General features: G+C 41.4%; 3 protein-coding genes across 8 annotated transcripts in view; 2 read left to right on the top strand and 1 right to left on the bottom strand.

Annotated features, from left to right (window-relative positions):
• Positions 1-8,280: 8,280 nt before the first annotated feature.
• On the bottom strand, positions 8,281-13,821 carry ANKRD49 (ankyrin repeat domain 49). 3 transcript variants are annotated; one of them, XM_008262532.4, is made up of 3 exons: positions 13,713-13,821; positions 10,340-10,652; positions 8,281-9,171 (listed from the first exon to the last, which is right to left on the bottom strand). In XM_008262532.4, the coding sequence occupies exons 2-3, from the start codon at positions 10,592-10,594 to the stop codon at positions 8,710-8,712; spliced, it is 717 nt and encodes a 238-aa protein (XP_008260754.1). In that variant the 5' UTR covers positions 10,595-10,652; positions 13,713-13,821; the 3' UTR covers positions 8,281-8,709. The 3 variants fall into 3 exon arrangements, with proteins under 3 accessions (XP_008260754.1, XP_002708672.1, XP_069932988.1); XM_002708626.5 differs by having other exon boundaries at positions 13,683-13,806; XM_070076887.1 differs by lacking the exon at positions 13,713-13,821 and adding an exon at positions 11,549-13,681.
• On the top strand, positions 13,779-99,285 carry MRE11 (MRE11 homolog, double strand break repair nuclease). Of its 4 annotated transcripts, none has more exons than XM_008262535.4 (20): positions 13,779-13,901; positions 14,741-14,837; positions 16,673-16,805; positions 21,947-22,107; positions 22,786-22,873; positions 24,011-24,152; positions 25,800-25,914; positions 30,033-30,218; positions 32,039-32,210; positions 39,977-40,057; positions 44,183-44,309; positions 47,948-48,048; positions 49,742-49,915; positions 61,181-61,243; positions 63,746-63,965; positions 65,925-66,002; positions 81,757-81,815; positions 83,460-83,527; positions 92,039-92,114; positions 95,940-99,285. In XM_008262535.4, exons 2-20 carry the CDS (start codon positions 14,818-14,820, stop codon positions 95,994-95,996), a joined length of 2,121 nt encoding a protein of 706 aa, XP_008260757.2. In that variant the 5' UTR covers positions 13,779-13,901; positions 14,741-14,817; the 3' UTR covers positions 95,997-99,285. The 4 variants fall into 4 exon arrangements, with proteins under 4 accessions (XP_008260757.2, XP_002708673.2, XP_008260755.2 ...); XM_002708627.5 differs by having other exon boundaries at positions 13,865-13,992; XM_008262533.4 differs by having other exon boundaries at positions 13,865-14,039.
• A 14,408-nt stretch (positions 99,286-113,693) lies between these two features.
• GPR83 (G protein-coupled receptor 83) overlaps positions 113,694-118,613 on the top strand; it is a 12,836-nt gene continuing 7,916 nt past the window's right edge. The window contains exons 1-2 of the mRNA XM_002708629.4: positions 113,694-114,228; positions 118,151-118,276. Of these exons, the coding sequence (XP_002708675.1) occupies positions 113,845-114,228; positions 118,151-118,276 (510 nt within the window). The 5' untranslated portion in view covers positions 113,694-113,844. The remainder of the gene's footprint in view (positions 114,229-118,150; positions 118,277-118,613) is intronic.

The following is a 118,613-nucleotide window of genomic DNA, read 5'->3' as shown; positions in this document are numbered from 1 at the left end:
GACAGACTAACTGGTATGGTATATAGATGTTACTATTCCAGAACCACTGTAACATTCAAGAACTATTGTAATATTTGAATATGATCTCTCTGGGAACATAATCCAAAGAAAATACATGAAACATGTACCAAATCAAGTACTCTTGAACCAACTTTAGCATTATAGTAGATAGCAGATAGTGTGTGTGGTGAGAGGCAAATGTGGTAGAATCACAAAGATAAGCTTGAAATTTACCTCCATCACACACTAACTGCATGACAGTGGGAAATCTACTTGATTTCTCAAAGTCCAGCTTCCTCATTTTTGGAATGGTATCTCTGTCCTAAGGTTATTGTGAGGCTTACATGAAATCCTGCATGTGGAGCACCTACAACACATTGGCCTGTAGTAAGCACAGTTGTCAACTGTTACTGTTCCCACATCGGTGGACCACATTTAGTGGACCACATCTTGTATACCTGAGAACATTCATAAAGAAGATCATATAAGACTGTATTACTCATGTTAAATGAATGAGGGGGTAGAAGGCTGAAAAGCAGATGTAGATTTCTTTGTACTAATGTAAATAATTTTTATGTATTTCATCTTGAAATTCATTCTTAAAGAGAAAGCAATTGCCCCAGGAAATTCAACCACATGTTTTTACATTTAAACAACAGACCGAAAGGATTTGAGATCTGTGATAATTTTGGGAGATTATTTTCTATTGTTCTAGCTATTTCCACTGGGAACCTATTACCTCCCTCTTCTCTGACAGATTATTTACTTCTCTCATCCCCCGCCCCCCTTTTTTTTCTAGAGCAAAGCCTGTGGATTTACTTGCAATTTTACTCGAGTGCAATAGAAATTTTACATTTCTAATAGTGCAGCCTATTGTAAATCAGGATGAAGGGGGCAGGCGTTTGCAGGAGCAGATAAGATGCGGCTTGGGACACCTGACATTGGATTACTGGGTGCAAGTCCCAGCTCTAATTCTAGCTCCCTTCTGGTGCTCACTCTGAGACAGCAAGTGATGACTCAAGTGATTGAGTCCTTGCCATCCACGTGAGAGACCTGGGTTGGGTTCTTGGCCCCTGCTGTAGCCTGTTGGTGGCAGGAATTTGGGGAATAAAGGATGGAATATCTCTCTTTCTGTTTCTCTATCAAATATAGTGAAAATAAATAAGTAAAAATTAAAAACATCAGGATATGACTATCATCTCTATTAAAATGCAGAAATTAGAATTTTTCTAAAAAACTCATCTGACCCAAATTTACCATCTAGGTAAATTTCCTAGGGGCAAAAACTGGGAGTAGGAATATATATTTTTTTTTCTGACAGGCAGAGTGGACAATGAGAGAGAAAGGTCTTCCTTTGCCGTTGGTTCACCCTCCAATGGCTGCCGCAGCCGGCGCATCGCGCTGATCCGAAGCCAGGAGCCAGGTGCTTCTCCTGGCCTCCCATGCAGGTGCAGGGCCCAAACACTTGGGCCATCCTCCACTGCACTCCCGGGCCACAGTAGAGAGCTGGCCTGGAAGAGGGGCAACCGGGACAGAATCTGGCACCTCGACCGGGACTAGAACCTGGTGTGCCGGCGCCGCAGGCAGAGGATTAGCCTATTGAGCCATGGCGGTGGCCAGGAAAATATTTTTTTTTAAAAACAACATCCAGGGGCTGGCGCTGTGGCACAGTGGGTTAAAGCCCTGGTCTGAAGTGCTGGCATCCCATATGGGCGCTGGTTCTAGTCCCGGCTGCTCCTCTTCTGATCCAGCTCTCTGCTATGGCCTGGGAAAGCAGTAGAAGATGGCCCAAGTCCTTGGGCCCCTGCACCCACGTGGGAGACCCAGAAGAAGCTCCTGGCTCCTGGCTTCGGTTTGGCGCAGCTCTGGCCGTTGCGGCCATGTGGGTAGTGAACCAATGATGGAAGACCTCTCTCTCTGCCTCTCCTCTGTGTAACTCGGACTTTCAAATAAATAAATCTTTAAAAACAACAACAACATCTAGTATTACAGAGTGCTCTTTTTCTACTTCTATGTTTTAGCCAATTTTTGAATGTGTGTTTTTTTTTTAACTTTTATTTAATGAATATAAATTTCCAAAGTACGACTTATGGATTACAATGGCTTCCCCCCCATACCGTCCTTCCCACCCACAACCCTCCCCTTTCCCACTCCCTCTCCCCTTCCATTCACATCAAGATTCATTTTTGATTATCTTAATATACAGAATATCAGCTTAGTATACATTAAGTATGGATTTCAACAGTTTGCTCCCACACAGAAACATAAAGTGAAAAATAATAGATGATTTTTTTTTAATGATGATGAAATCAGAGCAGACCTATTGTCATGTTTAATCCCAGTGAGAGTCAAGTTGGGAATTGATAATTTCTTTTTTTTTTTTTTTTAACAGAGGATCAGTTTAGTATGCATTAAGTAAGGATTTCAACAGTTTGCACCCCCATAGAAACACAAAGTGAAATATATTGTTTGAGTACTCATTATAGCATTAAATCTCAATGTACAGCACATTAAGGATAGAGATCCTACATGAGGAGTAAGTGCACAGTGACTCCTGTTGTTGACTTTACCAATTGACACTCCTGTCTATGGCATCAGTAATCTCCCTATGCTCCAGTCATGAGTTTCCAAGGCTATGGAAGCCCTCTGAGTTCTCCGACTCTTATCTTGTTTAGACAAGATCATAGTCAAAGTGGAGGTTCTCTCCTCCCTTCAGAGAAAGGTACCTCCTTCTTTGATGACCTGTTCTTTCCACTGGGATCTCACTCACAGAGATCTTTTGCCAGAGTGTCTTGGCTTTCCATGCCTGAAATACTCTCATGAGCTTTTCAGCCAGATCCGAATGCCTTTAGGGCTGATTCTGAGGCCAGAGTGCTGTTTAGGACATCTGCCATTCTATGAGTCTGCTGAGTATCTCACTTCCCATGTTGGATCACTCTCCCCTTTATTTACTCCATCGGTTAGTGTTAGCAGGTACTAGACTTGTCTATGTGCTCCCTTTGACTCCCAGTCCCTCCACCATGACCAACTGTGAACTGAAATTGATCACTTGGAACAGTGAGATGGCATTGGTACATGCCACCTCAATGGGATTGAATTGGAATCCCCTGGTATGCTTCCAACTCCACCACTTGGGGCAAATCAGCCTGAGCATCTCCCAAATTATACATCTCTTCCCTCTCCCATTCCCACACCCATGTTCAACAGGGATCACATTTCAGTTAATTTTCAACACTTAAGAATAACTGTGCATCAATTACAGAACTAAACCAGTCATATTAAGTAGAACAGATAAAAAAACTACTAAGAGGGATAATGTTTTAAGTTGTTCATTAACAACTTAATGAACTCATTAATAAAATGCTAAATGTCCTAAGTGGACTCAATGATTATCTAATTTTTCAGTGAACACTTATGAATAAATGGAATGACTATCAAAACTTAGGGAAAACATGTATCTTAAATAAAATCTACTTACATGCTGATTAAAACATTTGCAAGACCAGCCACATTATGGAATCTCCTCCTGCCTTAGAGATTTTTGATGACATTTAACAGAGGACATTTGGCAATATCTGGAGACATTTTTGGTTGTCACAACTAGGGGTGGGGAAGTGGAAGGTGCCACTGGTATCTAGTGAGTAGAGGCCTGGGATGCTGCTAGCCATCCCGCAATGCCCCATACAACAATGAATTATTGGGCTCCAACTGTCTATGGTGTAGAGGCTGAGAAGCCTGATGTACAGCCACCTTTCTGGATGGACTTCAAACTGCTGGACTGTCCAAGGGTGTGGACTAAAATCAAAAGAAAGGATGAAAGCACCCTAATGTCTTTTTCTTCCTTTTGATTTTTTAAGAAATCTGCAAAAGCACATGAAAGCAAAATATGAGTCCTAGTGCTTTTTATCTGGTACTACATTTGCCCTGAAGCATTGGATTTTTTTTTTTTTTTGACAGGCAGAGTGGACAGTGAGAGAGACAGAGAGAAAGGTCTTCCTTTTTGCCGTTGGTTCACCCTCCAATGGCCGCGGTGGCTGGCACACTGTGGCCGGCGCACCGCGCTGATCCGAAGCCAGGAGCCAGGTGCTTCTCCTGGTCTCCCATGCGGGTGCAGGGCCCAAGGACTTGGGCCATCCTCCACTGCCTTCCCGGGCCACAGCAGACAGTTGGCCTGGAAGAGGGGCAACCGGGACAGAATCCGGCGCCCTGACCAGGACTAGAACCCGGTGTGCCGGCGCCGCTAGGTGGAGGATTAGCCTGTTGAGTCGCAGTGCCGGCAAGTATACATTCTTAAAGTTAATTTCACCCTTTTCTTGTTTTAATGTGGCTACTAGAAAAACTTAAAATTACCTATATGGTTCACATTATGTTCCTATGCAATAGTACTGACTTAGACCATTTCTACTTAAGTTTCCAGAAGTAAAAATTCAGGGTTTCCAATGGAACTTTCAAGAAATTAAAAACATCACTCAGCTACATTCAAGTCTTCTTAGTTTATTGCCTTTGAACTTAAACATAGGTCTTAAATTCCTATGGAGATATTTGAATTGTACAAGTTGGTCATCTAGGAATCCTACAGAAGAATTAGAGCATCCCATGATAATGTGGTTAAAACATAATTGATATTTTTTGTGATCCCATTTTACAAAAAAGCTCCATAAACTCCTGGAGCCATTTCACGCAGAATGAAGATGGTATCTGTGTTGATCAGGAATTGACAGTTGATCTAGAAATGTTACTCTGGTATGAGATATTAAGTCTCAGAGCCGGCGCCGCGGCTCACTAGGCTAATCCTCCGCCAGCGGCGCCGGCACACCGGGTTCTAGTCCCGGTCGGGGCGCCGGATTCTGTCCCAGTTGCCCCTCTTCCAGGCCAGCCCTCTGCTGTGGCCAGGGAGTGCAGTGGAGGATGGCCCAAGTGCTTGGGCCCTGCACCCCATGGGAGACCAGGAAAAGCACCCGGCTCCTGGCTCCTGCCATCGGATCAGCGCGGTGCGCCAGCCGCGGCAGCCATTGGAGGGTGAACCAACGGCAAAGGAAGACCTTTCTCTCTGTCTCTCTCTCACTGTCCACTCTGCCTGTCAAAAAAAAAAAAAAAAAAAAAAAAGTCTCAGAGCATTCTCTGGGCTTCTACCACAGTTCTGGATGCCACAATAGATGCCAATAAGCAGAAATAAATAAGGCTCCTTACATCTATAGTATAAAGACTTTGAAGTCCAATGCTATGGCAGGCTATGTCCCATGAAGACTCCTTGGAGAAATGTATTCGAGATTTGTAAAAGCAAAGCCCAACTAGTTTCACTGTGAGCCTGTAAATTATGATATATCTCTTGAATAGTGTCAAAAGTCACCTCTTCCTCAAGCCTGTAAGTTAACCAAAATTAAGCCCTTAGTTACAAAATACATGTTTTATTTTTTAAAAGCCTTTGGATCAACTTTCCAAGATTACAGAATATTTTCAAACTGATGTAGCCTACATAAACTGGAAAGTACAGGAATGTAACACAGTTGATAGCATGATTAGTGAATGTCTTCCATGGGCAGAGGAGTCTAGCAAATACTAAGAGAATAATTAAGGGAGCAAAGAATACAAATTCTGCCCCCCAAGAAGGGGTCTCTCTTGTATGCAGAGCTTGTCCTCCAGCATTGGTGAATGCTGAGACCTAAAAACAAGGCAGTGGTTACATCTCAGCTCCTTAATTAGAAAAGACGGTCCTTTGGCCCCATACTTAAATGGAAAGTTTACATAAAACAATGGATGCAACCCATTCTCAAGCATGAATTAAGCCAAAGATCTTGTTATTTTCAGATAATCAGGCAGTCTTGTTGAGCAACTTTATTGGGACAGATGGAGTCCTATTCTACCATCACTGTCAACATTACCTGTCATCTGGTGTCACTTGGGCCACATTAAAGAGTAAGCAAACCTTTTTGCCAAAACCCTTGCATTAGAGATACTTATTTATTTTAAAGATTTATTTATTTTATTTGAAAGGCAAGAGAGAGAGAGAGAACCTTCTATCCACTGATTCACTCCCCAAATGACGGTAATGAGCTACGCTGGGTCAGGCAGAAGCCAGGAGCCAGGAGCTTCATCTGGGTCTCCCATTTGGGTGCAGGGTCTCAAGCAATTGGGCCATCTTCCACTGCTTTTCTCAGTCACACTAGCAGGGAGCTGGATTGGAAGTGGAGCAGATGGGACTCAAAATGGTGCCACAGGCAGCAGTTTAACCTGCTGTGTCACAGTGCCAGCCCCATCAGAGATATTTATACTTTGAAACTGAGGCATGTTCTAGCCAGAGATCATGAAATAATTGAAGATCTCCTAACTTTCATGATTCTGTTTGTCATAACAATTCAGTTCATATGTAAACTTTCCTGAGATAATTATAGTTTTCTCTAATCAAAGAAATGCCACATATATTTGATTAAATAACATTTCTACGAAGTCTAGGGTGACTGTGTCATAATGGATTACTCAAAAGTGACAAACCTTGGTGGACATTTTTCATTTTTTAAAGATTTGTTTATTTGAAACTCAGAGATCAATCTTTCACCTGCTGGTTGGCTGCAAAGGAAAGGGCTGGGCCAAGCCAAAGCCATAAGCGAAGAACTTCATCTGGCTCTCTCATGTGGGTAGCAGGAACCCAAACACCTGGGCCATCTTCTGCTGCTTTTCCTAGGCCATTAGCAGGGAGCTGGATCATAAGTAGAGCAGCTGGAACACTAACTGGCACTCATATTGAATGCTTACATTGCAGGTGGCAGCTTAACCCACTATGTCACAAAGTAGGCTGTGTGTAAAATAAAATGGTTTATTTGAGAGGCAAGGTAATAGAGAGAGACCTCTTCCATCTGCTGGTTCATTCCTCAAGTGGCCACACAGTTGAGGTAGGATGAAGCCAGGTATCAGAAGCTCTACCCTTGTCTCCAACACAGGAGGCAGGGCCCAAGCACTTGGGCCATCTTCCACTGCCTTCCCAGGCACATAAGCAGGAAGCTGAAGCACAAATGGAGGAGCAGGGACTTGAACTGGAATTCTAATAAGAGATGCTGATGTTGCAAGCAGAGGCTTAACCTGTTATCTTAAAAACAGAACTGAAGAGAAGAGGAACTGATTTAGCTACCTTCCTCTAGGATGTTAGTTCTGGTGTAGAGCAGTTAAGAGAAGACCTTTTGGGAACTTGGGAATATTCAGACAGGTAGTCAATGGGAAACTGAACTGGAGAGACCAAAAGTAGATACTAAATAAATGTACAATACATAGGGGGCTGGCATTGTGGTGTAGTGGATTAAGCTGCCACCAGCAGCACCGGCATCCCATATGGACAACAGTTCAAGACCTGGGTGCTCCATTTTTGATCCAGCTCCCTGCTAATGTACCTGGGAAGGCAGCAGAGCATGACCCGATTACCTGGACCCCAGCATCCATGAAGGAGACTCAGAAGAAGTTCCTGGCTTCAGCCTGGCCCAGCCCAAGCCATTGTGGCTATTTGGAATGAACCAGCAGATGCCCCCTCTCTGTCTCTCCCTCTCTGTAACTCTGCCTTTCAAATAAGATAAAATAAATCTTTAAAAAAGTACACTGTATGAATAAGTATGTTACAGATCCACTGAAGATATATGTAGGTGAAAAAGCCGTTTGTGCCTTTTTGATTATCAAAACTTGTACTTTATTTTTACTGAATATTTATATTTATGCTTTTTGTTACTATCCACAAATAGTTTTTTTTTTTTTTTTAAACTTGAAACACTTTGTGGTTCTAGTGTCAAAATAACCATCCTTCTTATTCTTAGGATTCCTTTTCCCTTGTCAATTTGCCTTTGTATGGTTTGTACAAAACGAGTACCTTAGAAAATCAACATCTCCTGTGAATTCACGAGACTGTATGAAAAGAGCCCGGCCTAGGAGGATTAGGCAGGTAAACCCAGTTGGAGATTAGATATACTATGATGTCCTGGGCCAAGCTACAGTTATATGCATGTCTAACAGGTCCTACTGACTTACCGTAAGTATAAGGATATCACAGGTTGACCAGTGTGATGCAGGATTGGGTGAATTGTAGTAGACAAGGCATTATACAACATTTATGGATAAAAACCTGGCTAAGTGCTTTCCTAAAAATGGTTTCTAAATAATGGTTTGTAAAATGGTTCTAAAAATAACAAAGATCTATGTTTTGGGATTTTTGTTTAACTTGTGAAGATTCAAGTCACTAAAATGTTAGTTCTCCTGGTTTAAAATGAAAGCAACTAGAGATGGACATATAGAGAAGACAGCTGAACTGCAACAGTATATTTAAAAAATTACATTCTGAATTATTATACCTTATAAAAATACATGTCAATATAATAAATACTCAAAAAAAAACAAGATATGGGACATTTAAAAATATATTTCTTTTAGATCAGCACCAAAAATATCTTTAGTTTCTGTACAACCTGTGTCAAATTCTTAAGTATACTTAATTGAAACTATTTCTGAGAAAAATCACAAACTCCACAGAAATCATTAAAGATATATCCAAGCAACTCTCAAATACATTTTGACATTAAGATCAGGCAATTCACTTGGACAGACATTAAAGTGAGTCCCAATGATTTTTTCTTCAGTAAGACATTTGATGTTAACTTTGTATTAGGGGAATATTTTACATCTCACACAAAGGAGGCACTACTACTTAGACACTTAAGAAAATTACTAGAAACATTAAGACTGAGGTACAGAATTTGTACAGCCTTCTACAATTTCAAAGAGGTAGTGATAGATACTTGACCTCCTGGCGATATCAAACGCAGTTTCTTCCAAGTTGTTTTTTAGGCCTGGTTCAATATAACGGTTCATTAGGAGAAGTTCAAGGGTATCTCTGCTGTCTCTGTTCCCAGCAGCAAGATGCAAGGGGGTCAGGAGGCCTTTTGTTTGGGCATTGATATCCGCATCATGCTGAAGTAAGAAAGAAGCCACGCTGGCATTATTCCACTTACAAGCGCTATGCAAGGGCGTCCAGCCATCCACAGTCACTGCGTGCACATCTGCCCCTTGAGCAATCAGCTCACGGACAATATCCAAGTGTCCGCTGTAGGCTGCTCGATGAAGAGGAGTATATTGATCTTCATCTCTAGTGTTCACAAGACTGGCCTTTTCAGAAAGTATTCGCTGCACTGTAGTAAGCTAAGAAAAAAAAAATGGATCTTTTAAAAATTCAAAAATGAAAACTGTCTAGTGGTGTTAGATTTAATTAAGCTAAATAAAAACTTGTTAGCAGATGACTTGAAAATAATTTAAGATCTGTGTTTTGTAAAGTAATGGTGAGTAATTTATTAAATGAACTGTAGGCACTCTGTTGCTTCTAAGAGTGTGAGTCTAAATCTCAAACCTTATAGTCACTCTTGGTCCAATTAAAGCTTATGCATAAAAGCTTTAGTCCTAGGTGAATAATACAGGCTATAATTGTATTTCACAATTTAGCTGTGAAAAAATGATTTTTTTCTGTAACAGGAGTATAATATAAATACAGATAGTATGTGAAACTTAAAAATAAGATTTAACAGAAGAATAAAATAGTGACAAGGAATCTATGGATTAAAAAGCTCAATTTCTTCTAAATACCTTAGAAGCCTATCTTCAGGTAGTGATTTTCTGTTTGGTCTATGGACCTCTGGTGAGCTAGTGTACTCTGAGTTAAAAAGCTATTCAAAAATGCACAATACTCTTTTAGTTACCAGTTTATTTAAAGAGATATGAGGGAACTTAGCAAAATGAAATACTAGAGCCCAAGGGGAAGGAATAGACACCTGATGCTAATTCTATATGGATGACACTGTGCAAATTACTACTGCCAAATCTCAATTTCTTAGTCTGTAAAAGGGAAGACTGTTACCTATCTTACAGGGAAATGTGAAGATTAAACAAAGTAATACAGTAAGGCACCTGGTATAAATGGGGTTGGTATTTAATAATAAATATTAATTCCCATTTTCCGTTTCATAAATGATATTTATCTTTAAGGTAATTCTACTGACTTCATAGAAATGACTTCTAAATGCAGATGTTACTATTTTTATAGATAACTGCCCTTAAACTCTCAAATAATACCTAACATAACACTTTCTAGCTTAGTGTGTGTTTTCACTCACATTGCCTCATTTTGATCCTCACAATCCTATAGCAAAGAGATGGGCATTATGATGGCCATTTTTTACAGATAAGAAAACAGAGGTTCAGAAGTAGTAGAATTTGCCCAGAGTTAAACTAAGTTCAAGAGCAGATTTTCTGGCTCCCAACCCAATACTTTTCCTGCTATTTAATGGTTCCCACTTTAATTTTAATTTTTTTTTACCCGATTTTTTTCAGCAGCCCAAAGTAGCAATTTGCTTGGATCTTTTTCCATTATTTTTTCTTGCAGTTGATACCACTCTTCATTTTCATCTTGCTCTTCATCATCATCAGAATTGCCCACCCAAAGACTGTGAGTACCAGTGGGAATAAGATGTCCATGTGTTTCCAATAATTCAAGTTGGTTAAAGTGCTCAGAAAACTCCAAGGAACTCTCTGGGTCTGGTTTTTCATCTTCATTTATGTTATCTTTTTCCATTTTTACCACTACTCTAAATAAAATGCATTTCAAATATCAAGGTTTGATTCATCAAGATCTGAAAAGAAAAACACAATACTTAGCAAAACTGTAATTGAGGCTTTATCAACAGCATAGATCAATCTTGTAAAAATATACAAATGAACCTTGTCTAAACTCTTCTGTGTTTCTCTAATGATATCTGCTACATATACTAAATATTGGAGCTGACAGATTTAAGTTACCAATGATCTTTAAAGATCTAAAGTGTCTTGTTTTCTTTTACTAAGTTGATGGTTCTATTATTTCAAATCTACTAGTTTAGGAATGATGGTATGCTAAGAGAAATGAATGCTTACAGTTTTAAAAATATAATGCAACACAGACAAGCACATTTGAGATTTTTGTAGGGAAGACAATTAAGGGCAGAAACCAAAACTTACAGTTCCAAGTCTCTATCAATGCACATATCTTCATCACAACATCTGTTTTAAAAAGTAGTCCTATTCACTGATAGACAGCTATAGTTCTAGTTGGCTCCTGGTTTTGAACAGAATTTTGGCTGTTATTCACTCCTTCACTCAACAAATATGATATGTGCCAGTCTGTGGGTACTGAGATTCCACAATGAACAAATCTATGTCTTATCAAGAAGTTTACTATCTAATAGAGGTGACTGGCAAAGACAGCATACTAAATACTATAACAGGAGCAAGTGAGGATACCATAACTATATGAGAGAGTAATAATTTATCCGGTTCTAAGGCATTAAAGAAGGTTCTCTGAAGGAAGTAATATTTATTCTGCTAAGCTACCGTATTAATTTATAAACCACGATCAGCTTCAAGAGTTACACAGTATATTAAACTTTAATCAATTAAAGAAAAATCACAATAACTGATATTTTAATACCATTTCTTAGCATCCCAATTAGTTGAAACTTATTAGTACTTTAAGGCTCTTTTCTGATGTTACCTCTTCCATTCTTGATCCGCCCAATTAGATCTCTTTCTGCTTCCTAGTTGTTTTGGTGCAAGTATTTTGTTTTATTTCACCATGAACTTTGTACTTGTCTTAGCCCCTTAAAAGACGATAAACTTAAGGCTAGGAACCATATTTAACTTATATTTAGGGACCACTGGTATACAGCAGAAATATCTGTTGCATTAAATTAGGATCTTATCACTTGATTTTGCCTGGAATGGATTCTGAAAAGCTATTCATGAATGATTCAAAGTTAATCATATGCCCAAAATATTGATTTCTTTCTACCTAATCTCACAAGTTTAATAGTATACAGTCTTTTTTCTTTTCTTTAAAGATTTATTTATCTATTTGAAAGGCAGAGTTACAGAGAGATCTTCCATCTGCTGGTTCACTCCCCAAATGGCCACAAAAGCTGGGGCTGGGTCAGGCAGAAACCATGAGCCAGGAGCTTCTTCCCAGTCTCCCATGTGGGTGCAGGGGCCCAAGGATTTGGGCCATCTTCCACTGCTTTCCCAGGCCATCAGCAGGGAGCTGGATCAGAAAAGGAGCAGCTGTGACTAGAACCAGCACCCATATGGGATGTCGGCTGTAGGCAGGTTTAACCTGCTGTGCCATAGCACCAGCCCAATAGCATACGGTCTTAATGTGTTATTAAATTTTATTACTAGAGGCAAGACCACTAAATTCAAGTTTTAAGTCTATCACTCATCAGCAGTAATTTCTCTGGGCCTGTTACTTTACTGCAAAACGTAAGGATGCAAGAAAGGATTTCTAACACTCTTCCAACTTTTCAGAGCTTACTGAGACCCCATCAGAACTGCCTTGTGTGTATTTTTTTTTTAAAGAGGATTTTATTTATTTATTTGAGAGGTAAGAGTTATAGACAGAGAGGAGGAGAGACAGAGAAAGGCCTTTTATCTGCTGGTTCACTCCCCAAATGGCCCTAACAGCTGGAGTTGGGCCGATCTGAAGCCAGGATCCTCACATTATTTCCTGAACCTTGCAACGCAAAAGTGATCATACATCAATTCATTAAACATGTAAGAGATGCCATAAAGTTCACTTTAATTATAGCAAATGTAGCACCATTATAGATCTCCTCCCTTTCCTTTTTTATAAAATTCCCTTTATATAAATTCTGAATTTACGGTTCCAGACACAATGAATTACATATCAAATTTTCTTGGTAAATTTAATGTTAAAAAGTCAAATCCAGGTGTATCGCCTTGATTCAGTTAGAAAAAAAACAAGATCAAGATTTTTATTTGAAGGACAGGTTATTGTGGCACAGCGGGTTAAGCCACCCCACATGCGACATCTGTCTCCCATACCTGTGCAGTTTTGTGTCCTGGTTGCTCTATTTCCCATCCAACCCCCTGCTAATAAGCCAGGGAAAGATAGCCCAAATGCTTGGGTTCTTGACATCCACATGGGAGACCAGGTGTGGACATCTGAGGAGTGAACCAGTAGATGGAAGATTGGTCTCTCCCTCTCTCTACCTCTGACTTTCAAATAAAGAAATAAATATTACATTTTTTTATTTGATGATATTCCACCACGAGTGGTAGGCATGTTTGCTAGTAAAGATTTAGATCATTTTTACAGCGATCCAAACTATGTCAATGCCCCACAAACCACTCAATAAAAGTGCAGCTGTAAACCCCATTTTACAGGTCAAGGCGCTAAGGTTTGGATAGCTTAAGACAACTCGCCCTGAACCGAGGGCCAGTCAATGAATCTGAAAGGCCAGATTCTAATTCAGAAGTTCCACACGATTTTTCACTACACTGTAGTTTACTGTTCTCAGCACAAAACAACAACAGATGCTATGCTCTGAAAACGGGGATTCGGGGGGCGACAACGTGGGAAAGGACGGGATAAAAACCTGCAAACCAGAGGCTCCAGACAAGGCCTGGTCACCCGCAGGCCTGCCAAGTCGCGCCTGGGGCCTTTGGAATAGCCAAAGCAGAGAGGCTTCTTCGGCCCTAGCAAAGACTCTAACGCGATCCGACCTCAAGATTTCAGCCGGAGTCGGCAGGGGACGGCCCCTATAGACCCAGAGGTTCTCTGTCGGCGCGACTCTACCACTGACCGCGGGCCAGGACCGGGAAAAGCTACCCACCTTCCGAAGCCAAAAATCGCTGTCGCTCACCTCGCTTCCGGGTTCGTTTCCTTGGCTGCACAGGATTGGCTCTGGCACGGCTGCGAGTTTTCGCTGCAACTTTGCCCGCCCCCTTATAGCTTTCGGCAACCAATGAAAACTGAAGAGGACTCGCGCTGTCTACGTCATCAACGAGGTATCGCGAGAGAAGCAGATGGCACTCTGTCGCGCCTAATTCAGGTTTGTGGCGGAGTAGGTTCGCAGACGCCAGGCGAGGCACTGCTGTTTGTTTTTCGTCTCCGGAAACTTGCCCCTTGTTCCCAGATAGAAGGTAGTCTCAGGTCCCGAAGGTGGGGCTTTGAAGAATCCTGTTGTGGGGTAATTTAGAAATCGTATCCGTCTTTTGTTTGTGTCGGTTTTCGGGCGGAAGCCCAGAATGAATTAGATGCTTTGGGAAGACGGGCCCGGTTGTCTGGAGAGGGCTGTTAGAGGATTCCTTATGGTTGCCTCAGAGGGTGCTGTGCGACCCGACCTGGGACTCCTGACGGGCGTGGGGTTCCGGGGTGGCAGCCGCTCCCCAGGACCGCCGGGCCGGGCTTTCACGTGAAAGCTTGTTTCTGTGCAGGCCACGTGTTTGTTTATTCGCGCTAGCTTTAAACGCGAAAGCCCTTACTTCGAAACAAAACCGCTCCTTTATAAAGTCTTGTGTTTGAGCAGGAAATACGAAGTTGCCTCCTTGCCCTAAGTAGCCAGGGCACGCAAACAGTTCTGCACGTCCAAGATTGATTGATTGCTAAAGCAACACTATGTGACCCATTTTGCCCATTTATTGAACGTACATTAATTGCCCAAAAGAGCAATAAAAACGAAAAAGGAGCTAAGTTTAATCATCATGGTGTCTCTAGAATGGCACTGGAATTGTGTTTTCTAAGCTCATTAAAAAGTAAAAGCACAGAAGTGCTTAGATGGAAATGAAGTTTTTCCAAAATTTCTAGTCTGTATATTTAAGAAGTCTATTCTTTGTAGCCTAAATCGTGTTGGTGACTTTTTCAATGTGCATTATATAATTTTCTTTTTAGAATTAGGAACAGAGTGGATTTTCTGACGTATTTGAACATACCCTGAGTACCTGGAGAAGAACCTTGTCCCGGTGACAATGAGTCCTGCAGATACACTGTGAGCATGTGACTCGACTCCTTGCCTTGGTGTTTCCAAATCCCATCAATTAGCATCACCATTAAAGAAAGTTTATTTAATAAATGAGCAGTAAATAAATAATTTGCAATTAGAATTGTTAGTTATCAAAAGTATATTTATTAGCTAAAAGATAATATACAGTTATAGATCAGAGTCTTGCACCAATTTCATTTGTTGCTGTAGTACACAAGCTTATGTTCCTTGGCTTAGTCTTAAAATACTGAATTTTTCTTGATGAAATCCTACTAGTGTGGTTCTTTTTAAGATTTTTTGAGTAAATAGCTCTAGTATTGAATAAGCTGGAAATGAGCTTAAGTAAATTGGAAATAAATAAAAAGACCATGAAAGTTATGTAGAAAAAGCTTTAGACTTCGTGTCTCATCTGTGTTCAACTCCTTGGTCAGTAATAGCCTAAAGATCTAGGACAAGTCAGGAATTTTCTGAACCTTGCCTTAATTTCTGCATTTGTTTAATTGGGATACTAATGTCCTTCTTAGATAAGTTTTGAGGTTTAAATGGGAGAGCACATGTGAAAATACTTTATAAGGTGTTATGGAAACATATAGTAATGTGATCTGATGTATTTGTTGGCAAAAAGTAATTAGAAAGTGTACATATCATTTTTTAAGCTTCTGAAATATTTGCTGAAATATTTTTGGATAATGTTCATTATGGCTTTGTGAAAACAGCCTGAGTTTTTTTTTTTGTAAGAAATTTGAACTTTTTTTGAGATTTGTTTTATTTGAAAAGCAGAGTTACAGAAAGAGGAGAAGAGAAAAGAGAGAGAGAGAGAAAAATCCATCTGCTGATTCATTTCCCAAATGGCTGAAATGGCCAGAGCAGAACCAATCCAAAGACAGGAGCTTCTTCTAAGTCTCCCACGTAGGTACAGGGGCCCAACGACTTGGGCCACCCTGGTGCCTTCCCAGGCACATTACGAGGGAGCTGGATTGGAAGTAGAGCAGCCATCACAGGAACCGGTGCCCACCTGGGATGCCTGCACTGTAGGTGGTGGCTTTACCTGCTGCACCACAATGCTGGCCCCCAGCCTAAGTTTTCAATGTGAATTTTTTTTGCCACTATTTGGGCAATAAGTCAGTTAATTTCTCTGTGTTAAGCATACTCATTTTTTTCTCTGAGGTAATAATAATTATATGGGAGGAGATGAGATCATAGCTATAAAACTGTTTTAAAGAATAAAAATTATATTATGCTTAGAGGGCATTAATAACTATTACATTGCTGCTTCATATCAAAGTACCCTTGAGTATTACCAAATGTCATTTGAATTGAAACAATTTTTTAGCTTGGCCAAATTTATTAATGAAAAACTAATTCTGTAGAGGGTAGAGTCAAGTGTTTTCGAGGGCCTGAATATAAGTTACTATTATCTTAGTTTAAAGTCTACTTATAAACTTGGAGAATGCCTTTTTACATTAACTCTGATTTTTCCTGAAAAAATGCAAAATCTTATAAATAGAAAGTTTTGATATAGGGGTCTAGCTCTTGGGCTTTTGTGGTGGAAAACAAGCTTTCAGGTCCACATTACTTTGCAAATATATAAAACTGGTTTCAAGGTTATAAATTTTTGAAGTAGAGAAGATTTAAAAATTTTATGTACATTTATTCTGTATTGAATTAATAGTTAGGAAAATATGTGATGTTAAAGATCTGTTGAGTATGTCAAATTTTCAGACCAAGTTTAAGACAAAAGAAATTATTTTACTCCATAACTTGTTATATATTCTATGTTTAGATATCATTTGCTTCAATATCTGTATAATGTTTTGTATTGGAATTTTTTCTTAATACAGTGATGATGAAAATACATTTAAAATCTTAGTTGCAACTGATATTCATCTTGGATTTATGGAGAAAGATGCAGTCAGAGGAAATGATACGTTTGTCACACTTGATGAAATTTTAAGACTTGCCCAGGAAAATGAAGTGAGTTTGGTTTAACATCTATGCAGTTTCTACTAATTGCCTTAATCAGTGGGGTCTTTTCCTATAAAAAAATTAAAACTTTGTTTTGTAGGCACATGTGCTCATATCACGTGTTTAAATATCACTGTACTTAAAAGTCCAAAGTAACTTTTGTGTGCTTTGTGTCTTTAATTCAAGTAGAAGCTATTTTTGTAAATTGTCTGTTAAAATTTATAAATATTTATGTGTTGTTTAGAGAGTGCAGGATCTTGTGGCACTTTATTTGAAATGTGCAGATGACTACTATAGTTTCAAAGAACTAAAATGTGAGCTAAGATAAATATCCAGAACACTCTAATGCAAGGTTATATATGATGAGAGCTCTAAAAAAATCATGAATAGCACTTCCTGGAAGTTTTGAGGTAGAAGAAATCTCATTTAGATGAGGGTAGCAATGGGAGCTTAATGAAGGCAGGGGCATTTTGCTTGGACTTTGGACGATGAGTAGACTTTTGATGAGGGATGAGCATAGAGAACGTACATTCCAGGTGAGGCAGCAGTGAGGACCCAGACCTGAGACAGCAGGAGGTGTGTGAGGGCGCCAGCAGGTGAATTTGGCTGATAAGTTAGAAAGTACACTGAAGGACTAGAAACGAGGGTGTGAGCTGTGATGAGGAGGGCTTCAAATGCCAGATTGAGGGGTTGGTTTCCATTCCAGTGGAAAATGTGGCAGAAGCTTATTAGAGCATGAGCTGGAGACCAACTTGAGACTATTTTAAAAAGTGGTGGCCTTAGGAATGGAAAAGAGGAAGTGAGTAAAAGAGATTACAAAGATAGGATTTGTGTACTTAGATTAGTTATTACAGGGAGTGGAGATGAAGGAGAAGGGTGACCATGACTGAATAGTTGAAGTAAATGGAGCTAACCAAAAGAGAAATAGGTAAATCTGAAAGAGGTATTTCTTCAGGTGGGAAAGTGGCGAGTTCTGAGTTAGACCTATTTAGAGTTTGAAAGTCAATAGCACATTTCAGGAAAGCATTCAGCAAGCAGTTGAAATGTGAGTCTAGACCCCAGGTCATGGCTGGAGAATAAATGGAAATGCTGATGACTGAGAAATTCATATCTCCAGCCTTTCCCACATAGTTCTGTTCAGTTTATCTACAAGGCCTTTTCCTCTTGAATGACATATGGAATGCCTCCACCATTCTGCAGCTTCACCTTTTAGACTTTTGTCAAGACTGTAATGATTCCTTTTTTGGTCCTCCTTCCATTCTTTTTTTCTATATCTGTTCCGCATAGCAGCCAAAGTGAACTTTTAAAATGATAAATCAGATCCTGTCATTCTGCAACTTAAAATCTCCCCAGTGGTCCTCCCTTGAATATAGACTGAGATTCACACCACAAGGCTCAACTTGATCTGATCCTTGCCAGGAGACCTCATCTGCAGCTCATTGCCTGGTTTACAGTGCTCCATTCACACTGACATGTTCCACTTAGAGACCTTTGCAGGTCTGCTTCTCTGCTTTGAAGCACCTTGATCTTGGCTTGATTGAAGTTCTCAGTTGAACTTTTAGCTTTTTGGACATAACCTCCAAGTACTCTTTTATTATATCACTCCATTTTATTTTTATTTATAGTGCTTTTCTTCATAGCACTATCTAAAGTATGTTATTGAGTTTACATATTTATTACCTGTCTTTATTAGACTGTGTTTCTTCATGCTGTATCCTAATACCTAAACAGTGTCTAGAAGCCAGTAGTAGGGGGCCCAGCATTGTGGCTTAGTGGGTAATGCCAGTTCGTGTCCTGGTTGCTGCACTTGCAGTTCAGCTCCCTGCTAATGGCCTGGGATGAGCCCAAGATGGCCCAACTGTTTCGCCCCTGCCACCCACGTGGGAGACCCAGATAAAGCTCCTGGCTCCTGGCTTCAGCCTGGCCCAGCCCTGGATATTGCAGCCATTTGGGGGAGTGAACCAGAGGATGGAAGACCTCTCTCTCACTCTTTCAATATAAATAAATAAATCTTTAAAAAATAGTAATAATAAAACAGTAGTAGGTACTCATGCATTTGTTGACAAAATGGGTGGTGCTATTTCCTTTTAAGATTAATTCTTCCTTCCTGAGGGCAAACTTATGGTTAAAGGAGGTCTGTTTCCTGCAAGAGATTCCTGCCTGTGCTTTCTAAATTTTTATTTTATTTTATTTTTTTAATTTTTTAACAGAGTGGACAGTGAGAGAGAGAGAGACAGAGAGAAAGGTCTTCCTTTGCCGTTGGTTCACCCTCCAATGGCCGCCACGGCCGGCGCACCTTGCTGATCCAATGGCAGGAGCCAGGTACTTATCCTGGTCTCCCATGGGGTGCAGGGCCCAAGGACTTGGGCCACCCTCCACTGCACTCCCGGGCCACAGCAGAGAGCTAGTCTGGAAGAGGGGCATCCGGGACAGAATCCAGCGCCCCGACCAGGACTAGAACCCGGTGTGCCGGCGCCGCAAGGCGGAGGATTAGCCTAGTGAGCCGTGGCGCCGGCCCGCCTGTGCTTTCTTTCTCTTAGGTTCTAAGACACTTCTTTCCCTGAATGTAAGCTTGTTTTACTTTGACCTTTCTTCCTCTCTGTTTCCTGTTTCCCTTTCCAACATCCACTCATCCTAACTGGTCCACTTCCCATGACCCCGTGCTGAGAATTCCAGATATGTTTGCACTTTCCCTTAAATTTATATTTAAATTTTTTGTTATTGAAGTTTAAATTCTTCCTGACTTTATTTTTAGTCCATTGTTACTTAGAGTCTTTATTATATTCACTTCTTTCTTGGAGTCTTTTTTTTTAACTTAAATTTTTTTTTAAAAATTATTAATATAAAGAGAGCAGATTTCATGTATTTTATAGGTACAGTAACAACTTCGAAATAATACCAGTTTTCAGAAAAACTGCAAGAATAATACAAATTCCTTTAGTCAGATTTTTCAATGTTTTATTAGATTTGCTTTATCCCCTCTTTCTATACACAAACACACGCACACACACACATATACACATAAATGCAAACTTTTTTTTAGTGAACCACTTGAAAGTAAATTGCATGTATAATCACACTATACATATCAAAACCAGTAAAAGAATGTTGAATGCAATACTATTATGTAATTTTAAGATGTTTACAGTTGTCATGGTGATGCCTATTTAGGAGCAAGTCTGTGACATCCGTGACTCAACCCAGGATAACGTTTTGGGTTTATTATTATCTATCTTCCCTCCTTGCCTTGATCTTTCATTATCCTGATATTTTTGAAGATTATGAACTGGTCATTTTGGATATGTCTGATAGCTCCTCATGATTAGATTTAGCTTCCACAGTAGGCAGGAATCCCATGAAAGGGAGTGTTTCCCAGAGTCACCAGTCTAAAAATTTTTTTTAGAATTCCTGCAAGAAACACACACAAAATTTATCGTCTATGTTTTGTTAGTGTTAGGTGCATTTACCTTGCTGTGTAACCAATTTTCAGAGCTCTTTTCATTTTGTAAAAGTGACACCTATTAAACGCTCCTCATTCTTGCAGTATATCTTTCATTTGCTTGTTTTGTTCCTTCCATTCCTTTGATTATGATCACTTTCTTCTTTCCTTTCTTGCTTGAAGACCTAGCTTAAAGTGAATGTTTTAATGAAAGTTCTACTGTAGCCACAGGGCTTTGTATTCTGGTGTCCTTTTGTATGATTAAGAACAAAGGTGTCTTAGATTGAGTACTTGAAAGCCTAAGTATGTTGGACTATTTTTTCGAAGGATGATCCTCCTTCACTGAGGTTGTTCCTAGATGCTATTCTACAAAATCTCATTTATCCTTCACAGCACAACTGAAATATCTCTCTATTAGCATTTGCCTGCTGATTCTCTATCCTCAGAGTAAAGTCCTCTCCTGAGTTAGAATTCATTGCAGGATCAACTGTGCCTCATGTGTATCTATCATGTGTATCTACTCTAGTTAACATAAGAGTCTGGCTTATGTTGAAGTACATAGAAATTTGTCTCTTCCTTTAGAGTTTGAAGGTATTTAGGATAGGAATATGATTATATCCTCAGGATCCAGTACTGGGATTTGCACAGTATCACTGTTGAGTGAAAACAGGATAGGTTGCTATTTCCTTTGTCTGTAGGAACCAGTGTCTATAGGAATGCTATTAATAATTACTGAATGGAGGCCGGCGCTGTGGCGTAGTAGCCTAACCTTCACCTGTGGCGCCAGCATCCCATATGGGCATTGGTTCATGTCCTGGCTGCTCTTCTTCCGATCCAGTTCTGCTATGGTCTGGGAAAGCAGTAGAAAATGGGCCAAGTGCTTGGGCCCCTGTACCCATGTGGGAGACTATGGATGGGCCCAGCTTCAGCTGTTGCAGCCATTTGGGGGAGTGAAACAGGGAATGGAAGACCTTTTTCTCTGTTTCTGTAATTCTACCTCTGAAATAAGTAAACAGATCTTTTAAAAAATTATTGAATGGATACTTTGATTGAATTAGATCTCTCCTATAATTTTGTTAAAGTGCTAAATTTGATTTGAGTTAAAAAAAATATGACCACTTTGGGTAACTTGAGAGAGAAACTTGGTATAGTAATTTAAGGATGACTTTTTTGTTTTGTTTTGTTTTTGACAGGCAGAGTTAGACAGTGAGAGAGAGATAGAGAGAAAGGCTTCCTTCCGTTGGTTCACCCCCAAATGGCTGCCTCAGCCGGCGCACTGCACCGATCCGAAGCCAGGAGCCAGGTGCTTCCTCCTGGTCTCCCATGCAGGTGCAGGGCCCAAGGACTTGGGCCATCCTCCACTGCCTTCCCGGGCCACAGCAGAGAGCTGGACTGGAAGAGGAGCAACTGGGACAGAATCCGGCACCCCGAGTGGGACTAGAACCTGGTGTGCCGGTGCCACAGGCAGAGGATTAGCCTAGTGAGCCGCGGCACTAGCCTTAAAGATGACTTTTTTTAAAGGTGATTTAGGAACTTCTGTTGGAGTCAGATTACTTAGCAGGCTGGAAGGCCCTTTGAATAAACAGTATGTAAAAATTTTAATTGCTGTAATAATGTTAGTGTTTTTTGATATTTTTCCTCCCTCTTCTATAGTTTTAAAAAATCTTACCTTTAAAACATACTAGTTTTAACCTCATTTTCTGTTCATTAGGTGGATTTTATTTTGTTAGGTGGTGATCTTTTTCATGAAAATAAACCCTCAAGGAAAACATTACATACATGCCTCGAGTTACTAAGAAAGTATTGTATGGGTGACCGTCCTGTACAGTTTGAAATTATCAGTGATCAATCAGTCAACTTTGGTTTTAGTAAGTAAGTATATTTTTGTGGTTTGCATGAATGTTTACTTGTGTATATTTTCTGTATAAGACACATACACATTAATAATTAGTCATTTCTTCACTATAATCTATTTGACAGTAAGTATACTTTTTGAATTTTCTTAACCCATTATACCACAATGCCTGTTCCAAGATAATTTTGGAAAAAATACACTTGAAATTGTTATTGTTATTTGCTTCTGAGAAGCAGACCTGGGAGGACCAGGGACGGGAATGGGCAGAATACGTGAAGTTGTACAGGTAGGAAGTGAGAGCTGAGATTTATTTTTATCTAAATCTTTTGGGTTCCAAAATATATGTTTCCCCCTTGCCCTCCACTACAAATAAAAACTTTATACCAAAGGTTTGAGAATTTTGAAGTTCTCTTAACTAAGCATTAATCAAATATACTACTCTTTCACACAATTTATAAGCACCATTTATTGTTGTTGGGTTTTCTTTAAAATGTTACACTTGGAGATATTTTCAAACTTGAATTAAAATGAATTATTGTCTATGATTTTATTTTTTAAAACTCCGAACTAGTGGTCATTTGCTGTTTTAGGTCATACAGTTTGCCTATGGTGGCATTAATATTTTGAAAGGAGATACTTAGGTGAAAGCAGCTTTGGTCTCTTCTAGAAACTTACATTTTTTTTTTTCTCCCAAGATTTCCATGGGTAAACTACCAAGATGGCAATCTCAACATTTCAATTCCCGTGTTCAGTATTCATGGCAATCATGATGATCCCACTGGGGTAACTGTTGTGTTCTTATCATTTGTTGAAATTTTAGAAATGTTTAGTTTTTCTGTGGAAAGCATTCTTCCCCCTTTTCCCAGCAGCTTCTTGTCCACAGTGAGTCTGAAAGTCACGTTGACTTTCTGTTACTGACGTAAGTGCTTATACTGCTATTTAGAACATTGTAAAATCTAAGCTAAGAGTTGGTATATGAACTGTGTTTGTATTTCATTGGTGCTGAGGTTAACAATAAGTAGTAGTCAGCAGTAGAAATAAACACCTGATAATTGTATAATGCTTTATAGTTTACCAGTGCTTTTCTATCTCTTACCTCGTGAGATCTCACACGTAGGAAATGATTGTTTCATAAGCATACTTAAATCTAAGTTAGATGATCTTATAGCTGTTTGATATGGAAGTTAAGACTACAAAGAGTCTAAATTCAAAGTATCTTTTTGTTTTATCTGGTCATTGGTATCTGTAATCTTCCCCAGGATTTTTTTTTTTTTTTTTTTTTTTGACAGGTAGAGTTAGATAGAGAGACAAAGGTCTTCCTTTCCATTGGTTCAACCCCCAAATGGCTGCTGTGGCTGGTGCGCTGCAGCCAGTGCACTGCACCGATCCAAAGCCAGGAGCCAGGTGCTTCCTCCTGGTCTCCCATGCGGGTGCAGGGCCCAAGGACCTGGGCCATCCTGCACTGCTTTCCTGGGCCACAGCAGAGAGCTGAACTGAAAGAGGAGCAACCGGGACAGAATCCGGCACCCCGAGCGGGAGTAGAACCTGGGGTGCCGGCGCCACAGGCGAAGGATTAGCCTAGTGAGCCGTGGCGCCGGCCTTCCCCAGGTTTTTAGATGTCTGCTTAGTATTACAAAGCACTCATTTCATGAATGATTTTTATTTTTTAGTGTCCAAGACATCATACATTTTGATAAGTTGTTAATTCTGTGTTTAGTGTGTGGTTTCAGTTGTTGTGGGTGATTTGTAATAGAAAAACATGACAAGTACTTTTATTCTTGTAATTTTGTTTTGAGAAGATACTATCCTAATCTATGTTTTTGTAATTAGTACACGAAATATGCTTTTAACAAGTAATACAATATATAGATCACTTATTTTTATATACATGTTAATATTATTTAAAAATGTTTTGTATAGGCAGATGCACTCTGTGCACTGGATATTTTAAGTTGTGCTGGATTTATAAATCACTTTGGACGTTCAATGTCTGTGGAGAAGATAGACATTAGTCCAGTTTTGCTTCAAAAAGGAACCACAAAAATTGCTCTATATGGTTTGGGTAAGATGATTTTATTTTACTATTATATTAATAAAAATTATTTAAACAGTTGGAAGAGTGATATTTTAGAGATGACTTTGTACTCATTTGGAATAAAGTGAGGCAAATCTGATTATTCCTTACTGGAAAAATATGTAAGGTTTTGGTAAAAACTTTTTAGTATTTAATGAAGACCAATAGCTGTTAATACTTTTTTTTTTTAAGATTTATTTACTTATTTATTTGAAAGTCAGAGTTACACAGAAAGAAAAGGAGAGGCAGAGAGAGAGAGAGAGAGAGAGAGAGAGAGAGGGTCTTCCATCCACTGACTCATTCCCCAGTTGGCCTCAACAGCCGGAGCTGTGCTGATCTGAAGCCAAGAGCCAGGAGCTTCTTCTGGGTCTTTCATGAGGACTTGGGCCGTCTTCCACTGTTCCACTGCTTTCCCAGGCCACAGCAGAGAGCTGGGTCGGAAGTGGTGCAGCTGGGACTTGAACTGGCACCCATATGGGATGCTGGCACTGTAGGCGGCAGCTTTACCCTCTATACCACAGTGCTGGCCCCAATACTTGCTTTTAATAACAGCTTTGATGAAAAACATAATTTTCCTTTGGTATATATTTAATGTTTTGTTGTTTTATTTTTGACTCAGTTATAGAATCCTGGAAATATAAATTATGGGATAATCAGCAAAATGCTTTTTGATACAGATTAAACATCCCTGGTCTGAAAATCTGGAGTGCTTCAAAATCCCGAACTTTTTGAGTACTGATATAATGCCATAAGGCAGAAAATAGTACATCATGAAACTTTATTTTATACATGGAATATTATAAAAGTTATAAAATATATGAAATTTTCTTCAGACTATGTGTATAAGGTACATATGAAACATAAATTAATTTTATGTTCAGACTTGTCCACTGTACATAAGATTCCTCTTTATGTGTATATAAATATTCCAAGTTTGGAAAAAATCCAAAATCTGAAACACTTCTGGTTGCAAGCATTTTGAATAAGGGATACTTAACTGGTACTTAGAATGTACAGAAAGTTAATAGTACAGGGCCCTGTGCCGTGGCTCACTTGGTTGATCCTCCGCCTGTGGCGCCAGCATCCCATATGGGTGCCGGGTTCTAGTCCCAGTTGCTCCTCTTCCAGTCCAGCTCTCTGCTGTGGCCCAGGAAGGCAGTAGAGGATGGCCCAAGTGCTTGGGTGCCTGCACCTGCATGGGATACCTGGAAGAAGCACTTGGCTCAGCTTTGGGTTGGCGTAGCTCCGGCCATAGTGGTCATTTGGGGGGATGAGCCAACGGAAGGAGGACCTTTCTCTCTGTCTCTCTCTCACTGTCTAACTCTATTTGTCAAATAAAAAAAAAGTAGTGCAAAATAATATTACTAGGATTATTAATGAGAAGTTGAATATAGTTCCCTATTTTATTTTAAAGGTATGCATGCCTAAAATGGAAAATGTTCTTTAAAAGCAACTAACTGGTGTTATAACAACAAACTAGAATAATACTCACTTAAAAATGATTGTAGAATTCAAGTATATCCCTAAATAATAAAATCAAATACTTTGAGAAACACATAATTTAGAAGCAAAATATATTCAGTTTTAAAAGCCAAATAAGAAACCAGTTTAAAAATATTGTGATTTCCATTTCAGGGGCCATTCCAGATGAAAGGCTGTATCGAATGTTTGTCAATAAAAAAGTGACAATGTTGAGACCAAAAGAAGATGAGAACTCTTGGTTTAACTTATTTGTGGTTCATCAGAACAGGTAAAAGTAGTTTCTGAACAATTTTGAGCCAGATACTCAGGTTCCCCAGATCCCCAGATCAGTGTTGGTAAGCCTACCTGTTTTAGAAAAAGTGCTCTTATTTTTTCAAGGTTTTCTTTTTCTTTATTTTTTTTTTTTTTTTTTTAAGGTCAATCGATCTATCTATCTATCTATCTATCTATCTAAAAGGCAGAGTTACGGGGTGGGGGATCTATCTATCCATCTTCTATCTGCTGTTCACTCTGCAAATGGCTGCAATTGCCACGGTTGGGCCAGGCCTAAGCCAGGAGCTAGGAGCCAGGAGCTTCTTCCAGGTCTTTCACATGGATGCAGGAACACAAGGACTTGAGCCATGTTATGCTGCTTTCCCAGGCAGTTTAGCAGGGAGCTGGATTGGAAGTGGAACAGCTGAGACTTGAACCGGCTCTCATGGGATGGCGCACTCAGGCAGTGTGGGTGGCTTTACCTGCTGTACCACAGTGCCAACCCCTTTCAAGGCTTTCATGAAGGATCAGGCAGATTGCTTTGTGTGACTTCATTTTGAAAATGTTTTTCATATATATTAGATATATTTTCTATAAAAAATATAGGTATATATTATATACCTATAAAAGAATGTTTGGGGGCTGGTGCTATGGCATAGTGGGTAAAGCTGCCACCTGCAATGCCAGCATCCCATATGGACACTGGTTTGAGTCCTGGCTGCTCCTGTTCCAATCCAGCCCTCTGCTATGGCCTGGGAAAGCAGTAGATGGCCCAAGTCCTTGGGCCCCTGCGCCTGGGTTGGAGACCTGGAAGAAGCTTCTGTCTCCTGGTTTCAGATTGGCTCAGCTCCAGCCTTTGCGGCCATTTAGGGAGTGAACCAATGGATGGAAGATCACTCCTCCCCCGCCCTGTATCTCAAATAAATAAATAAATCTTAAAAAGTGTTAAAAAATGCTTGTACTATATGACAAGGTGTAAGAATAACCATAAAGTGAATAACTCCTAAATTTAGCAAAATTACACCCAATACATTATCCATCCTCTTCCCTTCAGCGTCGCAATATTTCAGGGGGTACATTATTTTCAATTTTGAGTTAATTTTTCCATTGCTTTTTTTATTATTTAAACATATAAATGTCCATAATTGATACTTTTTTTACTCTTGATTTACCTGGAATCATACTGTATATTTTACAGTGAACTTATGTTCAACATGATGTTACTGAATTTGTCCCCTTGATACCTCGGAGGGTGATTTATTCTTACTGATGTGTACAGTTATACTTTTCCTCCTGTCAACATGTTTTATTTCTAGTGTTTTTGTGTTTATAAACCTTGCTGTTTTATACATACCTCCTGGTGTATATGTTTGTCCAGAATATGTAAATATGGTTAGATTGATTTTGTTAGTAGTTTTAAGAAGTTTGATCTGTTGGTAGGGGGGATGATTGATTGAAAGGAAGAGAGGCTTAACAAAGCAAGATTTATGTGATCACTGAAATAAAGCGTGAGGTGCCAGGAGCGAGGATATTGAAACTGATACAGAGGGCCAAACTCGGGAAGTTGTCAAGGAAGACTCCAGAGAATTGGGACCTGATGACATAATTTATTATTTACTGAACACATTATTGAATAAAGACTCATGCTATGTGCTGGGTAAAGCAAAGGCTTGAGGAGGTAGACTCATTTTGCATTAGGTACATTCTGCAGTAAATAGTGTGTTTTACAGAGGAACAGACCAGAGTTTTCATGTGTGTGGTCTCCTTATCACTTTTTTTTTTCTTGACAGGCAGAGTTAGACAGTGAGAGAGAGAGAGAGAGAGAGAGGGAGAGGGAGGGAGGGAGGGAGGGAGAGAAAGGTCTTCCTTTTTCCTTTGGTTCACCCCCCAAATGGCTGCTACGGCCGGCGTGATGCGTCGATCCAAAGCCAGGAGTCAGGTGCTTCCTCCTGGTCTCCCATGCGGGTGCAGGGCCCAAGGCCTTGGACCATCCTCCACTGCCTTCCTGGGCCACAGCAGAGAGCTGGACTGGAAGAGGAGCAACCGGGACAGCATCCAGCGCAGCGCCCCAGCCAGGACTAGAACCCCAGGGTGCCGACGCCGCAGGTGGAGGATTAGCCAAGTGAGCCGTGGCGTTGGCCTCCTTATCAATTTGTACCACTGGGAATTGTTCCTTATCTTGCTTAGGTCATTTCAATTCTACTACACTTTTTAGTCTGCTAGTAAAGGTATAAGGTGGAAGGAAAATTTCTAAGTGATTTTAAGAATTTAAGCCAGAATGAACAGTAGAATTGGCAGCATTGATAAGGGGAATAGTTACTGATGTGTCTTATTGCTGGAGATAGTAACCTTGATTATTTAATTAAGGGGATGTATAACAGTTTTCTCCAGTAAAAAATTCCTATTTTCTAATTTGTAATTAATAGATATTTGGGGGAAAATAGTTTGGCACTATGTAAATACCCTGTTTTACCTTAAACTTCTGCCCACTTAGTTTAACATCCATTCTTATCTTGTTTCCTGCAATTAATACTATAGTATCATAGTTGTGGTTTTTGATTTCTCTTATTTTTTCTATATTTGTTAATTTGAATTTTGTAAAGAGTATTTGTACATTTTCCATTTATTTACTAATTTCGTAGTTTATTTGTGTTATTATGTGGCTTTAAGTATCTTGATTTTATTCTTTGATAATCCATTACCATCAGTTTTTGCTGTATTTCCTCAGATTGTTTTCAGCCTTTCATGATGGCTTCTGTGTCCTGTCCATGTGCTCCTTCCTTTTTTTTCTTTTGCGCATATTCTTGGCTTTGTGGCACCACAGGTAATCCAGGCTCATCCTGTATTTTCTTGAAATTAACCACTTTTCTGAGCAACCCTGATATTCTTTTTTTTTTGAGGCTGGTGTTTGGAAACCTGCATATGGGTGCTAGGTGTGCTTACAGCTTCCAGAGCCATATCAGCCCTATCAACAAGGTTAGGAAACACAGATGTAGGAGTAATGACCCAAGCACACATATAGCTCTCTATTTCTATACCGCTGTATTTGTGTGTTTAAAAAAATCAAAAATTTATACTGATTCTAATCTGGCCCTATAAGGCCAACTTTATCTTCCTCTTTTTATTATTTATAACTTTTTTTAAAGAAGAATTATTTTATTTATTTGAAAGGCAGAGTTACAGAGAGGCAGAGGGAAGAGAGAGAGAGGTCGGTCTTCCATCCGCAGGTTCACTCTCCAGATGGCCACAATGGTGGGAGCTGTACTGACCTGAGGTCAGGAACCAGGAGCTTCTTCCCAGTCTCCCATACAGGTGCAGGGGCCCAAGGACTTGGGCTATCCTCCACTGTTTTCCCAGGAACATAGCAGAGAGCTGGATTGGAAGTGGAGCAGCTGGGACTCGAACCTGTGCTCATATAGTATCCCAGCACTGCAGGCGGTGGCTTTACCCACTATGCCACAGTGCTGGCCACATTTATAACTTCTTAAATGGAAGCCTGGCTCATATTGTCTACAATGTATTTATTTATGCCTTTCAATCCTGACTTACACAGAGAGCAATCTCAAAGCTACTGATTTCCACCCCTGTAGAAACCAGTTTGCCACCTAGAAAGCAGTGTTTGTGTAGGTTGTTTCGCTATTTCAGTCAAAGCTCCATTTTCCAGTTACTTAGTACCTTTCTTCTCCACTCCATTATTTTTACTCAAAGTAAAAGAAACAGGTGATATTAAAAACCACTGGACATATTTATATTGATCTGACTTTAATTTTCTGTCTTCTTTTTGGTGTATGACCAGACAACATTGTAGATTTTTAGTGTTGATAGAGCTCATGCTTTTCGGACTTGCCACAGGGGAATTGTCTGTAAAGTCTTTCATGACCTCTCTCCGAATGTAGGATTGACTGCTTTTTTTTTTTTTAGGTCACCTACTTGACCATCCTGCACCTTTGCAAACCCCTTGAGGTCATTCATAGATATTGAGTATTTCTGCGTTCCCAATCCGTTGCCATTTCTGGTGCATAGAAAATTGTAATAAATCTTTAGTGAATGGAGAAAGATCTGAATAGACTTGACTAATATGAAATTTTTCTGTTTCTGTGAATTTATACTATTTTCTTAAAAACCTTGGTATAGGAGTAAACACGGAAGTACTAACTTCATTCCAGAACAATTTTTGGATGACTTCATTGATCTTGTTATCTGGGGCCATGAACATGAGTGTAAAATAGCTCCCACCAAAAATGAACAGCAACTCTTTTATGTATCACAGCCTGGAAGTTCAGTGGTTACTTCTCTTTCCCCAGGAGAAGCTGTAAAAAAGTGAGTAATTGTTATATATTCTGAATCAATGTTGCAGAAGTTCTTGCTATAATAACTTAGTAACCATCCCATATGATCAGAGTACTGGCTGTGGTGTTATCCATATGATTGATGTGTTTGTGGAGGTTGATCATTCTGGGCAGTCTTTTTTTTTTTTTTTTTTTTTTTTTAAGGATTTATTTATTTGAGAGGCAGAGTTTCAGACAGAGAGAGGGAGAGAGAGAGGGGTCTTCCATCCTCTGGTTCATTCTCCAGATGGCCGCAGTGACCTGAGCTGCGCTGATCCGAAGCCAGGAGCCAGGAATTTCTTCCAGATCTCCCACACAGGTGCAGGGGCCCAAGACTTGGCCATCTTCTGCTGTTTTCCCAGATCATAGCAAAGAGCTGGATCTGAAATGAGCAGCCAGGACTCTAACCAGTGTCCATATAGGATGTTGGCACTGCAGGCGTGGCTTTACCCACTATGCCATAGTGCCGGCCCCTCTGTGTAGTCTTACTGTTTTTTTTTTTTTTTTTTTTTTTCAAATATTAAGCTATTGTCAACGAGAGCATCCACTGATATAGACTTTTCTGCTCATTAGGAAAATGCAAGACTAACATTTTTACTTATTAAATTTTAAATTAGATGCTATAAATCAGGGGTAGGAAACATCTGGTCTGTGGGACTTATAAGGTTGACAAAATCATTTGGTCTGGTCCTGCCAAGGCAGCTGTGAGTAGGACTCAACATTCAGTAGATCTGTAGCAGGCTAATTTTTAAATTAATGATTTTGTGTGGCCCACAGATGATGTTATAAATATCCAGATGGTCCTTGGCAGAAAAATGGTTTCCCTCCCTCTGCTCAGTGATGATTATCAGTGTCACAAAATCCATTTATAAAGGACCCTCTCCAAGAGCGTTTAATTGAGATTCATATGAGTATAAATGTAATATTACGTATTTCATTTTAAAGATTTTTCAGCAGAATGATGTGGTTTTTAAAAAAATCAGTTAAGAATGATTAAACTCAGTTTTTAAAGAAAACATTTATTTATTTGAAAGGCAGTTACAGAGAGGCAGAGGCAGAGAGAGACAGAGCAAGCAAGAAGAGGTCTTCCATCTGCTGGTTCACTCCCCAAATGGCTGCAACAGCCAGAGCTGGGCCAGGAGCTTCCTCCAGGTCTCCCACGTGGGTGCAGGAGCCCAAGGACTTGGGGCATCTTCTGCTTTCCTAGGCCATAGCAGGGAGCTGGATCGAAATTGAAGTATCCGGGACTTGAACCAGTGCCCATATGGGATGCTGGCACTTGAGGTGGTGGCTTTACCCACTGTGCCGCAGTGCTGGCCTCTAAACTCAACTTTTATAATGGCTTTTACCCTTTGAATGCACTCAAGTTTAATTGTTACGATAATAATAAGTGTAAAGAATATGGTAGAAGATGTATAGGTGTTGGATTATTCCTTCATGATTCTTTGCTGGCTCATCTTAAGTATGTGTGTACATGCATACACACATATTGCATATATATATATAATATATTCCATATACAGTACCCTCATAATCCTGATAGAATTTTATTACACTTCTTGGGATGTCTTTTATGAGACTTTATATTAGGACAGGAAAAGTGATGGATGAATGGATTTTATTCTGAGGAAGAAGAATGTTTACTGTTTTTAATCTGTGATAACATTAAGATTCCATTCCCCAAATATTTTTAAAGGTACAATTACATAAAGAAATAGTTTGTAGAAACCAAGTTAGAAATCTGATAACTTTGATGTGCATGTTTTCCTAAGATTTACATTATGACTAGGCTGACCCTTCTCTCCCTTTCAGACATGTTGGTCTGCTGCGTGTTAAAGGGAGGAAGATGAATATGCAGAAAATCCCGCTTCACACGGTGCGGCAGTTCTTTATGGAAGATGTTGTCCTGGCTAATCATCCCAACATTTTTAACCCAGATAACCCTAAAGTAACCCAAGCCATACAAAGCTTCTGTTTTGAGAAGGTAATTCTTTGAGATAAATCCATGAGCCCTACTTTACTTGAGAAATCACTTACCTTCTATCACATAATTCCATAGAGTGGTGGGAAACTTTTTTGTATTTATTATGGTCTTCTGAAGCCAGAAAAGAGCCACTATCATTCTGTGAATGAGTTCAGTAAATGAGTGTAGGTGTGTCAAACCTCTTTTTTTTTTTTTTTTTCTTTGTTTAAGTTATTGGGATGGAGGAATGCTAGGTAAAGCAAAAAGCTTTCATTGAACCCCTCTCCCAGTTCCTTTTCCTCCAAGTTCCAAAAACATACACATAATTTTGTCTCCTTTTTTCTCCTTAGTTGGTGACTTGTTCATTTTATTTGTGAAAGCAGGCAGTGAGTTTGGGGAATAGGAGGATGTTGTGACCCTTGGGGAAAATCCTTAGTTAGCCTAATAATCTCCATTAAGTATCCCATTAGCCCAAAAGCTACTTGAAATAAAGTCTTTTTTTTTAACTTTTATTTAGTAAATATAAATTTCCAAAGTACAGTTTATGGATTACACTGGCTCCCCCCCCCATAACTTCCCTTCCACTCGCACCCCTCCCATCTCCCCCTCCCTCTCCCATTCCATTCACATCAAGATTCATTTTCAATTATCTTTATATACAGAAGATCGATTTAGTATATATTAAGTAAAAGTTTTTTAATTATTTATTTGAAAGTCAGAGTTACAGAGAGATTTTGATCTTCCATCTGCTGGTTCACTCCCCAGATAGATGGCCGCAACAGCCAGGATTGGGCCAAGCTGAAGCCAGGAGCCAGGAGGTTCTTCTAGGTCCCCCACATGGGGGCAGTGGCCCAAGCACTTGGACTATCCTCTGCTGCCTTCCCAGGCCATTAGCAGGGAGCTGGATTGGAAGTGGAGCAGCTGGACTCCAGCTGGCATCCATCCAAATAAAGTCTTTAAAATGTGTTTGCTATTCACCTTGTAGCTTCTGTACACCTTGTACTTTCTGTTACAAGTAGATTGCCACCCTTAAGCTTCTAGAGCCACTTCTGAAGTTGGGTGAATGCACTAATAAAATGTGGGTTGACAACTCAAAGCCATTCATTGCTGACACTTACTCAGTTCTAACTCTGTGCTAGCTGTTTTACTTTATATTTTACTCTCAAAAAATCATGTAAGGTAGTGATAACAATAATCAATATGATCACTAGTATTCACTGACTGCTTTTATGTGCTGTGCATTTTTTAAAAAGATTTATTTATTTATTTGAAAGGCAGAGTTAGAGGCAGAGAGAGAGAGAGAGAGAGAGAGGTCTTTCATCTGCTGGTTTACTGCCCATCTTGGGCCATCTTCTGTGCTTTCCTAGGCTCTAGCAGAGAGTTGGATCGGAAGTAGAACAGCCAGGACTTGAACTGGGGCCCATATGGGATGCCAGCACTGAAGGCAGTAGCTTTACCTGCTATGCCATGGTGCTGGCCTCCTCTGCCACTAACTTTGATGGTTTCTGTGTTAAGCTTTACCAAAAACAAGACATTTTCCCATGGTACTCCAAAGACTTATATTATCTTTATAGTTGAAAGAGTATTTTTCCTGGTATTTCCAAATCAACCCCACTGAGTTTCATTGGGCTTAAAGTTGAGTGTATAACCCAAAATTTGATCCCTGAAGCTAGAAAAAATGCACTGGAAATGGAAGATGCATTGACTGATTTTTCCATTGATTTCATCCAGTCTTGAGTCATGTGCCATTCTCTGGCATCAGCTCTAATTTTTTTGTTTTTATTTTAAAGATTAATTTATTTATTTCAAAGGCAGAGTTACAAAGAAAAATGAGAGACAGAGATCTTCCATCCACTGATTCACTCCCCAGATAGCTGCAATGGTCAGAGCTGGGCCAGGCTGAAGCCAGGAGCTTCTTCTGGGTCTCTCACGTGGGTACAGGGGCCCACTTGGTCCATCCTCTGTTGCTTTCCCAGGCACATTAGCAGGGAGCTAGATTGGAAGTAGAGCAACTGGGAATTGAAATGGTGCCCACATGGGATGCTGCTGCTGCAGGCAGCAGCTTAACCTGTTACTCCACAATGCCAGCCCTAAAATAAAGATACTGGTTTTGATGTTTTTGTCATATGCTTTATTCTAAAACCATGTAAAAATTACGATATGAAAAATTGAAGCAGAGCTTTATATTAAAATTTTCTGCTTCTTTCTCTTGGAAAGTTTTAATCCTTTAGTTCAGCCTTTTTAACATTGTGATACCAATAGCATAGATTTAAATTTCTAGACTCTAGGTAACTGAATTTTCTTAAGAAGTGCATTTCTGAGCTCTCTTAGGGGCTTTATCCTTTTCTGAGACCTTGAGATTTGTAGAAGCTACTTCAATGATTTTTTTATCTGATGTAGAACTTTCAATTATGCCATGTGGTTCTGTTGAATGGCTTAGAAAATATACATCTATACCTTTAGAAACATTTTTATTTACCATAAGTCCTTAGTGATCTTTCAGTACTTTTTCCTGGGAGCAGATGTTGATAGCATGCTAATATGGCATCTCACACTTAAATCTGTTTCAGGTATATTATTAACATTAAAGAACATCTTGTTCACGTAGATACATCTGCAGTAAGAATTTAGAAACTTAGATAATGTTAAAATTATCGTAGATCATCCTTGAATGATCCAGCTTGCTTCAGTTGTACTTAAAAGTGGAGAAATTTTACTGTATAGATGCTAGGTATAATTTTTTTAAAATTTTTTTTGACAGGCAGAGTTAGACAGTGAGAGAGACAGAGAGAAAGGTCTTCCTTCCGTTGGTTCACCCTCTAAAATGGCTGCCACGGCCGGCGCGCTGTGCCGATCTGAAGCCAGGAGCCAGGTGCTTCCTCCTGGTCTCCCATGTGGTGTAGGGCCCAAGGACTTGGGCCATCCTCCACTGCCTTCCTGGGCCACAGCAGAGAGCTGGGCTGGAAGAGGAGCAACTGGGACAGAATCCGGCGCCCCGACTGGGACTAGAACCCTGGGTGCCAGTGCCGTAGGCGGAGGATTAGCCTGGTGAGCAACGGCACTGGCCATGTATAAGTTAATACTACTCATATCTTTCAAAATGAGTGTGTAATATGTGTCACATACCTAGTTGTTACTGAGGACAGAGCTGACAAGGAGACTTGAGAAAACAGGCTGTAAAAACCATTGTGGGACAAATCAAGCCAGTAGATTTCATGCTAGGTTTAAACAGAAGAATGTTGTCCTACTCCTTATCAGCATGTGACCTGCCACCCAGTTACAGTGAGAAACAAACTGATCTTTTCTCACCTTTTTATTCTGATCTTAACAATGACCCAGGCTTAATTCCACAGATTCACTCCCCTAATGGCAGCAACGGCTGGGGTTGGGCCAGGCTGAAGACAGGAGCCAGGAGCTTCTTCCAGCTCTCCCACATGGATGACAGGGTCCCAAACACACAGGCCATCTTCTGTTTCTTTTCCCAGGCCAATAACAGTGAGCTAGATCAGAAGTGGAGCAGCTGGCATTTGAACCAGTTTCCATATGGGATGCCAGTGCTGCAGGGGGTATCTTAACCCACTGGGTTTTAGCACCATCCCCAGCCCTAGGTTTTTAACTTTGGCTTAGTTGACATTTTAGACTAGATAATTCTTAGCTGCAAGAAGCTGTGTTGTATACTGTAGAATGTTCTGCACTGTTTTCCTTGTCCTCTGCCCACTAAATGCTAGTAGCACCCTTCCCCCAAGTCATGACAATCAAAAATGTTTTCAGTATTGTGACAAAATCACTTACTGGATCTAGTGTACCTAAATCCTGTGGACTTTGAATGGAGGTGTGGAATTCGAGAGGAATGTTTTTGGGGTCTGATCTAAAAAAAAATCCATGTGCATTTCAATATCCTGAAGTGTCTCCTTATGTTTTCTTCCAGTAGTTTCAATCTTTCAGATCTTACAGTTTGGACTTAAGTCTGCTTTGTGTTGATTTTTCATTCATGGTGACAGTTAGGGTGCTAGTTCCATTTTTCTGGATGGATGTGGAGATCCAGTTTTCTCAGCACCATTTACTGAAAAGACTGTACCTTTGTCAATGATCAGTTGGCTGTATCCTGTTCCATTGATGTATATGTCTGTTTTTATGTTACTAGAAGTACCTACGGATTCTGGCCTGGTGACAGGACTATTAGTATCTGCCTAGTTTGAGTTTTACCTGCACAGTCCTAAGGCACAGGCTGACTGCCCAAGGATGGGGGAAGGGTGATGAGGCAGCCCATTGATTGCCCAGTCTGACAGTAATCTGCCTCACACCTGGTCTCACAGTGGCCAGATGCTGTGCAATCTTGGGGATATATACCAGTCCCACAAGAGTCTGTTTCACTGGGACACAGGTTTCTGCCTGATGCAGGAGGATGTCTGGAAGCTAAGGTTGCAAGCACTGGTCTAGCGCTAGAGGCCTTTGGGCTTTATCAGCCTCTGGTTCTCACAGCCGCAGCCTGCTTTGACCTCCAAAACAAGGTCTTGAGTTTTCTTTCCTGCCCTATTTCACAGTGTCTGGTTTCTTGTCCGGTGGTCTGCTGGGGTTGGGGAGGGATGGTGAATTCTGATCTTTCTACCTGGCTAAGAATGGTCCAAAATCTATATATATGTATGTATATAGGTATATATTTGAAAGGCAGTTACAGAGGGAGGGAGAGACAGAGATCTTTATCTTTGGTTCACTCCCAAAATGGCTGTCTATGTTTAGAGTTGGGCCAGGTTGAACCCAGGAGCTTGGAATTTCATTCAGATCTCCCACGTAGGTGCAGGGGCCTAAGTACTTGGGCCATCTTCTGCTGCTTTCCCAGGTACTTGGGAGCTGGATCAGAAGTGGAGCAGCTGGGACTTGAACCGGTGCCCATATTGGATGCTGGCATTGCAGACTGCAGCTTACCTCACTGTGCCACAATGCCACTCCAAAAGGACCCAAAAATCAGTCTGCTGGCACAATCCTGGGAGGATGTGGGACCCTATCAGATCTTGATTTTTAACATGGTAGGACTGGTACTGTATTTCAAGTCTAAAGTCTAAACTGTCCTCCCAAGCAGTAGATGTTTCTGTTTACACTGTGCTACCTGTTGCTGGGAGATGGGTAATACAACAACTCTTCCCTTCCTGTTTTCTTTACTGTGTCTTTTCTTCTATTGTACTAAAACCAGGCACTGTGATCTTTCACCTGGGTTCTGGAGCTGTTGTGAAAGCTACTTGGTGTGTGAATAGCTGTTTAAATTGCTGGCTGTGGGGAGAGGATCACGGGAGCCACTACCCTGGGAAGCAACAGATGATAGCTCAAATTTTGCTTTGCCCCTCTGCTGAACCATTCAAGAACAGAACTCCTGTCCAATTATTCTCTCTTAGCCCTTGACCTAGTACAAGGCAAAAAAAGTGCAGTGTGATGTTTGAATGCAAAGAATTGATTATATTCTTACAGATTCATGCCATCTAATCACTAGTACATGTGGCTATTTTAATTTAATTTAAATTACATTAAAAATTCACTTCTTAGGTCAGACGTATGGCACAATGGTTGAAATACTGCTTCTGCATCCCATATTGAAGTGCTTGGTTTCCATTCTGGGCTCTGCTACCTATTACAAGTTTCCTGGTACATTCTAGAAGGCAGTAGGTAATGATGCAGAGTACCAGGATCCCTGCCACATGCCACACATGTTGGAAATCCAGATGAAGTTTTTTTTTTTTTTTTTTTTTTAAGATATATTTAATTATTTAAAAGGTACAGGAGGAGAGACAGAGAGAGATCTTCCATCTACTGGTTTGCTCCCCAAATGGCCACAATGGCTGGGGCAGGACCAGGCCGAGACCAGGACCAGACCGGGACCAGAAGCTTCTTCAGGTTCTCCCATGTGGGTGGCAGGGGTCCATCTTCCATTGCTTTTCCTAAGCCATTAGCAGGGAGCTGGATCAGAAGTGGAGCAGCTGGTCCTCAAACTGGCACCCGTATTTGATGCTGGCATCCTAGGCAGCAGTATTACTTTTACACCACACCAGCTCCTAGATGGAGTTACTTACTTCTGTCTTTGGCCTAACCCAGCTCTGGCTATTGTAGGCATTTGGGGTGTGAACCAGTGGCTGGGAGATCTGTTTTTCTTTCTGCCATTCAAAGAAATAAAATAAATAAAAAAAATTTAGTTTCTTACTTGTAATAGCCATATTTCAAGTTCTGTGTATCCATATGGTAATCATATTGAATTGTGTAGATATAAAACATTGCAGAAAGCTCTGTTGGACTGCTTTGTTGTAGTTTAAAGGACAAGATCAGAGGGGACAGATGTTTGGTACAGCAGTTAAGTTGCTTCTTGGAATGGCTGCATCCCGTATTGGAGTGTGTGGTTTAAGTTCTGGCTCCTTCAGTTATGATCCAGATTCCTGCTATATGCACCCTAAGAAGCAACAGATGATGGTTCAAGTATTTGAACCTCTGCCACCCATACCAGAGATGCGGAATCAGTCCTGGGCTCCTGGCTTTGGTGTGGCCCCAAACCCTACTGTTGTGGGCATTTGAGGAATGAACCAACTGATGGAAGATACTTATCTCTATTTCTGTTATCTCTCTCTCTCTCTCTCTGCCTTTCAAATAAAAAAAATACATAAATAACAAAATTTTAAGGACAAGATTACAAAATTTTAGACTTGAAAGAGATCTAAGGCCAAAAGCACTTGTTCTGTATTGTTCTTGAGGTCATAAACAAGGTATAAGATGGTGGATTTTAATTCCAACATAAGGATTTTCTAACAGCTACAGTCACTCAGCTATAAAGTTGCCTGTCTGAAGATAGCTAATCACTATGCACACAAGCATTTGTGAAAATGATTCTAGTCCTGCCTCCTTGTAACTTGATTCTCACCTCAGGAAAAATATAGAGCAATTTTTTTGCTCGAATTTTTTTCGAAGTCTAAATTCTATAATATTGTTCTCTTCTAACATGAGACAACCTCAGGTATTTCTAAACATTGCTCAGATTTTCTTTTATCTTGAACTCTTCCAAGAGAAATAATCCCAAATGCTTTACATGTAGACTCCTAAATATCCTTGTCAGTCTCTTAAGGGATGCTATTACTGAAAAATCTAGATTTCCTTGGTTTTAACTTGGTAAGATGAAGGAACCTATATTGAAACATGAATAAAGAATTGGAACAGGAATAATGTTTCAGATTTCTTCTAAAATAATTACTTAAGAGGCTGAGATTTTATTAAGAACTTTTGTGAAGGTAAACATTAAGGAATAGTTGTTAGTGGGAACATTGCAAGATGTGCTTTTTAAAGGCATTAAACATCTCCTAAAGTGGCCAGTGCTGTGACGCAGTGAGTTAAAGCCCTGGTCTGAAGCGCTGGCATCCCATATGGGTGCCGGTTCTAGTCCCAGCTGCTCTTCTTCCAATCCAGCTCTCTGCTATGGCCTAGGAAAGCAGTGGAAGGTGGCTCAGATCCTTGGGCCCCTGCACCCACGTGGGAGACCCGGAAGAAACTCCTGGCTCCTGGCTTCGGATCCGTGCAGTTCTGGCTGTTGACACCATTTAGGGAGTGAACCAGCAGAAGGAAGACCTCTCTCTGTCTCTCCTTCTCACTGTCTATAACTCTACCTCTCAAATAAATAAATAAACTCTTTAAAAAAAAAAAAATCTCCTAGGAAGTAAAGATGATCATGTAGTACAGGAAAATTCCTGTGGTATTTAGCTGATTTAAGGTAAATTTAGTATTTGTTTTTAATTTTTAATATTGTTTTTCATTTTGAGATTGAAGAAATGCTTGAAAATGCTGAACGAGAACGTCTGGGAAATTCTCGACAGCCAGAGAAGCCTCTTATACGACTGCGAGTAAGTTCTGTTTATATGAATTAAACTTTATTATAAATAATCTTTAGAATGTAATAATTTTTTTTGATTTATTGAAGAGTAGTAAGGGGAGTGCGTATGGTAATAAGAATAATCACCATTGAGGCAAAATAATGAACTACAAAGATTTGATTTTAACCATAGTTTGATTTGTTAGGGTTGATATTTTTCCTTGTTTTTGTCATTGTATAAATATTTTATTTAATAGATTGGCTCATATCTGTGACTTTTCTTTTGCTCTCACTCTTCTTGTCCTGTTCTAGGCATCTGGACCTTGTGGTCTCAAGCATGTCAGACACACTCTTTCCTCCCTCTAGTTGCTGAAATGTCACCTCACTGAGGCCCCAGCATAATAAAGCTGTCAGCCCCCATACTTCTATCACTCCTAGTTTCATGTCACTTCTCCTACTATGTATAATTTATTTATGTTATTGTTTGAATTGTTTCCTGTGCCTATATGTGTGCTTTTCCATTGTGATATAAACAAATAAATATCAATAGACCATTTCTTTGCCACTGTGCTTTTGCTTTCTCCTAGCTCCTTCCTTGTTTGTTTTCATTCTGTTCTAAGCCCTTGAGACACATGTGGCCTATCTTCTGTTATTTAGTCCATTGCAATCAAGTTTAAATTGTAACCTTCAGTCATCAAATCCAGTAATTTTTTTTCTCATCTTACTCTTTGGCATTCTTTGGATTGTCTTTATCCCCTCCTATCTCTTAGTTAACCTTCTTTTCAGTCAAGACATTTGTTTTTTTGTTTTTTGTTTTTTGTTTTTTTTTGACAGGCAGAGTTAGACAGTCAGAGAGAGAGACAGAAAGAAAAGGTCATCCTTCCGTTGGTTCACCCCCCTAAATGGCCACTATGGCTGGCGCACTGTGCCGATCTGAAGCCAGGAGCAGGTGCTTCCTCTTGGTCTCCCATGCGGGTGCAGGGCCCAAGCACTTGGGCCATCCTCTACTGCCTTCCTGGGCCATAGCAGAGAGCTGGACTGGAAGAGGAGCAACCAGGACTAGAACCCTGCGCCCATATGGGATGCCGGCGCCGCAGGTGGAGGATTAACCAAGTGAGCCATGGCGCCGGCCCCAGGGCATTTGGTTTTAATGATTGTCTCTAGAGTGTTCACTCCCAAATACATATATACATAGCATTCCTTGTTGATCTGTATGTCCAGGGTCCCCTAAAACCTGATACTCAGAGTGTGGTCCTTAAACCAGCAATGTAGCATCATATGGGAAACTGTTTAAAATGCAGAATTTCTGACTCCATATCAGACTCGCTGCATTATAACAAAATCTCCAAGAGGTTTTTCCTATATATTGAAATTTGAAAGTCTTGGGGGTGTAGTGTGTGGAGGTAAGGTCCAGAGCCAAACTGCTTAGGTTTGGTTCTGGAATTGCCTTTAGTTGTAGAACTTTGAACAACTGGATCTCTTGTTCCTTGGTTTGTACTTTATACACTTAGGCGGTCCCAGTGACTTCAGTAATATCTGTTGTATAGTAAACAGTCTGGTTCCGTTTCTCTATCCCACTGTTGTTACTATAGTTGGACCACTGTTGTCACCTACAGACCTATACCTGCAGCATCCTATCTGAACTCTGCCTCCAATTTTCCCTTTCCTTGCCATGAGGCCTCCCTCTACACTGTGTCAAAATGTTCTTCCTAAAGTAATCTTGCACATCTATCCTGCTGACAATTACTTGATCCTATACTAACAAGAACAAGTGTAAACTTTTTAGGAGAGAACCCAGAATCTACAGGATCTGGTCTAAATGAACTTCTTTGATGACTTCTTCCTTTTCCTGTCCATGCATCCTAAGCTGCAGTCATATGGACGAAGTTACTGCACTCTGGGTCCCATGGAGTTATTTAGCCATGTGGACCCTGCTGCATAGAAGGCACTCCCTTCCTCCTTTCTTTGTACCTCCTTCAGCATCTGCTTGAAGCTTCCCTCCTCAAAGAAGCCTTTTTTGGCCTCCCCTCAGGGTTGTTGCTTCTTCCTTTGTATCCTCATTCTATATTGCACAGCTTCTTAGAGCACCATTTACTGTCTCACAATTATTTATTAATTTTTTTTTTCCCGTCAGTTTGTGAATGTCTTGACTACCAAGATTTGTATCTCTAGCCCTTAATGGAATGCCTAGAATATTGAGGGTACTCAGTCAATTTGGTGTAATGGATGAATTTTGTAACTCTTAGGAGCAGAGATTTATGAATATAGCTAGTGTGGAGTGTAATTGTTAATGTGTCTGAGAAATTGTGGGGAGACCAATAGCTTTAGCATTGATTATTTCCTCTTTTATAACATGGCAGCTGTAGAGATGGTCTGGATAATGCAACGTCATTTTAGAGGAACCACATGGTCTTCATCAGGCAGGGATATTTCTCATCTATTCCTGCCTGGTACCATTAGAATTAACCAGATTTAGTAGAACATTGGCATTCCTTTTCCTAAGCGCAGTAAATTATTAGTTCTGTCATGAAACCAAAAGCCAGAGAGTTGATGTATCTAATATGGTAGAAGTATATTGTATCAACTACCGGATACCTATTAATTCATTGAACAAACCTTACTGAGTAGCTTCTGTTAGAGATGCTGGGGGACACAGCGATGATAAACAGGTGAGGTTTTGAATTTGTTGAGCTTACAGGAGATGGAGGCGTGACGAGAGACGTGATAAACAAATAGGAAATAGATGAACAAAATGAACGAAAAACTTTGAGCATAGTGCTAAGTGTGATGAAGAATGTAAGTGGGTGGTGCTTAGGTTAGGGAGCACTCTGAAGAGGCTGGTGATGTGGGGCAGGGCTGGTGCCCAAAGCATACTTTGAGAACTGCTAGTTTAGGAAAATTATTTATAAATATCTCTTCAAAGGAGAGGGAGTATTACTCTTAGTAAAGGTCTGTTTACCACTGTAGACTTCCTTAGAAAGAGCCTGCCTTGAGAGAGGTTAATTCTAATGAGATACTATGTTTTAAAGGTAATAGTCTATTTCCTTCTGCTCATCAGTTTGATTTTTTTCTTCCTGAATTTTTTCAACATTTATCGTTGTTTATTGTAAAGACACATCCTTAAGATAAAGGATTAATTAACATATGCATCTAGGACTTGTATTTTATTTTAGTAGGGATTTTTCTTCCTTTTTTTTTTTTAAACTTAGAATTTTGTTTAGAAATCCTGCCTCCTTTTCAGGTGGCATTTCTGGTATGTACTGAGACTGTTAGTGTTGTTGGGAGATGTAGTTTTTCCATTATTGTGGAAATTCTTGCTATGTTTTGTTTGATCCATTAAAGTATTTTACTTAAGTTTATAAATCTTGAAGCCATTATTTTCTCAGTAGAATAAATAATATAACACTGTCATAATCTTTAAAATGTATTATAGAGAGTAGGCCTTTAGCCTAGTGGTTAAGATTCCCATATTGCACCTTGGAGAGCCTGGCTTTGATTCCCAACTCTGGCTCCTGAGTCCAGCTTTCTGCTAATGCAGACCCTGGGAGACAGAACTGATGGCTCAAGTGATTAGGGAGCCTGGGTTGTATTCCTGAATCCTGGCTCTGTCCCCATCCCAGCCCTAGCTGTTTCAGACATTTGGAGAGTGAAACAGCAGATAGGAGGTCTCTCTCTCTCAAAATAAATAAAATTAATTAATTAATTTATTAAATATTTAGTTACTTATTTGAAAGGGACAGTTACAGAGAGAGAGGGAGAAAGAGAGAAATCAATCTTCCATCTGCTGGTTTACTCCCCAAATGGCTGCAACAGCGAGGGCTGGGCCAGGCCAAAGCAGGAGCCAGGAGCTTCATCTGGGTCTCCCAAATGGAGGATTTGAGCCATCTAGTGCTTTTCCAGGCACATTAGCAGGGAGTTGGATTGGAAGAAGAGCAGCTGGAACTCGAACTGATGCCCATATTGGATGCCAGTGCTGCAGGTGGGGGCTTTACCTACTACACCAAAGCACCGGCTTCAAAATAAATAAAATTTAAAATGCATTTTAGAAAATTAATTTATGAATTAAAAATATTGAGCATAGACACTGAAAAATGAGTGTGTTTCTCAACAATTACCAATTATTTCCTAGCCTTCATAGATTATTCTGTAATTACAGGTGGACTATAGTGGAGGTTTTGAACCTTTCAACGTACATCGCTTTAGCCAGAAATTTGTAGATCGGGTAGCTAATCCCAAAGATGTTATCCATTTTTTCAGGCACAGAGAACAAAAGGTAAAAACAGGTAAGATAGTTATTTTTATAAGCTAAAAAGTATTCTTTTAAAGTTTGTGCTAATCAATTTTTAGTAACAAAAAAAGTATAAAGTAATAGGGGAGGTGTTTTAGTATGATTGTGGTATCTTAGGCAAATAAAAATAATTAGAATAATTATCTTCATCTTCTACAATTAAGTAACAAGTACTTTTACACCTGTGTATATCAATGAAAAGATGGAAGGCTTTCTCTGGAAATGTAGTTTCTTGAAACAGTATTGCTTAGTAACAACATACACAGACTTTAGAGGTTTATTGCTCACAATAAATATTGATTACTTATTATACTTTTTTAATGTTCAGAGAATTTTTGTTTTCAAATTTTGAATTAAGTATTTTGACTAGAGTGTACAGTGGTTTGGGAAAACTTCAGACTTTTAAAGAGGTATCCCATAGTTTGATCTTTCTAATGTTAGATGTAATTAATTTCCAATTAAATTTCACCAAAACAAATTGCCCCTTTTTTTAGAACTTAAGTAGCAAGGTCATCTGACTGAAACAGTGCCTTTTCATAAGACATGCTAATCTTTTTAAATATAGTCTCTTCTCCTTAGAGATATTGAATCAGAGAATTTTCCATAGAAACATGGTCCTTCTTTCCCAATAAACTACCTAGATTTTTATTAGCCCAAATTACTGGGCTTTTATTTTCGTTGTCAAATTGTAATCAGATACCAAGTATGCTCTGAATTCAACCTCAAACAATCATTCAAATATTTAAATGGGACTCACATAGTAGTTTTTAGGAAAAATATCCATTTATAGAATTTTATTTTTATGCTCTAAATTTTAAATACTTTCTGATAATGGTTTACTAATTGTATATCCATTTCTTTAACAGTTATAGGGAAACAGAATATATAACTAGTAAACAGAATATATAACTAGTACCTTATTTTACTTGAGCTTAATCCCTAGTGAGTTTTGTTTTAGTAATCCCTTTTTTTGTTTAAACAAAAATTGCTCAGTGGGAACACTTCTGTCTTATTGGAAGCAGTCAGTAATGTGTGACACTGTATAAATTACTTAATGTCTTTGGTGTATAGTTTTCTTTTTTTTTTTCTTTTTTAAGATTTATTTATTTGAAACTCAGAATTACACAGACAGAGAAGGAAAGGCAGAGACAGAGAGAGAAGTCTTCCATCTGCTGGTTCACTCCCCAATTGGCCACAATGGCTAGAGCTGTGCTGATCGGAAGCTAGGAGATTATTCCAGGTCTCCCATGCAGGTACAGGGGCCCAAGGACATGGGCCATCTTCTACTGCTTTCCCAGGCCATAGCAGAGAGCTGGATCAGAAGTGGAGCAGCCGGGACTTGAACCAGCACCCTTATCGGATGCTAGCACTGCAGGCGGTGGCTTTACCTGCTATGCCACAGTGCCAGCACCTGTAGTTTTCCCATCTGTAAATCAGGATAACTATTTGCCGGCCTCATAGGATTGTGAGGATCAGATGATATATTGGATGTAAATGATCTTTACATAGTGTGTCATAATAAAATGTTGTGATCATATTTATGAAGTAATATTAACTCGCTTTCCTTCAACTTCAAAAACATTTTTATTGGCCGGCGCCGTGGCTCAATAGGCTAATCCTCCACCTTGCGGCGCCGGCACACCGGGTTCTAGTCCCGGTCGGGGCGCCGGATTCTGTCCCGGTTGCCCCTCTTCCAGGCCAGCTCTCTGCTATGGCCAGGGAGTGCAGTGGAGGATGGCCCAGGTGCTTGGGCCCTGCACCCCATGGGAGACCAGGAAAAGCACCTGGATCCTGGCTCCTGCCATCGGATCAGCGCGGTGCGCCGGCTGCAGCGGCGGCCATTGGAGGGTGAACCAACGGCAAAGGAAGACCTTTCTCTCTCTGTCTCTCTCTCTCACTGTCCACTCTGCCTGTCAAAAATTAAAAAAAAAAAAAAAAAAAAAATTTTTTATTCAGTTTGCAAGAAACACACTGAACTTTGAACTGCTATTATTTCTGGGCCTTTGTAGGTACTTTTCCCCTGCCTGAAAAAAAACAAAACAAAACAAAAAAACAAAACAAAACTTTTATTTGAAGTGCAGAGGCAGAGATCTTCCACTGTGGTTAACTCCCCAAATCTTTGCAACAACCAGGGTTGGGCCAGGTTGAAGCTGGGAACCCAGAATTCAGTCCAGGTTTCCCACATGGGTAGCAGTGGCTCAGGCATTTGAGCAGTCATCTGCTGCCTCTGCAGGAAGCAGATCAGAAATGGAGGAGCAATTACTCAAACCAAGTGCTCCGATATGTGATGTGGGTATCCCAAGCAGCACCGTAGCTGCTATGCAAAATTCTTGCTCCCTTTTTTCTTCTTGTCAATGAATCCTGTGTATTCTTCAATCGTTGATTTCAATGGTATATGCATTGGATACCTGCACTTTATGTTAAGCCTTTTTTGAGAAGAATTAATTGCTTTCTTCCATGTGTCATATTCTCTTATGCCTCTAACATTCTACATCATTGTACTCATGTATTCTCATGTACAGAGATCCTGGCTTTTTCACATCGTTGTGTTTTCAGCAGCTGCACCTACTAGATAACACTCAGCGTTAACTGACAGAGGTTATTGTCAGAGTAGATACTGGTCCCCTGTGTCCTGACTTCCTGCCCAGCATTCTCTCTTCTGTACCTGCTGTTTCTGGAGACAGTGTTTTGTTTAAGGATGCAGCAGATGGACTTTAAGCATGCTATTTTTTTGTCTCACAGAGAGTTAAGAAAGATAAACAGATTAAATTGATAGTTCTTTTTTTTTTTTTTTTTAAGATTTATTTTATTTATTTGAAAGAGAGGTAGAGTTACAGAGAGAGGTAGAGACAGAGAGAGAGGTCTTCTATCCACTGGTTCACTCTCCAGGTGGCTGCAACGGCTGGAGCTGTGCCGATCCGAGGCCAGGAGCCAGGAGCTTCTTCCGGGTCTCCCACTTGGGTGCAGGGGCCCAAGGACTTGGACCATCTTCTATTGCTATCCCAGGCTATCGCAGAGAGCTGGATCAGAAGAGGAGCAGCTGGGACTAGAACCAGTGCCCATATGGGATGCCGGTGCTTCAAGCCAGGGCTTTAACCCACTGCGCCACAGCGCTGGCCACAAATTGATAATTCTTACTGTTTCATCACATTCTTAAGTGAAACTGGCTTGATTTGAACTGTGAGTATGTGGTGTGACTGATAGTTTTGTGTCACTCCTTTGACTCATCCCAAGGATCTGGCAGTTTTATACACAAATGCCTTTATAAGATCAGTGCAAATGTCCATACAGTGAAAAGACAAATAACATTGTGTTTTCTGAAAATGGATTTTACACTGAGAACTCCCCAAGTGTCTTGAGAATGCCTGCCCCCCTCCACCCCACACCAGGTCTGTGGACCACCTGTGAGAACAGCTGTCAGGCAGATTACTTAAGGATATGGAAATGGGATACTGACTATTAGCAGAAGACCAGCTATTGGCAAAGACAGCTCATTTTTATGCCTCAAAATTTACTGTGTTAAGGAAGCTACAGTTGATAGTTTGGCCACACATGAGCAACCTGCCATGAGTTTAGCCACTTTCCCATTATAGAAGCTACTGTGTATTTTTGATGGAACTTTTTTTTTTCTAGGAGAAGACATCAACTTTGGAAAGTTTATCACAAAACCTTCAGAAGGAACAACACTAAGGGTGGAAGACCTTGTAAAACAGTATTTTCAAACTGCCGAGAAGGTAATTTCTTACAGTTCACAATCGTTTTTTCATTCCTAAAACAAATGTTTATTGAGCTCCTATCGTATACCAAGCACAATGCCAAGCCCTGAGAGGGGACTCTGAGGAATGAGCCTCGCTGCCTCTCAGCTGGATCCACTCAGGAACACTGCAGCGGTGTTAATGACCCACGGCACTCCCTTGGCTCTAGCCAAAGGGCTCCGCAGATTCCAGAGCAGTATGTGACGTGACGGGTTGGCAGAAATAGCTGAATACAACCCAGTTCACATTTTGACTGATGGCCATCTCATAATAGCAGATTTAGTTTAGGATATGTGTAATTGATAGTTGAAGCAAAATGAATGCTCAAGATGTGTCTCTGAAGTAAGTAGGGTGACAGGCTTATTACATTGATGTGTAGTTACTGCATACCAAGAAAAAAATACTGCTTCAATGGTTAGCATCATCATGTGACTGTTGTTGTCCTCTTTTTATCTCTACATAAAGGTCTTAATCCAGGATTTGATTTGCTTTTCTTGCACTTGGGTGTAATTTCAGAATTACCTCATAAATGCAGTGATAGTGAAGCCCCTCAAACTTATTAGAAATTGAGTATCCATGTTCCAAAATGCTTGGAATCAGAAGTGTTTCAGATTTGAATTTTTTTTCTTTTAGATTTGTGAATATTTGTGTATATATAGTGACATATTTTGTGAATGGAACCTAAGTCTAAAAATGAAATTCCTTTATGTTTGATAAACATCTTAGCCATATAGCCTAAAAGTAATTTTACATATTCTTAGTGCATCTTTGTTTTGACTGAGACCCTTCATGTGAAATCAGTTATGGAACTTTCCACTTGTGCTGTCAGGTTGATGCTGAAGAAGTTTGGATTTTGGAGCATTTTGGATTTTAGGTTTTCAAATTAGACATGTGTAGCCTTTATTGTGAGGATATGCTACTCTGAGATCCTCTGGTTATAGTCTTTTCCTATTACTATTAAATCAAATTTCCATGAACTTAGTATAAAACAATGCAGATTTATTATCTTAGATTTCTGTGGTCAGAAAACTGACACAGGTCTCATTGGACTGAAATCAGGGTGTCAGCAAGGCTGTTCTCCCTTCTGGAAGCTCTTGGAGAATCTGTTTCCTTGCCTTTTCATTTCTAGTGGCACCTACATTTCTTGGCTGTTGGTCCCCTTTTTCCATCTGTAAAGCCACCAGTGTTGTATCTCTCTCACCTTTTTTCCACAGTTACAGCTCCTTTTGCCTCCTTCTTCCACATTTCAACACCTTTTTGATTACACTGGGCCCACTGGGGTATTTACAGCCCGCTAATTAGCAACTTCTGTTTCATCTGCAACTTTAATTTCCCTGTCATGTAACATATTCATAGGTCCCAGAGATTACACTGGTTAGCCTAATCTGCTGATCATCAGCTGCTGTTTCTGGACTCTTATCCCCCAGCCACCCAGGCCTCTGCATTTTCACCTGTCCTGCATTCCCCTCACATTTCTTGTTTAACTTTGTTTTTTTCTAGCCCTTAATGTTTATCAGTTGCTGTCCTGCTTTTGGAATTTTCTTTTGGTGACTAGATAACTTTTTTGTCTTTATACCCAGTAGTTAATATTCCAAAATTTTCTTCACTCTTATATAGTTATTTTGTAAGGAATAGATATCATTTCCTCATTCAGTGATTTGTTCTCATACAGAATGTGCAGCTGTCACTGCTAACAGAAAGAGGGATGGGTGAAGCAGTCCAAGAATTTGTGGATAAGGAAGAGAAAGATGCCATTGAGGAATTAGTGAAATACCAATTAGAAAAAACACAGCGATTTCTTAAAGAACGTCATATTGATGCCCTAGAAGATAAAATCGATGAAGAGGTGAGTAACCAATTTGGGTTTCCAGGTCTATTTAGACAGTTTCTCCTTAAGAGTAGCGCAGGCCGGCGCCACGGCTCACTAGGCTAATCCTCCGCCTTGCGGCGCTGGCACACCGAGTTGTAGTCCCGGTCGGGGCGCTGGATTCTGTCCCGGTTGCCCCTCTTCCAGGCCAGCTCTCTGCTGTGGCCCGGGAGTGCAGTGGAGGATGGCCCAAGTCCTTGGGCCTGCACCCCATAGGAGACCAGGAAAAGCACCTGGATCCTGGCTCCTGCCATCGGATCAGCGCGGTGCACGGGCCACAGCATGCCGGCCGCGGCGGCCATTGGAGGGTGAACCAACAGCAAAAGGAAGACCTTTCTCTCTGTCTGTCTCTCTCTCACTGTCCACTCTGCCTGTCAGAAAAAAAAAAAAAGAGTAGCTCTGAGCGGATGGGCATTCGGCATTCGGTGTAGCCATTGCTGCTTAACATGTCATCCAATATGGGATTATATGGTTTGAGTCCAGCTTCTTCACTGCTGATCCAGCTCTGTGCTAATGCATACCTTGGGAAGCAGCAGATGGTGGCTCAAGTACTTTGGTCCCTGTCACCCACATCAGACATGCAGATTAGTTCTGCAGGCATTTGAAGATTGAACAGAAGATTTCTCTGCATCTGTCTACCTTTCAAATGAAACCAAAAAGAGCGAGAGAAGAAATAAGAGTAGCTTTGAGTTTTTTTCTGATAGACCACTATTTATTTAACCTCTCTTATTTGTTTAGTTTCCTTATCTTTACAATTGAGATGAAAAACTGAAGATTTATATAATAAGTCTATAAAGAACTGAGGACAAAATCTCACATGTTTGGTGAAAAATAAATGTTAGTTTTGTTTCACATAGATAGTGTCTTCTTTTGAAAATCCTGAAGTGCTTGAAAATGAACTTTGTAAGATGAAAAATTCTGTGCATTTCAGTTTTGTCATAATTTTTATCAACATTTTGAATTTTATCTACAACATGCATTCTTTCTAAGCATAAAGGCAATGGAACTATTACAGCAAAAGCTTTTTAGATTTGATAACAAATCTAAAGAGACTCTAAAAATACATGTTATCAACAGTAGTGTCTAGGTAGTTGAATTATAGGGGATCACTTTCTATATTTTCCATAGCCCACCTAAGCAAAAGAGCAAAACATTGTTTTAAAACATGTTAAATGTTTGTTGGCATGTCAAAAAACTATCAAAAAGCAAAATTAAAGGATACTGTTATGAAGAAAACGTTTTTATGTGGACAGAAAAAAGTTAATACTACTAATATTAAAGAGTTCTTATAAATCTTAAAAATAATAGAATATTTTAAAAAGATAATGAATAATGGATATGGATATTTGGTTCACAAAAGAAATATAAATGGCTAATAATACAGGAGCAAAGAGACTCAAATGTATTTTTTGTCAGATTGACAAGGTTTTGCAAAAAGTGGTATTTAGCACACTGCTGATAAGAGTTTTACATTTGAACAGCTTTACTGAAAAAGAGTTTTGCAGTGTATATCAAACACCTTAAGAAAATTAGCCCATTAATTCAGCTATAGGAAATTTTCCCAAGAAAATAGTAAGAGATTTTTGTATGACATTTTTATCCACAATGAGGAATAAGTAGAAGTGTTTGGTATAATAAATTTTGGCACATTGCCAAGGCAGAATGCTCTGCAGCCATTTAAAATTAAATTTTTTAAGAACATGGAACAATATTTCCAATATAATATTAAATGGGAAAAGCATTCTAAGGATGCAGAACTATACACACTATGATCCCAGTTAATTTTCCTTTTTTTATGAGTGTTTCTGTACATCTAAGTAAAGGTTGAAAGAAAATATTCCAAACATGTTATCAACAGTAGTGTCTAGGTAGTTGAATTATAGGAGATCACTTTCTATATTTTCCATAGCCCATCTAAGCAAAAGAGCAAAACATTGTTTTAAAAACTTACTCCCTTCGACTTCCGTTTAAATTGTCTTAGTTATTGTGGTTCTCTTTAAACCTTATGATATCAGTGTGTAACTAGTATTCAATACTAGGTACTTTGAACATCCGGGCAGGTAATCCACACTCTAAAGCTAGTCATTCTCTGACACTTGTTATGTTGGATTTGTTCATTTTTTAGTACGGGTAGTTTCTTGTGTACCTGAAATAAGGCATGAGCATCGCAACCCAGAATAATGACTCCTGAGTTACAAAGTGTGAGAGTGTGAGTGTAGGTGTGTAGATGAGCCCTGGGTGGGTCTGCCAAATTCAAAATCAAAACCTTTATTTGCTGTTTACCTGTCAGTAAGTTATCTAACCTCTCTGTATCTCAGTTTCCTCATCTGGGTATAATGGGCGATGATAATAAAACCCCCTTCGTTATTGTGAGGATTGAAATAATCAATATGTGTAAACTCCCTAGATACTAACTCTAAGTCTGCTCAGTTTTTCACTGTCTCTTATTTCTCTCCTATGAATGACTTAGCACTTTTGTTAAGTGCTGCACACCACCTAGAACACTATTCTGTATTTTGTCATTTTTAAGAGATAATTATTTCTCTGTTTCCTCTCTGCTGAATCACAACACACATGCTGATATTTCTTTCAACTTGAAAGCAGGCACACTCTCAATTCCATTTCCCTTAAACTACTACCCTGTTCCTTTGTTTCTCTTGTATAGCAGAATTGCTTCAAAGAGTTCTCTCTATTTGCTGACTTAATTCTTCTCCCTCCACTTTCACTTAATTCCAGCTATTCAGGCTTTCTGCGCCATCATTCCTGTGATCAGGGTCACTGGTGACCTCTCTTACTAAATCCACTGTCAGTTTTCTGTCTGAAATCTCACGACCTTTTTTTTTCATTGGCTACCAGGACTGTCCCCTCTTCTGTTTTTTTTCTGCCTTTATGGCTGTGTATTCTCAGTTTCTGTTGTTGATTGTTCTCATGTTTCCAGCCTGTTAAATTAGAGTCCCCAGAACTCAGTCCTTGGATGACCCCTTCATATACCTGTTTCCTTTGTGATCTTATCCATCTTTCTGGGTTTGGTGATGACTTTCAGAAGCCTAGCCCAGGGCTCTTCTCTCAGCTCAAGACTTTCACAGCCAGCAGCCTGCTAGACGCTTGTGCTTGTATGTTTAGTAGCCATCTCAACCTTTTATTACTGTGTCTCATTCTGAATTGTTGATCCTCACTCTCTGCTCTCCCTGTGGAGTTCTTGTGGAAGTGCCATTCAGAACTTTACAGTCATGCTTAATCCTTTTTCTGTCACCTGTATCCTGACTATCTATAAATCTTTTTGACCTGACTATATCTGACTACTTCATTTTTTTTTAAGATTTTTTTTTAACTTTTATTTAATGAATATAAATTTCCAAAGTACAATTTATGGATTACAATGGCTTCCCCCCCATACCGTCCCTCCCACCCACAACCCTCCCCTTTCCCACTCCCTCTCCCCTTCCATTCACATCAAGATTCATTTTCGATTATCTTAATATACAGAAGATCAGCTTAGTATACATTAAGTAAGGATTTCAACAGTTTGCTCCCACACAGAAACATAAAGTGAAAAATAATAGATGATTTTTTTTTAAATGATGATGAAATCAGATCAGACCTATTGTCATGTTTAATCCCAGTGAGAGTCAAGTTGGGAGTTGATAATTTCTTTCTTTTTTTTTTTTTTACAGAGGATCAGTTTAGTATGCATTAAGTAAAGATTTCAACAGTTTGCACCCCCATAGAAACACAAAGTGAAATATATTGTTTGAGTACTCGTTATAGCATTAAATCTCAATGCACAGCACATTAAGGAAAGAGATCCTACATGAGGAGTAAGTGCACAGTGACTCCTGTTGTTGACTTTACCAATTGACACTCCTGTCTATGGCATCAGTAATCTCCCTATGCTCCAGTCATGAGTTTCCACGGCTATGGAAGCCCTCTGAGTTCTCCGACTCTTATCTTGTTTAGACAAGGTCATAGTCAAAGTGGAGGTTCTCTCCTCCCTTCAGAGAAAGGTACCTCCTTCTTTGAAGACCTGTTCTTTCCACTGGTATCTCACTCACAGAGATCTTTTGCCAGAGTGTCTTGGCTTTCCATGCCTGAAATACTCTCATGGGCTTTTCAGCCAGATCCGAATGCCTTTAGGGCTGATTCTGAGGCCAGAGTGCTGTTGAGGACATCTGCCATTCTATGAGTCTGCTGAGTATCTCACTTCCCATGTTGGATCACTCTCCCCTTTATTTATTCTATCAGTTAGTGTTAGCAGGTACTAGACTTGTTTATGTGCTCCCTTTGACTCTTAGTCCTTTCATTATGATCAATTGTGAACTGAAATTGATCACTTGGACTAGTGAGATGGCATTGGTACATGCCACCTTGATGGGATTGAATTGGAATCCCCTGGTATGATTCTAACTCTACCATTTGGGGCAAGTCAGCTTGAGCATGTCCCAAATTATACATCTCTTCCCTCTCTTATTCCCACTCTTATGTTTAACAGGGATCACATTTCAGTTAATTTTCAACACTTAAGAATAACTGTGCATTAATTACAGAATTAAACCAGTCATATTAAGTAGAACAGACAAAAAAACTACTAAGAGGGATAATGTATTAAGTTGTTCATTAACAGTCAGGGCTATGCTGATCAAGTCACCGTTTCCCATAGTGTCCATTTCACTTCAGGAGGTTTCCTTTTTGGTGTTCAGTCAGTTGTCACCAATCAGGGAGAACATATGGTATTTGTCCCTTTGGGACTGGCTTATTTCACTCAGCATGATGTGTTCCAGATTCCTCCATTTTGTTGCAAATGACTGGATTTCGTTGTTTCTTACTGCAGTATAGTATTCTAAAGAATACATATCCCATAATTTCTTTATCCAGTCTACCGTTGATGGGCATTTAGGTTGGTTCCAGGTCTTGGCTATTGTGAATTGAGCTGCAATAAACATTAGGGTGCAGACCGCTTTTTTGTTTGCAGATTTTATTTATTCATTTTGAGAGGTAGAGTTACAGATAGAGAGAGGGAGAGACAGATCTTTGATCTACTGGTTCACACCCCAGATGGCTCCAACAGATAGAACTGTTCTGAAACCAGGAGCCAAGAGCTTCTTCCAGGTCTCCCATGTATGTGCAGGGGCCCAAGTACCTGGGCCATCTTCCACCGCTTTCTCAGGCCATAGCAGAGAGCTGGATCGGAAAAGGAGCAGCCGGGACTAGAACCGGTGCCCTTATGGGATGCCAGCACTGCAGGAAGAGACTTTACCCATTACGCCACATCGCTGGCCCCCTGGCTACTTCTTACCACTTTCCTTGCTACCATTGGTCTAACATATCTCACATTTCTTAACCTGGATTTTTCCAGTAGCCTTGAAACTTCTACTCTGCCTTTCTTCCACTCTAATTCCCCTACCATGTCCCCAATTCAGTCGTCTGGTGATCCTAACATATTCTAGGTCTAGTCATTCTTACCTTTAAAAAGTCCTTATAGTTACTCACAAGGCATTATTCTATACAGCTTTCTATTACTTCTTTACCTTCATATCTGCTTCTTACCACAGCACTTCCTTGTTGTTTCTTAAACACCAAGCATGATTTTGCCTTTGTTCTTTTATACATATTCTTTTCTTTGACTGATTTTCCCCCAGTTTGCGGGACTCATTGCCTGCCTCTTAAAATCTTAGCTCATATATTCTCACTGAGTCCTTGTAATCAGCCTGTCAAGTTGTAACCGTTCCTTAGCACTCCTTACCCCTCATTGTGCTTTAATTTTTTTCAGTGCATTGATCCACAAGATTTCACAGGCTCAGATATTTGAAGGGATTCACAGTACTCCTCTGAACATTCTTACTGAAGGTTTTTATTTAAAGGTAAAGGATATAGTATTGTGAGAAAAGAGTATAGACAGGCATTTAGGATGTGAGAAACACCAGACATAAGCTCCCTGTGTCATTTTACACAACGCTTCCTGGATTGTATACCAAGTTTTCCCTCTTGTGTAATCAGGGGAATGCATGTTGAACATCATCTGCAGATGAACTAACCCTGGGGATGCCAGAGGCTCCTCAGAGATAAATGTTCCCAGTCCAGCTATAAATTGACTTTGGTTATAGACACCTTTCAAAATACAGTGTAAGTTCTTATTGTGTTACAACACCCCCACCCCATGCACACAATAGCTTGCCAACTACATGACAGTGGCACTTTTGATAATTTTGTTTATTGTTGTGTATTATTACCTGCAGTGGTGCATGGTACATAGTAGGTGCTGAATAAATACTGCATAGATGATTATATAGAAAGGACTTTCTCCAACTGTGTGGCTATATTATAAGAGCCTTATGAGCAGAATTCATTTAAAAAGGAATCTGTTGTGCCTGTCTTGGTACAAAGACCATGGTCAGTAAACATTTCCTATTTGACTGTTGACCCAAATGGAACTTTAGGGGCCCACATCCATAAGATACCATCCAGAGAGCCTCCTGGATGTCTTACTACCAGGTGCATGAGAGTAATTTGAACAGCGTAATAGATTTTTCAAGCCTTGTAAAGGAGAAATCTTTAAAAATTATTTCATGAAGTATAATACCCATTGGATATAAGGAATTTTTTTCCTCTGTAATTTGACAGTTTTTCAGTGAAACAGAACATTTTGGCAACACGTAAAATAATTTTGCTTAGGGCAGTATTTTTTTTAAGAGTATATTTTGGAAACTAATATAAGTTACTTGGAAAATGTGATTAGTCTTTTGGTGAGACAAAATATTTAAATTTCCAAGTTTTTTTTAAAAATAAGATTTACTTTTTTATTTGTTTTACTTATTTATTTTAAATTTTTATATAATATACACAAACTTCATGTATTTCAAATATACAGATTTAGGAACATAGTGGTACTTCTCATCCTACCCTCCCTCCTGAAAATGCTCCCAGCTTTCTTCCTCCTCCCTCTCCTATTCCAACTCTTAATTTTTATAAAGATCTATTTTCAGTTTACTTTATACTCATAAAATTAATCCCACACTAAATAAAATGTTCAACAAATAGTATGAAGAAAAAAAATACACTATTAAGTAATAGTAGAGACAAAGGCTATAAATGATCATTGAATATCAAAATGTCAGTTTCACCCCAATACATTATGTTTTAGGTACTCTGTTAGTTACCACAGATCAAGGAAAACATATGGTATCTGTCTTTTTGGGACTGGCTTATTTCACCAAGTATAATGGTTTCCAGTTGCATCCGTTTTGTTGCAAAATACAGGACTTCATTTTTTTTTTTTTAACTGCTGAGTGGTGTTCTGTAGCATAAATAAACCATCATTTCTTTATCCAGTCATAAGTTAATGGACATCTGTGTAGATTTCATATCTTAACTATTGTGAATTGAGCTGTAATGAATATGGGGGTACAAATAACTCTTTCATCTGCTGATTTCATTTTGTTTGGGTAAATTCCCAGGAGTGGGATGGCTGGGTCATGTGGTAGGTCTGTATTAAGATTTCTGAAGTATCTCCATAACGTCTTCCTCAATGGCTGTACCAGTTTACATTCGTACCAACAATGGATTAAGATACCTTTTTTCCCACATCCTTGCCAGCATTTATTGTTTGTTGATTTCTGTATGAGAGCCATTCTTACTGGAGTGAGGTGAAACCTCAGTTTGGTTTTGATTTGCATTTCCCTGATGGCTAGTGATCCTGCGCATTTTTTCAAGTGTCTGTTGGCCATTTGAATTTCCTCTTTTGAAAAATGCCTGTTCAATTCCTTTCTCCACTTCTTAAATGTTGTTTTGTTGTTGAGTTTCTTGAGCTCTTTATAGATTCTGGATATTAATCCTTTATCAGTTGCATAGTTTGTAAAAATTTTCTAGCATTCTGTCAGTTGCTTCTTCCACTTTGCTGAGTATTTCTTTTGCAGTGCAAAAGCTTCTCAGCTTGATGTAATCCAATTTGTCAGTTTTGGCTTTGATTGCCTGTGCTTCTGAATGGGTCTTTTCTAAGAAGTCTTTGCCTGTTCCAATATCCTGCAAAGTTTCCCCAATGTTCTCTAGTAATTTGATGGTATTGTTGTAGTTTTAGGTCCTTGATCCATGTTGAGTGGATTTTTTTGTGAGGTGTAAGGTAGGAGTCTTGTTTTATACTTCCGCATGTGGAGATACAGTTTTCCTAGCACCATTGGTTGAAGAGACTGTCCTTGCTTCAGGGGTTGGTTTTTTAGCTCTTTTTCAAAGATTAGCTGGTTGTAGATGCGTGGATTAATATCTGGAGTTTCTATTCTGTTCCATTGGTCTTTACCAGTAGCAGGCTGTTTTGATTTATAACTGGTATTGTGATGCCTCTGGCTTTGTTTTTGTTGCATATGTTATAGAGATTCTTGAGTTGTTAATTTTAAGCTTCATTCCATTGTTGTCAGAAAAAGTGCATGATGTGATTTTGGTTTTTTTGAATTTGCTGAGACTTGCATATGATCTATCCTGGTCTACGCTGGACAAAGTTCCATGTACTGATGAAAAGAATGTGTATTCTGCAACTGTGGGATGAAAGATTCTGTAGATATCATCAGTTAGGTCCATGTGGTCCATAGTATCAATTAGCTCTGTTGTTTCTTTGCTGATATTTTGTCTAGTTGATCTTTCCATTGATGAAAGTGGGATGTTGAAGTCTCCGTTACTATTGTGTTAGAGTCTATGTCTCCCTTTAGATCCATTAACATTTGTTTTAGCCAGGCACCCTGGCATTGGGTGCGTATACATTTATTATAGTTACATCTTCCTGTTGAATTGATCCCTTAATCATTACATAGTGCCCTTCTTTGTCTTTTAGTAATTTCTGTGTTAAAGTCTATTTTGTCTGATATTAGGATGGATACACCTCTTTTCTGCTTTTTCCATCCTTTCACTTTCAGTCCTTGTGGATCTTGTTGGTAAGGTATGTTTCTTGCAGGCAGCAAATGGGTCTTTTTAAAAAAATTGTATTTAAGTTATACAAGTTTCATGTATTTCATATATACAGATTTAGGAACATAGTGATACTTTCCACCCTACCTTCCCTCCTACCCATGCTGGAACCCTTCTTCCTCCTTCTCCTTCACCTATGCCTACTCTTTAATTTTTACAAAGATCTGTTTTCAGTTTATTTAATGATCCTTGAGGTTAACCCTATACTAAGTAAAGGGTTCAACATATAGTATGAAGGAAAAAACACCATTCCTCAGCTGAAGCGACAGGGGCTGTAAACAGTCATTGAATCTCAGAATATCTGTTTCACTCCAGTAGATTACATCTTAGGTACTCTGTTAGTTACCACAGATCAGGGAAAACATATCTGTCTTTTTGGGACTGTCTCATCTGACTAAGTATAATGGTTTCCAGCTGCATCCATATTGTTGCAAAAGACAGAATTTCAATCCATTCAGCTTTTGGCCATTTACATACTAGATTACTATTGATAAGTAATGATTTGGCCCAACCATTTTTCCATGAATATTCCTATTGTTTGCTTTGTATTTCTTTTTTTTTCCTTATTGGGAGATTTTCTGCCTTCGCATTCTTTGATAATAATGATTATTTTTCTATGCTCCTGTGTGTAGCAACATCCTTAAGCATTTTTTGTAAGGCTGGTCAAGTGGTAACAAATTGTTTTAGTTTCTGTTTGTTATGGAAGGTCCTTATTTCACTTTCATTCATAAATCATATCTTTGCCTGGTACAGTGTTCTGAGTTGACAGTTTTTTTTTTTTTCTCTTAAGACTTAGACTATATCTCTGCATTCTAGCCTATAGGGTTTCTGATGAGAAATTAGACTGTGGGTCTAATTGGAGATGGAGAGCCTCTGAAAGAAATTATGTTTCTCTCATATAAATTTTAGAATCTTTTCTTTATGTTTTACTGTGGAAAATTTGACCATTATGTGTTGTGGTGAAGATCTTTCCTGGTAATGTCTATTAGGAGTTCTGTGTGCACTGGGTACTTGGACTTCCCTTTTCTTTCTCCAAATTAGGAAAGTTTTTTTCTGTAATTATTTCACTAAACAGGTCTTCTAATCCATTCTCTCTTTGTACACCATCAGGAATTCCTAGGACCCATATGTTTTTCTAATGTCTTTTTTTTTTTTTTTTTTTTTTTGGTCTGACTGAAAAATTTCCGAAAATTTGTCTTCTAGCTTGGATATTCTTTCTTCAGCCTCACCAAGTCTGTTGTTAAGCCTTTCAAGTGTATTTTTATATGACATATCGAATTCTTCATTTCTAATATTTCATTTTGATTTCCCTGCAGAATCTCAATTTCAAGGGAGAATCTTTCATTCATGTCATATATGGATTTCTTTAATTTGTGAATTTGCTTCTTATTGCTTCTGAGTAATCCTGTGATTAATCTTTTAAATTCCATTTACAGTATTTCATCAGTCTCTTCATTGTCACATTCTAATATGGAAGTGTTGTTGTTTTCTTTTGTAGGGGATCATGTTGTCCTCCTTGTTTTTGTTTCTTGAGTTTTTGCATTTATTTTTAGGCTTTATCACCAGTGGTATAGGCTGCTGCAGTATGATCTGACTTCACTCTCCTAAGCTGGTACTTTTTTCTGGCTCTCGGCTGCTGAGGTCATGTGTTGTGTCCATGTTTGTGCTACATATCTGTACCTTCCACACCATTCCATGGCATTTCTGTTCCCTCCATAGAATTTCCACTGTGGTTTTTTTCTCTAACTGGCCCCTGATAGTGTACTTCCTGCACTTTTTTTTTTTTTTTTTACTATTTACCCCTACCCTAGCCTAGAGCAATATACTCTTCCCCATTCCACCATCTTAAAATTCATCACATTCATCAAGATTTATTTATATATTTGAAAGGCAAAACAACTGAGAGAGAGGAAGAGATAGAGCTCTTCCATTTGTGGATTCACTCCCAAAATGGTCACACCAGCTAGGGCCAGGCTAAGCCAAAGCCAGGAGGCTGGAACTCTGTCCAGATCTTCCATGTATTTGGCAGAGCCCAAATATTTGGGCCATCTGCTGCTGCTTTCCCCTAGCAAATTAGCAGGGAGCTGGATCAGAAGCAGAGCAGATGGGACTCAAACTAGCACTCTGATAACGGATGCCGACGTTGCAGCTCATGTTTTAATTAGCTATGTCCCAGTGCTGGACTTAAATTTCTGAATTTTAGGTTAAAATGGAAAAATTTCTTAATTAATGTAGTTCATTTGTATTTATGTTAACAGGAATAAACAACATGTTTGGATTTATTCTATTATCTAGGTTCGTCGTTTCAGAGAAAGCAGACAGAAAAATACTGATGAAGAAGATGATGAAGTTCGAGAGGTAATTTTTCTGTTGTTAATTCCTATGCTTATGCATCAGTTTGTTAAACTCAATACCGACAGGTTTGTTTAGAATAATCAGTCCCCAGGTATGGTAGATAGAAGTGAGCAAGTGTTAACTGAAGGTAACTGCCTTTGATTTATTTCAGTTCAGCCTGCAAATATTCTCTTTGCTGACATTACTCTTTTTCTTTTGCTGTGGTCTAAAATGAATTTATGTGTTGGGGGGGCATGTACAAGAGCACTTGTTAATATGTTATCTAATTGCTGTCATTGCATCCTGTGGATGTAAGCTGCAGTCTTACCCTGTGGAGTTAATATTATGCTGTACAAAAACAGAGAAACAGTGTTTTGGTTAGTATTGTTACCATTGTTAAATAGACAGTTTCCATTATCCCTTTTAAAGTGTTACAGTGAGCTAGAGCACCATCATCACTGTCTTCTCGGTCTCTATATGTTAAGAGGGACAAGTTAACAACCATTTGTTTAAGTTTTGGGTCAGTAACTGAAGCCTAACTGAAATGTAGTTTCTTATTTTCTGATTGTCTATAGTGTTTATGATCGCTATCTGGTATTTACAAGGTTATTTTATAAATTATTTATACTAGGGTTTTGTCTTGATTACTTTAATTCAGCAGACGTTTTTAGAAAAAAAAAAACATTTATTTAGTTAAAAAGCAGGGTTATAGAGGGAGAGATCTTTTATTGCTGGCGCACTCCCCAAATAGCTAGAATGACCAGGGCTGGGCCAGACCAAAGCTGGGAGCCTGGAACTCCATCCTGGTCCCTGACATGGGTGGCAGGAGCCCAGCTTCTTAGGCAATTGTACTGCTTTCTCAGATGCATGATCAGGGATCTGGATCAGAAGTGGAGCAGCTGGGACTCCAGCTTGTGCTTTTATGGGATACTGGCATTGCAGGCAGCAGCTTATCCCACTGAGCCACAGTGCCAACCCTAGAGACCTCACTTTTATAATACAGTAATTCCCTTGATAATTAATTGCTATACTGATCCATGAATGATCTAATCTATTCATGAGGCAGAGCCTTTGTGACCCTTTCACTTCCCAAAGGTCCCATCACTCACAGGATGTTAACATGTGACCTGGAGATTAAGTTTCCAGCACATGAAATTTCGGGGATCCATTCAAATCAGAGTACTGGATAGTTTTTCAACATGCCATAGGATGTTACAAACTTCTTCATTCTCAGCATACTATTTAGAACTTAGGTAATAGAATTTGATAACTTCCCCAAGCTATAATTCACAGCTTTGCAGAATCGTTTAGCTCAGAATATGAAACCCACTACTGTGCATACTGAATAGACAAGCAAAAGTGTTAAAGATAAAAATTATAATTTACAGTCTTGTGTTCATACAGAAAAACTCTCAAGTCTTTAATTATAAGTTCACATTTAAATAAAGGGCCAAACAGTAAATATTAGGCTTTACAGGTTATATACTCACAGTGGCAAGAAAATAGAGAAATTGGAACCCTTGTATATTGCTGATAAGAATGAAAAATGGTATAGCTGCTGTGGAAAACGGTATGGTGGATCTTCAAAAACTGACACGTAGAATTACCATATCATCTAGCAATTGCACTTTTAAGTATATGACCAAAAGAATTGAAAGCCAGAGACTCAAATAGCTGACAGCTCTAGAGGCCCAAGATTAGTATACTAGTGTTCTTAACAGCATGATTCACAAAAGTCAAAAGGTAGAAATAACACAAAAGTCCATCAATAGATAAATTGATCGATGTAATATATAAAAATGCAGTGGAATATTACTCTGTCTTTAAAAGGAGTGAAATTCTGATTCATACTACAAGATCGATGATTGTTGAAAATATTAAGGTTGGGGCCAGGGCTGTGGCGCAGCATTAAAGCTCTGGCTTGCAATGTCAGCATCTCATATGGGCACCAGTTGAGTCCCAGATGCTCTACCTCCAATCGAGCTCCCTGCTAATGGCCTGGGAAAGCAGTAGAAGATGGCTCAAGTCCTTGGGCCCCTACACCCATGTGGGAGACTCAGAAGAAGCTCCTGGCACCTGGCTTCGGATTAGCTCAGCTCTGGATGTTGCACCATTTGGGGAGTGAACCAGTGGATGGAAGACCTCTCTCTATTTCTATAACTCTTTCTTTCAAATAAATAAAATAAATCCTTAAAAAAAATCAAGATCAAAAAAGCAGGTACAATAGGAAGAATGTATGACTTCACTTATATGAGGTACCTAGAGTAATCAAATTAATACAGACAGAAAATAGAATACTGGAGTAGAGCCTGGACTCTGACTCAGGCATTCTGTATGAAATAGGGAATCCCAAGTAGTGTCTTTAACTGCTGCTCCAAATTCTTACCCTTCTTCATAATTTTATAGTGAAAAAAATAAGGCAGGTAGTTAGAAAATAACAAATGTTCACGTGAATGACTAGATTAATAATTGTTAGGATGCTGCATTATCTGCTAATGTGTACTTTCTCCTTGTTATCCCTCTTAGGCTATAAACAGGGCCAGAGCTCTTAGGTCTCAGTCAGAGGACTTGGCTTCTGCTTTTAGTGCTGATGACCATATGAGTATAGATTTAGCAGAAGAGATGGCTAATGACTCCGATGACAGCATCTCGGCAGCAGCCAACAAAGGAAGAGGCCGAGGAAGAGGTCGAAGAGGAGGAAGAGGGCAGAATTCAGCATCGAGAGGAGGGTCTCAGAGAGGAAGAGGTTAGCACTGAATATAACCGTGTACACTTCAGACTTGACAGTCGAGTGGGAAATACGAATTGTATCTTGTCAGAGTTAAGAGTTTGTATTTCTGAAACAACGCTTTAAAGATGTATTTTCATAATGCATAAAGATGGTCCTGTATTTTGAATGGCCACATATAAATAGGGTTAAATTACTCTTAACATACTGTTTTTTTTAAGCTTTAATGTGTTTCAAGCAGTATCTAATGGTCATATGTCATATTCATTCTCACATGTAGAAAGTAATAATGAAGCAGATTGGAGTTGTTAAAGAAAAATAGTTGACTAATAATGGCCATTTACAGCAGGAAGAAAACTCCAGATCATAAAAATACTGTTGTCACTGTCATAAGGTACAATGTGTTGATAAAAAGGTGCTCTTAAAGTTTGTTTAAAAAGAAAATTACCAAAACTTGATCTCTAAAAGCTTTCATTAACTTTTTTTTTTTTTTTTAAAGATTTATTTATTTGAAAGGCAGAGGTGGAGGGAGGGAGGGAGAGAGAGGTCTTCCATCTGCTGGTTCACTCCCCAAATGGCTGTAGCTGCCAGTGTTGCACCAATTCGAAGCCAGAAGCCGGGAGCTTCTTCTGGTCTCCCATGGGAATGCAGGAGCCCAAGAACTTGGGCCATCTTCCACTGCTTTCCCAGGCCATAGCAGAGAGCTGGATCCAAAATGGAGCAGCCAGGACTAGAACCAGTGCCCATATGGGATGCTGGTACTGCAGGAAGAGACTTTACCCATTACGCCACAGCGCTGGCCCCTTCATTAACTTTACTTGCCGTCATTTTATTAAATGTGAACATTTTTTGTCATTGAATAGCTTAAACAATAGAAAATGTTCATCCAATGACTTTTTTTTTTTTTTTTTTTTTGACAGGCAGAGTAGACAGTGAGAGAGAGACAGAGAGAAAGGTCTTCCTTTTCCGTTGGTTCACCCCTCAACGGCTGCTGCGGCCAGCACGCTGCGGCTAGCACGCTGCGGCTGGCACACCGCACTGATCCGAAGCCAGGAGCCAGGTGCTTCTCCTGGTTTCCCATGCGGATGCAGGGCCCAAGGACTTGGGCCATCCTCCACTGCACTCCTGGGCCACAGCAGAGAGCTGGCCTGGAAGAGGGGCAACCGGGACAGAAATTGGCGCCCCGACTGGGGCTAGAACCCAGTGTGCTAGTGCCGCAGGCGGAGGATTAGCCTATTGAGCCGCGGCACCGGCCCCAATGACTTCTTGATATATAAGTTTATCCTTAGGCATGTATAATTTTTTTATTGAATATTTATCCATAGAAATTTTAAGCTGATAAATTAGATAATAGTTTAGTCAAAAATATCCAGGAAGAGCAAACCTCATCTTTTAATGATAATTACTTTTTTTTAATCCTTACAGTTACAAAATGTTTTTATAAATTTTATTTGGGACAGTATGAACATGTGTGTCATAAAAGTAGTCTCTGACGATTGGTCAGACTCTGTAGATGTTTCTTCTCATTTATGCCTTTGGCTTTTTACAAATAACTGTTTGACATAACTTTATTTAGCTTTTATTTTGGTGGTGGTTTTAAAAAACCTTCTGTACTGGGCCAGTGCTGTGGCGTAGTAGGTGGGGCTACCACCTGCAGTGCCGGGATCCCATATGGATGCTGCTCCACTTCAGATCTAGCTCTCTGCTATGGCCTGGAGGAGCAGTGGAGGATGGCCCAAGTGCTTGGGCCCTGCACCCATATGGAAGACCGGAGGAGGCTCCTGGCTCCTGGCTTCAGATTGGCACAGCTCCAGCCGTTGCGGCCAGCTGGGGAGTGAACAGCGGATGGAAAACCTCTCTCTCTCTGCCTCTCCTTCTCTCTCTCTGTAACTCTGACTTTCAAATAATGTAAATAAATCTTTAAAAAAAAACCTTCCATACTGATGAGATTGTAATTGCTCTTTGTTGGAACAACAGGTACTGGTCTGGAGACTTCTCGAAGCAGGAATTCAAAGGCTGCAGTGTCAACATCTAGAAATATGTCAATTATAGATGGTGAGTGATTGTCTAGCACCTATTTATAAATTCCAGCCTAAGAAGACCTAGGAAATTTCCATGTGTAACCTTCATTTGTTTGTGTTAAAATCAGTGGGGAACTAAAAGGCCGTTAAGATCCCAGGGTAAATTATTCTTTGAAAGATCTTTGCCATGCATCAGAGCTTCTGAAGAGGTTATGCCTTAAAGGTTACTTTCATAATTCCTTAGTTTTAGACAGATTTGATCATAATTTCTCTTTGACAGAGCAATCAGAAAAGCATAGAAAAGTGAGGCAGTTGTTACCAACAACAACAGAGAAAGAAAAGGAAATTTCTCCTATTGAAATGCTTACAGTAACTTTTCTGCATCTGTCCATCTCTGCTATCAGTGCAGAGAATTTGTGTGAACTATTTAGGGAAATTATATTTAGGATTCTTTGAATTAGTTTTGTGTATGTTCTGTGGTCAAAAAATTGGCTTTAACCTAAGAGGATATGTTAAACTATACTTAATATTATAGTATATGAGACCAACCTAAGTTGTTAGATTTACAAAATATATGTTAAGATAGTTAATGAGTTTTCTTGCAGGCTTCTAGTGTTTATTCATGTGCATTTTACTTACATTAATGTATCTTATTTAAGATTATTATCTCCTTTTTATATCCAGGATTAATTTTTTTTAAAGATTTATTTATTTGAAAGTCAGAGTGGCAGAGAGAAAAAGAGAGAGAGGGAGAGAGAGAGGTCTTCCATCCAGTGGTTCACTTCCCAACTGGCTGCAATGGCTGGATCTGCGCTTATCTGAAGCCAGGAGTCAGGAGCTTCTTCTGGGTCTCCCATATGCAGAGGCCCAAGGACTTGGGCCATCCTCCACCACCTTCCCAGGCTATAGCAGAGAGCTGGATCGGAAGTGGAACAGCCGGGTCTTGAACCAGTGCCTGTATGGGATGCTGGCGCTTCAGGCCAGGGTGTTAACCCACTGTGCCACAGTGCTGGCCCCAGGATTAATTCTTGACAATTTGGAGAGTTAGACTAAATTTCTTAGAAGTTAAATTTTCAAGGGTAAATATAAACTGCATTTATGTTCAAAAGGACAACTTGCACAAACAGAGTCGTGAGAAGTAAAATAAACATAGATCAGTAAGAGCCATGTGGGGTAGCCTAATTGTTCAAACCTAGTGATGTCTCAAGCAGGATTATATAAGAGTGCATCTCTGCAGTAAAGATATTCTTCTGTACTGCCATTGAGCACATCATGCCAAGAATTCTATGCTTATCCTTGGAGCTGTATTTCAAGAAAGGTCTCAACTGTATATGATTGTTCAGAAAAAAACCCAGGCAATAACAAAAAATGGTTGAAGGAACTTGAATAGCTAACCTGGGAAAGACTCATGTTTTTATAGAGATTAAGTTCTTTCATGTGGAAGGTGGAATAGAGTTGATTTGTTTAGTCCCAAAGGCAATGATTTTTTTTTTTTTTTTAAAGATCTGTTTATTTACTTGAAAGAGTTACAGAGAGACAGAGGCAGAGGCAGGGAGAGAGAAAGCCTTCTGTCTGCTGGTTCACTCCCAAATGGCCACGATGGCCAGAGCTGAGACGATCTGAAGCCAAGAGCTTCTTCTGGGTCTCCCACATGGGTGCAGGGACTTCTACTGCTTTCCCAGGCCATAGCAGAGAGCTGGATCAAAAGTGGAGCAGCTGGGACTTGAACTGGCACCTGTATGGGATGTTGGCACCACAGGCGGTGGCTTTACCTGCTACGCCATAGTACTGGCCCCTGCAATAGTTTTAATCTACGTACATAGCCATATGAATTTTCTAAGAATCTGATGAAAGCTGTGTTTCCTCTCAGTAAATACTTACCTGTAATTCCATTCAATTTTAAAGGATTCAGGTACTGCCATGAAGCCCATCCATGTTCTCCGGATTAAAAATTTATGGTTCAGTGAGAATGGATGGGAAAAGCTAGAAACATACAATTTAAGTGTGTTATCTGATAGAATGGACCTGGAAGATTTAAGAACACGTTTGCTGCTCTCATTTTATAAATATAGGAACTGAGCTAAGCAATTTGCCCTTGGTTGATAAAACTACTAATAGTACCAACAGTAGCTAACAATTCATGAAATAGTAACTGAATGCCTCTTAACAGCACTGTGGGCTTGGGACTTACATTATTCTTGTTTTACAGAAAAGGGAAGTGAAGCTTTGAAAAGATAGGTAAATTATCTACAATCTCATAACTAGTCAGTGCTAGAACTTGGATTGATCCCATATTCTTTGGCTTCCAGAATCAGTAGTTGACCCCTATACTAGTTTCTAGAGCAATGTAATATTAGAAATCTAGCTGCTGGTTCTTCATAGAGGAGTCTTTGCATTATACAGAATGACCTATCTAATTAGTTACAAAGTAAGTTCTTTTGGAAATTTATATTCATTAAATAAAAGTTAAAAAAAAAAAAACAAAGTAAGTTCTTACTCCATTACAGGAAGGTTCAGCATTTACTGGATGACAGCTGACAATGGAGAAAGGATATGTATACCAAATCGATAATGGCTTGTAAGGAACCTTCGTACCAAAAATTCAGTTGCTGTATTTTCACTCAGATATTATTGAGTACTTCAGGAGAGCCTCTTAAGACCCTTAGCCTTTGACTTCAGGAACATGTTCCCTTTGTTGCCGTTTCAGAAGCGGCATTCAGAAAGATGCTTTTCTTTCACAGGCATGTCCAATATAAAAGCAGCCAAATGGAAGAAAAGAAAAGGCAGCGTGATGTGTTATTGTAAAGTAGGCTGAGGGCCGGCACCACGGCTCAATAGGCTAATCCTCCGCCTGCGGCGCCAGCACACCGGGTTCTAGTCCCGGTCAGGGCGCTGGATTCTGTCCCGGTTGCCCCTCTTCCAGGCCAGCTCTCTGCTGTGGCCCGGGAGTGCAGTGGAGGATGGCCCAAGTGCTTGGGCCCTGCACCCGTCTGGGAGACCAGGAGAAGTACCTGGCTTCTGGCTTCGGATCAGCGTGGTGCACCGGCTGCAGCGTGCCAGCCGCGGCGGCCATTGTGGGGTGAACCAACGGCAAAAGGAAGACCTTTCTCTCTGTTTCTCTCTCTCTCTCACTGTCCACTCTGCCTATCAAAATAAATAAATAAATAAATAAAATTTAAAAAAGTATCTAGGCTGAGTTCACTGTGTGAAAGCTTTGTGAAATGAGATAAGTCAGTCACTCTCCTAGTTTTGTAAACTGGGAATAATAATCTGTATTGGGCTATTCTGAAGGTTAAATGAGCAAAAAGCCTGGCACATACTAGGCATTTATGGAATAGTACTTACTGTTATTTTTAAAAATGGGAAAGAAGAGGAACATAGAAATAGAAAGTGAGAAAAATATGGGACATTTCATGTTAAACCACCAGGAGTTGCTTTATTACACTGTGTCACAGATTGCTTTCCTTCACCTCAGACCAAATTGGCTTTTTTTTTTTTTTTTTTTTTACAGATAGAGTTAGTGAGAGAGAGAGAGACAGACAGACAGAGAGAAAGGTCTTCCTTCTGTTGGTTCACCCCACAAATGGCCACAAGGGCCAGAGCTACACTGGTCCGAAGCCAGGAACCAGGTGCTTCCTCCTGGTCTCCCATGCGGGTGCAGGGCCCAAGCACTTGGGCCATCCTCCACTGCCTTCCCAGTCCACAGCAGAGAGCTGGACTGGAAGAGGAGCAAGCGGGACTAGTACCCGGCACACATATGGGATGCTGGCACTGCAGGCGGAGGATTAATCAAGTGAACCATGGCGCCGGCCCCCCAAGTTGACTTTTAAAATCCTGGCTTGATTGTTTTTACGTGAAACTTTCTATGATAACAGTGTGTAAAATTAATCACTTCACATGAGGTTTCAGGTTCCCATTTTTGTTAAGCAAACAGCTTAACATTATGCTAATTGCTTTTTAAAAAAATTTTTTATTATTTTATTTTTGACAGGCAGAGTGGACAGTGGGAGAGAGAGACAGAGAGAAAGGTCTTCCTTTTCTGTTGGTTCACCCCACAATGGCCGCTGCAGCCAGTGCGCTGTGGCCGGCGCACTGTGCTGATCTGAAGCCAGGAGCCAGGTGCTTCTCCTGGTCTCCCATACAGGTGCAGGGCCCAAGCACTTGGGCCATCCTCCACTGCACTCCCGGGCCACAGCAGAGGGCTGGCCTGGAAGAGGGGCAACCGGGACAGAATCCAGTGCCCTGACCGGGACTAGAACCCGGTGTGCCGGCGCTGCAGGTGGAGGATTAGCCTAATGAGCCGCAGCGCCGGCCGCTAATTGCTTTTTTAAAATTATTATTAATCTGTTTTTCCCTCAGCTTCCTGCTTTTGGTGTTGTACTGTTCTGCTATGATGAATATAAATATGGTATTTTTTAAATCCTGCTTAGGGTTTCTTGGGCTTCACAATATGTGAATTGATGTCTTTCATCATTGCTAAAAAATGCTTTAGCTGTTACCTCTGTGCTACTCTTACTCTTCTCCTTTTTGGGTCTTCAATTAAATAAATGTAAGATCTTTTTATTCTGTCTGCCCATAATTATTCTCTTGTATTTTCTACTGTTTTATCTTCCTTCATGTACATTCTCAGTAATTATTTCTGATCCATCTTCTGACCCACTCTATTTTTAAAATCTCCTTGTGAATTTTTAATTTTCATTGTTTTGGCTGGGTATAGAAATCCTACTTAATTCTTTTTGCATATGATGTGTCACTTTTCATAGTTTTTAAAATTCCCTGGAGATATTTTTAAGCCTGACTTTAATTTTTTGTGTGTGAATAGTGAGGATATTTGTTTAGTATTTTATGTCCAATATCCCAATGTTTGGCTTCTTTCTTTTGGTTTTCATTCATGGTGGCTTACTTTGTTACATGCTTTGTTATCTATTGACTTAGAAAATGATCAGTAGGAATAAGTGAGACCCCAGCTGAAGCTATCTTCCCCCAGAGAAGATTCATCTTTGTGTCTCCAGGTTTATAGGACAAGCCTTACACCACTTGAGATGAAGTTTGTAACTTGAGTTATTTGGACCAGTAGTAATAGGTGCTTGTGAAATCCTGTCTGTCTCTCATTCTGTTTAACCAGTGGTGTCCCAGCTTAAGGTGAGGAGGAAATGCCTCAGGCTGCCCAGCCAGGGACAGCCTTGGATTATGGTAGTTCTCTCCTGTTCCTTCCAGGATTCTCAGAACCAGTGTTAACATTTCTGCACATCCACAAGTGTCCTTTGGGGGACTCTTTTGCTTCTCTGAGTTCTAGCTTTTCTTCTGTTTCCTTACCAGGTGGTCAGCTCTTCAGTGCCATTGAGAATTTCATTTTATTATTATTGTATTTAATAGTTGAGGTAGCAGTCTGAGTTCTTATTTTTAATAACCTACCTTACAATGAATAGATGCAGAGGTTTTATCCTCGTTTGCTTTATTTAAAACTCAACTGTGGCTGCCTCTTTTGTTTTTATGAGCATGTTTTCACTTTCCAATATCAGCTCCTTTCAGAGCCACTATTCCAGGGAGACTTTCAAAGAGTACTGCTCTGTTACCTGTTAATAATGTGGAATAAAGCTTTTATTTGAGTAGAGAGACAGGAGACCAGTTATTGTACTTTAAAAGTTTTACAGGTTGACCTATTTTTTAAAAAAAAAAAAAAGCCATAATATTAATCTATGGAAAGAGGCTATGTAAGTAAAACAAATTAGTAAGAAACATCAGATTTACTGAATTTTGTTCTGGGCAAAAATCTTATTGGGGTGCCTTTTGCAGCATAGCATGTGTTTAAGAACTTGTGCTCTGGAATCAGGCCTGGCTTGGTCAACCAGATCTTCACTTACCGGTTCAGAGTGCGTGTGTGGTAAGGACCGGTAAAGCAGAATCTGCACTGTTTTTGTTCATCTTTTGTTTGGCCTACTGTCATACTCATGATACTTGAGATTGAAAAAAAAAGTTAGAGTCTGTATAGCATGAAGTGTAAGAACAATGTCCTCAAGTCAGAAAGATCTTGATTTATAGCTGTGTGTCCTCCAGCAAGTTAGTTAAGCTTCCCATCTTTAAGTTTCATTGCCCTCATATGAAAGATGGGGTAATGACAACATCTACCTCATGGGATTGTTTTGAGGATTATTGAAAAAATATATGTGAAGTACCTGGCACAATGTGGGTGCTTTAAAGATTTATTTGAAAATCAGAGTTACTTAGAGAGAGGAGAGGCAGAGAGAGAGAGAGAGAGAGGTCTTTCATCCATTGATTCACTCCCCAGTTGGCTGCAACTGCCGGAGCTGTGCCAATCTGAAGCCAGGAGCCAGGAGCTTCTTCTGGGTCTCCCCCATGGGTGCAGGGGCCCAAGGACTTGGGCCATCTGCTGCTGCTTTCGCAGGCTAGAGCAGAGAGCTAGATTGGAAGTGGAGTGGCTGGGTCTTGAACCAGCATCCATATGAAATGCTGGCACTACAGGCAGTGGCTTTACATGCTGTGCCATAATGTGGCCCCCTTAGCTATATAATTTGCAAAGTGTCCTGACTTCAAAGAGTAGATAGAGTTATAGTGAAGTAGGCATAAGTATATAGAGTAGTGAGCACAGCACCTTATGAAAATCAGTAGATGATTTCTGCTCTTACTGTGAGTGACACAGTGTTTTATAATAAATGAGGGAAACAGATGTTATATACATTGTTTTAATTTATCTTTTGTCTGATGATTTGATCTTACATGGTGGTTTAGGTGATTTAACTGATTACCTGCAGTATTGGGCCTGCTGTTGAAATGTGAACTGATTTGTTAATATGAATATGTGAGACATTTTTTATTAGGTCAGATTTGGAGTTTTTAAGACTGACAAAATAACCATGGGGTACTAACTATTCTTGTCAGCACGTTGGGACAGAAACAAAATTAAAACTGTAATTTCTAGGTCCCTACTATAAGTGGAGGAATGAAGAGGAAATAAAGGGCAAGTTCTATTGTAACAAGCTCCATGGAGTATGGAGATTCATTGTTGTACTGAAATTTTACTGGGAAAGGTAAAAATTACCCTCACAGCCAGTAGCAGTTATAATTAGGAGTTATAACCAGATTTTTCCATTGAAATCAGTTGGCAGAGGATGGTGACTAAGCAAACTGAAGCCACTTCTTTTACATTTAACTTAACCACTATGAGGACCCCTGCTGCTTATATATTTGCAATAATAGGCACATGTGTTTGAATAATTACTTCCTGCTAGGCATTTGCCAAAGCAGTTTATATTAAGTACTTCTTTATCCTTTCAACAATTTTTCGCATGAAATATTAACACTAATTTACAGGTAAAAGTTTCATGTTTTCAAGGATCTCAGAATTTGAGAAATCAGTTAATGTGTAAATATTGAGCAGAAATCTTTTTCGAAAGCATTCTGATTACTGGCTTTCCTATTCAGTTTCTCCCCAGCCTTTTTTAAAAAATAGATCAAGCTTTTTTCTCCTATTTATTTATTTGAGAGGCAGAGAGACAGCATGAGCCAGCAGAGAGAGAGAGAAAGAGAGAGAAAACTCCAATCTTCTCTTTTACTTCCCAAATGACTATTACAACCAGGGCTGGGTCAGGACCAAAACTAGGAGCCAGAACTCAATCCTGTTCTCCCCAATGGGAGTCAGGAACCCAATTTCTTTCTTTTTCTTCCTTTGTTCCTTCCTTCGTTCCTTCCTTCGTTCCTCCCTCCCTCCCTCCCTTCCTCCCTTCCTCCCTTCCTTCCCCCCTCCCTTCCTTTCTTTCTTTCTTTCTTATGAAAAAATTTTTTTTATTTATTTGTTTTACTTGAAAGGTGGAGTTACAGAGAGGGAGAGGCAGAGAGAGAAAGAGAGATCTTCCATTTGCTGGTTTATGCCCAATATGGCTGTGACGGCTGAAGCTGGGCCAGTCTGAAGCCAGGAGCTTCTTCTGGGTCTCCCATGTGGGTTCAGGGGCCCAAGGATTGGCCATCTTCTACTGCTTTTCCAGGCACATCAGTGAGGAGCTGGATCGGAAGGGGAACAGCTGGGACTCGAACTGGTGCCTATATGGGATGCCAGCACTGCAGGTTGTGGCTTAACCCACTACACCACAGCGCAGGCCCAGGAACCCAATTTCTTGAGCCTTTATGCTGCCTCCTGGAGTGTGTATTAGCAGGAAGCTGGAATCAAGGAGCTGAATTTCAATATAGAATCAGGTACTCCAAAGAGTGATATAGGTATCTTAACAAACAGCTAGGCCAATTGCTACCCCTTAGTCTTTTCAGGAGAGATCAGTAATTAAGTAGTACAGATAAGAACCCTGCCAGTGCCTTTTATCTCCTTGGACATGACAGGGTTGGGAATAGAACCTGGTATGGGGAATATGAGCAAATAATAATATAGATAGCAAGATTCTTCAGGTTTTCTGATGAGGAGAATTTTTAGACATTAAAAGATATTTATTTAATAAATATAAATTTCCAAAGTATAACTTTTGGAACATAGCGGCTTTTCCCCCCATAACCATCCTCCCACCCACAAATCATCTCATCTCCTACTCACTCTCCCATCGCATTTTTAATTATCATTTTTAATTATGTTTATATACAGAAGACTTCTGGGGTTCTGACTCCTAGTTTTGGTCCTGACCCAGCCCTGGTTGTAATAGTCATTTGGGGAGTAAAAGAGAAGATTGGAGTTTTCTCTCTCTTTCTCTCTCTGCTTGCTCATGTGCCTCTCTGCCTCTCAAATAAATAAATAGAAGAAAAAAGCTTGATCTATCTTTAATTATCTTTATATACAGAATATCAACTTAGGGCCGGCGCTGCGGCTCACTAGGCTAATCCTCCGCCTTGCGGCGCCGGTACACCAGGTTCTAGTCCCGGTCGGGGCGCCGGATTCTGTCCCGGTTGCCCCTCTTGCAGGCCAGCTCTCTGCTGTGGCCAGGGAGTGCAGTGGAGGATGGCCCAAGTGCTTGGGCTCTACACCCCATGGGAGACCAGGATAAGTACCTGGCTCCTGCCGTCGGATCAGCGCGGTGCACTGGCTGAAGCGCACCGGCCGCAGTGGCCATTGGAGGGTGAACCAACGGCAAAGGAAGACCTTTCTCTCTGTCTCTCTCTCTCACTGTCTACTCTGCCTGTCCAAAAAAAAAAAAAAAAAAAAAAATTCAACTTAGTATATACTTAGTATATACCAAGTAAAGATTTCAACAGATTGCACCCACACAGACACACAAAGTGTAAAGTACTGTTTAAATACTAGTTTTACCATTAATTCTCATAGTACAACACATTAAGGACAGAGATCCTACATGAGGAGTAAGTGCACAGTGATTCCCGTTGTTGATTTAACAATTGACACTCTTATTTATGATGTCAGTAATCACCCAAGGCTCTTGTCATGAGCTGCCAAGGCTGTGGAAGCCTCTTGAGTTCACCAACTCTGATCTTATTTAGATAAGGCCATAGTCAAAGCGGAAATTCTCTCCTCCCTTCAGAAAAGGTACCTCCTTCTTTGAGGGCCTGTTCCCACTGGGATCTCACAGAGATCTTTCATTTATGTGTTTTTTTTTTTTTTTTTTTTTTTTTAATTTTTTTGCCAGTGTCTTTGCTTTCCATGCCTGAGAAACTCTCATGGGCTTTTTAGCCAGATCCGAATGCCTTAAGAGCTGATTCTGAGGCCAGAGTGCTGTTTAGGACATCTGCCATTCTGAGTCTGCTGTGTATCCTGCTTCCCATGTTGGATCGTTCTCTCCTTTATAATCCTACAAGTTAGTATTTGCAGACACTAGTCTTGTTTATGTGATCCCATTGACACTTAATCCTATCTTTATGATCAATTATGCACTTAAATTGATCATTTTAATTAGTAGTATGGCATTGGTACCTGCCAACTTAATGGGATTTGGATTTCCCTGGCACATTTCTAGTTCTACCATTAGGGGTAAGTCCAAGTGAGCATGTGCCAAACTGTACATCTCCTCCCTCTCTTATCCACTCTTATATTTAACAGGGATCACTTTTCAGTTAAATTTAAACACCTAAGAATAATTGTGTGTGTGTGTGTGTGTGTGTGTGTATGTGTGTGTTTTGACAGGCAGAGTGGACAGTGAGAGAGAGAGACAGAGAGAAAGGTCTTTCTTTTGCCGTTGGTGCACCCTCCAACGGCTGCAGCCGGCGCACCACACTGATCCGAAGCCAGGAGCCAGGTGCTTCTCCTGGTCTCCCAGACGGGTGCAGGGCCCAAGCACTTGGGCCATCCTCCACTGCACTCCCGGGGCATAGCAGAGGGCTGGCCTGGAAGAGGGGCAACCGGGACAGAATCCGGCGCCCCGACCGGGACTTGGACCCGGTGTGCCGGTGCCGCAAGGCAGAGGATTAACCTGTTGAGCCGCGGCACCGGCCAATTGTGTGTTAATTAAAGAGTTCAACTAATGTTATTAAGTAGAACAAGAAAATACTAAAAAGAATAAAATAGTAAGCTGTTTCACACAGTCAGGACAAGAGCTGATCAAGTCATTGTTTCTCATAGTGTCCATTTCACTTCTACAGGTTTCCTTTTAGGTGCTCAGTTAGTTGTCACAGATCAGGGGGATCTTCCAAGGCTATGGAAGCCTCTTGAGTTCGCTGACTTTGATCTTATTTAGACAAGGTCATAGACAAAGTGGAAGTTCTCTCCTCCCTTCAGAGTAAGGTACCTCCTTCTTTGAAGGCCCATTCTTTCTACTGGGATCTCACTTGCAGAGATCTTTCATTTAGGGTTTTTTTTTCCCCCAGAGTGTCTTGGCTTTCCTGCCTAAAATACTCTCATGGGCTCTTCAGCCAGATCCGAATGCCTTAAGGGCTGATTCTGAGGCCAGAGTGCTGTTTAGGACATCTTCCATTCTATGAGTCTGCTGTGTATCCTGCTTCCCATGTTGATTCGTTCTCTCCCTTTTTTATTCTATCAGTTAGTATTCGAAGACACTAGTCCTGTTTGTGTGATCCCTTTGACTCTTAGACCTATCAGTGTGATCAATTGTGAACTGAAATTGATCAGTTGGGCTAGTGAGATGACATTGGTACATGCAACCTTGATGGGACTGTATTGGAATCCCCTGGCACGTTTCTAACTCCACCATTTGGGGCAAGTCCGATTGAGCATGTCTCAAATTGTTCATCTCCTCCCTCTCTTATTCCCACTCTTATATTTAACATGGATCATTTCTCAGTTAAACACTTAAGAATAATTGTGTGTTAATTACAGAGTTCAACCAATAGTATTAACTAGAACAAAAAAATACTATAAAGGATAAAGTATTAAATTGTACATCAACAGTCAGGACAAGAGCTGATCAAGTCACTGTTTCTCATAGTGTCCCTTTCACTTCAACAGTTTCCTTTTAGGTGCTCATTTAGTTTTCACCGATCAGGGAGAACATATGATATTTGTCCCTTTGGGACTGCCTTATTTGACTCAGCATATTTTCCAGATTCCTCCATTTTGTTGCAAATGACCGGATTTCATTGTTTTTGACTGCTGTATAATATTCTAGAGTAAATGTCCCATAATTTCTTTATCCAGTCTACTGTTGATGGGCATTTGGGTTGATTCCAGGTCTTAGCTATTGTGAATTGAGCTGCAATAAATATTAATGTGCAGACCTCTTTTTTGTTTGCCAATTTAATTTCCTTTGGTAAATTCCAAGGAGTAGGATGGCTGGGTTGTATGGTAGGGTTATATTCAGGATTCTGAGGAATCTCCAGACTGACTTCCATAGAGGCTTAACCAGTTTGCATTCCCACCAACAGTGGGTTAGTGTCCCTTTGTCCCCACATCCTCACCAGCATCTGTTGTTGGTAGATTTCTGTATGTGAGCCATTCTAACTGGGGTGAGGTGAAACCTCATTGTGGTTTTGATTTGCATTTCCCTGATTGCAAGTGATCTTGAACATTTTTTCATGTGTCTGTTGGCCATATGGATTTCCTCTTTTGAAAAATGTCTATTGAGGTCCTTGGCCCATCTCTTCAGTGGGTTGTTTGTTTTGATGTTGTGGGCTTTCTTGATCTCTTTGTAGATTCTGGTTATCAGCCCTTTATCTCTTGCATAGTTTGCAAACATATTTTCCCATTCTGTCGGTTGCCTCTTCACTCTCCTGACTGTTTCTTTTGAAGTACAGAAACTTCCCAATTTGATGCAATCCCAAATGTTAATTTTGGTTTTGACTGCCTGTGCTTCCGGGGTCTTTTCCAAGAAGTCTTTGCCAGTACCTATATCTTGCAGGGTTTCTCCAATGTTCTCTAATAATTTGATGGTGTCGGGTCGTAGATTTAAGTCTGTAATCCATGTTGAGTGAATTTTTGTGTAAGGTGAAAGGTAGGGGTCTTGCTTCATGGTTCTGCATGTGGAAATCCAATTTTCCCAGCACCATTTATTGAATAGACTGTTCTTACTCCAGGAATTAGTTTTAGATCCTTGATCAAATATAAGTTGGCTGTAGATGTTTGGGTTGATTTCTGGTGTTTCTATTCTGTTCCATTGGTCTATCCATCTGTTTCTGTACCAGTACCATGCTGCTTTGATTACAACTGCCCTGTAGTATGTCCTGAAATCTGGTATTGTGATGCCTCCGGCTTTGTTTTTGTTGTACAAGATTGCTTTAGCTATTCGAGGTCTCATGTTTTCCAGATCTGAGAAGAATGTCTTTGGTATTTTGATTGGTATTGCATTGAATCTATAAATTGCTTTTGGGAGAATGGACATTTTGATGACATTGATTCTTCCAATCCATGAACATGGAAGATTTTTCCATTATTTGGTATCCTCTTCTATTTCTTTCTTTAAGGTTTTGTAATTCTCATCGTAGAGATTTTTGACATCCTTGGTTAAGTTTATTCCAGTGTATTTGATTATTTTTGTAGCTATTTTGAATGGGATTGATCTTAAAAGTTCTTTCTTAGCCATGGCCATGCCTGTATATACAAAGGCTGTTGATTTTTGTGCATTGATTTTATATCCTGCTACTTTGCCAAACTGTTCTCTGAGTCCCAATAGTCACTTAATGGAGTTCTTTGGATCCCCTAAATGAAGAATCCTATCATCTGCAAAGAGGGATAGTTTGAGTTCTTCCTTCCCAGTTTGTATCCCTTTAATTTCTTTTTCTTGCCTGATAGCTCCGGCTAAAATTTCCAGAACTGTATTGAATAGCAGTGGTGAGAGTGGACATCCCTGTCTGGTACCAGATCTCAGTGGAAATGCTTCCAACTTTTCCCCATTCAATAGGATGTTGGCTGTGGGTTTTTCATAAATTGCCTTGATTGCGTTGATGAATGTTCCTTCTATACCCAGTTTGCTTAGAGTTTTCATCATGAAAGGGTGTTGTATTTTATCAAATGCTTTCTCTGCATCTATTGAAATAATCATATGATTTTTCTTCTGCAGTCTGTTAATGTGGTGTATCACATTGATTGATTTGCGAATGTTGAACCATCCCTGCGTACCAGGGATAATTTGGTCTGGGTGACTGATCTTTCTGGTGTGTTGTTGCATTCTGTTGGCCAGAATCTTATTGAGGATTTTTGCGTCTGTGTTCATCAGGGATATTGGTCTGTAATTCTCTTTTTCTGCTGCATCTTTTTCAGGTTTAGGTATTAAGGTGATGCTGGCTTCGTAGAAAGAATTTTGGAGGATTCTCTCTTTTTCGATTGTTCTGAATAGTTTGAGAAGAATTGGAGTTACTTCTTCTTTAAATGTCTGGTAGAATTCAGCAGTGAATCCATCTGGTCCTGGGCTTTTCTTTGTTGGGAGGGCCTTTATTACTGTTTCAATTTCTGACTCGGTTATGGGTCTGTTTAGGTTTTCTGTGTCTTCATAGTTTGATTTAGGTAAGTTGTATGTGTCCAGGAATCTATCCATTTCTGATAGATTTCCCAGTTTGCTGCCATACAACTCTTTGTAGTAATTTCTGATGACTATTTTTATTTCTGTGGTGTCTGTTGTTACATTTCCTTTTTCATCTCTAATTTTATTGATTTGGTTCTTCTCTCTCCTTTTTTTGGTTAGTTGGGCCAATGGTGTGTCAATTATATTTATTTTTTCAAAAAACCAACTCTTAGTTTGGCTGATCTTTTGTAGTGCTTTTTGTATTCAGTTTTCTTGATTTCTTCTCTAAGTATTTCTCTTCTACTAGTTTTGGGTTTGGTTTGCTATAGTTTTTCTAGATCCTTGAGATGCATTGATAGCTTATTTATTTGGTGCCTTTCCAATTTCTTGATGTAGGCACCGATTGCTATAAACTTTCCTCTTAACACTGCTTTTGCTGTATCCCATAAGTTTTGATATGTTGTGTTGTTATCTTCATTTACTTCCAGAATGTTTTTGATTTCTCTTTTGATTTCTTCTATGACCCAGTGTTCATTGAAGAGCATGTAGTTTAGTCTGCATGTGTTTGCATATGCTCTAGGGATTCCTGAGTTGCTAATTTCCAGCTTGTGTTCTGAGAAAATGCATGGTATGATTTTGATTCTTTTGTATTTGCTGAGACTTTCTTTGTTGGCCTAGTATGTGGTCAATCCTAGAGTAGGTTCCATGCATTGCTGAGAAGAATGTGTATTCTACAACTGTAGGATGAAAAGTTCTGTAAATATCTGTTAGATCTATTTGGTCTATAGTGTCAATTAAATCCGCTGTTTCCTTGTTGATTTTCTGTCTGTTTGATCTGTCTGTTGCTGAAAGTGGAGTATTGAAGTCCCCCAGAGTATTTGTGGTTTTAAATTATCATTCTTTCCTTGCCTTGTATAGTTTAAAGTTTGTCTTAATATTTTTATATTAACAAACTGAGAAAGGATAGGAGAAAATACACTTCAGTTATGTATTTGAAATTCATAGTAGGTTTTGAATCCAAGGGAATGAATGGGAAAAGTAAAGGGTTAGCTGAACTTCAAGTTTTTAACCCAGTTCATAAAGCAACAAAATTGAGGAATCAGAGGAAAGTTGCATGATGGAATAAAAGATAAGCTAGAATTCCCTCTGGTGTATTTCTTTCGTTTTCTTTTTTTTTTTTTTTAAAGATTTGTTTATTAATTGAAAGGCAGAATTACTGAGAATCAGAGAGAGAGAGAGAGAGAGAGAGAGAGAGAGAGGTCTTCCATCTGATGGTTCACTCTCCAAATGGCCACAATGGCTGGAGCTAGGCTGATCTGAAACCAGGAGCCAGGAGCTTCTTTCAGGTCTTCTACTCTGGTGCAGTGGCTCAGAGACTTGGGCCATCTTCTACTGTGTTGCCAGGCCATAGCAGAAAGCTAGATTGGAGTTGGAACCATGTGGCAGGTGGTGTTTTTATCTGCTACACTGTAGTGCCAGCTCGTCTGGCACATTTCTTAGGCACTGAATCTGGCCACCAAGGTACAGGTGAATGATAAAGCTGCTTCTCATTTCTAGAACCACATGGCTCCTAATACAGCCATAGGGAAGGTATCATTGACTGCAAAGGAGGTCTTTTAAGGAAGTTTACCTTCATTGTATTTGTAATGCAGTTGGTTAGGTGATCAGATGTAATCCTGCAGGTCTGCTTTAATAAAATATTTTTAGTGTGGGTGCATTTATGACTACTGCTTTTTACAGTATTTGAATAAGTTGCAAAGTTGTGAGACTGATTGCTAAGCATTGAGTTATTTGAACATAGAATCTGCCTCCCTCCAGATTTTAAAAAATATATTGTTTTATAGTTGTCATAGATTTTTACAGCTAAAGTAATGTGCAACTTTTTCAGTCATTTTAAGAGTAATGTGTATTTTATCTCTTTCACTCAAGCCTTTAAATGTACAAGACAGCAGCCCTCCCAAAAAGTTGCTACTAAGAATTATTCAGAGGTAAGAGAATTTTATGGTTGTGTTTTGATAATTTGTTCTTTCCTGCTTTGTGAATTATTGATTGTTTGATTTGCAAGGTAAATAATAGAAGGAAAGGTGTAGAACTAAAGCTGGAGAGAACATTATAAGTTATCTAGACTGAAGACCTTTAGGATTTGTTTTTTGTTGTTGTTTTTTTTTTTAAGGCAATAATTCACATTATTAGAAATCAATAAATGTTGTGTCTTCAATTATATTTTTAAGGTAATAGTTTTGAAACAGTTTTTTCCATGCATGGGATACCAATGTTGAAAGTGTTTTCATTGCCTATAGAGGTTTTGTTTACTCCTGGGTTTCCTTTTACTATTTGTACTCATGTAATGCTTTGGTGGTGCCTTCATGGTGGACGGAAGACACAATACATACTGAAAGTTGGAATCCAGGAGTCTCTGTGTTTTTCTGTAGATTTAAGCTGGGTCTTCCTCTGGACTCTAAATCTGGCATGAGCTTGACTTTCCTAATCCTTCATTTTCAAAACCCATGTGTCTTACTCCCAAGTCATTATTCTTCCTCCCACATCAAGTTTTCTCAGTAGCGCACTACTGACATTTTGGGTAGATAATTCTTTGTTGTGAAGGACTGTCCTGTACACTCTAGGGTGTTTGGCAGCATCCTTGGCTTCAGATGCTGTTCTTTTAGTATTCCGCCTTTAGCTTTATCCTTGTCTGCCCTTCAGTTAGATGAAAACATAGAAAATGTGTATCCCAAGTGTCAAGATAACACAAAATATAGAAGGAATAGTTAATATTTTGGAAGATAGAATCAAACTATCTGTTGAAACTGAACACTTAAGAAATGTTATTTAATATGGTTAAACATGCCAGATAGATACCCAGTCGTCTCGACACAGTCTGCTACCTCATTTAAAATTGGAGATGGAACACTGATGGTCTAACTTCATCATCGGAACCCAAGAAGAAATCACAGGGTAGCCTCACATGAGCCCATGCAGACTACCCAGGTTCCTGTGGGGCCAGTAAAGAAGACAGTTCTTTTAGACACCTACTAGAGCATACCATTTGTGAATGAAGAGACACATTAAAGGGACAGCAGGCAAAGGTTTAGTTGTTTTTTTTTTTTTTTTTAAGATTTAATTATTTTATTTGAAAGGCAGAGTTACAGAGAGGCAGAGGCAGGCAGAGAGAGAGAGAGAGAGAGAGAGAGAGAGAGAAAGGTGTTCTATCTGTTGGTTCACTCCTCAGAAGGCTGCTACAGCTGGAGCTACACTGATCTAAAGCCAGGAGCCAGGAGCCTCTTCCGGGTCTCCCATGCAAGTGCGGGAGCCTAAAAACTTGGATCGTCTTTACTGCTTTCCCAGGCCATAGCAGAGAACTGGATCAGAAGTGGAGCAGCCGGGACTTGAACTGGCACGCATATGGGATGCCGGCACTGCAAGCAGCAGCTTTACCCGCTATGCCACAGCGCCGGCCCCAGGTTTAGTTTTAATAGCTGTTGCATATATGGTTTCTGCCTCCTTTTTGTACCATTTTTGGGTGGTGTAAGTTTTTAAAAAAATACTTTGAGATTCAGTTGCTTAATTCATATTTAACTACATGTTCTAGTCCCATGCTAATCATTTATTGCTGTTTCCCCCACCCCCCTTAGGTGATTGAGGTGGATGAATCAGATGTGGAAGAAGATCTTTTTCCTACCACTTCAAAGACAGATCAAAGGTCAGTGCAGTGACTTCCTGCCAAAAAAAAGGAAAAAAAATTAGAAAAAAATAAAAATTTCCAAAATTTCAGTTACACACTTCACTTTCCTATGCCATAGAAATTCAACAGATATAGTTTTTTTTTTAAACATTTATTTATTTATGAAAGGTAGAGTTACAGAGAAGCAGAGGCAGAGAGAGGTCTTCCATCTGCTGGTTCACTCACCAAATGGCCACAATAGCTGGAGCTGGGCTGATCCAAAGCCAGGAACCAGGAGTTTCCTCCAGGTCTCCCACGCAGGTGCAGGGAACCAAAGACTTGGGTCATCTTCCTGTGCTTTCCCAAAAGCAGGGAACTGGATCGGAAATGGAGCAGCTAGGACTCGAACTGGTGCCCATGTGGGATGCCGGCACTCCAGGTGGCAGCTTTACCCACTATGCCACAGCGCCGGCCCCAACAGATTTAGTTTTAATTATGAAAGTATATAGAGAATGAAAGACAAAGGCCTAGTTCATAGACTTAAGATAGTGTTAGTGCAAGTATGTTCACTGAAAATATAATAGTCTATGCTACTTCTCCTTTTCTTTTTATTACCCAGTGATTTTCTTAATGGATGTCAGTGTTCTTCCCAATTAACAAAATAATTTTGCATTCTGTTAATAGCAAGCATTTGATTTTAGCTTTCCACCATTATCATATTTTCATGTACTTAATTATACATGTGCTAAACACTCAAAAAGAGGGCCATAAAGATGTATTGTGCCTTCCAAGCATTTGTATGCTCTTCCTGACCTTTTCAGTGTTTGCCTGTTGCTGTTAAGCTTGACTTGATTCATTATTAACATTTCCATTTAGAAGTTAACATTTTTGGTGAACACTGCTTAACTACAGCTCGATGAGTGGAAATTTTTACCTAAGAAAATAACAGCCCTTTTTAATACTTACTTTCTGTTTGAGCATCGAATTAAGTCTGATGGGAACATAATAAATGTTATATGGTTTTGGCTTAAGGAGCTTAAATTGTAGAAGAGAGATGAACACATTTGGACTTATTAAAGGATAATTGAATCAGCACAAAATTATGTGGAGTTTTCTGATGCAGACCATTAATTATTATTTATTTAAAGATTTATTTATTTATTTGAAAGGCAGAGATACAGAGAGAGAGAGAGAGAGAGAGAGAGAGATCTTCCATCCGCTGGTTCATTCCCCAAATGGCCACAATGAGAGAGAGAGATCTTCCATCCACTGGTTCGTTCCCCAAATGGCCACAATGGCTGGGATTGGGCCAGGCGGAAGCCAGGAGCCAGGAGTTTTCTTCCAGGTCTCCCACATGTGTTCAGGGGCCCAAACACTTGGCAGTCTTCTACTGCTTTCCTAGGCACATTAGCAGCAAGCGGGATCAGAAGTTCAGCAGCTGGGACGTGAACCGGCACCCATATGGGATACCAGCACTGCAGGCTGAGGCTTAACCTTCTTTGCTACAGCACCAGCCCCTAATTATGAATGCTTATAGGCCCTTGGAAAAAAGAGCAAAGACTATACACTATGGTAAAAGAGAAAGATTCACAGAGGGAGCAGAATTTACCTCAGATTTCAGGTAAGAATTACTTGGGCTTAGTAGGCAGGGGACTGATGATCCCAGCTGTGACTGATGACCTGAACTGGAACTACAGAAATGAGATGACAGGAAAGGTTTGCATCAGTATTTCTCTAGCGTTCAACTCATATATCATTACCTACAGAAAAATATTAAATAAGTTTAGTTCAGTGTCTACCTAGCAAGAGAAATTGAATACTAACAAATGAAATTTTGTTACATAGTTTAAGCTTGATGGGGCCAAAAGCCATTGCAATGTCTTAAGATATGTCACCCCATCCCACTGTACCCTGGGAACCAATTTTTGTTCCTTAGCTGTGATACTGAGCCCATTGAGAATACATACCTTATGTTAATTAAAGGTCAGTATTGGAAAAGTTGATAAGTATAGCCATGACCATTTATTAGCTCTGCTAAACATTGTGCTAGGTGTTGAGATAGAAAGATGAAGAAAATGACCCTTTCTTCAAGAAATTTACATTTTAGGGTATGCCAAGTAAGATAAGTTTTTTTGGTCAAGAGTAATGACATCCAAAGGAAGTGTCAGTCTATTCCTGGGAAAGATCATAGGACTTTACAACAATAGGTACCATTTGAACAGATCATCAACAGGTGTATTAGACTGTGTTGAAGGAAATGATCAGGGTCCTGAAGAAAGAGCCATGTCACAGGCACAGTTGTCCACTTTGAAAGGGTACTCCAGGAAAGCCTCTGAGGAGGTTATATTTAAGTTGAAGTTTTAGGAATAAGAGAGAAGGGAGGGAGGGTAAGGTGGAAAGTATCATTATGTTATTAATACTGTGTACAGGAAATACATGAAATTTGTTTCTTTTATATAAAAAATTTTAAAAGAATGAGAGGCTTTGTGTTGTAATGAGCAGAGGGAAAAGCATATGCAAAGTCTCTTGAGGAAGAAAACAGCTTAACATAGTTTAGGAGCCAGTAACTAAAAGCTGGTGGAAAAGAAAGCTGTTTAAGATGAGAATAGAAAAGAGGCAGTGCTAATTCATGCAGCAGGTACAGGTGAGGATGGTAAGGATTTTGAACTTATTATAAATGCATTGGGGAGCCAGAGGAAACAGGAGAGTTGCCATCTGATTTATAAAGGATCCCTGAGGTTGCAGGAAGCTTGGAGTACAAACAGGCTGATTAGAAGGGGAGGGCACTGTAGGTAGTTGAGATAAGAGATGATGGAGGCTTGCACAGGCTGATGGCAGGAGTAGTGAAAATATATGGAAATAGTTGGTAGATGGACATGATGAAACCTAGGGATGTATTGAAAACTGAAATCAAGGAGAATGAGCAATCAGTGTTGATTTTCATGTTTCCTGCTTCAGGATTTAGGTTATGCCTTAAATTGAGAAAGGCATACAAGATGACAGGGATAGTTAGTCGTTTGTCATAACCATAAAATCCCAAGTTCTGCTTTAGATTTGGAAAGTTTGAGATGACTGAAATTACGTGAAAGGGTTTATAGGCAACTTGATATGAGTCCTGAGCTCAGATGAGCGAACTAGATTTACCTCTGGACAGCATACAGTTGGTACTTAAAGCCATAGAGACAGATAGGATCACCTTGAAAGAGAAGGTGGAGAAGAGGGCTTGAGTTCCCATCCTGGGGTTTCGAACCTCTAGAGCTTGGGTAAAGTTGAAGAATCAACAAGAAAGGCATGAGAAAAATCTAGGAGACTAGCAGGTTACAGAATTCCGTGCTAGACTTTTTAGAAGTAAAAAGTACCAAGATGGTAGGAAAGTGTGTAAGGTCTACCACTTACTAAGTGTGGACCATGGGGAGATCATTTGATTTCTCTGTGTCTTGGTGTCCTCTTTTGGAGGTCCCTCAAAATAAAGGTAATAAGAATTGTATTTATGCATAGGGTTGTTCTGAGGCTTAAATGAGTGTGAATATTCATAATGTGATAAGGAATACTGCCTGCCAAATAGTAACAGCTATATAAGCATTAAATTAAAAAGCAAAAACCTCAGGAAAAGCCGGCGCCGCGGCTCACTAGGCTAATCCTCCGCCTAGCGGCGCTGGCACACCGGGTTCTAGTCCCAGTCGGGGCGCCAGAATCTGTCCCGGTTGCCCCTCTTCCAGGCCAGCTCTCTGCTGTGGCCCGGGAGTGCAGTGGAGGATGGCCCAGGTGCTTGGGCCCTGCACCCCATGGGAGACCAGGAAAAGCACCTGGCTCCTGGCTCCTGCCATCGGATCAGCGCGGTGCGCCGGCCGCGGCGGCCATTGGAGGGTGAACCAACGGCAAAGGAAGACCTTTCTCTCTGTCTCTCTCTCTCACTGTCCACTCTGCCTGTCAAAAAAAAAAAAAAAAAACAAACCTCAGGAAATAGGACAAAGTAATAAGAAAAGTAGTGAGTAAAAAAGTACTGATATTCCTGGCAATTAACTTTAAAGAGGAGGCTGGCGCTGCGGCTCAATAGGCTAATCCTCCACCTAGTGGCTCCGGCACACCGGGTTCTAGCCCCAGTCGGGGCACCGGATTCTTTCCCGGTTGCCCCTCTTCCAGGCCAGCTCTCTGCTGTGGCCCAGGAGTGCAGTGGAGGATGGCCCAAGTGCTTGCGCCCTGCACCCGCATGGGAGACCAGGAGAAGCACCTAGCTCCTGGCTTTGGATCAGCGCGTTGTGCCAGCCGCAGCGGCCATTAGGGGGTGAACCAACGGAAAAAGGAAGACCTTTCTCTCTCTCTCTCTCTCTCTCTCTCTCTCTGTGTCCTGTCTGCCTGTCAAAAAAAAAAAAAAAAAAAAAAAAAAAAAAAGAAGAAGAAATAACTTCCAGCTGTAAAACTCCCTTTTTACTGTATCGACAATGGAAAACCTACTTGTCCTTGGAAAAATTGTTCTAAAGTCTACCTTTGTTGTATTGGAAATAAGAGAAACCTTCCAGAACTGGCAGGTAATAACCCTGGTCTCCTCACAGTGGCGTGTGAGGACCTGGCTCTGTCAGGCCAAGTGGAGGAGGAACGATTGAGAGGGAATCTGTTAAACCTTGCGGTGAGGGAACTCACGTCCTTTTTTTTTTTTTTTTTTAAATTAATTTATTTATTTGAAAGAGTTACAGAGAGGCAGAGGCAGAGAGAGAGAGGTCTTCCATCCACTGCTTTACTCCCCAGATAGCCCTAGTGGCTGGAGCTTCACTGATCTGAAGCCAGGAGCCAGGAGCCAGGAGCGTCTTCTGGTCTCCCATGTGGGTACAGGGGCCCAAGGACTTCGGCCATCTTCCATTGCTTTCCCAGGCCATAGCAGAGAGCTGGATCAGAAGAGGAGCAGCCAGGACTCAAACCAGCACCCATATGGGATGCCAGCACTGCAGGTGGTGGCTTTACCCACAGCGCCACAGCACCGGCCCCAAGGGAACTCACATCCTTTGACCACCTTTCATGTGCCAGGCATAACCTGCAGCTAATTTAACATGCTCTAATGCCATGACAACTATCTTGTTGACTAAAGAGCTCTAGACAGGAATTCTGGTTTCTGGCCACACATTATTTCTGAACAAGCCTCAGCATTCGATGTGATCCCACACCCTGCCTTTATTTTTGATCCATCCTTGTAAGGCTGATCAAATTAAATACTTTTAAATATCCATAACGAAACTCATTTATTGAATCCAATGGTCAGAACAATTTAGCCATTTCTTTTACTTCTGCTGATTGCTGAGGACAAAGGGCCTCTCATGGATGACAACTCTGGGTCTTTGGGACCCTCTACTGCAGAATTGTGGCTGTGGCCATGTGAGCCAGCACCCATCACAGATGCCTGGCTTACTTCTCCTGAGACCCAGTAGTTGGTTGTCTGGGGATGTATCAGAAGGCGGGGTTAAGTCTCAGTGAGTGTTTTCTTTCTGTAACTCTCCTCTCAACCCCTCTTTTGCCAGCCTTAACACTGGGTTTATGCTTTTAATGATCTTTTATTTCTGGCCTCTAATGGAAAGTCAGCAATTGACCAGTTCCTACTTGGGTTGGGACTCTGTAGATGGACCAATTGATAAATTCTCTGATTCTCACTTCTGAACCTTAGTTGTTCAACTGATTTGCTTGAGAAATCCTGGTCCTTATCCACACATAAGGACGTGTGGGTTTTTCTGTTTCCTCCTGACACAGGATCCTTTGATTCTCAACTTATTTATTGGAACAAGACTTTGAAACATATTTCTTTGGCTATAGTATCTCAAAGCTGTTACAAAATAACAAAATAAGTTAATAAAATTAACAAAATAAGTTAATAAATTGCTAGGAATTTACAAACATTGCTTTTATTTAAGACAGGAATTGGCAAAGTTTTTCTTAAAGGGCTAGATCATAAATATTTTAGACTTTGCAGGCCAAGAGGTAAAAATCATGGATATTATGTAGGTACTTGTATAATCACTTAAAATGTAACCATTTGAAAATGTAGAAGCCACTGGTAGCACACAGGCCTTAAAAACCAGGCCAAAAATAGGTGGCAGGCTGGATTTTGTCACTGGCTTTGGTTTGCTGATCTCTGATCTAACTCCAAACTTTTTATTAATATAAGCATACAAGTTTCATTAGAGTAGGAATCGTGATTTTCTGATTTACTAGTATTTCCCAGAGCTATCATAGCACTGGCCAAGAGCAGACACTTAGTAAACATTTGCTGCTTGATCCAGATTGAGCTGAGTAACACAAGCAGGGGCACAGCTCTGCAGAGAGGTGAACCTTTCTTGAGATCCTTTTATCCTATGGTGGACACATTAATGAGATTTGAATAAAAATACTTCAGGGTTGCCTTGATTTTCAGAAGTGGGGCCTGATAATAGATACATTTTAATACCTAATAAAGAGGACAATAAAAACATAAGTAACCATCTGTGTAGTGTTGAATATGTGTCAGGCACTATGCTGAGTGTTTAAGCATATTAACATACTGAATCCTTTCACTAGCAATCAGGGAAATGCAAATCAAAACCACAATGAAGTTTCACCTCACCCCAGTTAGAATGGCTCACATACAGAAATCTACCAACAACAGATGCTGGTGAGGATGTGGGGACAAAGGGACACTAACCAACCCACTTTTGGTGGAATGCAAACTGGTAAAACCTCTATGGAAGTCAGTCTGGAGATTCCTCAGAAACCTGTATATAACCCTACCATACAACCCAGCCATCCTACTCCTTGGAATTTACCAAAGGAAATTAAATTGGCAAACAAAAAAGAGGTCTGCACATTAATATTTATTGCAGCTCAATTCACAATAGCTAAGACCTGGAATCAACCCAAATGCCCATCAACAGTAGACTGGATAAAGAAATTATGGGACATTTACTCTAGAATATTATACAGCAGTCAAAAACAATGAAATCCGGTCATTTGCAACAAAATGGAGGAATCTGGAAAATATGCTGAGTCAAATAAGGCAGTCCCAAAGGGACAAATATCATATGTTCTCCCTGATCGGTGAAAACTAAATGAGCACCTAAAAGGAAACTGTTGAAGTGAAAGGGACACTATGAGAAACAGTGACTTGATCAGCTCTTGTCCTGACTGTTGATGTACAATTTAATACTTTATCCTTTATAGTATTTTTTTGTTCTAGTTAATACTATTGGTTGAACTCTGTAATTAACACACAATTATTCTTAAGTGTTTAACTGAGAAATGATCCATGTTAAATATAAGAGTGGGAATAAGAGAGGGAGGAGATGAACAATTTGAGACATGCTCAATCGGACTTGCCCCAAATGGTGGAGTTAGAAACGTGCCAGGGGATTCCAATATAGTCCCATCAAGGTTGCATGTACCAATGTCATCTCACTAGCCCAACTGATCAATTTCAGTTCACAATTGATCACACTGATAGGTCTGAGAGTCAAAGGGATCACACAAACAGGACTAGTGTCTTCGAATACTAACTGATAGAATAAAAAAGGGAGAGAACGAATCAACATGGGAAGCAGGATACACAGCAGACTCATAGAATGGCAGATGTCCTAAACAGCACTCTGGCCTCAGAATCAGCCCTTAAGGCATTCGGATCTGGCTGGAGAGCCCATGAGAGTATTTTAGGCATGGAAAGCCAAGATACTCTGGGGGGGGGGGGGGACCCTAAATGAAAGATCTCTGCAAGTGAGATCCCAGTGGAAAGAACAGGTCATCAAAGAAGGAGGTACCTTACTCTGAAGGGAGGAGAGAACTTCCACTTTGACTATGACCTTGTCTAAAGAAGATCAAAGTCAGCGAACTCAAAAGGCTTTCATAGCCTTGGCAACTCATGACAAGAGCCTAGCGTGATTACTGATGCCATAAACAAGAATGTCAATTTGTTAAGTCAACAACAGGAGTCACTGTGTACTTACTGCTCATGTAGGATCTGTCCTTAATGTGCTGTACATTGTGATTTAATGCTACAACTAGTACTGAAACAGTATTTTATACTTTGTGTTTCTGTGTGGGTGCAAACTGTTGAAGTCTTTACTTAATATATACTAAATTGATCTTCTGTATATAAAGATAATTGAAAATGAATCTTGATGCAAATGGAATGGGGTAGAGAGCGGAAGATGGGAGGGTTGCAGGTGGGAGGGAAGTTATGAGGGGTGGGAAGCCATTGTAATCCATAAGCTGTACTTTGGAAATTTATATTTATTAAATAAAATTTAAAAAATACTGAATCCTTAAAACCTATTATCCCCATTTTACAGATGAGGAAATTGAGGCACAAAGAGGTTAAGGAATTTGCCTAAGCTTCATAGTAAATACAAAAATCTATAATTTTGATGTAATTCCAGGGTCCTTTTCTATATTGTTATTTTTTACTGTTTCTTATGTTTGTTAAAGGGGATTATGTACTATTGCTTTTTGTGGCTGCTGGGAGATTGGAAAAACTTAATTAAAAAATTGGTTTTGATGAATTCTGTAGTTCATTGTCTCTCTCTCTCCTTTTTGCCTCAGGTGGTCGGCCACATCATCCAGCAAACGCATGTCTCAGAACCAAATAGCTAAAGGGGTTGATTTTGAATCGGATGAGGTAATAAAATTGTTAAATTTTAATTTTTACTTATAAAATTTAAATTGCTAGCTAGTTGCTAAAAGTAGTTTTATAAAAAAATATACATTTATTTGAAAGGCAAGGCAGAGAAAGAGATCTTCTATCTACTGCTTTACTCCCCAAAAGACTGCAACTGTCAGATCTGGTCCAGACTGAAACCAGGAGCCAAAACTAGATCCTGGTCTAACTACACAGTTTTCAGGTGCCCAAGCACTTGGGCCATCTTCCAGGCCATCTTGCTGCTGCCTTCTCAAACACATTGGAAGGAAGCTGGATCAGAAACAGGGTAGCAGGGCGTGATATGGGATGCCGGTGTCATAAATGACAGCTTAGCTTACGCTGTGTCACAACACTGGCCCCTAAAATTATTTTCAAAAATATTGTTTCATTAATAACCTTCCTTTGAACTATAATGTTGAGTCATCAACAGGTAACATCTGTTGAGTGTCCTTCAATTTAATTACTAGATGTCGCTCCCCCTCTTTGTGGAGGAGCAACACAAGACCCTGCGCTGTTCTTTCGTCTGCTCGGCCCTCCCCGGGTTTGCTGCTGGTCCTTCCCGGGTTGGCTGCTGGTCCTTCCCGGGTTGGCTACCATCCCTTCCACCTCCGTGGAAGGGCAGTTCCCCCTGGCCACATTCCCCACTTCTGCAGGGGAGCGGCACACCGCCGGCCGGCTCTCTTCGGGGGCTGCACAGGTGTTCCTTCAGCTAGATGTTCCCCATAGATGTTTCCGGTGCATGCCGTCTCTCTCCTCCTTTATAGTCCTCCTCCGCCAATCCTAACTCGGCTGCCCACATGCCGAGTACGCTGCTCTCCTCTAATCAGGAGTAGGTCCTACAGTTTATTGGTTGAACTGGAGGCAGCTGCGTAGAAGCTGTTTTCTCCTCTCCCAGCGCCATATTGTGGGAGAGCAGATGCACAGAATAAGTCTTAATTCCAGTAACTCAGTCTAGTCCGGATTGCTCCCCACAGATCCCCCTTTCTTTTTATTTTTGGCGTTGATACGCGCCTGTCTTCGGTGCCCCGTGGCACACACTCTGCTCTGCTTGCTAGAGTTGCCACAGGTTCTTAAAAGTCCTATCAATCAGGCAAACCGAATCCGGGTCCTCTCTTCGCCATGTTGTGAGGAGGTTTTTAGGCACTGATGCGTGCCTGTGTTCGGTGCCCTGCAGCGCATGCTCTGCTCTGCCTGCAGGGGCTTACAAGCTCTATCAGGCAAACCGAATCCAAGCCTTCTCATTGCCTTTTTGTGGGGAGGCCTTACTGATGTTAATTCGTGCCTGTCTTCGGTGACCTGCGGCGCATAAGCTGCTAGCCGCCGCAGGTGCTCATCGTGCTCATCGCCTCACTTAATCAGGCAGACCGAATCCAAGCTCTCACATTGCAGTGTTGTAGGGAGGCCTTTCTATTTCTCTATTTCTCTATCTCCGGGCATTCCTATTTCTCCCATTTTACTTCTATCTTCCAGCATTCCTATTTCTCTTTTACTTCTAAACTTCTGTTTCTCTTATCCCTGCGCTTTCCGGCGCCTCGCCCCGCCGGCGGGTTCCCGGCTCTGTGCCGCTTCAGCCCGCGCCTCATCTTTGCGGCTCGGCTTTGCGCGGCTTGGCTTCGCGCGCTCCGCGGTCTCCACGCCCTTCGCGTCTGCACCACGGCCTACGCCAGCCCCGTTCCCTATCTATTCACGCCCCGTGCTCTCTCTGCACGCGGCGGCTTCTGCGAGTAACACAGCGTAGCTTACGTGTCCGCCACTAGCATTCAATCTAAGTTCCCCGGGCTAGCCTGGCGAATTCAACCCAGCATACGTCTCCGCCCCACGGTTTGGCTTCCCGTCCTTTGCTCCCCGGGCTAATCAGACGGATCCCAACCTGGCTTACGTTTCAGCTTCTGGTTTCAACTTTTCGCCCCCTATTCCCGGGCTAACTTGAGAATCCCAAAGTGGCTTTCGTATCCGCCTCGGCCTGCCCCCCGCGGCTTCAATTTCCCTAACATTTTTCTCTACCCGGTATGTTTCCCCAAGCTTTCCTCCAACGATATTCCTCCCTCATTTCTCCTGGCCTCTCCCCACAGTCCGCATCTGAGTCTGTTTGTTCTAGCTTTCACTTTCGCTTTCGACCTTAGAGATTTCTCCCAGCTTCCCCCCGTAGTCCGTATCTGAGTCTATGCCTAGGCTTTCAATAGCTTCTTCCGGCACCTTTTTCGTCCGGCTTTTCCCTAGGCTGTTTGCTAGTCTCTCTCTCCGATATTTCCCCATTTCTTCCCGTTTCTTCCCTCCTAAGTTTGCTATCCGTCCTGGGTTTCCTATCCGAGCTAGGTTTCCTATCCGAGCTAGGTTTCCTATCCGAGTCACGGCACCATTATGTCGCTCCCCCTCTTCGTGGAGGAGCAACACAAGACCCTGCGCTGTTCTTTCGTCTGCTCGGCCCTCCCCGGGTTTGCTGCTGGTCCTTCCCGGGTTGGCTGCTGGTCCTTCCCGGGTTGGCTACCATCCCTTCCACCTCCGTGGAAGGGCAGTTCCCCCTGGCCACATTCCCCACTTCTGCAGGGGAGCGGCACACCGCCGGCCGGCTCTCTTCGGGGGCTGCACAGGTGTTCCTTCAGCTAGATGTTCCCCATAGATGTTTCCGGTGCATGCCGTCTCTCTCCTCCTTTATAGTCCTCCTCCGCCAATCCTAACTCGGCTGCCCACATGCCGAGTACGCTGCTCTCCTCTAATCAGGAGTAGGTCCTACAGTTTATTGGTTGAACTGGAGGCAGCTGCGTAGAAGCTGTTTTCTCCTCTCCCAGCGCCATATTGTGGGAGAGCAGATGCACAGAATAAGTCTTAATTCCAGTAACTCAGTCTAGTCCGGATTGCTCCCCACAACTAGATATAAAAGGCCTGATGATATTTAAAATGTGATGTTTGGTCAGCTCTTAATTTGCCAGTTAACAGAAGAATCAAAATGGTTCTTTGAGCATCTACCATTTATATTTGGAGGGATGAGGAGGAGGAGAAGGAGGATGTCAAAGCTTTTAATGTTACTTCAATAGAATATGTATTAAACTGTGACTCTCTGTCAAGCAAAACTGATGCCCTAATGTGGGATTGTAGGCACCCTGAGAAACATTTTGCATGCCTGCCTCAAGAATCAATTTTGTGTTATCTTCATCAAATTTTATAACTTAGAATTACTTAAAGTTTGTTTTCGTTTTCTTTAATTAAATTCTTAGTTGATTTGATAATTCTTTCTATGTTTACCATGTATATAATATACAGCCCAGAAGTATGGGAACTTTTGAAATACTCCCTCTACTTGCTTTGCCAAAAAAACAAAGATTGCTTTGCTGGATTGTTTCAGGCTTCTTTGTAAGAGTAGCTATCTAACATTAAGTGGAAATAAGAATTACAGCTATTTCCAAGTTAGATTTCCTGCATGTGTCTTCATTATTTTTTGGCAATGAATTTCCAGAACAGCAGATACCTATAATAAAATGTAAATGGAAAGAAAGCTTTTAAAAAACCAGATGGAAAGGACTTGCTGTAAGTTTTTTTTTTTTTTAGCTTATCCACACCTCATTTGCTTTTATTAATGTAAATATTTGTGGGAAATGCACGTGTATATACATTGCAGGGTAATTTTATTTTAATACTCACTAAGAGTTTACTTGGACTTATATATTTCACATTTATAAAGGAAATACAAAAATGAAATCTACGCTATGTGAAAAGAGAAAATCACTGTGATAGCACTTCGCTTTAAGAACTTCTGTCAGTGAGCCATGCAGCAGTCACTAATCCAATATCTGTTTGTCATTTCAGGATGATGATGATGACCCTTTTATGAATATCAGTTCTTTAAGAAGAAACAGAAGATAATATATTAAATGGAACTTAGAAATTTTCAAAACACAAGAGTAATCAAAATGTTGCAGATTAAGAGTGTACAGTTGAAGATGTTTAAGTATCACTGTTAACTGAAAAAAAAAAAAGACTTAACAGAGAAACTGATGTGAAGAATTTATATTTTTGAATATCATATCTTGGACATGATTCCACTATTTACAAAATCTCCCAGCTTAAGGACATATCCAACAACACTGGTTGTCTTCATTATAATCTGTTTATTATATCATGACCTGGGAATACTCCACAAAATTTAGATTATTTGTTTTCCTGGCATCTATTAGTGTCTTAGGGGAAGAGCTTGGTTTAAATATTATTGATTAAGGATAAAAATAATATGCTATTATACATTATACATCACTTTCATGATCAAAGACTATATCAGTATTTTAATGTTATATTTGGCCAAATTTGAGAGAAAGAGCTTATAAAACCTGACCTTGTCATAATTTTAATAATTTCATAGAGGTTCTAGATTTCCTGAAAGTGAAACAGTGTATAGGGAACTGTGCCTAAGCTCACTTTGTTACTATGTATGAGTTTTTTTTCCTAATGCTCATTGCACAATCATTCACGAACACTTTAAATGATTAGAAGTACTTGTAGTTTGAATAATTACATGTAAGTTTTCATTTTAAAAAGAATAGTCTGTTGAATTACTAAGCCTTTATTTCAAAAGATTATGTTCCCATTGAGTAGTAGCAATTTTCTCTGTTATTCTCCATCAGTAGTCTCCTTCTCCCCCATCTATTTCTGGGAGAAAAAGAATTTAAAAAATTTTAAACTATATCTTCTGGAAAATATCAGAGAACATTTTTTAGGGAGTTGGTAAAATGAACAGTTGAAGCTTGTGGTTATATTTAAAGTACTGAAATATAACTTCAGTGGAATACTGTTGCTAGTGTTTCTCAATATTTTATCTTAACTTGGTTCCTATAAGACATTTCTGAACAGGCAGTTCCAGAAATCTTAGTAAGTCATGTTTAAGTTTATATTTTCTTATCTGTTTTAAGGGGGAAGTAAGAATTTTTCCTTTTCAGATTTAAGTTTAAAAATCCCATTCTCTTCCTTAACACTCTGTAAAAAGACCCCTGAGGCCGGTGCCGCGGCTCACTTGGCTAATTCTCCACCTGTGGTGCCAGCACCCCGGGTTCTAGTCCTGGTCGGGGTGCCGGATTCTGTCCCCGTTGCCCCTCTTCCAGGCCAGCTCTCTGCTGTGGCCAGGGAGTGCAGTGGAGGATGGCCCAAGTACTTGGGCCCTGTACCCCATGGGAGACCAGGAGAAGCACCTGGCTCCTGGCTTCAGATCAGCACGGTGCGCCAGCTGCAGCGGCCATTGTGGGGTGAATCAATGGAAAAGGAAGAGCTTCCTCTCTATCTCTCTCTCTCACTGTCCACTCTGCCTGTCAAAAAAAAAAAAAAAAAATCCCTGAGAGTATTCCTTCCTTCCTTTAATCTTAGGAAGCAGCTATATTTAAAGACTCCTTAAGACAATTACAGATCTTGGCAGAACAGCAACCAGACAGTGAATGCTTTACTGAGAGTATTCCTGGCCAGTAGAATAATCATACCTGGAACATATCAAATTGTAAGAGAGAGAACAATTGGGTAGTGGCTGCCTCTGTTTTATTCCAACATGACATTCTAATAGGTTTCTTTAAAAGTATTTTTTTACACTTGAGTGTAAGGATTACTTTAGCAGGTAGCATTAACTCAGCTGAAGACACTGTCTTGTAAAACATTCTCAGATCCGCCCACATCTTTATTGCACTTTAATATTGTTGATATTTGCGTGGAGCAGAGAAGAAATCAGGAGCTAACTCTGCTTCTTATGATGGGTTGGCAGGTAGCAGGTGCAGGCAGCGCCTGGGCAATGGGGTATTACCCCTGCATGTGGCACGCTAGCTCTGGCCAATCTCTGGGGCAGTGTGGCCAGTGGCTCATCTCCTCCCCAGTTACATATGCCTCAGGGAGGGTCATCGTGAGGGGCTGGTCACTGAAGATCCTGACAGGTTTCTGGGAAAAAAGAATAAGATTTTCTCCCTTCAAAAAATTTTTGCTCTAGGTTATGAAGAGAGACACACAATGGGCTGCACTTAGCTACCAGAAACAGTGAGTTACAGAGGATGAGAATCTCTTCCAGGTGTACAGGTCATTTTGCAAATACTGTGTCATTTTTTGAATAAAGGAAAACCTTTTTTTGAGCAAATACTGTGGCATAGTTAAAAATGCCACATGGCCTTGATTTTCTGTATTGACACAACAGAATCTATTGTTAATGGTTCTTTTTCAGTTTTCAGACCATAGATTTAGATGGGTTAGAGGCCTTTAGTATGATTCCAGAGTACCTGTGGTTGCTCTTGGGGGCTGTGAGAGAGCAGCTATAACACTGTGAGGAAAACATTTGTGTGGAATCTTCCCATGCTTACCAAAGAATGGACCTTTCTGGTGTTTTGTTTCCTCACGACAATACAACAGTGTATTTACAAGGGTGAAGAGGCACTGTAGTTCTAGGAAATAGAATTGGTGCTTAAATCCAGCAGTTAGGCATATGACCTTTAATTCAGATAGGTGTAAAATATTTTTTCCTATACTTTTAAGATTGCAATAAAGAAGTCACACAGTTTGACAAATAATTACAAAGTGAACCTCTAGTAGGGTCACGTTACAGGTCAAGAAATGGAGCAGCACCGAGGCCCTGAAAGCTTACCCGTGCTTTCTCTGGGCCTGACTTGTGTCATTAAGAAGTTCTTTCTTTTGCCACAAGGTGGTGCTTTCACCACAGAAGCAATTAGGATGATGCAAAGGCTAACCTAAAATTAAGAAGGTAGTGTAGTTTTGCAGTAAATGAGAACCTATGCAGTTTAGCATTCTAACCTATGCAGTAATACCACAGCTAGCCTTTAATTATATATGCAAGTTGTTTTACATATTTCACCTGATTCAGCCTCTTACTATGAAAAAATGCCAGTTTGTTAAATTTTACATACCTATAATGGTTCAAGAAGAAGGAAAATGCTTTGTATTTTAATGAAGAGAAAAATTCTTTTTTTTAAAGGTTGAGTAAGAAAAGGTCTCCCAATGTAAAATGTTTCTTTTGGAAATGTACAGTATTTAAAGGCAATTTTCCCTCAAAGTAATCTGATGTCTTTTTTTTAATCTGTCATGCATTTGATTGTTAGTGTTTTGTGGCTTTTTTATTAAGCTAATAACCATTAAGATGATTATAAATGTTTTACATAATAAAGATTTTGTTAGTTGAGTCCACAGTTTCCATATTCTTTAAGTGAAAACTGTCCACATTTCATCATTTGCTTATCTGATTTCCTTTTTTTTTTTTTTTTTTTTTCCATTCTAGGATGTGGAGTTTTCCTTTGCTCATTTTTCATCTTATTTCATCTGCAGGTTCATTCTTCAAATGCCAACAAACAGCCAGGGCCAGGCCAGGCTGAAGCCAGGAGTCAAGACATCAGGCTGGGTCTCCTTTGTAGGCAGCAGGAACCCAAATAGTTGAGCCATCATCTGCTTCCTTCCCAGGGAGTACATTAGCAGGAATCTGGATTTGAAGCAGAGTACCTGGAATTCGAACCAGGCACCTTGTTGTGGGATGTAGGTGTCCCAACCCTTAAATTAACTGCTGTGCTGTTTGCTTGCCCCTCATTACCTTTTAATAGTTTAGAAATTAATGTTTATTAGTTAGGTCTGAAAGTACTGCAGTTTTTAAAAAAGTATTTGTTTATTTACGTCAAAGACAGTTAACAGAAAAAGAATACTGCAGTTTTAGTTTGATTTCTGTGAAGCCAGTTTGCATTGCTTGCTACAGCCATGCTCATTTGTTTATTTCTGTGACCAATGACCAGGTCTGATGTTAGCTCTTTTTAATTAGCAAAAGCAATGCATATCTGTACTTCAAAATTCATGTATATTGAAATGTGTATCAAAATGTATGTCCTTGTAATCCTTTTTACAGATACAACTTGTCAGCAATTAGGTGCATGTTTCTCCAACTGCTTTTGACATGATTATCAAGCACTGTTGGAACTAGAACTCCAAATTGTAGGCTCAGATATTTTAGTCCCCGTGTCAAGGTCTGAGTTCACCTAGTGCACACCTTGACATCCTGATTTTCCTACTTCTATTTATCAGCTTCTTAGCTAAGGCATAATAACCTATTTTGTGGATAACTATTCTGCTTTTGAATGTGTGATTTAAATGTTACTGCTCAGTTTGGATCAAATAAAAGATACTTATCCAGTGGTGCCCTGATGTCGGAAGTGGCAGTGATTTTAAAGGACTCTTAGCTGGTGATTGCACATTATGACTGATTAGCTTGAAGAGGTACAATGGCTGTTAGGCTGATGGTCCCAAGTCACATTCTGTTTTCTCTCAGAGCCACTGTGCTGATGGTTCACGTGTGAATACCCAAAGTAGTGCATAAATACCCTTGAGCATAATGTCTGCTTAATTTCTAGGGTTTCATTTTTGTTATATTTTATTTAAAAATCAGTATTTTCTACATTATAAACTTGTAAATACAACTCCAGTCTACAAACAGTGCATTTGAACCGATTGTAGGGTATGGTCTGACTTTGAACACATTTTTCTAGAGGGAATAAGAGGCACAACCACAGTTTCTTGCTCCTTCAATAGTCTAGAAATTAGACTTGTGAAATGAGTGCATCTGTTTTATTTTCATTAAGATGCTTGCCATAGGGTATTTAGCCTAGCAGCTAAGATGCTGGTTAAGATGCTGTGTTTTGGGGCTGGAGCTGTGGCGTAGTGGGCTAAGCCTCTACCTGTGGTGCCAGCATCCCATATGGGTGCCAGTTCAAATCCCAGCTGCTCCACTTCTGATCCCGCTCTCTGCTATGGCCTGGGAAAACAGTAGAAGATGGCCCAAGTCCTTGGGCCCCTGTACCCACGTGGGAGACCCAGAAGAAGTTCCTGGCTCTTCGCTTCGGATCAGCTCAGCTCCGGCCTTTGCAGCCATCTGGGGAGTGAACCAGTGGATGGAAGACCTCTCTGTCTCTACCTCTCCTTCCTCTGTAACTCTACCTCTCAAAATAAATAATGAAAATATATATTTTTTAAAGATACTGTGTTCTGGGGCCAGTTCTGTAGCAGAGCAGGTTAAAGCCACTGTCTACAGTGTTGGCATCCCATAAGGGCACTGGTTCAAGTCTTGGCTGCTTACTTCTGATCCAGCTCCATGTCAATGTGCCTTGGAAAGCAATAGAAGATTGCCCAAGTGCTTGGGCCCCTGCACCCACTTGGAAGACCTGGAGGAAGCTCCTGACTCCTGGCTTCAGCCTGGCCCGGCCCTGCCATCTTGCCTTTGATTTTGGCCTAGCCCAGTCCAGCCCAGTTTCCATTGTGGGCATTTGGGAAGCAAACCAACAGATGGGAGCACTCTGTCTGTCTCTGCCTCTAAAATAAGTAAAAATTAAAATGTTTAGGGTGGGCATTTGGCATGGTAGTTAAAATACTGCTTAGGACACTCGCATCCCATATCAGAGTGCCTCGGTTCAAGCTCCGGCTCTGCCTCTTGTTAATATATGCCCTAGGAGGCAGCGGTTGATGGCTCAGGTGGTCGGAAATGCAAGACGAGTTCCAGGCTCCCAGCACTGGCCATTGTGGATGTTTGAGGAGTGAACCAGCCAATGAAAGATCTCTATTGATCTCTCTCTGCCTTTCAAGTAAAATTTTTAAATTTTAAATAAAATGTTTGCTACAAACAATGAAATAAGTCTACCATAAATATACCCAGAAACTCTGATTTTTAACATCCTTGTATTGATAGCTGAGATTTTCATTAGTTCTTTAAATCCAGATTTAAAACTATTATTTTGAAGTAATACGTAATTTACAGGAAATTTGCAAGAAAAATAGCTTTTTATCCTTTATAGAAGTTGGCAATTTTTTTTATTTTAGCTTTCCAACTTTTAAAATATTTTATTTATTTGAAATATGGAGAGAGAGATTGAGATTCCATCCATTGGTTCATTCCCAAAATGCCTGAAATAGCCTAGGTTGGGCTACGCCAAGGCTAGGAACCAGAAACTCAATCCAGATCTCCCATGTGGGTGGCCGGGACTCAAGTACTTAAGCCATCATCTCTGTTCCCAGGGTGAACATTAGCAGGGAACTGGATATTCACCATTTTTTTTTTTTTTTTGACAGAGTGGACAGTGAGAGAGAGAGAAAGGTCTTCCTTTACCGTTGGTTCACCCGCCAATGGCCGCCGCATCCGGCGCACACCGCGCTGATCTGAAGCCAGGAGCCAGGTGCTTCTCCTGGTCTCCCATGGGAGGCAGGGCCCAAGCACTTGGGCCATCCTCCACTGCACTCCCTGGCCATAGCAGAGAGCTGGACTGGAAGAGGGGCAACCGGGACAGAATCCGGCGCCCCGACCGGGACTAGAACCCGAGGTGTCGGCGCCGCAAAGCGGAGGTTTAGCCTATTGAGCCACGGCGCCGGCCCGGATATTCACCAATGTTTAACATTTGTCATTTTAAAAATTCTGTATGGATGGGCACTATGGACCAGTAGGTTCAGCTGCCACTTGGGATGCCTGCATGGTCTGAGTCCTGGCTTCCAGTCCAGCTTCCTGCTCTCGCACATCCAGGGAGGCAGCAGATGATGGCTCATGTACTTGAGTCCCTGCCAGTCACGTGGGAGACCCAGATGGAGTTCCAGCCTCCTGGCCTTCATCAGCCCCAGCTTTGGCTGTTGCACGAATTTAGGGAGTGAATCGACAGATGGAAGATCTCTTCCTATCTGTCTCTGCCTTTCAAATAAAAATGATGTAAATAGTTTTCAATTGATTTGTTTTAGATAAAATCTATAATGAATGATAGAACTGAGAATGGTTTACACCAGGATTTACAGGAATGATTAATGTGTGCATGAACTAAAAAGTTATTTAATAGTGATTTTTCACAGGTGGTTCTATTTATTTTTTTCTAATTTACTCTTTTTTTTCTAATTAAAAGCACATGATAGTCTAGAAGAACATGAAAGGTAATAAACAGCATAAAGAGTGCTATATTAGACTGTATTCTTTGATGTGAAGTTTCAGATATTGAGTATAGTCATATTTAAATATCTGGTAAACAAACTTCTTTATTGCATGACCAAACAATATGAATTTTAAAATGACAGACTGGAAATGCAAAGAGATAATAAGCCATGATTTTATTAGTAACTAAGCCATAAGAGGTATATCACTTTTACTTATTAAATTAGAAATTTTTTCATTCATTCAGTAATGAGTGCCAGCCACACAACAGGTGCTAAGCAAATGCCACCCCCCAAAATGTTATAGACATCATGTCGCAGAGCTTGGGGCCTAAAAGAAACCATTTATTGAGCTCTTTTTATGAGGCAGGACTGTGCTAAGCAGTTTATAAACGTCATCATGTCTCATCACCACAGAACCAACTAAGGTAGGTATATTTTTGTACTGAATGGAGAAGCAGATGTCCAGAGACTGCCTTGCATGAATCACACAGCCATAAGGGCTGGAGGATTGAGCCCAAGTCTCACCAACCATTGCATCATTAGCTTCTGAGCACAGAATATTTTTAAAGCCTAAAATCTGTCAAAGGGACTTTTTAAAAAGCATTTCTCAAAATCCAGTGAATAAGTGCTGGCTAGGGTACAGTGAAAAATGCTCCCATGTTGGGGCTGGGAATATAAATGGATATATCCTTGCTACAAAGCAATCTAGCAAAATTGTCACTAACCTTAAAGCATTTTCATCTCCTTTACCTGGGAGTATAGTTTTTGGAATCTCCTAGTCCATAATATATCAGAGGAAAGGATATGGATTGAGGCTGGATGACAGATGCAAGTAAATTTCTAATGCCACGTCTCCATATAAAAGTTTATGTAAAGTGATGATTCCATCAAGCAGCATTTTTATAGTGCCAAGTATTATGTGGTGGTACTCCATGAGACAAAATACTTTATAGCCATTTAAAAGGATATTTCTCAGGGGCTGGCATAGTGGCACAGTGGCTACAACCTGCAACACTGGCATCCCACATGAGCACCGGTTTGAGTCCCTGCTGCTTCACTTCCAATCCAGCTCCTTGCTAATGTGCCTGGGAAAAGCAGCGGACGACGGCTCAATTGTTACAGTCCCTGCCACCTACCTTGGAGACCAGTAAGAAGCTTCTGGCTTCAGCCTCGCTCCAACCTGGCTGTTGTGGCCATCTAGGGAGTGAACCAGCAGATAGAAGATTCTCTCAGTTCTGACTTTCAACTAAGTAAATCTTAAAAAAATAAAAAGTATGAATAGTGAGATTGTGATTTTTTAATTTTTTTCCCCACAAATACCATTTGTCCTCATAGGAAAAATCCAGTGGTTTACAGAGGGCCATGGCCAGTTTTTACCCATAGCAGTTCCCTTTTTGTTGTCCGCATCAGAGGTGAGTCACTGATTTTAGTCAGCTCAGCCAGTCAGCCAGTCAGCCATGGAGCTGGGTTGCAGTATTCGGTTCCGTGTACTGAAGATTTCAGCAGAGAGGAAATCAAATCACTGGCTTTGTTGTTGATGCCCTGCCTGAACTCTGCAGAACACAGCCGTTTGTGTTTATGACAGGTATTTCCATTGTCGGGAAGTGATGATGAACGTAACAGCTCTGCTTGCTTTGGAATTTGTTTCCTTTAGCAACATCTGCATTTTCACATGTTCTCATGTTAACTTAGTAAGAGGCTGTTATGTGCCACCCCACACTAGGCTTGGTTTTGAGGGCAACAGTGGGTCTGGCAGTGGGGCACAGCTTGTGGAGCCACCGCCTGCCACACCGGCATCCCATAGGGGTGCTGGTTTGAGTCCTGGCTGCTCCACTTCTGATCCAGCTCCCCATTAATGTTCCTGGAAACAGCAGCAGATAATCCAGGTGCTGGGGCTGCTGCCACCCATGTAAGAGACCCAGATGGAGTTCAGGCTCCTGGCTACAGCTGAGACCAACCCCAGCCATTGTGACCATTTGGGGAGTAAACCAGAAGATGGAAGATTTCTCTGCAACTTTGCCTTTCAAAAAAAAAAAAAAAAAAATACAGAGGAACAGCTGGGGGCCTGCCTTAACTTAGCTGACTGGGAGGGGCAGGTGTCTAGAGTTACTCCTTGTGTAGGAAAAGGCTGTGGTAGAGGTTAAGTTCCAGGAGAATCCAGGCTGGGGGTCCACAAGCTTTGCAGAAGGCACTCGGTGGTGGGGATTTTCAGTTTGCATTTGCATAAATGGTGGAGTCATTTTCCTCACAAAATTTAAATTAGAGTTTATCACTCTGCCTTTAACTTTAGGCTTTTTTTTTTTTTTTTTTTTGACAGGCAGAGTGGACAGTGAGAGAGAGAGACAGAGAGAAAGGTCTTCCTTTGCCGTTGGTTCACCCTCCAATGGCCGCCGCGGCCAGCGCGCTGCGGCCGGCGCACCGCGCTGATCCGATGGCAGGAGCCAGGAGCCAGGAAACAGGTGCTTTTCCTGGTCTCCCATGGGGTGCAGGGCCCAAGCACTTGGGCCATCCTCCACTGCACTCCCTGGCCACAGCAGAGGGCTGGCCTGGAAGAGGGGCAACCGGGACAGAATCCGGCGCCCTGACCGGGACTAGAACCCGGTGTGCTGGCGCCGCTAGGCGGAGGATTAGCCTAGTGAGCCGCGGCGCCGGCAATAACTTTAGGCTTTTATGATAGCCTTTGTGGCTGGGTATCTTGTTTGTTTTGGTTTTCGGTGTTTTTTTTTGTTTTGTTTTGTTTTTTTGCTAGTTTGGTGGATCAAGCTCTTTTACATTCAGTTCCCGTATGTTTACTTCACTCTGTTTTTTCCTCTGAGAGAGATGATCACTGCCTTTCCAATATCGCATCCTTCCTTGCTTCTGTTGCCTGCCAGCTAGACTGTAATTGCTAGAATTTGTCTTTATCGTAGCATGAACTTTATGAAGTAGAAGTCAGTATAAAATTAATATGAAAAATGACAACTTTTTCTGGCGTTCAAAATTAATGGCCTCAAGTAGTAATTCAATAAAAATCTTATTAAAGTATTTTTCAGAAGAGAGTAAGGTCAATGACAGTTACTGCTTATATCCTTGAAAATGAGTTGCACATCCAGCAATGTTTTCTAGAAATATCTTTGAATAAAAGTTTTACTTGCTATAGTAAGGCACAACCTATTTTAATCATCATCCCCTGCCACCCATAACATACCGTATTATCCAAATGACTTAAATACCAAGGTTAATTATACTGTTTCATGTTCTGAGGACCTGATTTGAAACAAAATACACAGCAGAAATAAGAGCAAAGAAGGAAAAAGAGCCTATTAGCAATTAAGAGCATCCTGTTAGAGCTGGTGCTAAGAAATATAACTCAAAGAATTACAGAAAACCACCTTGCAACATTAATTCCATGGCTCTACCCATCATAGGAAATGTATCTTCTCTTTACCCTTTATGAGATCTAATGGAGAAATTCTCATTTTAAGTGATTAACCAACAATCAAATGAGAAAAAGTTATTTTCACAGAAGGTAGGTTTTACATTGCTTACAGGAGATGTTTATCTGATTTTAAATGACTAGCTATGTCCCAGGACCTTAGGTCTCTTCACCTGTACTCCAGGTTCTTGCCTCCCCACTAAGAGGATAATAAGTCAAAGCATAGGCATAATACAGTATACAAAATAAGGCAGTATTTATTTAAAAGAGAGGATGAACATACATTCACACATGAGTGCGGGCCACTCTACAGCGAGAACTACTTGTCATGAATGGGGCAGAGAGTTGCCTATCAAGAGAGAGGAAGAGGAAACCTGAGTCGGATCCTCAAGCATAGTCAAGGCCAGAGAAGCTCCCCTCCCCTGTTATCAGCCCGTTTGGTGAGGTAGGGGTGGTGCCTTAACTGAGTAAACAAATAGGGTGGAGTCTTAGCATCTGTGAAGCTTTCTAGGATTTCTGTGACACCTCCACCTGGAGTTTTACTTCTAAGGGGCCATCATGGTGTCTCCTCCTTCTGGTCCTGGATGAGACACAGGTGCATCCTGGGAAGGTAGGCATATCAAAGTGACAGGCGAAGGGATAAAGTTACAATGCAGGAATGCAGGGCTGGCATACATTCCAGCTCACCTATTTCACTTTAACTCCCTGCCTATTTTTCTTGTCATTACCAGAGAGATTATGTTCAGAGAAATTAAGACTTGTTTTGCAGATTGTCTGATTCCAGGTCCAGTCTCTTTTTTTTTTATTTTTTTGACAGACAGAGTGGACAGTGAGAGAGAGAGATAGAGAGAAAGGTCTTCCTTTTTGCCGTTGGTTCACCCTCCAATGGCCGCCACGGCCGGCGCGCTGCGGCCAGTGCACCACGCTGATCCAATGGCAGGAGCCAGGTGCTTCTCCTGGTCTCCCATGGGGTGCAGGGCCCAAGCACTTGGGCCATCCTCCACTGCACTCCCTGGCCACAGCAGAGAGCTGGCTTGGAAGAGGGGCAACCGGGACAGAATCTGGCGCCCCAACCGGGACTAGAACCCAGTGTGCAGGTGCCGCAAGGCAGAGGATTAGCCTAGTGAGCCGCAGCGCCGGCCTCAGTGTCTCTTCTACAGCTGCTCACGTTCCATGTCTCATCACCATGCTAGGCTGTAGGAGGTCACATTGGGCATTGGATAACTTCTGGCCAGGAAGAGCTGACAGTTTAGTGGGAAAGACAGAAGTGTAGCAAATAGACTACAACAAGGGAAGGACAGCGGGTTTGAAGAATGAAGAGTTTTGCTGGCTCTTGGAGAGTAAAAAGAATGATTCTAGGCTGAGAAACAGCATCTTCAAACACAAAGCCTCAAGGAAATTGGTGAAATGACTCCAAGATGAAGAAAGAAACCAGGAAAAGAGGCAAGTATAAGTAGGTGAGGGGAGAGGAGGACATGATGAATTTAGTTTGGCGCTTTTTGAATTTTAAGTGTATGGGGTATTCCAGGGGCAATCGTCCTAGTGACAGTGAATATATCACATAGGAATGGAGCTTTTGAAAAAGTGGTGATAGAGATACTGAGCTGGGAGTCATTGGTGAGTGCTTGATGGTTAAATCAGTGGAGGTGGCTGAGATCCCCTATGGGACATTTAATTCAACACGAGCAGAAAATGGTGAACAGGAAACAGTAGACAAAAGGACCTTCCTCCCCCCGCCCGCCCTGTCATGGTGTGACCTTGCTTAACAGCAAGCTGCCTGTGGCTGCCTAATATACTTAGAGCTCACAATAGTTCTTTGCCTACCTGTTGCATAGTAACTTGCAATCCCATAATAGTTGCTTTTACAAAAGATATCTGTTGAGCTGTCTTTACAAGGCCCCCCATAAAACTGGATGGAACTGGTTGCAGCCAGCCTTGTAACTGGAGCCTGCACAGATAGACACAGGCTGACCTGAGAGCTAGTGGTTCATTATGTTGAGTGACACACCTCTGATTACATTTCACTAACCACCCTAGAATGTAGGATGTATATAAAGACATGATTTGGGGTTGGTGCCATGGTGTAGCAGGTAAAGCCACCACCTGCAGTTCCAGCATCCCGTATGGGTACTTGTTCAAGTCCCGGCTGCTCCACTTCCGATCCAGCTCTCTGCTATGGCCCAGGAAAGCAGTAGAAGACGGCCCAAGTCCTTGGGCCTTGCACCCACATGGGAGACCTGGCTCCTGGCTTCAGATTGGCTCAGCTCTAGCCATTGTAGCCATCTGGGGAGTGAACCAGCAGATGGAAGATCTCTCTCTGCCTCTGCTTCTGCCTCTCTGAAACTCTGCCTTTTCTTTTCTTTTTTAAGATTTATTTATTTATTTGAAAGGCAGAGTTACACAAAGGCAGAAGCAGAGAGAGAGAGAGAGAGAAAGGTCTTCCATCTGCTGGTTCACTCCCCAAATGGCTGCAATAGCCTAGAACTGGGCTCATCCAAAGTTATGAGCCTGGAGCTTCCCCCGGGTTTCCCATGTGGGTGCAGGGGCCCAAGGATGGGCCATCCTCTGCTGCCCTCTCAAGCACATAAACAGGGAGTGGATTGGAAGTGGAGTAGTAGGGATGCGAGCCAGCGGCTATATAGGATGCTGGCACTGCAGGTGGTGGCCCTACCTGCTACACCACAGCGCCTGTTTCTGCCTTTCAAATAAATGAATAAATCTTTAAAAAAAGACATGATTTGTCAAGGTACATGCTCAAAAGACTTTCCTTACCCCTTTCCTCTGCACTCACCCTGTTCTGTCACTTTGTTTCACCCAGTTCTACCCCATTTGCCCTAACTCCATAAATTCCCAACCCTTTCTGTACAAGGAGATGGTTTTAGGCTTCAAGATGACCTGCCCTTTGTGCTACAGGCCTGTAGTTAGTATATAGTAACTGGTCTCTTTCTCAGAAGGTGAGCTATTGTAACAGTAATAGTGTGCATGGGAGCAGGGGGACCTCTCTGACAATAATGGCATCATGTAGCTCCAAACTTTACCTAGCGAGCCTATGGTATAACTAATGCTGCTTTTTATACACACTACATGTTGAATGGGTTATTATGAGTCTGCCTACAATCCAAGCCACTATTAATAAAACTTCCTATGGGAAGGTGTAACGTAAGCTTGAGCAATTTACAATTTCATCGGAGGCCACAAACTTTTTGTAAATTGGAACTTGGGTATACTTCCTTTTATATATGTTAAATATACATGTGTACGCTCCAGTGTCCCTGGAAAGTGATTCCTAGTTAGCCTGGCCACACACTTGTGTCATTACTGCATTTGAACATATATTCCACTGTCCTTGACATTTCAGGCCTGCTTTCTTCCTTTGTATTTCAAGTAGATGACTTCCAACTTGGGCTATTGCAGGAAATTCTGAGCAACTACCATGCACCCAGCATTCTGCTATTGGTGTTAAAGGGGCATTATTTGTGGTGTCTGCAATACTTAGGTGATGAGTTTCTCAAAGCCTCTGTGTGATATTGTTATTTATTATTCTATAGTTGCTTGTCTCATTTTTATTAAAATGTCTATGAAATGATTTAATATTTTTGTTTGTTTTGATACTATTTGGAGAGTTCAATGTTAAACTGCTCTTTGGCATGTTTAATCCATGCAGAGTTTTTTCATAGCAAACATTTTTTCATGAACTTTTGTTATTTTTTGTTAAGATTTATTTATTTATTCAAAAGAGTTACACACAGAGAGGGAATGGGGAGACAGAGAAAGAGAGGTCTTCCACCCACTGATTCACTCCCCAGATGGCTGAAATGGTCAGGGATGGGCCAGGCTAGAGCTAGGAGCTAGGAGCCAGGAGCTGCTTCTGGGTCTCCCATGTGGTGCATGTCGCTCCCCCTCTTCGTGGAGGAACGACACAGGACCCTGCGCTGTTCTTTCGTCTGCTCGGCCCTCCCCGGGTTTGCTGCTGGTTCTTCCCGGGTTGGCTACTATCCCTTCCACCTCCGTGGAAGGGCAGTTCCCCCTGGCCACATTCCCCACTTCCGCAGGGGAGCGGCACACCGCCGGCCGGCTCTCTCGGGGGGCTGCACAGGTGTTCCTTCAGATGTTCCCCTTAGATGTTCCCGGTGCATGCCGTCTCTCTCCTCCTTTATAGTCCTCCTCCGCCAATCCCAACTCGGCTGCCCACACGCCGAGTATGCTGCTCTCCTCCAATCAGGAGCAAGTCCTACAGTTTATTGGCTGAACTGGAGGCAGCTGCGTAGAAGCTGTTTTCTCCTCTCCCAGCGCCATATTGTGGGAGAGCAGATGCATAGAATAAGTCTTAATTCCAGTAACTCAGTCCAGTCCAGGTTGCTCCCCACAGTGCAGGGGCCCAAGCACTTGGGCCATCTTCTACTGTTTTTCCCAGGCCATTAGCAGAGAGCTGGATTGGAAGTGGAGCAGCTAGGACTGGAACTGGCACTCATAGGGGATGCCGGCCCTGCAGATGGCAACTTGACCAGCTGCTCCACAGCGCCAGCCCATCACGAACTTTCTGAAGACCTCTCATCTCCATAGATTTCAAACAAACGTGGCTTTTAATTTTATTTTCCATAAACTTTTTCAAGTGCATTCAAGCATGGAACAATTATTAGAGCTGTGGAGATTTAACTAAACTTTGGAACATACTGATTATATGCAATGTCCTTAGTTTTATTCAGAATATACAAAAGGAGTTGTCCATTCTGTCCCAGCAGCTTATGTCTTTCTAGAACTCCTTAGTAAGAGCGATGGCAATTTACAGGACTCCTAAAGCCTCTCAGGAAAGAATTTCTTTTAAGAATTTAGCCTTAGTGTGAGGTAAGGTGGGAAGAAGCTCTTGTTTAATAAGACCAGGATGTTCCAGAAATCCAGGGTAATGGTCCTGGGCAGGAAGTTCAGGAGGGCACAGGAGGCCCATGCCTGGCTGGGGAGAGCTGAATGCCTAGGGAAGGGGTGGGGTAGACTTCATGCCCACTTCAGATACTGTCAATACTCACCACCCCTTCAGAGTATGCCTGGCCAACCTCCTTCTGCCAGCTTTGAGGGCTTCTTTTGCCTCTGGAGTCCACTTGAGCTGCCTCCTTGGCAGCCCAGAAGTCCAAGAGAATCAACAGACTCCTAGAAGATGACTTCAATCCACAATTGAGGGCAGCTGGTGTATGGCTGTCCCAGCCCGCTCACCTGTTGGCTGCATTGGCGCTGTCTAAGCTGTATACTAGCTATAGGAGCAGCATTAAGTTCCAGTCACCCACGGTGGTAACTGGATTGACAATATACTCTTCATTGGCCACCTTCCCATCCTAAATTAATGGAGAAAAACAACAAGCTAAAAGCTCAAGGAAAGGTTTAAAGCAGGTTGTTCTGTGCTTTGTGTGTGTGTGTGTGTTTAACTACAACCAACCTGAAGGCAGTCCTCCTTGGCTCTGCCATGTAATCTCTATCAATCATGCCCCTCCCTACGCGGGCACCTCGAAGCAGGTCTCACCTCCATGTCTGGATCACCTGAACAACCTTCAGACCTCCTGCTGCAAACCAGAGCTTTCTCTAGTCTCCTCTCAGATGCTAGAGTGTTCTTTCTGAAATCCAAACCTCATCATGTCAGTGTCTTCCTAAAGCCCTTCCAACATTCCCCTTGCCCTCAGGAAATCATCAAACCCTTAGCTTGACCTATGAGGCCCTCTTGTTCAGGCTCCTGACTCCAGCCCCCACTCTCCACTGAGCTTACACAACCCGGTCTAGCTACTTCACACTTGCAGTCATTGCCTGTGCCTTGTTCACACTCGCCTCCATGCCTGTGGGTGGGCTATGACCCCTTCCTTAGGGAGTACTCTGTCTTCCCTCTGCCACCTCCTCCATGTCCTGTCTCCTGCTGCTCCCTTAGGATTGAGCTAAAGTGTCACTTACTCTGGGAACACTTCCCTGTCTCCCACCCGGAGAGATGCATCCTTTACTTTATTATCAACCCACTTGTCCACTTATCAACACACTTTCTAATTCCTTATTAACAGGAGAACTTGACCTGTCCACCTGGAGTTCAGTGGAGTGCAGGAGCTGATGTCTACTGTTCCAGAAAAGGTCCAAAGTAAGAGGTGACTGGAACTTCCTCCCATGTCCTAGTGTTGTGCGATGACTTTGGTGGCAGGGTCATGTGGACAGTTTGGAAGGTACCTGGGCTTGAGCATTTGTTAAGAGTCTGCTTAAGGGCACTGCTCAGCAGGGCCAGAGATGACCCAATAGGAAGAGAGTCGATGCTGGGTAGGAAGTATAGTTACAAGTAGCCAACTAATTACTGCGTCTCTTGTGCCAGAGCTCATTGTGATGGGACTTCTACACAGGGGTAGACCCCACAAATAAGAAAAGAAAAACCCTTAACCAACACCAGGGACGTCAAAAAAACCTGCGCAAGATTTCACAGCTAGCAAGTGACAAAGCCGGGATTAGCCCCTGGTTCCATAACCACAAGGTCAGGCAGTGGGTGGCTGGCAGGGACAGCCCGCACAGTGGGAGCGAAGAACGGTGAGCTGGAGAAGGAGGGGGGACGAATACCATAATATCCCTGACAGAGACAACTTCCAAAACGGCCCAAGAAGCAGACACGCAGCGAAGCCCCTTACTTCCGTGGACTCTGATCCGTCAGAAGGGCTGTGGAGAGTTTCTGTGCCAAGCAAAGCCCCTCGTGTTGCATTCCCGGGGCTGTTAGAGACACAGTAAGCCTTTAATAACCTCCTCAGCACACCTGAAATCCAGGTGTTTGAAGGAGGGGCGGGAGGAGGTGGCTGCCAAAACTCAGGGGTCTCCGTGTCATTGTTTTGTTCTGTGAGCCACTTCAGTGCCGACCCCGCGCCAAGGCTAAACCTCAGCTAGTGACACAGGCAATTCATTCTTGTCCTTGAACAAGGAGACCCGGGCACCGCCGCCGTGGGACCTCCCCACCAGCCCGCTCATCTCCTGGGGAGGCTTGCACCTGCCGCCTGCTCCCTCTGTAGGACGCTAAGTAGAACCACGGGGGCCCTGGGCTGTGCGTTAGGGGAGGAGCCCGCGCCGAGGGAGCTGGCCGGCGCGGGAGCCCCCGCCGCGCCGCTGGCCACGCTGCGGGGAGCGAGGCTTGTCAGAGCCCAAGCGTCACGGTCGCCGCCGCGCAGCCCATTGGGCAGAGGCGCTCGCTCGCAGCCTGGTGGGAGCCGAGACGGAAAAGTGCCGAAATCGCCCCGCGCGCGCCCACTGGGTCTGCTGCGCGCCGCGCTGCGCGGTGCAGGGCTCCCTGCTCTCCCGGGACAGCCGCGCGCGCTCTGCTCCGCGCAGCGCCCCGCCACATTGCCAGCCGCTAGCTCGCGATCGGCGAGCAGGGTCCCCCGCACCATGGTCCCTTACTTCTTGCTGCTCTTCCTCTTCTCCTCGGTGCGGGCCACCGAGCGCCCCGAGGGCCGGGCAGACCAGCAGAGCCTGGAGGCGGCCCTGGCCGTGCCCAACGCCTCACACTTCTTCTGGAACAACTACTCGTTCTCGGACTGGCAGAACTTTGTGGGCCGGAGGCGCTACGGGGCCGAGTCCCAGAACCCCACGGTGAAAGCCCTGCTCATCGTGGCGTACTCCTTCATCATCATCTTCTCGCTCTTCGGCAACGTGCTGGTGTGCCATGTCATCTTCAAGAACCAGCGGATGCATTCGGCCACCAGCCTCTTCATCGTCAACCTGGCGGTCGCCGACATCCTCATCACGCTGCTCAACACCCCCTTCACTCTGGTGAGGGTCCGGGGCCGGCTGCCCCTTTGCGCCCACTCCCCACCCCCCGACACCCCATCCTCCGTGTCTCCCTGTGGGGCTCCCTCACGGACCCCTATTTTTCTTCCTTCTCATCTCCCTGTCTCCTCTGCCTGTCTTCACACTTCTCAGTCTCTCCCCTCTCCCTCTCATTTCTAGGTTCTCAACTCTCTCCTCCTCGGTTTCTCTTAGTCTTTCTGTTCGTCTCTGCCTCTCTCAAGGCTTGCTGTCTCCCTTTTGCCTCTCTTTGCCTTTGTCCTCTTCAGTCTCTGTGTCTGTTTAATCCGGCTCACCTCTTATCTGTTTTCTCCTTGCCAGTGTCTGTGGGTTTGGTTTTCGATACTCTCTCCCTTTCCCCCCTTTCTCTTTTGCATTCACTCCCCCGTCTCCTCCCTCCCTTCTCTCCATCGCCTTCCAAGCCTCAGCTTCTGAGGCTGGTGGCACTGGATCAATCATTCAAGTAGATGATTTCCCATTTCATCTCACCGAGTGTGGGCTTGCTCCCTAATCACGCTCCCTAATCATCAGCTGAGGTTTTTAAGTCACCCCCCCACCCCAGAAATGCCTACCCCCACCATAGGAAGCTGCTTTGTGCCACAACTGGAGGCTCAAAGCAGTTGTGAATTGTTAACAGCACATTTTCCTGGGCTACTTATTGGAATTTTATTTCCCTCCTGAGATTTGACAATGAGACTGTGTATGCGGCTGTGTTGCAGGGAGAATGGAGAGGAGGTGGACATGGGCTGATGGCTTCCTTCCCAAGGTCTGGCTGCCCAGCATTGCTGGTGCTGTCTATGGCCAGACAGTGCGATTCTAAAGGACAATTTGGGACCGTGAGGGCTTTGACTGAGCAATCAGAATGACAGTCACACTGCATGTGTTTGTAGCATGAGCTACATGGAAAACAAGACAAACCTCCCAGATAAGGAGTTTACAGGGTAACTTTATTGTTATTTGAGTTATTATCAAAGCAGTAGCTGTTTATCCCTCTCTGGCGCACACACAGACACACACACACAGACACACATACAACTAGAAATGACTGGCAGGCAACTAGAAGAGGATGAGCCCGCCATTCCATCCACCTGTGTGAATGTGCTTCCACACCTTATGTGGTAGAGGTATGGGCTTTCTCTTGCCCTCACTTAGGAGAATAGTTGTATTTTGCAGAAGAGGAAACTAAACACAAAAAGGCTCAAATCCTTGTCCAAGGTCACCTTGGCAGAGCCAGGATAAGAATTGCATCCCCTAGCTCACCTTCAGAGGTCTGGGAGTCTGGAAGCACCCTGGGACAGTGTTTATCTTCCACTACTCCAGACCATGGACTTGTCTTGCTTTCCTGCCAGGATGCATCTAATCCATTGATGGCCAACTGAGATCCTCTAGGCACTAACCAAGGTCAAAGGGACCTCCCAATACTGCCCCTCTGTTGTCTTGAAGCACAAGAAAGCAACATCTCTGGGGCCTCTTGCCTCCTCCCTCGGGTCCTGAGCTGAGCATGTGGGATGCTGGGGCTGAGCTGGGCCACCCTGATGGCATCTGCAAGGCCCCAGGGCATGGCCTTTGTGCTGTTGCCCAGACCAGGAGGCAGGGCCAGGTCCTTAGCAGACACGCAGGGGGTGGGTTGGACGTGGGTCTTAAGCTAGACTTCAACTGAGAGCTGGCAACCTCTGCCCCAGGGATTCTCCTGCAAGAGAGAGGACGGTCCTGGGAACCCAGCTATGCACCCAGGATAAACCAGAGCAGCCTGGCCTTGAACCTGGCCCATGGACCTTGCCCCAACCCAAATTCCTACTAGAGCATACAGGCACTTGCAGCCAGGGGGAGGGAGAAGGTTGCAGGGAGGGTCTTCCAGCCCCTCAGCTGGCTCAGCACAGACTCCCCAACTGAACAAGGCATCCTGCCCTTGGCTGGTGGTGACAGTGTCCTTTCTCCCTGATCCCCCTTCCTATGCACTTTATACACTACAGCCCGGTTCTGACCATTGAGAGAAAAGCGCTTATAGACAGTTCCCTGGTTCAGACATACAGAGAATGTAGTGGGTCCTGGAAGAGAGAATCTTTCATTCTGAATGATTCGCAGTCCCATGAGAAGGTCAAAGGAGACTTCACATTGACTTTTCAATGGGACCTGGGTGAGAAGAGATTTCCCAGGTCAGTGCAGACAGAGTGACCAGTGGGCTGAGAGAACGTTGTGTGGCTTCGTGTTGCTGGAGGAACAGAGATGAGAAGCACGGTGGAGGAGTGGGCGAGAGAGGGAGAAGCCAAGGAGGGCTGGAGCCACATCGCAAAGGGGCCTTGATGCTAACAGGCTCAGTTCTGAGAGCCATGATGATTCTGAGCAGGAAGGTAACAAAAATCCAATTTTTGGCTAACAAGAAATCCACCCAGCAGTGTGCTCTCTAAATTACAGATAGAAGAATGGGACAGATAGGAGAACGGGGAATGCTGGGAAGAAGCTGTAATAGGGCCATGGCCTTGGGACTGAAGAAGAGGGAATGGATTTGAAAACTGGACAGCAGCAGAACTGCAGGAGGTGAGAAGCAGGAGGAGTAGAGCCGTCTTGTTCTGGGACTGCTCCAAAGCCTGAAGCGGCTCCTCCGTGCCTGTCCCAAAAGACAGTGAAGCCCACGGCCTGCTGTCCTTGTCTCGTGATCTGGCTGCACTTGTCTGGACTCTTAGCCATACATTCCAGCCAAATCGACCCACGCCGGATGCCTCAGACAGCTCCCAGGGTGTCTGATGCAGTGCCCATGCCTTTGTTGTCGTCCCCGCATGTGCACCTCACCCGCCTCACGTTGTCATAGTGGCCGTTTGCAGCGTGAAGGACTTGCTGTGAGGCACTGCTGCACCTACTCCACATGTGTTACCTGTCGAAAGGGTTGGCCCCATTTTACAGATAAGGAAAGTGAAGTTCAGAGGCATGAGTGAGTGCTTTGCTCAAGGGGACGGCCCTAAATGACAAAAACTCTGCTGGAAATCACTGGACTACCCGTGTTTCTGTTGGGCTGCTTTGCTCCATTTCTCCCTGTCATCCTTCTCTCTCTGCCCACCCCCACCTCTATTTGGTGGGCTCCTAGCCCTTTGTCTGGGCCTCTGTAGGGCACTGATGGCTTTCTGTCTTGCATTGCAGTTAGTTCCGCCCTCCTCTGCCCAGACTGGAAGTGCCTGCTTCAGAATCGATGTTTCATCTCTCTTGGGCACATACATTACTCAGAGGAGCTGCTCAAGTACTAATTGAGTCGAAAATGTGGGAGGAGGACCGGGCCTGCTCCTAGAGCCCCATTTCCCCACCCACACCTCTCCAGGCTCCTGGGCCCCCTGCCCAGATAATGAGTTGCAAGGCCAGCTTAGCCAAAATTTGCCAGCACCGCCCACACACAGAGTAACTTTTCAGACATGTCTCTCCCACTGGACTGAACTTGGATGGGCCAGAAATGAATGTTATTACTACACATAAAAACTAGTTACTATTTATTTCTAATGACAGCCAGCTAGCAAGCTGCCAGATATGGGGTTCCTCCTTTTATAGACTTAAAAAAAATTTGGTCTTACTTTAAGGTAGAAATTTTGAAGCCTTTGTTTTTTGAAAATGAGAACGAGGTTCAGAAAGGTTACATATGTTGTCCCAGGTGGCAGAGTAAGAAAGTATGAGAGAGGGAGGTTGGAAGTCTTATTCCAAAGCCCAAGTCCTTCCCAGCTCTCGTGGCACCTAATGGCCTAGAAGCACCATCAGGGTTGTTTTTTAATTGAGTGAACAAGCATCAGTTGTGCTGGGGGAATCACATGGTTAGAAAGTCCGGAGAAGCAGGGCAACTGGGAGGGGGCTCCCGAGGTGGGGGCATGGCAGGGGTGGGTGTCATGGGCAGAGTCTGGCTCCTGACCTCTGGTGGGCTCGTCTCCAGGTCCGCTTCGTGAACAGCACGTGGGTGTTCGGGAAGGGCATGTGCCACGTCAGCCGCTTCGCCCAGTACTGCTCCCTGCATGTCTCAGCACTGACGCTCACGGCCATTGCTGTGGACCGCCACCAGGTAAGGGTGCCTCTGCCCAGCACACAGGCCTCTCAAACCTTGCTTTGTTTCCTGGGACCCTGGGGGACTCCTGGGGACAGGGTTTCACCCTGGTTTTCAATGAGTGTGTTTGTTTTTCTTATTAGTTAATGTGAGGACTTGGCTTAGGGATACTAAATCCTTTGTTGCTGTTGTTGCCAAAAGCTGTTTCCAACTTGCTGTTCCAGTGAACCTTCACGATTTGGCATTTTCGATCTCATAGGTTAATGAGCTTGTTGGTGGGGGTTGGGGGAGGGGGCAGAAAAGCAAACCTGGAAGACCGTGGATGAAAGGAGAGCAGGCCATGATTCAGCTCTGG

This window comes from Oryctolagus cuniculus, chromosome 1, assembly GCF_964237555.1.
Source record: "Oryctolagus cuniculus chromosome 1, mOryCun1.1, whole genome shotgun sequence".
Taxonomy (NCBI): Eukaryota; Metazoa; Chordata; class Mammalia; order Lagomorpha; family Leporidae; genus Oryctolagus; species Oryctolagus cuniculus.
The sequence above is the reverse complement of the archived record's forward strand: the minus strand, read 5'-3'. Positions and strand labels throughout refer to the sequence as shown.

What these genes read in the sequence shown, in the direction of transcription:
- ANKRD49 (XM_008262532.4), bottom strand. Translation starts at nt 10,594, where the DNA reads ATGGAAAAAGATAACATAAATGAAGATGAAAAACCAGACCCAGAGAGT. An exon ending in GGGCTGCTGAAAAAAATCGG is followed by an intron (nt 9,172 to 10,339) that starts GTAAAAAAAAAT and finishes TTTTTTTCTTAG; the next exon opens with CTTACTACAGTGCAGCGAAT.
- MRE11 (XM_008262535.4), top strand. Translation starts at nt 14,818, where the DNA reads ATGAGTCCTGCAGATACACT. An exon ending in AGAACAAAAGGTAAAAACAG is followed by an intron (nt 44,310 to 47,947) that starts GTAAGATAGTTA and finishes TTTTTTTTCTAG; the next exon opens with GAGAAGACATCAACTTTGGA. An exon ending in ACTTCAAAGACAGATCAAAG is followed by an intron (nt 83,528 to 92,038) that starts GTCAGTGCAGTG and finishes TTTTTGCCTCAG; the next exon opens with GTGGTCGGCCACATCATCCA.